At 42.6% G+C, this 144,179-nt stretch overlaps 1 protein-coding gene across 5 annotated transcripts; it reads left to right on the top strand.

Moving 5' to 3' along the window:
- The first annotated feature begins 215 nt into the window (after positions 1-215).
- On the top strand, positions 216-75,480 carry SMAD2 (SMAD family member 2). Of its 5 annotated transcripts, none has more exons than XM_044243029.1 (12): positions 263-316; positions 668-751; positions 22,879-23,167; positions 51,582-51,671; positions 52,712-52,905; positions 53,740-53,874; positions 56,688-56,762; positions 66,255-66,308; positions 67,838-68,050; positions 70,658-70,795; positions 70,976-71,120; positions 74,761-75,480. In XM_044243029.1, exons 3-12 carry the CDS (start codon positions 22,932-22,934, stop codon positions 74,882-74,884), a joined length of 1,404 nt encoding a protein of 467 aa, XP_044098964.1. In that variant the 5' UTR covers positions 263-316; positions 668-751; positions 22,879-22,931; the 3' UTR covers positions 74,885-75,480. The 5 variants fall into 5 exon arrangements, with proteins under 5 accessions (XP_044098967.1, XP_044098964.1, XP_044098965.1 ...); XM_044243030.1 differs by lacking the exon at positions 263-316 and adding an exon at positions 338-371; XM_044243032.1 differs by lacking the exon at positions 668-751 and having other exon boundaries at positions 216-316.
- Positions 75,481-144,179: the final 68,699 nt, after the last annotated feature.

Genomic DNA, 144,179 nt, shown 5'->3' on the forward strand with positions numbered 1-144,179 from the left:
GGGAGGTATTGGCCCGCGACTCTCCGAGCCCCGCTCGCGCCCCGGCCCTTCCCGGGCGCTCGGCCTCCTTCTTTCCCTCCTCCGCTCACCCCGTCTTCCGTGCGCGCCGAGCGCTGCGCTCGGCCGGCGTGCCTCGCGCCGTAACGGGCGGCCGGGGGCGCCAATCAGCGGGCGGCAGGGTGCCAGCCCCGGGGCTGCGCCGGCGAATCGGCGGGGCTCGCGGCCCGGGGTGGGAGGCGGGTCTACTGCGCGGCCGCGGCGGCGGCGGAGCAGCTCCCAGCCAGCAGCCAGCGAGCGCCGAGCGAGCCGCCCGGAGGTGGGTGCGCCGCGGCGCTGCGGCCGGCGGCGGAGGGCGCAGGGCGGAAGCGGAGGTGGGCCGGCGGGCGCGGCGGGGGAGGGCTCGGCCGTCCGGGCGGCCCGGGGGAGGGGGGTGGGATGCGGGCGGGCGCGCGCCTGAGGGGAGGAGGAGGGGCGGCGGCGGCGGCGGCGGCGGGACGCGCGTCCCCACCCCCTCCCTCCCGCGGGCGGTGGCCGAGCCTTCGCCCCCTCCCCGCGCGCCGGACCGCGGGCCGGGCAGTGGCTGGGGGGGCGGGGCAGGGCGGGCCGGGCGGCCGCGAGAGTGTTTTCAGTTCCGCCTCCAATCGCCCCTTCCCCTCTCCCCTCCCAGCCCCTCATCCCATTCGGAAGAGGAAGGAACAAAAGGTCCCGGACCCCCGGCTCTGACGGGGCGGGACCCGGAGCCTCGGTGCAGGTAAAGCGGCGGCGCCCGGCGGGCCCTCGGGGTTAGGGGTGTGTTTGCGTCGGGCTCGGGTCGGCGAGGCTCGCCGCGTCACATGGCCACGGGGGCCGGGGGCCGGGGTGTGGCGGGGTCGGGGCGCGGGGGCCGGGCAGGCGTGCGGGCGGGCGGGGAAGGGGTCGGCGCCCGAGCTGCCGGAGCTGCCCGGCCGGAGCGGGGGGCCTGGCCGTGGCCGGTCCTCTCCCGGGCGAACACGCTGAGTAGTTTGTGGTTCTGATTTTCAAAGCCGGAGGGACCGAGCTCTTGTTTCGGGAGTTGTTGGCAAGCCGTGTTAGGAGCGTGCGATACTTAGCTTCCACTTTTTTTTTTTTTTTTTTTGGTCCTTTAACCTTTGTTAACCATTCTGGTCCCGGGGTCTGAATTGCTCGTGTGTACTCTCACGCAGGCACGCACACGGCTGATAAACTCTGTCGAGAGCCTTCTGCACTCACTTGTGAAAGTTGCTCTGGGAGTGGAGCCTGTTAGTTTTTGTCACACGCCTTTAGAAAGCACGCTAATTGATTTCACGTATTCCAGACTTGGTTTACACGTTGGCAACTTTAATTGTTTAGTTCTCTCTTGGGGGGTGCCGTCCTTGTGGTTGGGTACTTTGGCCTTTTACTTACTTAACCTTTCTGTGGTTATGGTTTCCTTTTGATCCTAAACAAAAGAAAAACAATACCTAGGTTGGTTTTGTTGTTCCTTCTTCTTGACCCCCTAAAAGCTAAGTACTACCGGTTTGTTGTCAATGAAACCTTTATTTAAAAAAGCATCTCCAGGTAAGACGAGTTTGAACGCAGCATTTCCCATCAGAATCGTGTCTTGTTTGTTACAGTTTGGAGTGTCCTAAATTTTTGTTTTAGACTTCTAAGGAACACACGTAAAGTAGCTGTTAATGAATAAATAAATGGTCAGGCAAAGCGACTTGGAGTAATTCCATCTTTCAGAAGTGCTTCCAGAAATTTGAATTAATTTAAGAATTCTTAATAATTCTGTAATTTCAGTTTCTTTTCGTTTGTTCTCTGATTTTATATGAATTGAACCGTACTGTACTTGCGATGTAAGGATGTTTTTCCTTGAGCCGAATAAGATAATAAATTTGCTCTTACTCTGAAAGTGCATTTGCTATTATTATTCTAGTTTTGACCCCCTTTAAAAAGTTTTCCTGAGAAGTTTAAGTTAAATAGTTAAATGAAGTTTGAGGAGTTTTAATGTGAATAAGGAGATAAGTGAAGCAAATGTAACACAGATGGGTGAAATAATGTAAAATACAGTTCATAAATGTATTCTAGTTTGACAATTTTTTCATCTGCCTTAAAAAAAACCCACACAGGATATTGTGGAATTTTTCTCAATCAGAAGGTCATTTAGCAAACATTTATATTAAACTCAGAAAGTAACACTGATTTTTTATTTTTTTAATTTTTATTTTTAATTTATATTTTTATTTTATTTAGTAACACTGATTTTTAAATTTATTTTTAAAGTTCCTTGATTTTTGCCATAAAGTTAGTTGTGGTAGTAAATAAGGATATTTTGAGTCCAAGTGTACACTTAGTATTCTTAAATGTTAAAATTGAGTTTAAAGTAGTTTATTGGCAAATTTTTATTCATGTGATTTGAAACATCCATTTCTGGGCTTGTTGAGAAAGAAGTGGCTCTTAGAGCTTCGGTTTTGTACTTTGTGGTTATGCCTTCTAAAGCAATATCACATTGTAGGTGATGAGCAAAAGTTTGGTGTTTCATGGTTGGAATTTACCTATGCCTAGTCCTAAGTGATCAAATCTCTACACAGTCTGTAAGGTTCATGTAATAATAGTCTTGTAAGAAACCATGCCGGGTAATTTCCTGTTGTTTGTGGCTTGTCAGGCCTGGTATGTGTTTTAACGAAGTAGGAATTTGGGGATGGTTTTGTGTATTTCTGCAGTCACTCTTTTTAATAGGAACAAAGGTGGTTTCTACTTCAGGTTGGGAAAAGGTCCTCTTCTTATTTTCATATTGTAAATATTAGAATTCTGTTGCTGTGATCTTGTTACTTCACGTTTAGGGGAGATACGTGAGTAAAAAAACAGTTGAGCTGCATCATCTGATCAAAGACCCATTACATTTTTACATTTAGCAAGTATTTTCTGTTTTGGCTTTTATAAATGAAAGATCTCTTTATTCTTATTTGGTTTTTATTCTGTTAGCTTTGTTCTTTAGGACTCCAAAGGCCTTGTTTTGTAGCAGCTTTTTATACAGGTGTTTTTGTAATGCATATAAAAGCTGTATTTAGTGCAGTTTGGCAGATGGGGGCTTATTCATGTTCTTGGGACAAGAGTCATTTTTAGAGGATGGAGAGGGGCAGGTCTTAGATACTTTGTCTTCTGATGGGGTGAGAAGAATGGTTTTTAAGCTTTTAATTTTTGTAAGATGAAAGCTGTTTTCCATCAAGTATTGCAAGGGTATGTCAGAAATGAGAAATCCAAAGATTTCAAAAGCAATTCAGGAGAGGTTATACATTTATTCAACAAAATAACTTGTATTTATTGAACAAGTAGCATTTATTAATTTACTCAACAAATAAAATAGTCTTTGCTGTGTCAGTCCCTGGACCCAGCAATAAAGGATCTAACAAGAAACAAGTATGCCCCTGTTCCTTAATGGAAGAGAAGTGGAAACTCCTCCTATCTCCTGCCTATCCTCCAGTCTTTCGAGTAAGAAAAATCATGTTATTGTACAAATTGAGGGAGCTTGTGATGTATTACTGAGCCAGTTCCTAAAGTATGCTTACATTGCTTTCTGTCACATGTAGAGGACATCACCAGGGAAGATGTGTTAACTCATAGTGTCACTGGGAACAGTCTGTATTTGGGGGGCGGGGGGTGAGGGGAACTTGTCACCATCTTTGCACAATCTGTACAAACTGAAGATATGGCCAGTGTTACAGAAACATACTTGTTGCTGAACAGATGAACACATGTAGAGCTCTAAGCTTAACTTGCCTCAGTTTGATTATCCTTTGCCTTTTACTTCTAGAAACTGGCTGGAGAAAGAAAGCAAATCTGCATCAGACAGGTTCCATTGAAAGAATTGGAAATAAAGTGCAAAGACACTGAGCTACATCGAGGAAAAAGTTTGGGCTACAATCTCATATAGTGGAACCGTCTTGGGTTGTGGAGTCCGAACAACCTAGGCTGGTGGTTGGTTTCTCAGTTACAGTGTTGGGCAAATTGCTTAACTCATGAGCCTTGGTTTTCTGACAGAAAACAGAGATAATGACAACTGCCTCTTCCATTATTATAAGGATTAAATGATTGTGATTGAAATACATTGAACAGTTCCTCAGACCTAGGGTCCTCCCAGATGATCTCTTGCTCTCTTCTCTTTGTAGCTTTCATTCGTTTTCTTTCTAATCCAAATGATTTACCTACACTCTTATTCTTGACCTATTATAAAATGCATTTGAGAACCAGACACTAAGCTGTCAGTGGTCCTAAGTCCACACCTGAAGTTCTAATCACAGGAGACCCATTGAGACCCATCAGTAGAACCTGTTGGTATATATTTCACATGTTTCTAACAAAGTTATCTAGCTTCTAAGCCCACAGTAGATTAAAAAGAAGTAGATTGTGGGTAATGTGGGAGATTAAGGGGAGTGTAGTGGGGGGTGGGGTAGGAGGTTGGGGAACTGTTAGCCTACTGTTGTAAGAAAAAACAGATAACAGCCTGGTGAGGATAATAGAGATAATCTACAAGACACAAAACAAATATTCAGAGCCTAACTAGCATGTCTGGGACCATTCAGTGCAGGACCAGACCTGAAAGCAGAGTAATGAATGTTCATGAATTAGCTTAAACCATGTTTGGGAAAATCTTTTTAAGAGCGTAGTAATCTACATAATATACTTTAGATTGTCATTCAGGATGATTAGCAAATGTTCCTAAAGGGGTAGAACGTTATGCGCTGTCAAAGGACTTATTTCGTGAAAGATCCACAGTACCTACTATGACCAACATGGTTTTCATTTGTTCTGCCGTTTAGAGCAGCACCGTGATTCCAGACTGAGAAGGCCTTCCTTTTAGGCCAGTAGTAAAGAAAGGTGATCTAATGGTATAGCACTCTCTGCCCCCCGCCTTTTCTTCAGAGTAAGTCATTCTTTGTCAGTCTGCAGGGGTGTCATCTAAAATGTTTTACTCCAGCTTTAAGACAGAGTGTGCTAGGGACGCCTGGGTGGCTCAGTTGGTTAAGCAGCTGCCTTCGGCTCAGGTCATGATCCCAGCATCCTGGGATCGAGTCCCACATTGGGCTCCTTGCTCTGCAGGGAGCCTGCTTCTCCCTCTGACTCTGCCTGCCACTCTGTCTGCCTGTGCTTGCTCTTGCTCGCTCTCTCTCTGACAAATAAATAAATAAACTCTTTTTTTTTTTTTTTTTTTAAAGACAGTGCTAGATTTCAAGGACAGAACATGTGTGGATGGTTGGCTAGTCTGTCTGCTGAGGGCTTCTTGAAGCCTCTTGTGTGACTTTGATCCAGTATTAGCCTTAAAAATTTCTTTCTTTTTTTTTTTTTTTTTTGGATTATTCTCCCTCCTACCTCTGAGTTACTTTCTAAATCATCTACTCTATTAAATACTCATTGGTGACCTATACATAGCCTTTGCTATTTTTTAAAGTTGTTTTTTTTTCCCACAAGTAGTACAAAAGTAACTCAGTCTCACTCATTTAAAAATGCAGTTTCGGGCTTCTTGCTGGTTTCTGATCAATTTTGATCATTATTCCAGATTGTTAAAATTGTAATATATTCAATTAGGACATATTTCAGTGCTGATTCTAGATAGACATATATCAAGGATAGCTTTCAGCTGCAATTTCAGTAATTTCATGTGAGGAGAATATAATTTTGCCAAGCTAGTTGAATTTAGACACTGCCTCTGATTTGGCCACATAGCCAGAAACATTAGGGTAATTCTCTGATTTACATAGTTGTCTTACATTCTAGAGTGGACGGGTTCCTCTTAATGCATCTGAACCAGCAGTGGAACTGGTGCCTGGTAATTTAGATCTGCCTTTAGTTGGTGCTCACAAGAAAACAGAAATCCTAAAGTCAGTGATTTTAATCCCATTAAAATTTGTGAGTTTATTGTGAAAAGGTCACTAATTCTCCTGGGTAGTTCTGTACTGTTTCAAGATTTGAAATTATTTTGGCCTCAAGACGAAAGCAGTGGAAAGTGAGTGTAGACCTTCAGTTTTATCTGTTCAGTCCACAGGTCCAGTTTGCAGCTGAAGACCTGCAGTTCCTTTAATCTGGTGTCCCTACTCCTAACTTTTTAGGGAGAGGACATAGTTTCAGGCTTAATGTATTCGGTTAGTAAGGAAGAATAATCCTGGAGGGGAGCCACTGGAAGTCCATCAAGTTCATTATCTTGAGTCTTTTAATTCAAAGAACACTGGATCTGAGGAAGTAACATGGGAAATCTGTGATCTTGTAATTTGCCCATGTTTAAGGTAAAGTACATTTTCATATGCTGCTTCAGCTCTTCCAACAATTCTATAAAGAGATAATGGCTAAGGTGTTTTGTAAATATGAGGGAAATGTTCTATCTTAATCCCATCCTTCATAACAAAATGTGGGGCAGTGAATCTGATTTGCAAAGTTGACAGAATAAAACTCCTAATAAATGCTACAATGGGAGTTGGGCCCATGGGCTTTCTCTCTTGATTTGAATGAACTATGGAAACTTTTTTGTTGAGTAGAGCTGTTCTATCTGTGGCAGTGAATGCAAATTTTCCGTGTTTAGACCAACCTTTTACTTCCTAGACAGGTGGTTAGGGTGTAGTTCTTGTAAACTGGCCAATTAAACTTTTTATTTATAAAATGTTTTAAGTATCAGGAGGGTCCTACTTTGGCCTGAGGTTTGTACGCTGGTGATTTCTGCTAACCCCATAGTTATCAGACTGAAAGCACACAAACACCTATGCACACAACAACCAGAAGCCTTTTGCAAAAAAAATCTAAACAACAACAACAAATAAAACATTCTGCAGAATCTCAAAATGTAAGGGGAATGGGCAGTTGCTGAAGCCCTGCCTCCTTGCTTTTCTTCTTCCTGGGGAAGCCTTTGGAGCTCCACTGAAGAATAATAGATTGTGAAGAAAAACCTTGGCTGCAGACTCAAACTAACAGGGTAGACACTAGCTGCATGTCGCCATTTAGCACTTGAATTGAGACTACAGTAACTGAGGAAATAAATGTTAAGCTTAATTTAATAGAAAGTTCTTTGGAACAGCCCTGTTCCGGACTTGGCTTTGACTGCCTGAGAACTGTACCCACTTGATGTGGCTGTGAGTGGCTGCTTCAGCAGAAGGTCAAGACAGACTCTGGGAGTTTGAAGGGCAGTTTGAGTACTGAATATTCTTGCTGAGTTAAGTCTGGGCCTGGGCCTTGTGTGATCTCCTAATAATTGGGTGCCCCCTCCTTTTTTAAAAAAATCTGGGAATGATAAATCAGTATGTAATTTTATGTTTATAAACTGATTATAGACGTACAGATTCCATACAACTCGTTCAAGGTGAAAGGAATAGAACTCCCAAGAACAGGTAGTCTGTTCACACAGCAGTCCCTGTGTAATGTGGACTTTCACTGAACTGACGACCAACTTTCAGGGTTAAATTCAATCTGTCACGTTGGGTTTTGAAAGTCCATAAAACTGAATATGTGAATGTTTTCTCTTTGCTTTAGTTTAAAGGCACCCATCGTTCTCCATCCTTTGGGGCCACCTTAGGTTTCCAATGGCAATGTCCTTCCTTACTAGCTTGCAACTTTGGAAAAAAGCATAGTAACAGTGAGAATTGAGTAATCTGTTTTTCAGTGTCTTTATTTTTTTTTTAATGCTTTCCGTGATCCTCATTTCTTCGACTAAAACCATTGTAAAAATCCACATCATTAGTATTTGCTTTTTTCTCTACCCTTGTGATATTCGTTTGAACATAGATTGCCAAAAATCTTAAAGTGATTTTATACTACTACTGGAAGGATCTTTAGGTGATCTTTAGATAGTACCATCACATTTCAAGTGTTTTATGTTGAAATATCTGATTTGATTTTCATTTGAAATAAAAATTGATACAGGTATTTGGGGAATATTTTGTATTTTCAGTTTGAATACATTTGAAACCTACATTTGCTTTCTGTATTTAATCACTTCCTTTGTTCTACACTTGAACCTCGTGAAATGTTTTTTTGCCACTCTTCATATTCCATTTCCTACCTCCCTTTCAGAAGTCACCAGTGAATTCTGAATAGCCAAGTTTAGCAGTGTTTTTCAGTTATACTGTTTTCAGTGTTTACCATTATTAGCACCACGCTCTAACCAACTGAGCTATTGACTATACTCTTTACCTAGGTTTCTTAAAATCTCACAGACCTGCTGAAACAGACCCAGATTAGGCCCATTCCACCTGCTACAAATATTGGATAAAATGAAGGACTTTATTTCTCTTACGTATATAGTTGATCTAGAGAGGAGGAGGAGAGGAAAGGAAAAGAGGAGAGAGAGAGAAATCTACCAGAAACCTGGAAATCAGTCTGTGTTAAGGAAAAACTGGCTTTGGGGGAATTTACTAGATAAGAATCTAGTAGCTAGGGTTGGAGTTGTAATGCTAGGACGCAGGCAACTATATGTTAAGAGAGAGAGTGTGTGTGTGTGTGTGTGTAGGAACTATTCCAATATTGAAACATCTGTGGCCTCTGGGAAAAACAAGACTCAATCAAACCTCTCCATGAAGGAACTAGAAAAACACTAGTCTTTGTAGATAGACCTAAAGATCCCATGAAGGCCAAGCATGATCGGATAAAAAGCAGATAGCGGCTACATGTAGAATGATGGGCTTTTAAAATAGGTAATACACAATTGTCAAAATTCAAAAGCTACAAAAGGACATATGGTGAAAATTTTTGCCAGCCTGTCCCTTGGCCCACCCAGTTGCCTATCCAAAGGCTAGTAGCATTAGTAGGTTTTTGTGTAATGCTCCAGAAGCTCTGTGGATATATGAGCAACTTTGTGCATATAGTACCTTTTAGTACAAATGGTCGTATATTTTACGTAACAGTGAATCTTGTAGATTAGTCCACATCAGTACATAATAAGTACCTTTTTACTTTGGTTTATTCTCTCTGTGGGTGCCTGTAATATATTTGAATGGTTGTCCATTGATGGACAACCGTTAGGTTATTTCCAGTCTCGTGGTATTAAAAAGTGTTGCAACAAGTAAACTTTGTTTATTCATCATTCTATACATGCATGAGGTAGATTTCTATAAGTAGGTTAATAAACATTTTATTTATGTTTTGTTTGTACATTTATTAATAAATATATGTTTATTTTAGGGAATGTACTTTTTTTTAAGGAGGTAGTGCATGTGCATGGTGCAAAATTCAAAAGGAACAAAATAGTAAATAATGAAAAGTAAGTCTCCCTTAGATCTACCTCCTGCTTCCCCATTCCAGTTTCCAGAAATGGAACCACCATTAGTGAGCCTCTTTCCTGTGTATCTTTTTCTAGATCTGCTCTGTCTAATGTGGCCAGTAGCCACATGTGGCCATTGAATACTTGAAATGTAGCTAGTCAAAGCCTAGATGGCCTGTGAGTATAAAATACACAGGCTATTTACAACAGTACAAAAAATAGAATGTATTTTAATTTTTAGTGCTGATTGCACATTGAAAGAGTATTTTGGATATACTGGCATAAATTAAATTATTTAACTGATTAATACTTTTACTTTAGTTTTTTAGTTTTACTTTAGTTTTTTCTACTAGCCATAGCTACTACTGTGGCTAATAGAAGATTTACAATTGAGTATGTGGATGGCATCCTGTTTCTGTTGGGCAGCACGGGCCTAAAGAAATTCCATGTGGATACAAACATGTAGGAATATATGAGGATTTCTCTTCTCACGCAGGTGTTTTTTCTTTTGCATTATAGTCTGTGGGAGCAGAAGTCTCTCGCGAAGATGATAGTTAAAAGAGACATATCAGGCAGTTAGTTCTTCACGGTCTCATTTATTCTTACCCGTTCACCATGATCACTCATGGGTCTCATCAATGAAACACATGCTTCCATTGACTTTTATGATGTTTGTGCACTTTGGAGAGAAGCCAGACATTATTCTTGGCTCTATGTTTTTGAACCCACTCTAATTTGCAGTGATTGCCTCTACACCTAGGACACAGCTGTCATCCTGGGATTCTCCTTCATGGTCCTCCTATGGCATTCTTCACTTTCTTCTTTGTTGGATATCTTATTCTTTTGGCTCTCCCTCCTTTGACAGAACATATCCTTCAAGACCTTTTTTGGGAGGGAATATGGTGGGTAGATTTCTGGAGATTTAATATGCCTGAAAATACTTTTATTTTGCCCTGGTTGGTTAATAGAATTCTAGGTTGGAAGTATTTTTTTTTTTTCCTTCAGAATTATGAAGGCATTGGTCTGTTGACCTCGCTTACAGTATTACTCTTAAGAAAACCAAAGCTCTTCTGATTCTTCTCTAAGTAACCTGCTCTTTCTCCCAGAAGACTTGAGGCTTTTTCTTTGTCTTTGGCATTCTGAAGTTTTACCCTTACCAGCCTGGATGTGGGTATGTTTTCTTTTGTCCTGAGGTCTTGATCCTTGGTTGGCCCTTTAGATCTGGAAACTCCCATCTTTTAGTTCAGGGGTTATTTCTAGATTTCTTTGACCCCCCCCAACCCCCAACCTCTGATGTCTTTTTGAAGTCCTGTTTGGATATTGGACCTTCTGAATTGGTCCTCCAGTTTTCTTCACTTTATCTGCTATTTTCCCTCCTGTTTTTTTTTTTTTTTCCCCCTGCTATTTTTCCTTCCTACTAGAAGATTTCCTCTATCTTACTTTCCAACCCTTCTATTGATGCCCCCCACTTCTGCTATCAAAAATCAAAAACTATCAAGTTATTTAAGAACTCTTCTTTTATTCTGTGAATGTGTCTTTTGTAAAGCAAGCTCTTCTTGCTTCAGGATTGCTCCCTTGTTTTTCTATAGCTGTGTTGATGATTTTTACAGTGTTTTCTTTTTCTGTATGGTCTCAGATTTCTTGAGTTGCATTTTCTGTTTTTAGCTATTTTTCCCTTAGGTAATGAGAGTCATCTTTGATTACAAGGGTAGGGGTCCAAAAAGCTGCTTGGAAACTGAGCAGGTGGGTGAGTCTTGTCTCCTTTCAGTTTCGTGGTAGAGTGGTCTGTGTGGGCTGTTTGTTGGTAAACTCTCAGTATTAGTATCTGTATGTCTGTCTTCGTGGGTTTGGTCAGGTACCCTGAAAGAGTCTTGATCTGACTAAAGGGGTAAAGGTCTGGCTGCTAGTATTTTGGGAGCCAGAACCCAGTGGAGGAAGGGGTCAGGAGTCTGCATTTAGCATACAGTGTACTCCTGTTCCTTCTTTTCCTAGTGGTCCCCGGGTATTCTTCTAGTCCAGTGAGACTGTTTTACTCTCTGCTGAGAATAAACATCTAATCTTCCATAGAGGGAGAGGAACAAGTACCCAGTGACAGAGTCGGGGAGCAGGTCTGAGGATGTCATTGCTTCTCAGGTATCTCTCATCGAATCCTGCCCATTTCATTGTCTCCTCTCTCAGCCCTCAATGACTGGTGCTGTCTTTTACTTAACCCTTTGAGAGTTCTGCTGTGAAAATCAGGATGTTTCCCCACACCTCGCATAGAGTTAGTAATTCTCTGATCTGTTCAACAGTGATTACTCATCCATTCATTTTCCAGTTATCAAAATTTTGCTTGTTTTCTTTTTTTACTCTTCTCTCTATGATGAGATTGTCTTTTTTCTAATTCTTTTGTTATGATTTTTAATAGGCTGCTGTTTTCACCTGCAACTTACTGATTAAAGTTTTCCATTAAAAATATTATTAAGGATAATCTTCTGAAAGAATAAGAATTAGAACGTATAACTTCAAATCAGGATGAGGGAGTGGAAATAAATTTGATCATTCCAACAGAAGGTAGAAGGGGGGAAAGCAAAGAAGATGCTTGGGAATTAGAAAATGCAAAGTAAGATGATGGAAAATTAGCTGAAGTATTTTCATGAACCCAATACATAATTTCAGGAAAAGCTTACTGATTAGAAGAGAATGAAACATTAAAAAAACAAAAAAACTCAAGTAGATGCTTTTTATTAGTAGACATACCTAAAAGTATGATGACATAATTTCAAGGTAAAGGAATAAAAAAATAGACACTGGGTGTAATCTATGTCTTAATCCATCGTGGGCTGCTGTAACAGGATTCCACAGACTCAGGGCACTTAATGGAAAACAAGTTTTTATTTCTCATAGTTCTGGAGGCTAGGAAGTCCAAGTTCAGGGCACCAGCAGAGTTGGTATCTGGTGGAGGACCTGCTTCCTCCTTTGCTGTCACCATGTATGGTGGAAGGAGGCAAGGGAATTCCCTAGGGTCTCTTTTATAAGGACACTAATCCCACTCATGAGGAGATATTTGTTAGTAAAGAACTAAAAATTAATGAGCTAAGTATACAATGTAATGAATTAGAAAAAGGAGGGAAATAAAGTTGAGAAACGTTAATGATAAAAGTAATCAGATCAGTTAAATGGAAGGTGCTAAGCTGAAAAGACTACATTTGCTAAGTTTGATAGAGGAAGAAAAAAGGGCACAAATGTTTAGAAATCAAAAAGGATATGACTACAAAGTGAGATTTAAAAAAAACTGAGAACACTGTGAAGAGCTTTATGCCTTTAAATTTGAAAACAGGATCCACAGTTTCTTGTGAAGTAAATGACCAAAATTGGCTTAAGAATAAGAAACTTGACAGGATTATTTATTTTATTTACTTATTTATTTATTTTTAAAATATTTTATTTCTGAGAGAGAGAGCGCGCGCTCACAAGCAGGGGAAGCAGCAGGCAGAGGTGCTGAGCAAGGAGCCTGATGCGGAGCTTGATCTTAGGACCCTGGCATCATGACCTGAGCAGAAGGTACATGTGTAACCCACTAAGCCACCCAGGGATACTGACAAGATTTATAATTTAAAGAAAATTTAAAGTCTTAAGCTAGACATCTACCTGCAGCAAAATAAGATTAAATAAAAACCCAAAGCCAAAAACCCAAATCCCAAGTGAAAACCCCAGATGGACGAATTGTATAAAACATACGAAGAGGGGCACCTAGGTGGCTCAGTTGTTAAGCATCTACCTTTGGCTCAGGTTGTGAGATTCTGGGATTAAGCTCCACTTTGGCCTTCCTGCTCAGCTGGGAGTCTCTTTCTCCCTCTTCCTCTGCCCCTCTGCCTGCTTGTGTGTGCTCTCTCTCTCTCTTTCAAATAAATAAATTTTTTTAAAAAATGAAGACTCAGTAACCCAGTTTTATACAGAATGTTAAGAAAATAACACAAAATTATTTTGTTAGGCTACTGTAATCTTGATACTCTGGGTGGGACAAGTGTAGTATGCAAAGGAGATGGCTAGACCACGTCTCAATAATAAATGTGGCAATAGAAATTTTAGGTAAAATGTTAATATTTGCTTAAAAAAATACCATGACTAATAAACGAGTGTGTCTCAGGAACATAAAGATGATTAAACATTAGAAAACCCGTAAATGAAATCAGCACATCAAAGGAGAAAAGCCATATGATCTTCATGGTTGAAGGGGAAAACGGCATATGACTAAATTCTGTACTCATTCTTAGAAAACTTAGGAGTATAAGAGGACTTGCTTAATTTGAATGGTGTTGGTTAAAAAAAACAGACCCAGAAGTGTACAGAAGGCATGATTCCAATTATATGAGTTTCTAGAACAGGTAAAATTACTTTGATAGAAATCAGATCAGTAACTGCCTGGGGTGAGGAAGGTGGATTGAAAAGGGACACAAGGAAGCTTTCTGGGATGATGGTTATGTGGATGTATGCATTTCTTCGGAACTGATCTAACTATACGTTTAACATCTCAACATTTTATTGTATGTAAACTGTGCCTCAATAAAGTTGATTTTTAAGCAGTATGTAAAAACCGGGTATTTCTATATGCCAACAAGACAGAATTTTCAAAAGCCACTATTTAAAATGACAACACAAACTATCAAGTACCCAGGAAAAAATAAAACAGAAACACGTGTGAGACCTTAATGGAGAAAATTTTAACACCCCTGTAATTCAAATTATAAGCAGATATACTGTGTTTATAAATGGAAAATTGTATCATTAATGTGTCAGTTTTCCTCCACCTGTTTATATATTTGGTGTCATTCCAGTTAAAATTCCAGGACATGAAAGAGGAGCCACCTCATCAGATGCCAGGACACATTCTTTTGCTTTAGTAGATACAGTGTGATCATACCACCTCAGATATAGATTAATGGGAGGAAAAAAGGAGACCCTGGAAAAGCAAGTAGCTTTGTAATTGCTAGGGAAGATTCAGTATATGGTGCTGGTATACTTGGTTATCTTTGATGGGGAGAGGATCCCTACCTCACAACATACACAAAAAAGCAAAACTTTAGACTTTATGACTTTTCAAAGATGACAACAGATGGAAGGATTTTTAAAAAGATCCCAATGTATACATAATACAGTATTTAAAATATTGATGAAATATGAGCACATTAAAGTGAAATCTTCAGTATAAAAAACCATCAAAAGTCACTTGCTGGGTAAAGATATGTGTAATGTGTGATTAACAAAAGATTATCATCCAGAATATGTAAATAAACCTTGTGAATTAAGGGAAAGATGGTGAATATGAGCAGATGAGTCAAAGGAGAGGAATCCTGAAAAGTCAATAAACATGAAAATATTCTCAAACTCCTAAGTGAGGGAAGTGCAAAACATCAGCAACGCTCCATGTCACACCCATTCCTTTGACAATAGAGGTACCAAATAGTGTCAAATGTTGGGCAAAGTAGGAGCTCCTACTTCCGTGGTGGGAATGACTGTTGCTTTCACCAGGTTGCTTTTACTGTTGCTTTCACCAGGTTGCTTTTCACTGTTGCTTTTACCAGATTTGGTAAAGGATATGTGCATGTCCTCCTATGCAGCCTTTCTGCTCCTGGGCGTATGTCTTAAGGCAGTGGGTTTCATCTGTTCTTTATAGACCCAGGGAGAAAATAATATTTTACATGTGACAAAAACAATTAAAAATTTTAAAATAAGTGTACTCTGCTTTCTACTGTGTTCTGGCTAATTTTCTCTATGAGTTTTATAATTTTTGTATGTTTTTTCTTTTGCTTTGAAAGATACTTTTCAGAATTAACTAAATTGATATCATGTTCAGCAGTGGTTCACGACCCTGAATTTAGAGAAATAGCAAAGAATAACATACGGTAAAATGTCAGTTTTAACTGGGAGAGACCAAAAAATTAGGTTGCAGTGTACAATGTATTTCTTATGGTGGCTCTTCTTTTTGTTCAAGTTTGAAAGTTTCTTCCCTTGAACCCGTCTCACAACACCTGTTAGAAGATGTACATCAGGCCACTTATGGCAGCTTGTAGGAGTGGAGAATTGGAAACAGCCTGAATAGGAATCAGAAGGAGAAAGGACAGTGAGCTCTAATGGTCAGACAGTGCAGTGCTGCATGACCTGAAATGAATGAGCCAGAGTACAAGATTACCTGTATAATCAGCATGGATAATAATAGTGAAAAAAACAATGTGACGTGAACAGTATTAAAGTTTCATATAGAAATTTATAAAATGCAAAGATTTACGAATACAGTATGTAGCAAAACCATTAAGTGATGATGGGGGAAAATCAGGGTGGTGATCTGAGAATCGAGGAGGAGGGGAATGGAAATTGAAACGTATCCGTCTATCATGTCTTACTTCTTACAAGTACCACAGAATGTTAAGAATTGACAGAGCTAGGTGTGAGGCCCAAGGATGTTTCCTTTTTTTTTTTTTTTTTTTTTTTTTTTTGGTATGACTGAAATATTTAACTTTAAAAGATAAACACTGTAAGTAAAACCCAAGGTATTTGGAAGAATAAATAAGTTCAACAAGATGTGTGAGACCTTTCCAGAGAAAATTATACAACTTATTGCTGGATAGTAAATCCAAAATAAAGAGAAACATATCATTTTTATAAACGGGGATACTCAGTATTATTAATATGTTAGTTCTTCACAAATTAATGTAAGTTCATTGCACTTGTAATCAAAGTCCTGTGGAGTTTTGGTGGAGCTTAGACTAAATGTAATATCCCTAACATCGATTTGAAAAATAAGAGAGGGGCTCACCTTGCAGATAATCAGCTTACTAGAAAGCAGGGGTAAGTAAAATTCTGTGATACTGGTGTAGGTTTGAACAGTTACAATGAACAAAGTGCAAAGCCCACAATCAGATGTTGTTTTATAGGGATTCGGTATGTGACAGGAGTGGTGTGAATTATCAGAGAAGAGATAACTATGTAGTACATTGCCCTGACAAAGTGGGCTATCCTGCCAGTAGGTGTTGAGGTCACTCTCTCAGCCCTTACCAAAACCACATTCCTCGTATGTTAGAAAAATGTGAAAATGTGAAAAGCAAACTGTCCCCCAGAATATCTAGGGAAGAATTTCTAGGGAGGAGTGTCTTTGTACCATCTGGCTCCTTCACGCTTCAGATGCCTCATTTGTAAATCAGGGTATCTACCCCACTGGATGCTTGTGAGAGATGAGTTCATGCTTACCCGGTGGCTGAGCCCAACCTGTTGTGTCATAGCTTCGGCTCTCAAGCAGCGTTGCCTACTGTGTTTGCTGCAGAAAGGGATTTCGTTAGAAGCAAGTGGGCCATAAGACTGTAACATGAAATCTGTGTACGCTAAAGGTATAAGAAAATGAGAAGATGTTCTGAGGCTTTGGAGGTTTTTTTTAAAAAATACATATGCAGTGATAGGGTTTATATCACAAAGAACAAGAAGCAAAGAAGAGAGTTGAAGACTACAAATAACATGAGCTGTAGTTTAAGGAAGTATGTAGAGAATCCAATTTGTAAAACTGTGTTATACAATGATTAATAACTTGCAGGCTTTATTTGTGAGTTTAGGATAATCAGACCTTACTTAACTGAAACTTTCCAGTGAGTAATCTTTGAATCCCAATTTTACTGATCTATCACTTGATAAGCTTTCTTACGGAGCTGTACAGATAAAGTCTTCCTACTCTAATGAATCCTGCCTTGTATGTCTCATTTATTGCTGAAATTAGTACACAGTTAGTATCTGAGCTTGTTTTTCAGTTCTTACAGATGCTGGAAAAAATCTAACTTCACTAAAGTGCTTGCTGCCACACTGTGGAAGGAAATCTGTATATTCTGCAAATGACTCATTCATATTTCAATAACTTGATCATAAGTCTAGTTTTCTTATTTCATTTTGTCTTCAGCTTAGAGCATATTGACATGGATTCCTTGTAAAAACCTAAATTCAGTCTATTAACATTTCAAGACTGTTGGCTAAATATATCTTAGCTATTTAAAATGCTCAACTGGTTGAAATGTATTACCAGCATTACTGAAAAATATTTTACCGAATAACATAATTCTCCAGAGAGATTTAGCCAGGTGTCAGCCAGCCATGGTTACAGAGACATGACAAGTTGACGCTGGTAACCTTCAGTGATTACATCTTCCAGAGTGGTCAGAAGTGCTCTTCTAGGACGTGGGACACTGAGATCATGTGGTTGTACTAGACCATGAGGTCACTCAGATGACCCGGAGCAGACTTAAACTTTTCATGTGTTCATTTCCATGAAGCAAAAAAAAAAACCTAAAAAGATTTCATAGAAAACTTTTAGATCCCTAAGAATACATCTGAACTCCTAGGAAACATTTCTTCTCTAACAAAAGTGTGACAGAGAACCTGTTACTCAGATTCTTCCTACTGCTTAGAATCCTTTCAGTGTTGCAAATTTATACAGAAATTTAATTTTTATTCATAGGTTGAGTTCTCATACATGGACTAATGGAACCAAAGGTGCAGATAGATGCATTTGGACAAATTCTCATTATATTTTGCTTGTTCTGTCCGTTTTTCTCGAGGAGCTTGGATCCCGCGCGGAGCTCACGCAGAGCTTTGTTCTAAGGCTGAAGTCGGGGCGGGCCCAGAGCTGGACCTGGGGAGTCCTTAGAAGCCAAGCCCAAGACTGGCTGCCTCTGCTCTGTGGCAGGACTGGGTGTCCCTGCTGTGCTTGGGTGCACTCTCGCTTGTGGGCTGACTACCCTCTCCCGAGCCTCTGCGGTCTTCTGGGCCTGTGATGAGCACGGGGACTTACATACAGGCCTGTAAAGGCTGATGCTGGGGCAGCTTTCTGATGTGCTTTCGGGTAGTGGTTTGTCCACCACTCCACACCTTCACTTGTGTGCCTTCGTGGCAGTGGTCTCGGCGACTCCTTTTCCCTACGGTGTCCACATCCACTCGGCCGGTGACGCGTGAATCCTCTCAAAAGTAACTGAAGGAATGCTGCTGGCCTTAGCTCAGACATCTGGCTTTGGCTCTGTGCTCCTGGCACGCCTTCCCCTCCCTGGGGGCTACCGCGGTGCTTTCTTGGACCCACACTATAGCAGTGGAGTTTCTGGTAAATCCTAAAGTGTTGTCGGCTTCTAGAAAACCCGTGCCGAACGTCCTGCCTGATGTTCTGTCCTCTTTTCAGGCTTCTGCTCTGGTGTCCCTTTTGGGGTACCTCTCCTTTCTAAAGGTTGAGTTGTAAGCATGTTGTGTGTGCTCGGATAGGACTGTCACGTGGCACTGAGGTGTATGCGGCCAGCTCCGTTGGCACGTGTGGCGGCAGCGTAGGCGTTCCCCAGAAGTCCAAGGGCGCCCGCTCTGGCCTCTGCTGCCGGGTCGTCCGGATTGGCGGCTCCGGTGGATTACTACATGTGTTTGATAGAATTCGGTGTGTTTGCTTTATTTGTCAAGTTGTAGTTTTATGGAGTGGAGTACTTACTTGTGTGTGTTACGGCAGAGTCCACCACCATAGACAGCTGAACAGTGCTGCTTTCCCCCTCTCTGTTCTTTACCTACCCTGCAGATCTCTAGCTCTGCACGAACTTTTTGTATTGCTCTGGGCCTGAGTCACATAATCTTGCTTATTGGCTCCTTTTTTACATTTGTAGTATCTAAACCACATCTGGGCTCTCCAGAGTGCCAGGGCGGCATTGTGTTGTGGAACTCCAGGACATGTCCCTTAAAAAGTGTATCCGTGGCCAAATATACGAAATTTGGCTGGCTGTAGTGCCTCTTCTGGGAGATCCTTGGTACGGTCTCCTGAATTGAGGCTGGGAACCTTAATCTCATTACTCGTTCTTCTCTTTTGAGGGAATGGATAGGATTGTTTATTAGGTTGTGACCATTTTTTTCCTAGCAAAGTATACCAAAGCTTAAGTGTCTTTAGTGGGGAGACCATTTTGAGAATGGTCTTTTGAGAATCCAAAGTCTTTTTTCTTGAGCATTACACTTCTGTTTCTTTCTTTCTTTCTTTCTTCTTTTTTTTTTTTTAGAAAATTTATAGCTTTATTACAACAACTTTACTACTGCAGTTTTCCATGGAGACGGTTATATCACTAGAGAACATACCTCTTTCTTTCCAGTCTGTCTTTCTATCTTTATTCTCTTTCTCATCTTACTGTGCTGGCTAGAACATCCGGTGCGTTATTAAATAGAAGGGGCAACAATGGACATCCTTGGCTTATTTCCAGTTACAAGGATAGGGGATTTAATGTTTTACCCATTACATAGGTTCCTAGCTCTAGGTTTTTCATAGATGTTCTTTTTCAGAATAAAGAACTTATTCCTCTTTTCTGTTTTTCTATTTCCAGTTTGCTGAGACTTTTAAATCTTATATGGATATAAAATTAACATTGTTAAATGCTTTCTTTTTTTATGCATCAGTTAAGAAAATCATAAAGATTTTCTTCTTTATACTATACATGAGGTGCTTGGGTTTTTTGTTTTTGTTGTTGTTGTTGTTGTTATTTCTATGTCAAGACAGTTTTGCTCCCTGGGATAAACCCCCGCTGGGTGAGGATACTACCTTTTCTATATACATTACGAATGTGACTTGCTAATATTTGTTAAGGATTTTTCCATCTAGGAGTAGCAGACCTTTGCTTTGTGTTAGGGCAGGATCTTGGGTCCAAGCCAGTTTCTTGCTCCTGTGCCAGGGTCAGATAGCTTTTTCCTCTACTCGTTCCTCAGCATCAGTGTGTCTTTGTCTGGGACTGGTGGTGGCTGTGTCTCCTCCCCTCCGCTAGCAGAGTAGACTGTGGTTATTGTTACGTGGTGAAAGGCTTGTTGGTGTGGTAGGTGGGCAAGTAGGTTTGCCCCCTCTCCCTCCTCCTCCCCCAACAGTACCATAGCTTTTCCTCTGCTCTTTCCCTTGGGCTCTCAGTGTGGGAGGCTTTCCTATTCTCCCTCCTAGCTAAAGGCTTTTATTTTATAGGACCTGCCCATAAGGGCGAAGAGTTGTCTCCCATTTCTTGCCCCATGCCAGTCTTTCAGGCGATCTCAGCTGAAGCCCATGGAGAAGAGTTTGTGATGAGTGCAGGTTTCTTCTGTCCGGATCTTATACAAATTCTTAACTATCATCCTAGCGGACACTCAGCCTTTATCTTTACGTCTTCAACATTGAGCCCATTGACTATGACTGTGCTTCCTTTGTATCTGTGGGTTGATACCTGTTACCATTTTTGGTAAGTTCTTGGCTGGTATCTTTTCATGTATTTTTTTCTGCCAAGTCTCTCTTTCCTCTCCTTTTGGGACTCCAGTTAAACTGCAGTGAAACCCAGTAGATGTTTGCTCTTAGGTATTCAGGGGTCCAGAGTATCTGGGTGGAAGTTTTTCTCTTAGCTCTCCTGACCACCTCAGCCCTTGACAGCTGAATGAATGTCTGAGGTCTCTAAGGTTGACTTCTCTCACTCGTCCTGCCCATTCTTTCCCTTTCTTGTCAGAGGACAGATTACTTGCATTTGAGGGTCTGAGACCATAAGCTTCTTAGGGCATCTCTCAGCCTTAGGCCTATCTCCCGATCTTCGGCATACTTTGGCAAGCATGCAGTGGAGCCCTGTGCGAATGAGTGGTTGGTTAGGATAGGTTTGCTCTTTGAAATCCTCAGAATTTTAGTTATGTCTTATCAGCAGACATGTTGCTTTTAAAATTTACTAAAGAAGAAAAAAAAAAATTTACTAAAGAGTAGGGTGCTTTCTCCTTACCCTCCTCTAGGTTAGGATTCTTCTCCCTTAGCCACTCCACCAGGTAAGAAATCGTTCATGGGCCTCGATTTCCTGTCTCAGCACTGTCTGGAATTTAGTTCCGTTTGGGTTACTTTGCTTCCTGAACTCTGATGGGTTCAGAAAACACTTGATTTTGTAGCCTTATCTGTCTTGTTTTTGCAGCCTTACCTGTCTTTGTAGCCTTATCTGTCTTTATGTGACTGTGAGGGTGAAATGATGGTCTTTTGTCATTTCCACATCCCAGTTAGAAGTGGGAGCTCTTGTACACCTTTTACTTCATAGCCTAGAAATACCTGCTTCATTCTAGCTGATTTTTTTTTTTAGAGAGTTTATTTATTTATCAGAGAGAGAGAGGGAGAGAGAGCGAGCACAGGCAGACAGAATGGCAGGCAGAGGCAGAGGGAGAAGCAGGCTCCCTGCTGAGCAAGAAGCCCCATGTGGGACTCGATCCCAGGACGCTGGGATCATGACCTGAGCTGAAGGCAGCCGCTTAACCAACTGAGCCACCCAGGTGTCCCTCTAGCTGATTTTTTAATAGATTTTTTTTGTCTTTAAGAATCTATTTATTTATTTATTTGAAAGAAAGAGAAAGAACAGGAGCAGAGGGGGAGAGTTAAGTGAGAGGAAAAGCAGACTCCCCACTGAACAGGTAACCCATCGCAGGGCTTGATCCCAGGACCCTAGGATTATGACCTGAGCCAAAGGCAGACACTTAACTGACTGGGCCACCTAGGCGCCCCTGTAGCTATTTCTTAGAGCTGCATTTCTAAATCTTCATTCTTTTCAAGTCTCAGCTCTCCAGTTCCATCCTCAAGTGGTAAATGATCTTATCTCTTATTTTGAGACTAAAGTCATCCACATTAAAATTTAATTATGGGGCTTGTGAAGAGTGTGGGGAAAATTCATGGTAGGCACATAGAAAAGTAAGCACATGACAAACTGAGATCATTAACGGGGGAAAAGAAAGAGTTGTACAAAAAGGGAAACATGATTATATAGTAGTTTACTAACGATCTCATCAGACACAAAACTACCTTTGGGAGATAATTATTAAGGTTGGAGGAAAGTGAATAGTTGTGGTATAAGTCCTCACTTTCCAGAAACAGTAGATGATACCTAAATTTGATGTTTTAAGGGGTACCGTTATGAGCCTTTTCCTTGAAGTATAAATAGCCAGAAACAAAGTTAAAAGATTTTAAGGAATTGTACCTTGGTGTGAAAAGAGGAAATATATTTGACTTTAGTTATGACTCATACTGTTTGTTACTTAGATAAAAATGAAAAAGTTTTTGAAAAGAGGCCTAACTTCAAGTCAGTCATAAAAGTGAAGCACACCTTTTCTTCACACACCGTTTTACCTTTATTTTTTAAAATTTTTGTTGTTTCCTTCACACATGATGCCTTTTCCCTTCTTACAGCTTTAGATTTTACTTTATGATACTTCGTTATGAAAATGTAAAACTTCAGGGAGAGTAGACTTAATACATATAAAAAATATTTTCGTTAAGTGTCCTAAAATATTTGGTGAATTGAGAAAAACATTTGGTGAATTGGTTTTCACTAATCAGCAAAAATATCTTAATTATGGACACTGTTAAAAGTTAAAAATGAAGTAGTATTGGTAGTGATAAATTTCACCAGTGCTGGTACAGATCTTACCTGCACAATTGTTTTATTTGTCCACTTACAACATGGTTTTGTTTTTTAGAATTTCTTTCCACAGTTGCTTTAAAGTAGTAAAGACATTGTTATTGGAGAAGAAGATGACTTCTGAAAGTCTGCGGTGATGATCTGAATTTCTGTCTCATTTTCAGATTTGTTTAGAGACAGCGTTGAAGTTATGACTGGATTTTAAAGTTAGCCTCTGAACGATCCCTTCCGTATCTTTTCTAGGTCAGGGAGAGGAGTGTCTTCTCTCCGTGCGGATTGCGGCCCTTGGTGAGAGCATGTCGTCCATCTTGCCATTCACTCCACCAGTTGTGAAAAGGCTGCTGGGATGGAAGAAATCAGCTGGTGGATCTGGAGGAGCAGGCGGAGGAGAGCAGAATGGACAAGAAGAAAAGTGGTGTGAGAAAGCAGTTAAAAGTTTGGTGAAGAAACTAAAGAAAACAGGACGATTAGATGAGCTTGAGAAAGCCATCACCACTCAAAATTGTAATACTAAATGTGTCACCATACCAAGGTAAGTGTCGCTAGAGCAGAACTTCTGTGGTCATACTGTTGAAAATTGCTTAAAGGAAGGTCACTGAAATTTTGTTACTGTCAAGTCACCTGTAAATAGTGATTATTAAAACATATGACCACTCTTTTTAACTTGGCGTTTCAGTTTTATTTGACCAGTTAAGACTTGTTTACAAGTCATTTTCTTGACCAATGAAGTTTAATCGAGCAAAATAAAATACTTAGTTGTATTGTTTTATCTTCACTGCGTTCATTTACCTTCATTGCCTAAATGCTGCATTGTAGCTTATCCTCATTTCTGTGACTGAATGACATTTGAATAAAGAGTCAAGGCTTTTCCTCTCCTAGTGCAACCTGACAGTTTGTTCCTGCCTTGGTCAAAAGTCCAGTCAGTAAGAGAGTTAACAGAGACAGCTGATACTGTGGTGAATTTTATTTATATAATTTTTGTTTTGAGTTGTAGCATTACTTCTTAGAACGGTTTAGGGGGCAGCTTCTTAGATGTCCAGGGAGTCAGAACCTGGCACAGAGGCCTACCTACCTCTTGTCTTGGAAGGACCTGTTACTTAAGAGGTTGAAGTTTTATTAGTATAAATTTAATTATTTGTGGATAAGTACCACTATCAGAAATGCTGTTTCTTTAACACTTTCTTTAAGTAGCAAGTGGCATTTCAGTGTTTGACTACTGTTGGTCGTATAGAATTTTCTAAAATGGCTTCTGGTGGTGTTAGATGTGTGCTAACATATAGCACATGAAACCATGCTCCTTGATTAACAGGTTTCCAGTGAGTTTTGGGAAATCCAGTCTGGATGCTGGATTGTTGAACTAGATCCCAGTAACACCAGCCTATCTACTCGCAAATACTAACAGTAGAATGTTTCTGCCTTATTTGGTAGGTTAATTATCCATTTCTTTGATTTTACTTGTTTTCACATATATCTTAGAGTCACTTTTTTGGTTTATGCTTTTGTTTTTACAAATGCTTATGAGGGCCTGCTGAATGCAGGGCACTATTTCAGGCCCTTGGGGTATGGTCTGACCAAAACAAAGATCCTCCTCTTCTGAGGCCTAGATCTACACAGTAAGCAAGTGGACAGATTGATAATTTGAGATGACAATAAGTGCGGAGAAGACCATGACTGAGGGATAAAAAAGCTGCTTCGGATTGGATTGTGAAACTTAAACTGATCTTTGAGAAATAGCAGCTAGCTGAAGGGAGAGTCTTCTAGGAGAGGAAGAAGCCAGTGTAAAGACACCAGGTGAGAAATAGCTTATCATGTTGGAGGATTTTAAAAGAAGCCTAGTAGAGATGAAGGAATGCAATACAAGTATAAAACTTGGAAGGAGTCAGATAATACAGCATTGTAAGGCACAGTGGGAGTTTGAATTTTAGTCTAAATATAATAGAAAGCAAATAAGGCTTTTTAAACAGATTAAAAAAAATTTAAGTAGTGGTGTGTTTGTGGGTATGTGTGTGTAGCAGACTGGATAATAGGTCTAGAAGGAGGGCGATCGGGAGGCTAGTAAAGTCATCTAACTGGGACATGCTGGAGGGTGGACAGGCAATGGTGGCTGGGAAGACATGTGAGGTGGACAGAGTTGGATGAAGTAGGACTGAAAGGACTTGGTAATGAATTGGCCAAGAATAAGTCAAGCTACATTTGCTGATTTTTCATCGTGTAGTGCCTGGAATTTCAGTTCAGCAAACACTTATTAAACACCCACTACGTGTGGGTGATACGCTCTTCCTCACTGGAGTTAAAGTATGGTCTTTGCTCTTGAGTTGCTTTTTAGTAAGGGAGATAAACTTCACAAAATAAAGATCATCGCATAAGTAGTGTAGGTGTTAAGAAAGATGCGTGCTCCTGTAGCTGTGTCCGGAGGAGAAGAATTCTGTCTACCCTACAGCTTGTGGAGAGTTTCCTTCTCTCCACAAGGATTGGATTGGTGCCAGAGCTGAATCTTGATGGGTGTGAAGGAGGGATTTAGTCAGGAGAGGCCGGGTTCTCCCAGAGTGGCCTTGTTCTGTTGAGAGTGACTCCAGAGGGGCACTGGTGAAGGACACTGAGCCGGCTGGTGTCCTGGAAGGCTGTGTAGGTGATTACGGAACTGCAAGGTGAGCCTGAACCTGAGTGGTGATGAAAGTGGAGTCTCTGAAGAGTCTGCGCGCGGCTTCTGGCTGCAGGGAGGAGAATGATTGTGAGACTGGCGAGAGTGGACGCAGGGAGACTGGTTGGTGGGTTCTCTTCCTCCTCAGAAGAACTGTGTGTACCGGAGACGGGGCGCCGCGGCTCTGCGCCTCAAGTGCACGGCTGAGATGGCCTTGCGGGGCGGTTCTGGCCAAGCTGAGAGGGAAGCTGTGCGGGCCCTTCCTCTAGGGAGACCCAGGGACGGTAGGAAGCAGCCGATGAGGAAAATGTGTACAGGTCACAGTGGTCATCATGCTTTTCCTATTTTCCATTCTTCTACCTATAGCCGATTTTAAAGACTTTCTGTATTCTAGGGCTTTCTGATCGTTAAAACAAATTTTTTTTTGCTCTTTTACCTAACAGTGAAAGTGGAGTGGTGGTTGAGCATTACCATGTTTTACAGTCAGAAGTTCTTTAAAGCTTAGAAACTTGGTGTGTCTAATTTAGTGGGTGGTTTTTTGGGTAAGAAATGTAGATTTCTTAAGCCTGGTTGTTGTCGATCAAGAAGTTTAGGCTTCTTTTGGTATGGTTTGGTCCCATACGTTTATAGAGTTTGCTTTGTTTTTAGTACAGAGCAGTTACTGTTGTGTTAGATTATAGGTTATTTCTTAACTACTAAATGGTCTTAAACGTTCAGTCAACTGTTTAAATATGTCGACTGTAATGGTTGGGGAATGGGGGCAGGAAAGGTCCATTATGGATAAACCTGAACTATAGTTTAGGCAAAATTATTTAATATTTGGTTCAGAATGGATTTACTGTTTGAGTTTATGTACTTAAATTTGCAAGAAAGTTGTTTATAAAAAATCTTAAGGTTTTACAAACCTAAAAATACAAATAAGTTCATCGGAAATGTAAATTACCTACTATTTAAAAATGGCAAATATTTTCTGTTAAAATACCTGTTGTATCGACTGTTAACTATTTCTTCTCCCACAACCCCCTTTCTTTTCATCTTAAAGTGGGACTAAATTTAGGGCAGAAATAGTCCTGGCTCCATGCCCCTCACATAATTACTCAGGCTTCATAGTTTTGTCTCTGAAGGGATAGAAGCTATAGTTACACACGTATGTCACTGCTTCTTCCCTGTTGTTGAGTGGGGTGACACAAAGTGGTTCATTGGTAGAACTTCACCTGTCAAGCTGCAGTGAGCTGACTAGTATAAATAAAGCTTCATGAGGCTTTTATATCTCCAACATTTTTGAGACCAAGGAATGGAATACAACTAAGTCATAAAATGAGAATGACATTGATATTTGGGTAATGAATCAAAGAGAAGAAGAAAAAAGTTTTTAGTGTGTATTATCTACAATAAACCAAAATCCAAACTGCTATAGGGTTGAAGACTCTAAAGTTAAAAGCGAGGTCTAATATGGCAATTTTATAATATCCATTATATGTGAATGTGTAGGGATAATGAATTCATTTTCATAAACATAAACATGGGTAGTGCTTTGATCATGAAATCAGATTTTTGATATTTCATCCTAAGGAAATGGTCAGGAATATGTTCAAAGATTGCTAGTGTTCATTTCTGTTGTTTGTAGTAGTGAAGAATTAGAAAAATCCCAATCCTGACCCTTAATTTTCTTAACTCTAATAATAAAGGAAACTTACCAACTCATTTTTTTTTACCAGAATTGAGCATGTATAGTAAAGGAGAAGTTTATACCAGTGTTACTTATAAAAATAGATAAAAAAAATTATAAACAAATAACCAGAAACTAGAGTTAGTAAAAACGAAGTGACAGAACCATGACTAGGAAATTTTATTGCAGAAATGCAAGTGTAATTCAACTACAGACATCTATTAATACGAGATACTTCATAGTCCTATTTAAGAAGAACTCTGATCATCTTGATGGATCTAGAAAGAGGTTTTTAAAAAAAAAAAATTTAAGATTGTTTTTATTTGAGCAAGAGAGAGAGTGCTTGCACATGGGTGGGGTCGGGGAGGGACAGAGGGAGAGAGAATCTCCAGTGGACTTTGTGCTGAGCACAAAGCCCAATGCTGGGCAGGACCCTGAGATCTTGACCTGAGACGAAACCAGGAGTCCAAAGCTTAACTGACAGAGCCATCCACATGCCCTCTAGAAGGAGATTTTTATAAAATTCCATATTTATTCATGTTAACAAATTAGAAATAGGAATTCTCTTAACTTGATAAAGCATACTTCTAAAAATGTTAACACTTAACCATGAATCATGAATCTTTAGAGAGAATACACCAAATTGTTAATAGTGATTATTTATGGATTATCAGGAATGTCCTATAGGTTTTCTTAATATGTATGTGTGTGTATATATATATATATGTGTGTGTGTGTGTATATGTATATATATATCTATATATACACGTGTTTTTTACTTTTATAGCTACCACATTTAATTTAAACGTTTAAATAGGACTTTTGGGCAATACTTGAACTACTTTTCTTTCATACTTTAACTATTTTTATTTTTACTTTTTTTACCCTTTGAAGTCAATTTTTCTGTTAAAGGACAGTTACGTTTTCATTCTGTTAACATTCTTTTAGAAACAAACACATTTAGATCTGTATTTTCCCTCAAAAAGTATGTTCCTTAAAAACAAAAAGTAGTATGTATACATGTTCAGAATTCACCCACATGTGATACAGTGGCAAATATCTCCCCTACCATAGTGTGCCCAGTCTCCTTGCCCACTTTCTTTCATCAGAAGTCATTGTGTTATCTGCTTCTTATGTATCCTTTCAGGATAATATGTTTCTTTTTAATGCTGTTACTGATTTTTGGTTTTGTTTTCCATCTTCTAAAGTTTTAAACATAAGAGTACTTAAAGTAAATGTGGATTGTCAACTTTTATTTCTAAGTTCATATTCTTACCCTTTTACTTTTCTGTATAATGCAGGAAGAATTCCAAGAGAAGTCTTTTTAAACTTAAGCAGTGGTATCCTTCAATTCTTCTTAAACTAGTTCCTTTTAATTTTTCAGAAGGGAGTAAGAATAATCCTCTGTCCCTCATTCATAGATGGATATATACAATTTACCAGTATCTGTGTGTGTGTGTGTGTGTGTGAGAGAGAGAGAGAGAGTGAGCGAGAGAGAGAGAGCAAGAGAGCGAGCGTGCGCACATGAAAGAGAGAATGTGGGAGTACTCTGAATCTGCAGTTTGGTCACCTGTTTTTGAGTCTGCTTCAGTCTTGGGTGAATGTGGATCCTGAGACATGTGACTGCATTTTACTATTTCTTAATCTGTGAAAAGGGGTGGTAGGTACCGCCTCAGGATTTCCTCGGTACTACTTTTGGGTCCTTTGAAATAATGTAAATTTGGTGTGTGAATTGTGAAGCATTGTAATCAAGAATGTGATTTACTTGAAATATTCGCAGATACTCCGTGTGTTCGTTCCTCTTCTAGTTTCTTTAAGAGGACTTAAATTGTAGGCATTAAATTGTATTGTCTATGCTTGGGAAGAGTTTCTGCCAGGCGACATTGCATTAGGTAGAACGTGGTTTATTCAGATGTGCAGCATTTATTCATAAAATCCAAACTGGAAACTTTTTATAGCTGCAAATGAGAATGTTGAAGTCTTGGTCACAGCTCCCTTCTATCAGCCTCAGGCTCCAACTTGTCATTTTCTGTGCGTTCCCTGTGTCAGTTGTGAAAGCACTTCCGGTGCGCTGTAGGGCCCCGTGAAACCAGTTTGAAAGGTGCTTTGCCAGACCCTTAACCTTTATCTGGTACCTACATTTACTGTCAGGTGTTTTGAGGACACTTCTGCTGCAGGATGCTGGGATTGAGAGCCCTTCTGTGTAGAGGACATATTCTTACATAGGACATTTTTAATCATTTACCTTATCAGCAAAGACAGCCTGCTGTAGGACTTCTGTCTCTTCATAGAATTACTGAATTGAATCCAAATTCATTAATCTCTATAAATGTGATGTTTCACACCTGAGGCGCTAAGCATCCTCTCCACTTCTCTTGCCCCATTAATGTACTGTCTTGGCTTAAAGAATACCTCAACCTAGCTAAAATAATAGGCATTTAAGAAATTACAACCATCTTTTGTTTTGCCAGCATCTTTGGTCTGTTTCCAGTTTTATCTGGAGCCATTCCAGCTTGCCCAGACCGTTTCTGTGTTACTAACCACATTCTGGGAGGATTGTAATTATTGGGGACAACATTTAACCATACTGTTTACTCCTTCTCTTTCCTGTCTTGCGATAGAGTGTTTCTAGGCCTCTGTGGTCCCCACTAGTGATTCACAAGTAAATGTACCACCATCTAAGTGCCTGAAATAGAAAGCACCACACATGGACCTTGGAGATGGAAAGTAATAGTAAAACACCGGGTTAGGCTACCCTGCAGTCTGGTTTTAACTCCTCCCCGGTACTTAGGCTAAAATGACTGGATACCACATGTTTCTTATCTTCTGTTCTTTTCATTCTTTTATTTTTCCTTCCTTGTTCAGTTTGGATATTTTCTTTTGACTTAACTTTGCATTTACGGATCCTGTTTTATGCTGTGTTTAGTCTGCTAAACACATTCACATTCAGTGAGTTCTTAATTTAAAATCCTGTGTTTTTCTGTTTTAGCATGTTCCTTTGATATTGTAGGTTCCAGCTCTCATTTGAAATTCTTCCTCCATTTCTGTTTTCCTGAATTTTCTTTAGTATATTTATAATAGTTATTTTCAAGTCCATCTGCCAACTCTGGTATCTGTCGGCCTGCTTCTATCACGGTCTGTTCAGTCTTTTAATGATCACATTTCTCTGCCTTCCGTGTGCTGTGTAATTTTGATGGTATGGCATGTATTGTGTATGAGGGAATGACAAGTGCTACAGATGATGCTTTCCCCCAAAAAGTGTTTGACCTTTCCTATGTCTGGTGGATAGAGGGGCTGATCCTCTGAATCTCAGTGGGGATTGAGCAGGAATGGGGCTCATTTGCCATTTCTTGGGCTTCAGTGTACCACTGTCTCATACCTTCTCCTTGAATAGGGCTCCCCTGGGATTGTGAGAGGCCCCCTGGTAGGCCTTTATCACTTACTGCCACAAACACGGTGGGAGATTGACTTCTGTCCTTCTTTCCGTGGTTTAAATTTGGCTCTTGAACTTCCTATGGATTGCAGCTTTACAACCTGGCAAACATCTTTGAGGAAGGAGACTCCTGTGATTGTTCAAATTTCTGTTACTTTCTTCAGTAGAATTTCTGTTCCCAGACCAAGCCTGACCCACATCCTGTTCCTAGAATCTGCATATGAGCCCTGGAAAGGGAATGACAGGCAGTCCTCAGTTCACCGAGAATATATTCCTCATCCTCCTTCTGAGTGATTTTATTTATTTGAGGGAGAACATAACAGGGGAAGGGGCAGACATGGGTCTGCATCCTGGGACCCTGGGATCATGACCTGAGCCCAAGGCAGAGGCTTAACTGACTGAGTCACCCAGGTGCCCCACTCCTAGTTATAACTTTGATTCATCCTGATCTGGTTACTTCAGCAGCTATTCTGTCATTTTGCCTTTTTTTTTTTTTTTTTTTTGGTGGTGGGGTATCTTTTTTTCCTCTGCTTGTTGCAACAGTAACAGTAGCCTGCTAGGACCTTCTTGTATCTTACCTGGAAGTAGAATTCTAACAGAAGGTTCAAATGGGAACTTCCGGTGTTTATTCAGAGACCCCCAAACCTGAGATCAGTAGATTGCAAGTAACCTGCATTCAGAACTGAGGAGCAGTGGACCGTTCAGATGCAGAACTTGCAGACGGGATTCCACAAGACAGCTACGGCTGTGATTAACCCATCCCCTACTTCTAGCAGGGAGCCTGCTTCCCGACCTCTCTCTCTGCCTGCCAAATGTATAAATAAAATCTTAATAATTAAAAAAAAGAGCTATGTAAGACTTTGATTAACTCCCTCCTCCCACACTTTTTTCTTTTATGAACTTTGCTTTATTTGTAGGACTTGATATGCTTGTAGGAAGATATAATTTCTCCCTGACTTGGTTTACTTCCAAGTTTGCTAGGCCAATGCAGGAGAGCAGGTGAAGGAAGGCTATGTTTGTCCTAAGGACAATGTGAAAGTTCAGAGTTTGATACTGAACAAAAACTTATAATGAAAAGTAATTTAAGAAATTGAGGGAATTTTTTCCTCATTGTTTTTATGTAATGCTGTGTATAATTTGCATTACCAGTTATAAAAATACATTTGTCTATGTATATTACCTATACATTATAACTTCATGTAAAAACATTGTCAGCTTTAAAGTGTTACACAAATGTGAGTTGATTTTTATTTTATAGGATGCTAATTTTTAAAATTATCAGATTAAAAATTCTTTCTTTACAACCAAAAACAAGCATCACAAAAATGTATGACTTAGAAAGTTGAGTTTTTACAGAATTCTATTCTGTATTGCTCTTCTTATTTTATTTAATTTAAAAGATTGGAATGATAGATTTTTTTTTAATATTATTTATTTATTTGAAAGAGAGAGAGAGAATGAGAGTGAGCACAAGCAGGTAGAAGAGCAGAGGGAGAGGGAGAAGCAGACTCCCTGCTGAGCAGAGAGCCCAACGTGGGGCGCGATCCCAGGACCCTGGGATCATGACCTGAGCCGAAGGCAGAGGCTTAACCGACTGAGCCACCCAGGCGTCCCTAGTTAGATTTTTCCATTAGGATCTTTTTTTGTCATTTAGGATACACTTTTAATTGTTAAAAACGAAATATTAAAATAAATTTAGAAAACCCATTAGCTACATTATTGAAATATTCTGAGTCTCTTTTATTATTAGGCTTTTTTTTGGCAAGTGAAAAGTTTGTTTTTGGGTGGACTTGAAATATTTTGAGCAACTATTTTTAGAATTGATTTTATTTTTTCAAAATTTTTAAGGATTTATTTATATAGTTGAGAGTAGGAGTGAGTGAGTGTGAGGGGCTTGGGGGAGGGGCAGAAGGCGAGGGAGAATCTCAAGCAGACTCCCCGCTGATCACAGACCCAGATGCAGGGCTCGATCACACAACCCTGAGATCATGACCTGAGCCAAAAATCAAGAGTCCGACCCTTAACTGACAGAGCCACCCAGGCAACCCTAGAATTGATATTTAAAATCAATTGTAGGGGACATCAATGGTAGGAACTACTTTATTTGTGTGAGAGATGTTTTTTAAAGGCAGTTGGAACATCTAGCAAGGTCACAAGGTAGTGTTTTCAGTATAAAATAGAGGTAAAGGTGAAGTATTTTTTCAATTCTTACTTGGTCATTCTGCTTCTAAGAAAAGCTAAACCAAACCAAAGAAGAATTAAGATTATTGGTTTTATCCTTACAGGACTCTGACCATAGGGATTCTGTTGTCTCCTCCTATTTTTCTATGGGAGTGGCCGTGGTGGTTTACTTAAGAATTTTTTCCCCCCGGGATACTTGAGTGACTCTTGGTTAAGCAGCTGTCTTCAGATTGGGTCATGATCCCAGGGTCCTGGGGTCAGTCCCACATTGGGCTCTTTGCTCAGCGGAGAGCCTGCTTCTCCTTCTGCTTGCTGCTCCCCCTGCTTCTTCTCTCTCTCTCTCTCTCTCTAACAAATAAATGAATGAATGAATGAATCCTTTAAAAAAAATCTTTTTCCTGAGAAAATGAACTCATATCACAAAATCTCTAATTTTTATAATTAAGCACATGCTATGAAGGTTTTACTTATCTGGGATATTATACCAAAGTTATTGTTTTAGTTTTGACTTACTATGTTTTTATTGTTTCTTTTTAATAAATGGGTAAGAGGCAGAATAGCGTTGGTAATTAAGAATGCAGCCTCTCCAGGCCACTTGTCGGCTGCATTTGCCTCTCTGCTTCCACTACCTCATTCGTCTGGTGGGGAGGACAATGCCTTATTTGTGGTTTGTTGGAAGGTTAAGTGATGTAATATGTGTAAGGGCTTAGTGCTGGTACGTACATTGTAAAATGACATCTCTGAAGTGCTGACATCAAAACGTCATAAACATAAATGTGTACTTGCTTAATAAGAAAGCTTCAAAATAGGTGTAGTAAAACTTGGAAGAATTAATGGATCAAAATCACAAATCCACAGATTTGAAGAGTTCAGTTAGGCCCAAGAAGTCAGTTACAGCGTAGAAGATCTAGATTACACTGTTATCCACTGACTTGATATTTATAGATTACTAAATCTAATATCTGTATAATACAGTCTTTTCAAGTGCTCATGGTAAGAACACCAGGAAAGATTATTTGCAGGGCACAAGTCTCAATAAATTTTAAAAGATTGAAATCAACAGAGTACGTTCTCCCCCCAACAACAGAACAGAATTAGAAATCAATACCAATAAAACATCTATTAAAAAGTGAAGATTAAACAACACAATTCCTTCACCCTTGATTTACTTCAAAGAATGCCATGAGAGAAATTAGAATATAATTCAAACTAAGTGATAATGAAATTACAACTTATCAGATATGTGGGATGTAGCTGAAACAGTGCTTGAAGGGAAATTTATAGCTTTAACTCTATCAGAAAACTTACCTAAGACTTCATGTAGGAAAGTAGAAACAAAAGCCAAAGAAAATGGAAAGTAAGTGGAAGGGAAAAATAATTAAAAAGAAATGAATGACTAGAAGAGAGACAATAGAGATAATTATCAGTGCCAAAAGCTGGTTCTTTAGAAAGATCCGTAAGTTGGTAAACCTCTCTTAGACTAATGGTGAGAAAGAACATGATAGAGACCATAAGCATAAATTACCTCTGTTAGAAATGAAATGTCCGGAGCTCCTGTGTGGCTCAGATAGTTAGATGTCTGCTTTTGGCCAGGTCCTGGGATTGAGCCCCATGTCGGGCTCCCAGCTCAACGGGCAGTCTGCTTCTCCCTCTCCCTCTTCCCCCTGCTTGTGTGCGCTCTTTCCCTCTCTAATGAATAAATCTTTTTTTAAAAAAAAAAAAGAAAGAAAGAAAGAAATGTCCTAGGTCCTACAGACATTAAAAGCATCATATGCATATATTTTAAATAACTTCATGCAATATTTTAAATAACTTCATGCAATTAAATTTGAAATGCTTTCTTAAAAAATACCTTATCCTAGCTGATGCTAGAAGTGGAAAATTAGGATAGCTCTTTATCAGTTAAATAAACTGAACTTAGGGGTTCCTGGGTGGCTCAGCTGGTTGAGTGTCTGCCTTAGGCTCTGCTCGTGATCCCAGGATCCTAGGATCAAGCCCCATGTCCAGCTCTCTGCTCAGCAGAAAGTCCGCTTTTCCCTTAGCCCCCACTTCCCCCCTACTCATGCTCACTCCCTCTCAGAAGAATAAATAAAATCTTCAAAAAAAGGAAACTGAATTCATTATTAAAAGCTTTACCACAAAGAAAACTACTGGTCCAGGTAGCTTTTCTGGTAATTTCAAGCATTTGAGCAAGAAATCTCATCAGTCTTACAGAAACTCAGGAAAAACGTTCTTTTATGAGGCCAGCATAAACCCAATGCCCAAACCTGGCAAAAAAGGCAGACATAATTTAGAGATTAATATTTGTCATGAATATAGATGAAAAAATTTGCTAATAAAATAAACTCCAGCAGTCTATTAAATATATACAAGGATACATCACAGGTGAGATTTATCTCAAAAATGCAAGGTTAATTTACAAATTTCAAAAATTAGTGTAATTTACTGTACTTACAAAGGAGAAAAACCGTAAGATCACCTCATTTGGCCAAAAGTAATTGACAGAATTCATCCATTCATGATAAATACTCCAGCAAACTAGAAATGTAAAGAGATTTTCTCAGTCTAATAAAAGACATTTAAGAAAAACTAACAGCTGAGACAATCATAAAATAGTGTTTTTTCCTGAGATCAGTAGAGGACAAGGATGTCCACTCTTGTGTCTTCATTATTTTAGTGGAGGACCTAGCCAGTGGAATATGAAATGTAAAAGCATAAAGATCTGAAAGATTGGGTCAAAACTCTTGCTTTTTGTAGATAGCATTGTGTAAGAGACCTTTTAAAAGCAATCTACAAAACCATCTAAAGCAAATGATTAAATTTATTAGCAAGATTGCACTTTATAGGTCCAGTGTCTAAAAATCCTTTTTTTCCTAAATAGGGAAGTATCTAACTTGTAAGTAGTGATGGGATCGGGAGGAAGACAAACCACAAGAGACTCAATCTCACAAAACTAACTGAGGGTTGTTGGGGGGATTAGAGGGTGGGAAGAGGATGATTGGGTTATGGATGTTGGGGAGGGTATGTGTTATGGTGAGTGTTGTGAAATGTGTAAGCCTGATGATTCACAGACCTGTACCCCTGGGGCAAGTAATACATTATATGTTAATTAAAATAATTAAATAAAAAAAAAACTTAAAAATTTAAAATACTTTTTTTTTTTTTAAAGATTTTATTTATTTATTTGACAGAGAGAGATCACAAGTAGGCAGAGAGGCAAGCAGAGAGAGAGAGAGAGAGAGAGAGGAAAGCAGGCTCTCCGCTCAGCGGAGAGCCCGATGCGGGACTCGATCCCAGGACCCTGGGATCATGACCTGAGCCGAAGGCAACGGCTTAACCCACTGAGCCACCCAGGCGCCCCTACTTTTTTTTTTAAAGACAAGATTTCTACACTGAAATTTCAAAACCCTGATGAGGGAAATTAAAGATGAATGGAGAGAGAATTCTTCTATAGACAGATATGCTTTTACCAGAATGACACTCCCTTGATAATAGTTATAAACTGCACAAGATAAAAAGAAAAACAGGGGACTAGAGAATAAACAAAAGTAGACCTCTTTTGGAGGAGATTTGACTCTTAGAAGAAAAGGTGAATTTTATGTTTTTAATAAACTTCTTTATCCATGCAGAATATGCGAGGTAGCTAAAATTTCATTCCAAAACCCACTTTTTCTGTCCTAAAAAACCACAGATTTGAGTTTGGGACAACCATAGTGGCTGAAGAATGAGGGGAAAATCCTAGCAAGGAAAGAGCTACAGAACAGAGTGCAAGTTCCAGATTCTGCTTAAGAACTTCAGCAAAATCACTAGACTGACCCCTGAACCCACACATATGTTGGGTAGACTTAGTGCAGCCTAGCTAAAAGTAAAAAATGGATTAGAATTGTTCAAAGACAGAATTAGCAGTTTAAGTGCAAACAAATTAATTGCCTGCCAAAACAAAAACAGTTAACTCTTACTGGAGAAACAAAACAGAATCTAGCATCTCTATTACATCCCAGTCACAATGTCTAGCATACAGTTCCAAATTACTCTACATGAAGAATAAAGAAAATGTGACCCTGTCTGAAAAGAAGACCGACAGAGACCAGCCCAGAGATGACCTACGTATTGGAACTCATGTGCAATAAATTGACAGATATGTTTATGAGTTGGAACACCCAGTAATATTAAGTTAGTTTCTTATAATTTAGTCTGATCCAAATGAATCTCCTTAAAAACTTTATTTATTTTGTGAAAGTGTGCAGACTTAGCCTAAAATTTACGTGGAAATGCACAGGGCCTAGAATATCTAAAGCAGTCTTGAGAAGGAAAAACAAAGAGGACTTAAATTACCTGACTTGAAGTGAAGCCACAGTACCGTGTGGTTCTGGCATAAAAGCAAACCGATAGGGACTCCTGGGTGCCTCATGACCTGCCTTCGGCTCAGGTCATTATCCCAGAGTTTTGGAATCGAGTCCCACATTGGGCTCCTTGCTCAGTGGGGAGCCTGCTTCTCTCTCTGCCTCTGCCTGCCACTCTGCCTGCTTGGCTGTGCGCACGCGCTCGCTCGCTCGCTCTCTCTCTCTGACAAATAAATAAAATATTTTTTAAAAATTAAAAAAAAAGAATTGCAGTCATTCAGTAAATACAAAAAGCAGAAACTATTAAAAAAAAAAAAACAGATAAATGGGATAGAATAGATAACCCCAGAGATAAGGTTACTTAGTTTTTGACAGCGATGCCAATGTAATCCAATAAGGACAGGGAAGTCTTTTCAACATATAATGCTGAAAGAACTGGATATCCATACAGAAGAATGAACTTTGATGCCGCCTTCCACCACTCAGAAAAAATCAGTTCCAGATGGATCATAGTTCTCATCTAAAAGCCTGTATAGGAGAATATATTTGTGAGTTGGGGATAGGCAAAGGTATTGTGGTTTTTATATAGAAAGCAATAAGAAGAGTTTGGTAAGTTAGACTTCATTAATAGTAAAAGGATCTCCTCAAAACACATTATTAAGAAATGAATAAGCAAATCACAAAATAGAAGAAAATATTTGCAAAACATTTCTGACAGAAGGATTGTATCCAGAATTTATAAAGAATTTCTGGAGGCGCTGGGGTGGCTCAGTTGGTTGAGTGGCTGTCTTTGGCTGTGGTCATGATCCCCGGGGTCCTGGGGTTGAGTCCTGCATTGGACTCTCTGCTCAGTGGGGAGCCTGCTTCTCCCTCTGCCTGCCACTCCCCCTGCTTGTGCTCCCTCTCTCTCTGATGAATAAATAAATTCTTTTTTTTTCTTTTTTTTTTAAGAATTTCTGGAACTCAGTAGTAAAATCTAATTTTAAAAATGGGGAAAACATTTAGATACTTCACAAAAGAAGATACACCAAGGGCCAGTAAACAAATGGAAAGTGTGCAATACTGTTAGTCATCATGAAAATGCAAATTGAAACCACTATGAAATACCACTGCACAGCCACCGGAATGGCTATAATTAAGGAAACTGACCACACCAGATGTTGGGGAGGCTGTGGAACAACCAAAAGCTTTAATGTATTGAAGGAGGGAATATAAAATGGGGCTTTCCACTTGGGAGAAAGGGTCTGTCTAAAACTAAACATGCATCTACCCAATAACCTCTAAGAATTTCACTTCTAGGTATTTACCCAAGACAGAACATGTGTCCAAAAAAAGGCATGTACTTACTTGAATGCTCACAGCAGCTTTATTCATCATACCCCAGATCTGGCAACAGGTCAGGTGTCCACTGGTGAAAAAATGACTAAACAAATTGTGGTCTGTTTGTGTAATGGAAAATTTAGCACCAAAAAGAATGGCCCACTGTCACATGGGTGACTCTCAGGATCGTTATGCTGAGTCAAAAAAGCCAGATCCCAAGGAGAATATACTGTATGGTTCTATTTATATGAAGTTCTAAAAGAGATTAAACATGGTGAAAAAAAAAAAACAGATCCATGATTGCCTCTGAGGATGGGAGGAGGGCTGGCAGGAATTGACTGGTAAAAGGGCATCATGGGTTTTCTGGGTGGATTTCGTGACAGGGTTGGGGGTTGACAATCACATTAATGCAATGTTATCCTAAAACAAGATGGCCCTATTAAAGTTTGCTTCATGTTATGTAGATTTTACCTTAAAAAAAAAAAAACGAAAAGTGACCAATGAATTCTAGTTAATACATGCATGTTTAAGTGCCTATAGATCTGAAGAATCTGCAACTTAAATTTAATGTATCAAAAAATAAGATGGGTTGATAAATAGAGGGGCAAGACCAAGCACAGCCCAGAACCTTTGTTGGAATTCTCCAGGGAAGGAACGGGCCATGCCAGGTAGATAATGCTGAGAGATTGGATTGGGTAGTTTAATTTCAGCAGGCTCTGGACTAGGGGTCATTGCTAGTTGTTGAGTACCTAGCTCTAGGGTGATTTATGGCAGGAGGAATATTGGAATGATGTTTAGTTAAGGGTATGGGTTCTAGAGTGGTTGGTTTTTATGTGAGAAAGGTGCACTCCCCGGGGAGCCTCTTGCTATCTCTAGGAATTCGCCCTGGGAGGGACAACCTCCCCATCAGGGCCCCAAATGCCAGAGTATTAAGAATACAGAAGAGAAAATAGAGTCAGTATGTACTCATATAAAAGTCTGAAACCATTCATTTACACCATCATTCTGAAAAGTATGTATCTTTGGCTCTTAAGCCAGCCAGAAATGGGGTAAGTCCTGGCTCTTACTTCAGTAGCTCTGTGACCTTTTGAGTTATTTAACTGCTCACATTTATTTCTTTGTTTGAAAGTACTAGTAATGTTAAGTCACTTTATAGGGTTGGTAAGAGGTAATCAGGTAGTATATGGGAAGCACAATGAATAGGCCAGGTACATAGCAGATGCTTAAAATAAATGCCGATTTTTTTCTTCTTTTTTTTTTAAGGTTTATTTGAGAGAGAATGCGCGCACGCGCATGGTGGGGAAGAGCATAGGGAGAGAATCTTCAAGCAGACTCTGTCTGCGATGAGTGCAGACCCAGATGCAGGGCTCAATTTCTCGATCCCTGAGATCATGACCTGAGCTGACATTAAGAGTCGGATGCTTAATTAAGGCACCCCTAAGTGTTGCCAATTTTTAAAGTTTTCTGTAGCCAATGAAAATTTCTTAATTGTTCATTTGGACCCTTTGCTAATTTGTTAAGGACAAGGTTGTTCCTAAAGTTTCTGATAGAAGGAAGACAAAAAAAACAAAAAACAAAAACAAAAATGAAAAAACCTTATCTGGGGGTGGGCATTTTCTTTTTTTTCTACTTCCCACCCCTTAGCTATATAGTGGTGATGAAGTACACAGACGGACACAGTATGTGTAATGATAGAGACACGTGGTCCTTTTTTTTTGTTTTAATTGCAATGATCAGTTCTTGATTTCTGAGCTGTTTAGAATATAAATGTTAGTCCTTGCTAGTCGTATATGAAATGAAAGGGGTGTTGTGTTCTAAGGAGAGATAATTACAGATGGGTAGTTACAGGTCGTTCCGTGGAAGGCCATGTTTCTTGAGTACATCTGTAATCAAGAGCTGGAACCTCGAGTGAAGTTTCCTTTGTTGATACCATTCTGCTAATTTGTTAACCCCTTTAATTTTACTCCGTGTTCAGCATGCCTTATAACCTTTTTCACCGTGACAAGCTGGATTCTTACTCCTTTTGGCTAGTAGAAGAAATACACTCTTTGGACAAAAGGTATTGAAAAATAAATTGGTTAAACAGCGTAAGGTTTATTACTTGACAGTAGTAGTTGAACTGCAGTAAATCATGCAGATATGGCAAGAACAGTAAAACTCACTTAATAGTTTATAGGATTCTGTAGTATGAGCCATCAAAATCTTGAACTTAGTTTTCATCGCTTCTCTTTTGTGTTCTGATACCAAGTATAGGAATAAATATACGTGTCCTTAATGCAGACAGTGTATTAACAAACATAGTGTCATTTTGAAAAATGTACAAAATGTTAATGTAGGTGCATGTAGAAAATAACCTCTGCATGTATAGAGTTGGTAAATTGTATACTAGACTTAAAATTTTAACTTCAGTTTTCAAAGGTCAGCTTATTCTTAGGTGAAGAAAAGTTTGATGCGTTAATTTTATTGATATTAATTATAACAGTGATGACTAGGGAAATTCTATAAGAATTTCTACTAGGTTTACTAGCTAATCATCTGGCTAGTCCAGTGATCACCAATACATTGTATGCCACACAAACTTTTCAGCACTTTAATATCCTGATGATTTTAATAGCTGTTTTAACCTCTTTCCCCCCATTTTTTTTTTTAATTCAATCAGTATAAGCAAGAAGGTTACACAGTTGATGGGGGTAATCTGCCTGTAAGAAATTGTGTTCCCCTGCCTTCGGCTCAGGTCATGATCTCAGGGTCCTGGGATCAAGCCCCACATCAGGCTCTCTGCTTGCAGGAGCCTGCTTCCCCCTCTCTCTCTCCCTGCCTGCCTCTCTGCCCACTTCTGGTCTCTATCTGTCAAATAAATAAATAAAATCTTAAAAAAAAAAAAAAAAGAAAAAGAAATTGTGTTCCCTACAAAGACCTGCAGGATTTGGCACCAGATTCTCGCATGGACATGCTTCCTCATCTGTCTGCGTGTCGATGCAGGGACAGGATTGCAGATGATTTATGGTCTGTTACATTCTGTTTCAACATATGTTTGCAATATTCTGTGTTAATTGCATTAGTGAACAGTATCAAGCTTTGATCGGGCAGAATTTATCTGAGACAGGTTCATGTTTTCAACCATTAACATGGTATTTTTTAGTACTCAGGAGTTTTTAGAATGTCCTGAAATCAGATGGTCAAATAAATTGAACTGTGGAGCTTAGTGTTTGGAATAGTGCTGTCATAATATTAATAATAATAAAATTCAGTACTTTCTTTGGGAAATATTGTTGATTTCACCAAGTTTAGCCTTCTCAGACCTATCCTCTGTTATTACTACTTGTAAACAGTTGGATGTTGCACAGGTAGATGCTTTTCACATTTAAGTAATGAACAGACATTTCTTGTGGCTTCCCTTAATAGTGTTTAAATATGTAGAAACATAATTTAGTGAGGCATCTGGGTGGTTCAGTCAGTTAAACGTCTGCCTTTGGCTCAGGTCATGATCTCAGGGTCCTGGGATCAAGCTCCTTGTCTGGGTCAGGCTCCCTGCTCAGTGAGGAGCCTGCTTGTCCCTCTCCCTCTGCCATTCCCTCTGCTTGTATTCTCTTGTGTGTTCTCTCTTCTCTCTCTCTCTCAGATAAATAAAAAAACAAACCTAATTTAGTGTAAATTTTAAGCTTATCAAAAAAGGCTAATTTATACTGAGCGCTGTAACCAAGAAAATTCTAATGTCAATTTAACAAATGCTGATTTTCTTTATTAATAATGATTTTCTGTGTCCTGTCTTGCTAAATTCTCCTACTTCTTTTCTCTACAACTACTATGAAACATAATTTAAATAGCACACACCCTGGGGTGCCTGCGTGGCTCTGTTTGTTGAGCATCTGCCTTCAGCTCAAGTCATGATCAGAGTTCTGGGATCGAGTCTCACATGAGGCTCCTTGCCCAAAGGGGAACCCGCTTCTCCTTCTGCCTGCCACTCTCCCTGCTTGTGCACTCTCTCTCTCTCTGTCTGACAAAAAAATAAAATCTTAAAAAAATATATTAGGCCTGATATCATTTGGCCTTTCTGGTGTGATGTCATCATTTCCACGTTAAGTCAGTCTCTGCACTTACCCTTGGTGCTGAGGTGTTTGTAACAGACACAAGCCCAGACACCACTGTGATGAAGCAGTAAATACTGGCACTTACCCAGTGACCCAAGATATGTGGTTATGTAAGTTATGTTTTCTCACAATAAAAATATAACTTAAAAAGTTATTGTAGGAGCCAGACAGACCCTTGAAAGTACTATATTTGAGGTGCCCACAGATCCCTAGGCGTTAGTCATAGAAATGCAGGTGTAGTTGGTGTTGAAGTAAAAGCTCAGAAAGCTCTTGGCAGAGTAGAAAGCATTGTTTGATAAGAAGTGGATTCGGATCCTGGCCCTGCACTTGTTAGGTGTATGACCTTGCTTGGTAAGATTATTTTATTTCCCCTCTGAGACTGAGTTTTCCTAAATTTAAAATGAAATAATAATACATAGCTTGCAGGTTATTATAAAGGTTCATGATATAAAAAGTCTCACACAGTACCTGACGTGTAGTAGGTAACACATGAACGTAATTGTTACGACATATTTCACTGATTCTAAGAGCATATATTCACTTTGGGATGCATCTTGTAAATAAAATAAAAGTTTTTTCTTTTATATTGACACAAAATAATGTATTTTAAATAGGTGACATTCTAGATTTATTGGACTAGGGAATGTACACAAGATCTTTTATATAGTTGTTAAAATCAGTGCTATTTCTTTAACGTTTTTCCTGCATTTGTTTCTTTTAATATTTTTTAGAAACTCTCCGTACTTGAAATTGTAACTTGCCACTCCTTATTAGCAAACTTGAAAACCTGAGAGATCCATTTTCTGCACTGTTACTTGAAATAGATGTTTTAGTGTTATTAGGAGTATTGTGATCCAGTTTTTATGCTCTAAAAATACTTAGTCATCAGTACCTTGTTGCTAGTCGATAGGTATATAGACATCTTTGGGAGGTCTGGGTCTTATGGGCAAAATAAAATGTGGTTATAGAAAATCAGTGTTTTAGGAAGAAGGGGTGATTAAAACTTCCTGATTCAAGTCCCCTAGATTGTTAGGTCTTAAAAATTGACCTGGTTTGGTAGGCATACCTAAGAATTAGTAGTTAAGTCAAAAGGTGACTAGGAGGGGACTGTTGACATAAATGAGTGTGGAAGAAAATGGGTTCTGAAGCCCTGTGGTAGAGAGAGAAGACATTGTGTCAGAATGAACAGGAAGGACTCTGGCTGGCACTTTATTGTCTCCTACAGTAATGGCCAAAGTGAGTTGAAATGACGCAGAATGGGAAATAACAGTCTGTACTTATTATGCTTAGTTATCTAAGGTTAGAAGTCTATCTTTTTATAGAAATGTCAGGATGACTTGACTTGTATTGAAAAGTCTTCTGTCCCTCCTCCTCCTCACCTCAGATAATAACCTCTGTTCATGGTGTGTGTGTATGTGTGTGTTTCCTGATGCATACACATATATGTAGATATTGCTATTTTTTTAAGAGAGTAGTTTACTATAAAAACTGTGCTCACGTTTTTTACTTAATATGATTTTTAGAGATTTTTCCCTATCAGCACATAGAGAGCTTTAGCATATACTAAATTACTATATGAATATTTTTTTGTTGCTGATTTCCATTCTGAGTTTTAATTGTTTGAGTTCTTTTGTTTTTGTTATTTTTTCCCCCCTTGGGTTTTGTTGTTGTTGTTGTTGTTGTTAGTTTTTTTAGGTACAGTTTCCAAATGGCAAAGTACCTAAATTGTGAGTGCTCAAATATCATCTTATTCAATGATATTTGACAAATACATTTAGAGTGTGTCAAGATAGTAGAACATTTTCATCATCCAGAACATTCTTTCCTACTCTTTCTTAAAGGTTTTTGAGGAAACCACTGTTTGAATATTTTTTTGCTTTGAATTTGGTTTTTTCCCCCTTCTAGAACTTCATGTGAATGGAATCATTCAGTTCCTAGTCTTTTATGTTCAGCTGCTTTTAGCCAGCTAAGTATTTCTGATAAATACATCTCATCTGTGTTAATTCTTCTTTTTCAAGATTGTTTTGCTATTCAGGATCCTTTGTATTTCTAATCAGCTTGTTGGTTGTTACAAAAATACCTTGCTGAAATCATGATTGCAATGGATTTGGAAAAAAAAAATAGACCAAATATTATTAGGGAATTAGGGAAGATGGAAATCTTAAGTCGTTTAATCTTTAGATAAAGTGTATCTCTTTTTATACTTATGTATATTTAATATCTTTCAGCACAGTTTTTAGATGTTAGTGTATACAGGCCTTACATATCTTAATTTAAACCTTTTGTCTAAATATTTTGTTTTTTTTGACACTATCGTAAATGCAGTTTAAAATTTTTAATTTTCGAATTGTTTATTGCTAGTATATAGAAATGTAATGGATTCTTATAAGTTGTTCTTATAGCCTGAGCATTGCTAAATATACTGATGAATTCAAGAAGTTGCTTCAGTGATTTTCTCTATAAACAATTATATTATTGTCCAAAAAAGCAGGGCTTTTGTTCCAGCTTTCTTGAGATTATTGCCAATATAATATGTAAATTTAACATGTACAGTGTGATGATTTGATATGCATATATTGCAAAATGATTACCACAGTAAAGTTAGTTAACATCTCCATCCTGTCACATAACCTTTTCTGTGTGGGGAGAGAGAACTTTTTTAGATCTATTCTTTTAACAACTTTCCAGTACATACTATAGTGTTGTTAGTTATAGTCACCATGTTATACATTAGCTCCCCAGAATTTATTCATTGTATAGCTTAAAGTTTGTATCCTTTGACCAGCATATGCTGGTTTTTCCTACCTGCCAGGGTCTGGTAAACAACATTCTACTCTCTCTTTGAGTTTGGCTTTTTTCAAAAAAAGTTATTTCATTTCTTCCCTTACCAGTATTTTGGGTTTTTTTTTGTTTTTGTTTTCTTTTTCTTGCCATATTACACTGGCTAGGACCTCCAGTACAATGTTAATAAGAAATCATATCATTGTTAATTAAGTCATTAAAGTCTTTCTTCTGACATAGTTGTTAAGCAATAAATTTTCCTTTAAGCACTGGTTTAGATTTAGCACCCCTTCCCCAGCTTCTTATACTGTAGATTCATTATCATGTAAAGTGTTTCTGTATTTATTTTGTGATTTCCTCTTTGACCCATGAGTTACTTAGAAATGTGTTGTTAATTTCTAAATATTTGGGATTTTTTAAAGAATCTTTCAGTCATTGGTTTCTAATTTAATTGTCTTCTGGCCAAGGAACATAATCTGTAAGAATTCAGAGTTTTAAAATTTATTAACCCTTTTTTAATGGCCCCAATATATGTTCTCTTTTTCTTAATGTTCCCTGTATACTTGAAAAGGATTCTGTTTATGTCAGGTTGAGTGGTTAATAGTATTGTACAGCTCTTCTGTGGTATATGGTTTTGTTTTTGTTTTGTTTTGTTTTGTTTGCAGTCTAACTATTCAAAGAGTTACTAAAGTTTCTGATTATTGATGTATTCATTTTTTCCTTTAGCTCTGTTAGTTTTTGTTTAATGTCTTTTGAAGCTGTATTTTTAGATGTATACTGGATGGTTAATATTTTCTGATGAATTGACTTTCTTAGGAGATGTCTCTTTATCTCCGGTAATAGTCTTAAAGCCTTATTGTTTCTGGTATTAGGTTTTATTAAGGTTATTGCTTATATGAGCTGTGTATTTCCATTCTTATATTTTCAGCTAATAAATATATTATGCTTGAAGTACATCTTTTTTGGAGCTATTTTACATCTTGTATTCATTCTGACAAGTCTCTACCACTTACTGGAATATGTAGTGTATTTATGTATAATGTTATTATTGACGTGGTTGAACTTACCTTTGTACTTTACACTTTATTCTGTTTTCTTTTACCATCTGATTTTTCTTCCTCCTTTTCTTTCCTAGCTTTGGGGTTAATTATTTTTTAGTGTTTCATTTTAATTTTCTGTAAGCTTTTTTTTTTGCTGTGTCCCTCCTTTTTTTGGGCAGAGGTTGCTTTCCAGATGACTCTGTGAATCCTTAACTTTGCAACAGTGTAGCTGTTTTTAACACATCCTTTTGTTTCTATTGGCTGTTGTCATACAAATTGTATCTAAATACTTTTAGAGTTATCATTTTAGCTATAACTGGCCATCTCCTTCTTTTTGTAGAAATTAAGAAAAAGATACTGTCTTTTACATTTACCTGCATACTTAATACTTTGTAGTTCCCTTAATTTTTCTCAGTGACTTTAGAGTTTTCATCTGTTGCTGTTTCTTTTTACCCTGAAGAACTTCCTTCAGCATTTCTTTGGGCAGAGTTTGCTAAAATGAATTCTCAGTGTTTGTTTTCCTGAACATGGTTTTGTTTTGACTTATGTGAAGGATATTTCTTGTTGGATATAGATTTTAGGTTGAGTTTGCCCCCCCTCCCAGCTCTTTAAAGGTGTTCCATTGTCTTCTGGCTTGTACTATTTCTGTTGAGAAATTGTTGCTCATGTGTTCATTCCTCTACATATGTAGATTGTTCTATCTTGCTACTGTGAAAGGTAAAGCCAGACATTGATTAAAGTTGGTAAAAACAGGGAACCTGCTTCCTCCTCTCTCTCTCCCTGCCTCTCTGACTACTTGTAATCTCTGTCTATCAAATAAATAAATAAAATCTTAAAAAAAAATAAAGTTGGTTAAAAACAGACTTTATTCAGTAATCACGGTGGTAGAAGAGCTGAGCTTATTTTCAGTTTGCATAGAGGTAACTGGGAGAGGGTGAGGGTGGAGCTGGGGGAATGAGTAGAGGCTTGAGCAGAGTCAGGAAAGTGAAAAATTAGCCAAAAAAGAAAGAGGGTAAGAGGATTGGTCAGTATCAGTGTGACTGGGCCATATGTGTCTGCTAAATGGCATTTCTCCAAGTTAGGCCTCTACCCTCCCTCTGAGGGCAGTCTGGGAGACAGATCTGACCTTTCTATGACTGATTACATTTCGAAGGAATAGATTTCAGGTTCTTTTTTTTTTTTTTTTTTTTTTTTTAAGATTTTATTTATTTGACACAGAGAGAGAGGTCATAAGTAGGCAGAGCAGCAGGCAGAGATAGAGGGGGAAGCAGACTCCCTGCTGAGTCCGATGTGGGGCTCGATCCCAGGACCTTGAGATCATGACCTGAGCCGAAGGTAGAGGCTTAACCCACTGAGCCACCCAGGCGCCCCTAGATTTCAGGTTCTTGAGAAAGACTCTTGAGCTGTAGGAGACACAGAGTATATTTTAAAGAGACTGGAGAAGGATTTATAAGTACAAGTTTTTAAAATAAATGCTCTAAGAAAAGGAGGTCAGGGGTCTATATTGACAGGTGTTGGCAGGAACAAATGGTAAATTCTTTGGGCCATCTTGACCTCTCCCCCAGCCCCCACAGGAACTCAAAAGGGCCAGGATCCTACCAGGGACTTGACCTTAGGCTCCAAGAAGCCATGCTAAAGCTTATTCAAGTCTCGGGTTTAGATGGAGTCCTTTGTGCCAAGAGTTTTTGTAGTTCTCCCCACTTTGAAGATTTTCTTTTCACCTTTTGTCTTTACTATTTTGACAATGATATGCCCAAGTGTGATTTTCTTTGTATTTAAACTGCTTGGTATTAACTGAGTTTCTTTGAAATATGAGTTTAGTTTCAGCTAAGGTTGACAGTATTTCAGCCATTACTGTTTCAGACATTGGTTCTGGTTTGTTCTTGCTTCCTCTCCAACTGCACATTATTGTTACTGAGGTTGTTCATTTTGTTATTTACACTTTTTCACTTTGTTTCTTCTGATTAGGTGATTTCTCTTGAGTCATCTTCAGACTGACTTTTCTGTCTTCCCCAACCATTAGGTTAACTTTTTAATTTCTGATTTTATAATTTTCAGTTCTAGAATTTACATTTGATTCATTTTTAGTTTCCACTAAACAGCTGAGATTGCCATCGTTCATTAAGTCCATGTGCATATTCATAGTAGTTACTTTAAAATCCTTGTCTGTTGGTTCATTGGGGGGATTTGTTTCTACTGGCTATTCTTTCTGTTGACTAGGAGCTAACATTTTCCTGTTTCTTGATATGTTTAGTAATTCGTGCTTTTGTACTTGGATATTTGGGATGAAACATTATAGAAACTCTAAATTCTGTTATTTTCCTCTGAAGAGTTGATTTTTGTTCCAGCAGTTTGTTTCGGTTGGCCTCAAACTCCAGTTTGCCTCTGATGTAAGCAACAGCTGGGATTTCAGGACTTGGTTCTTTTAGATGCCTGAGTGCTAGTTTTCAGCAGGCGGTATGTCTCTCCCACATTTGTAGTTGAGAGGTCAGCCAGGGATTTGGGCAGAGTTCATACTCGTATTTTGCTATTTATCCCCCTGTGGTTCCTTCTTTACCAGATTTTCCCCCTTCTCTTGCCAGCCATTCTTGGAGCCCCATATCCATTCTCTGATTGTTTGTGCCCGTAGGTAAAATTGCAGTTCGTTCTCTGCTTAAGGTCCAGATGTCCTGCCTAGCTCACAGTGTGCGCTGTGCTTAGATACAAAGCCACCTAAATGCAGCTCATTCAGTAGAGTTGCCCCCTTTCAAAGGTTGACTTCCTTTTGACTTTTGTCCTTTTGGTCTCTCTCCACTGTTTTCACGTGGTTGATTTTATTATATCTTGTTCAGGGGCTGTCATTTTTACCTGAAGGAAGGTTTGCTTAATTGAGACTGCCCTACAGGTAGGACCTCTGTTTTGTTTGTGTCCTCTTGCTAACTACATACTGTTTCTACTGAGAATTTGTAATGTGTTTCAGAATTTGGTAGGGCCATTCTCTACTCTTCTTTGTTGAATTTTTCTGGTCATTCTTACTTAGTTTGGTATGTTATATTTGGAGTAATTTTGTCCGAGATTTTACTTTGGTGGAATTGACATCACTATGATATCTACCTGAATAGGAAGATAGATGCTTTTCTCTTTGGTTACTTTGCCTTTATGTCCTTTAGTAATAATTAAAATGTTTCTTTGTGTAGTTTTGACACATTTATACATACTTTTATTCCAGGTGCTTTGTGTGTTTTGTTATAAATTGCTTCTTACATAAATTATTATATAAATTGATTTCTTATATAAACAAGGAAAAATTTTACTAGCTAGAAGCAAATTTAATATTTTGAAGTAAACCTTCCAATTAGCGATGTTACAGTAAACAGTAGGACTAAGGCTTATCAGTAGCCTATGATGGAAGTTGGAATGTGGCTGGGTTGGGGAGGGCGGTGCAGTGATCTAGGTCGGCCTGCCTCCAAATTGACTGCATGTTCTGAAAAACGACTGTTCATTATTTTCTGATTTATTTCAGGGCTTGATTCAAGCCCAGGTTAAGCTCTTTGCGCTTTCTTTTAGATTCTGGTTCTGTGTCTGTGTCAGAAACACTTGGGTGAAATCTTCATTAAACTCTCATAAGAGCAGAATAGCTTCTAATCTAATCTTTTGTTATCATTTCAAGGATGAAGAGTAAGCTGTATACTTTCCCTTCTGAGGTTTAAATTCAGATTCATAACACTCTAGAATGTAGTTGATTTTATTGTGATTTAGACAACTTGGTGCTCTGTGTTTTCTTCAGTAGGTATTTGATAAATATCTTAAGTAAAAGAACCAAGTGGGGCGCCTGGGTGGCTCATTCGGTTAAGCATCTGCCTTTGGCTCGGGTCATGATTCCAGGACCCTGGGGTCAAGTACCACATCAGGCTCCCTGCTTCTCCCTCCCTGAAGCGGTGGGCCTGCTTCTCCCTCTCCCTCTCCCTCTGCCTGCTGCTCCCCCTGCTCATGTTCTGTCTCTCTCTCTGCCAGATGAATAAATTAAATCTTAAAAAAAAAAAAAGAAAACTGTCTGTCATGGATTTTTACAGTACATCTTCGGAGAAAAAAGAAAAAGTTTACATTATCCTCCAGTTTCTTGACTTTTTCCAACTTTGGTTGTTTGGGAATTGAAAGATTTCTACAGCGTAAAAACCAAGAGAATCTATAAAATACCTTAAAGGGGTGCTGGGTAGTGTCTGCAAATGCATTTGTAAAAACCATCCAGTGTGGCTGCTTTAGCCCCCAGGGCATTGCATGAAATGTGGTCCAGCGGCTCTGCTGGCTCTGCAAGAGGCCCGGCAGCCCCGCAGCCCCTGCCAGGCGTGTTACCAGGCCACGGAAGACAGCGCTTGCCCCCAGTGTCCTTTGAAATGTTGTCTCAGTTAGCTTATTAGCAATGTGTACATCACCTTGTTTAAGCAGTTAATAAATTATTTGATTTTATTTCTAAAAATTGTTTTAAAATGTTTCTTCTTCCTCTTTGAAATTTTGTGATTCTGTAATATATGAGACATGGAGTTTGAGTTTGTTTCAGAAATTACCTTTTGACTCTAACTATAAGAAGCACAACGTAGGACCAGAGACCTATTGATAGGCAGAAGTCCAGACGGCCTTTGAAGCCCTTCTTCCCTTTCCCCATGTGTCTCTCCCCATGAGAAGTGACTGTGAAATAAAGTCATGGCAGGGAAGCAGGTAGAATTTTCTCTGGGCTGCCCATGTTCTGAAATGAGATGTAGAAGAAAAACCTTGAGATCTTCCTGGTCTCTGTCCTGTTGGTGTACTGATTTTTGAAAACTAGACCTAGCTGATTTTTCATACACTCCTATCGTCTTTCAAGAATTTGGTGCTTTCACATATTTTTAGTCCTCACAGCAATTAAAGCTTTTAAGGTGTTAGGCTATGTTTGAGTGACTTCAGAAGGCACTTCCTTCTCCTGTGTAGTATTTGCAAAACTGAATAAAGAAGTATCTCAAAAAAATAATGTGAAAATCTTAACTGCGGGTATGTATCTAACTTAAGTGAAATTTTTCCTGTATTGAAAAGACCAGTTGACATCCATTTTTAGATAAGTTTTTGTAAAAAACTAGATTATAAAATGAATCACTCTTAGTAAGGCTAATGGCATAGGTATTAGTCCTTTGTCGTGAGTAGAAGAAATTGGAAAGGGCATTATAGGTATGATTTCATGAAGCTAGAGAGCATTGGTGTTCACATTTTAAAAACATAATCATAACTTACCTGGAGTCACATGTTCCATTTTATTGGCTTCCTTCATATGGAAAATATAGAAACCAGTGCGAAAAGCCCGTGAAAAAGTGAAGCGACATATATATTTTCTGGGTGAAGGAAGTATTCTGTACATTTTCCATGTTTTACATCATGGTATTTTGAATAACCATGCTTCCATGTTCACATCAATTTTTTGTTTTTCAATTTATGCACAGCACTTGCTCTGAAATTTGGGGACTGAGTACACCAAATACGATAGATCAGTGGGATACAACAGGCCTTTACAGCTTCTCTGAACAAACCAGGTGAATATTCTGCCCTCTATGGAATCCTAGCAATCTTGGGGCGGGGGGCTGTTTTGGAAAACCTGTTATGGGTTGCTCAGTATCATTTTGCCTAGGATGTTTCCTTAATGTAAATAAGGCATGGCATTTAAAATACCTGCTTGCCAGTATTAACGATATATTAAATGTGTCAGCTGATGTTTTGATCAATGAAATTTTAGTTTTGAACCTTCTTTAAATTATTGCATCCCCTAAAGAATAGGAACTTTGATACCTATATTCTCATTTGAGTTTGAGATTAGATTATAATCTGTTGTTGGCCTAATTTTCAAGTAGATCTATAACCAGTTTTCTTGCTATCATCTAAATCTCATCTTCTTTATACTAATAAATACATAGTTATTTACCAACCCCCTTATATCACAGTTAACGCTAGGCTAACTCATTTTATGTTCTCTCTATTTTTTTTTTTTAATCACCTTATTCTCTTTTGGAACATATTGGTATTTGTCCATTTCATCTCATTGTATTTCATCACCATCTGCATTACTGTGTGAGCTCTAGAACTACACCTCGGTACTCAGAACAGTCACAACTGGGTAATGAGCTACATTAGTTTGAGTAAGTTACTTTACATCATTGTTGGTACTTACCATTTTTCACACTAGTTCCTTTTTTTGATAATTCAGTCACCTACAGTATTAATGCCCTCCAAAGCATCCCTAATTAAGAGTTCGATTTACTCAAGATGTAAGTTGGCAAAAATTTTTCAAGTATACTAGATGGTCCTTTTTTAAAACTCAGTTTCTTCCCAAGTGGTTGGCCACTCGCTGACATCGAGTCATTTATGTAGCATATTTATAAGAAACACCTGCTAGTGCTGCTGTTTACTTTTATAGCAGACCCATTAAACAGTACATTTTTCTTCCTTGTACTCACTAAAACTAACTGAATGTCTGTCATTCCTTTCTTTATGCTCTTACTGTATGAATTTAGCCCAATCGACTATGCCTGTTTTGTTTTTAAAGTTCCCACCTTTCTCTCCCCTTGCTTCTCAACAGGTCTCTGGATGGCCGTCTACAAGTGTCCCATCGGAAAGGACTGCCACACGTGATATATTGCCGATTGTGGCGCTGGCCTGACCTTCACAGTCACCATGAGCTCAAAGCAATTGAAAACTGCGAATATGCTTTTAATCTTAAAAAGGATGAAGTATGTGTAAACCCTTACCACTACCAGAGAGTTGAGACACCAGGTAGAAAAATCGGGGCTCTTTCCTTGTTTTAAATTAAATACTTGAACTTAAGTATGTTAGGTACTCCTAGGTAATTGCCCCTGGGAAACTTTGGTGTAAAATTCTGATAAATTACCTCAGATCCAGCATTATTTGCTACTAATTAAAAGGACTTTTAAAATGTTTTAAATAGGGAAAAATAAACCCTTAGAGGGTCAGATATGTCAGTTTCTTGGGGAGAGCATGCTATTTGACCTCAGAGTTACAGATCTGAGAAATTCTAATCCCCACATTCATAGACTGCTTGGAACTAAACTGATAGACCTCTTTACCTGTCTACTGCCTGAGCTGTGTTCATTCATTTTGTTCTTTGAGCATGTTTTTGAAGTCCTTCAGTGGCATGGATTACATCTAAGCAGATTAGTGAAGTTCATAGCAAGACTTTTAGTTTACTTAGCTATATATTTGAAACTTTTAGAGTGTATACAGCTGTATTTTTAGAAATGGCCTAAATTTGACTTCACAGATCTTTCTGTACCTTTTCCAATGGGAATTTATGAACTGTCACAGTAATATAGTATTACCAGAATGCCCTTGTTCCTCAAAGTACAGGATAAATTGGAACTTGGAAATATAGATTCTGGACTACATGGCAAGTTAAAACCAATCGGATTTGTCAGTTTCTCAGCTAGTATAATGCCAAATTGGTGAACCCTAAATTTTAAAAATTAAGCAGGCTATTCTCTTCTTTTTGTATGTGTGTGAAGTTTTTCAAAGAAGGTCTGGTGTGTGCCCCTCCCCCAGTGCCAATCCTTGCTTCCTTGCTGTTAACCTGGATCCCTCTGCCTCTTCCAGTTCTGCCTCCCGTACTGGTGCCGCGGCACACTGAGATCCTAACAGAGCTGCCTCCTCTGGACGATTATACCCACTCCATTCCAGAAAACACTAATTTCCCAGCAGGAATTGAGCCACAGAGTAATTACATCCCAGGTATTTTTGCCTTCTGAATCTCCTAAAAAATGGGATAGATACAAATTTTGTTCCTAAACATTCAAGTGTTCATGAATTGTGGTTTGCCTTTTAAAAAAAGGCTTCTGAATCTTGAATAGACAAATCTGCTTTGCGGGTTGATGATTTTGTGACATGTGTAAGCCTCGTACTTCAAATGCTTTTGTCTGGAGAAAAGTTTTACGTTATATTTCATTTTCTTTTGCAGTGGCTTTAATCAAAGTACTGTGAGAAGCAGAAAAGAAAAAATCTTAGTAAGTTTGTCTTAGTTGTTGAAGCTAAGAGAGATACAGAATGTAAGCAAAATAAGTGGTAGAAGAAAAAAGTGTTCCTGAAACAAGTGACATAATAATTTTCATAAATAGTTTGATAATGTTGGAAAGAAATGTAACATTTCTGTAGGAGATACAATATTTGATTTCTAAGACATAGCAACACTGTAGTACTGAAAATCATAATTCCTCTAATTTAGTTTTTTCGTCTGGGCTTCAGTAACCTCTGCTGAAAGATAAATGAATTTAACCACATGGTTCTCGAATTACCGTATTATATATGGCTTTAATTACTATATTATGTAATCTGGTAGTATTCCCTGATGCAGTTTTAGTTTTCACTATTTTTTAAAAAAGAACAACTAATACTTTCTTACTTTCTTTATTTGTATTTCCCCTTTTTGTTTTTTGGGTTTTTCCCTAGCAGAAACTAAAGATACAATACTAGGGTGAGGATTAAGCTATACATTGGACATTTTAGTGTCTCAGTTTTTTTCCCCTTTTGTAATATTTCTCTACTCCACTCTGACTTGTTTTGTTTTTTTTTTTTTCATGCAACAGAAAATATGTAAGGAACTTAGTTTCAAGTACATTTAAACAAGATTTCTTTAATGCGTCTAATGGAAATAATGCTTGTTCATTGAAGACAATTTTAAAAACCCAAGAAAAGCAAGGATTTTTTTAAAATCGCTTATTTTAAAGGTAGAAAGTGTTTCCTGATTGGTTTAATATGCACTTTTTAAACTATTATTTTATTCCAAAAGAGTGTTTAAGGCTTCTTTTTAGGTTGTTCGGAAACAACCTTTTTGAGAAGTTAGGAGAGGATAGTGCAGAGCAGATGGAGTATGAGGACTAGTGGGGAGTATTAGTCCAGTGAGGACTGAAAGAGGCCCTTGCTTGGGAGAAGACTTAGCTGGAGGTGGTTATGTGTGTATGTTGTAGGGGGTACATTTTAGTCCTTGATGTGGGAATTTGTATTATTCAACAATACCAGGAAACCGAGGTGTAAGCATACAGTCTTCTAAGACACCTCCCCAATAATTATTTGGAAGGATGTTAATCAAAGTGACTAGTGGCTTTTACTTACGGAGATGTTTGGGTTTATTTTCCTTTCTTTATTTGTTTAGATTTGGTTTATTTTACAAAGTGGAAAATCAAAAGCTTGGTCACACCTATTTGCTTTTCTGGACAATGGGGCTTTACCCGGTGCCAGCCGACAGTGAAAGCTAAGGGCTCGCTTTTTGTTCCACTTCAAAAGAAATTTTAGTATTTTCTCCAAAATGCTTAATAGCTTTATTATTTATTATTTTAAGGTAATAATGGAAAAAAGTAAAACAGGAAATGAAGTTCAGCATTTCTTCCTCTTTAAGATATGGGTAGTTAAACTGACAAAATGTAGCCCTGTTCAATTTTGTTAGCTTTAACCTTTAAGATAGTATACTGATCTTGTTTTTGTGTTCTTTGTTGTTTGAGTGTAGAAAGTATTTTATTTTATTCTTAGAATTTCATCATAACAATCTTGGGGTACTGGCACTAAATGAAGAATTCTCTGCTTAAGTTCAGATGTGCACTTAGCTTATTGAAGAGGGAGTGTGAGGGTTCAGTGGATGAGCCCTTTCACCCACATTTCTCCCTCTCCCTTTTGGTAATTACAGTACCTCAAATTGCTTCAAACTGCGCAGCCATGAAAATATTAAACTATTGATAGTCACTTAAACTTAATTTTCTTCCTTGAAATTATAACTGGTAAAATTGTATACATGTATTTATTTTATATGAAGCTTACTCAGCTATTCACATGCCTCTTGAATATAAACATTTTGTTCATTAAACATGTTGGAAATGGCACAGAAGAATCTTCTTTTCAGGGAGTATTTTGCTTCAGGTTTGTGCAGTAGTCTGTGTTTGAATTTAAATTTCTGTCTCAAACACTCACAATTTACTGGTTAGAAATCATGGAGAAATGTACTTTTTAGGTGGAATTTAAGCCTGTCCTGTCTTGAAACGTATTACCGTATTTTGCCCGATAGAACCTAATGTAAGCCCATATTACCATGTAATCTGAAATCTCATGCGTGTTGTGTGTTCTTTAGTCATCTAGATGTACCTATCCATGATGGCCATTAGTTTAAAAAAAAAGAAAGAAAGAAAAGAAAAGTAGGTACTAATGTCTTTATGTCTTTGAAGCATACTGATTCAGAACTGAGGCATCTTGGAAGTTCTATTTTTGGCTCTTGCCCCAGAAAGTATACATATGGGAATGAGCCAGATATGTAAATAATAGCTAAGAAAATATGCCTAGAGAGCTTGGTTATATTACAAGTAGGCTTTAAGGATTCACCTGTAAGATTTGGGTCAGAACCTGAATCATACGTCCTCAATACCAAATACTATGTTTTATAATAACGTTACATAATTTTCATATTTATTATTCAGAGTGATTCTTTGGTTATCTTTGGTAGCTAGGAAAAAGGTGGTGAGATTTCATTTGCAGCTGTGCTTATTTGTTCTAAACTTTTGTAGAAACGCCACCTCCTGGATATATCAGTGAGGATGGAGAAACAAGCGATCAGCAGTTGAACCAAAGTATGGATACAGGTAAAACTTATTTTTCAAAATTCCTCAGTGATGAGATACACATTTTTTGCCCTGCTTAAAACCCACGAGAATTATTTGTGACTCTTCAGTGTGGAGAAGTTGGGACATACATCACAGAAAGAACTTCCCGTATTGATGTAATTGTATTCGAACCTTCCAAAGGAGGGCCCTGTTGTCAATGAAAAAGTTACACATGCTCCTCTGCAGAATAATTGTTAATAATTTTCTCTCATTAGAGTAAATGAAAATTTGAGAGCACTCTTGCAGTTTTCTGTTTAAGTCTTCTGTGCTTCTGGTCAAAGTTTTAGTTACCCAATGAATAAATGTCTTTGTGATGAAAAACCAAAATGAGCCCACTAACAGATTTTCTGAGAAATTTGGAGGATGAGGATCAGATTTTCAGTGCTCCTTTAACTAGATTGTGAGTTCTGAGTGATAGTAGATTGTTCACATAAAATACCTTGTACCTGACCTAATTCAATTAATTTCTCATTTTTAGCTATCCATTCCACAGACACAGTGGAGAAAAAGTTTTAGCATGTAATGAGTATTACACATGTCAAAGCTTTAAAACAGTTGTTCCGTGATAAAATGTATAATCCACCAGAACTAATTAGGTTAGCAGTGAAGTTGCCGCGGTGTCATTGTCATTGTCTGGTTTGTTCCGTTCCACCCTGTCTGCAATCTTAAGGACTGGACCCTTGAATGTCACAGCCTGTCAGATTACATTGTCAGCTTTTCTACACAGTTTATACTAAAGCATTCTGTAGTTATGATAATCTAAGTTATTTTTAAATGAATTAACATTGGTGGCAGGGGGTGGACTGGGAACTGGCTTTTGCAATAATTTTGTTGTTTAAATCTTTCTGTTATTAAACTCGCAGATAAAGAAGCTTCTGTTCTAGCTAATCATATGTGTAACTGTTCAGAGTAGTAGATAACCCAGAAATATAGATCATTAGATTGATCACTGGAAATACCACGTACCTCTTAATGTAGATGTCTTATTGCAAATGGTTTTGGCTTTCCAAATACACCTTCCTCATACACCCATATATGCCAAAGATCGGTATTCCTGGACCAACCATGTTCCTTTTTGATGGACCACCGCCACTGTGACATTTGAAAGTGAATGCCAAGAGAAAGATGCTCGACGTCATTAGCTCTCAGGGAAATGCAAATCAAAACCACAGTGCCCATCTCCAGGACTTCACCCCCACTACAGTGTCTGTGATCAGAAAAGGACAGTGGCACGCGTTGGTGAGAATATGGACAAGTTGGAGTCTTCATGTGTTGCCGTCAGGAATGCAGAAACAGTCGGGTTGCTTTGGAAAAGTTGGTTGTTCCTTCAGAAGTTAAACAGAGAGCACCAGTATGACCCAGCAGTTTCACTCCTGGGTTTCGACCCAAGAAAATTGAAAACACGTCCACACAAAACTTGAACACAAGTGTTCACTGAAGTATGATCTATCCTAGTCCAGAATTGGAAGTGACACAATTGTCCATCAGATGATGAATGGACAAATTAAATGAGGTGTTATTCGTATGTCAAAATATTATTCAACTGTATGAAAAAGCAATGTACTGATTCATGGTATGATATAGATGAACCTCAGAAGCACTGTATTAGATGAAAGAAGCCGGACGCAGAAGGCCACGAGGCCATTAGTGCTCAGAGCCCAGTTTGATCATAGAGCTGACACAGTGGAGGAGCAGTAACTCGGAGGGAATCAGTGGGTATGATGATAAAGGGTCAGATTTGAGAAGAGAGAATAAATGGACTCAACTAATAATGGATTTGGTGTTTGGGGGATTGCTTTGAACCTAACCTCAAATTTCTAATTCTGTTACTTTTTCGAAACAGTGCATGTAAAATATTTCTTGTAATGATACTGTGCGTATTTGATTCATGAGATGCTAAGAGTTGCTTTGACTACCAGTCTTCTCTCTGCTGTCCATTCCTTTCTCGGTGCTATGGCAAGAAAGTTCTGATAGATTTAGGACCCCAATTTAGAACAAAACTGAACTCTCTTTAAACTCTGGTTTTTTAAGAATTGTGGGAATTTTCTAGATACTTCATTGATTGCTAACTGAATTCTGTTATGGTCCAAAATATACTATGCATGGTGTCAGTCTTCGGAAATTTACTGAAAGTTATTTTATGCTACGACATGTTTTATTTGTGTTGAGAAGAATTCTCTGTATAATTGAAAAGAATGTTCTGCACTTGCAGAGTTCTCTGTGTCATTTAGGGCATGTTTGATGGTGGTGTTTAGATCTTCCTAATCCTCTCATTTTTTTTTCTACTTGTCCTCTCAGTAATGGAGAGTGGTGTTAGTGTCTCCAGCTCTGATTTTGGTCCTGTCCGTTTTTGCTTCATGGGTTTTGAGTCTTTGTCTTCACTGGTACACACTTAGAATGATGATGTCCTTCGGATGAATTGACCCTTGTTATAAAGCGTGTCTCCTGTTCATATCACCATAACTTATTTATTTCAGTGGCTGTGTGGTACAGCTTTCATCCATTTACTTGCAGTCTGCCTTTACATGTGAAATGTGTTCCTTGTGGACAGCACTGCGTGTCTTTGTCAGTCTCTTTTAATTGGAATATTTAGCCTATTTTTATATAGTGTCTTTGTTGATATCATTGGTTTTGGGTTACCATTTTACTGTTTTCTTTACTATTTATCCCATCTGATTTTTGTTCCTCTCTTCTTCATTTTCCTGAATTCTCTCAGATTAATCACATATATTTATGTTGGAATCCATTCTGTTTACTCTCTTGACTTTTTAACAGTACCAGTTAGCAGTGCTCTCAGTGAGTGTTATCACGATTACAACGTATATCCCAATTTTATCACCTTCTTAGCTTGTTAATTTGTAGTACTTTATAGCCTCATGTGCAGTGTAAGAATTTTGTAACACTAATTCCATCCACCTGCCTCCGTGCTGCCCTTCTCATTTGTCTTACATTATGTGTGTGTATAAACTCCAAAGTACCTCGTTTTTGCTTTAGACTTTGAGGGTTTTGTTTTGTTTTGTTTTAATTTTTAAAGGGTTAAAATTAACTTTTTGTGTTGACCTGCATATTTACCATTTCTGCTCTTTCTTCCGTTCTTCCATATGTGTGTCCACTTGTTTTGGCACTACTTGTTGAAGAAATGTTTCTTTCTCCATTGATTTACCTTGGCTCCTTTGTGTATAAGCAGGTGTAACTTTTGGTCTGCTGTTGAGCCAATTGAGGGAGTTCATTTCAGATTATCTGTTTTTTAGTTTTACAGTTTACATTTGGAAGTCTTTTTGATAATTCCACTACCTGCTTCGTACGTAGTCTGCGTCTGTTGACTTTTATCTCTTTAATTAAGGGTTCAGTTTTTCCTACTACTTGGCACGTCTCATGTTTGTTTTTTAATTGCATGCTGGGTATTTTGTCTAAAATAATACTAGACAGTAATATAGATAATATTCTCCCCTGGAAAGCCTTCCCCTTTTCTCTTTCTGGTTGCTAAGTTGAGGAGCTGATCTCTTCCACATGGTTAGGAGTTGAGCTGGATGGGTGATGATTTGATTTTTTTTTTTTTTAAGATTTTATTTATTTATTTGACAGAGATCACAAGCAGGCAGAGAGATAGGCAAGGGCACAGGGGGAGCAGGCTCTCTGCTGAGCAGAGAGCCTGATGCAGGGCTGGATCCCAGGCCCTGACATCATGACCTGAGCTGAAGGCAGGGGCTTTAACCCACTGAGCCACCCAGGTGCCCCAATTTGATGTTTTAATTAATGTCAGATCACTGTAGGCTTGAAGGTAGGGGTAGCCTCCTACCTCAGCAGGTTTTTAGATACGAGTATGACGAGACTGCAGATCTCTCACTGCTTTCCAGCCTTTCCCAAAATTTCCTGTGCTACCCCATACTCAGCTCAAGATGTGTGGGTTAGAATTGGCTGACCAAGAGGAGGACCACGTCCAGGCTTGGGCTTCTCAGATTCCATGTGCCTGCACTTGGCTGTTAAAATGTTAGTTTATTTTTCCTTTGACAAGCCCAGTCCTGTGTGTCTGTCCTGACTTGGCAGGCACTGTCAGTGATGAAGATGGTCCCCCCTCTCTGCTTCCTTAGAGAGACTTTACACCCCCACCCCAACCCCCGCAAGCTAGCTCACTTAGACTTAAATAGATCTATAGCTTTTTGGTTACCCTAAAGAATAATAAAGTTGTTTTAGTGTTTCCAGTATTTTCTTATGGTTATTTTGGGAGCCAGGGTTTTTCTTAGTCTTCTGCGTTCTAATTATAAGGGGAACCCTGTAGAAGTTATTAATAAGAACAAAAGAAAAGCACCTTTATTCTTATACATAGAATTCTTGCTCACTGAAAATTTGAAAATGCGTAGCACATAATAAAGACACATGAGGAAAATGTATGTTTTTTTAGCTGGAATTGACATACTACATATAACACGGCTTTCTTTTTTTCCATTTTCTTTTTGCTTTGTCTAATATTTCTACCATTCCATGTCAAAGAAAAGAGAGTATTTTACAGATGAAATTATACTGCAACATTTTGAATTCTATACCATGTAGATGTTCATTATAAAAAAGTTAGATAAAACAAGAAAATATAAGCATTCTGAGGCGCCTGGGTGGCTCAGTGGATTAAGCCGCTGCCTTCAGCTCAGGTCATGATCTCGGTGTTCTGGGATTGAGCCCCCCATCGGGCTCTCTGCTCAGCAGGGAGCCTGCTTTCCCCTCTGTCTCTGCCTGCCTCTCTGCCTACTTGTGATCTCTCTCTGTCAAATAAAATAAATAAAATCTTAAAAAAAAAAAAAAAGAAAAAAGAAAATATAAGCATTCTGTGTAATTCCCATCCTCTGGCAGTAATTGTACTCTTAATTTTAAAAGGTTCAGTGTTTACAAAAACTAAAACTAAAAATATAACACTGCAGTGGACATCATAGAAAAAGAGCTAAAAAGTGACCAAAGTCTGCACCTAGATGTGAAATTCTGGATGCCCTATTCATGACTACTGCAGTAGACATCCTCTGGCTGGTTTCTGGGTGTATGGAGAAATGCATGCTTTTGAGATGCATTGCTTGGTGATTAGGTACGGCAAAGGTTGGTGGAGTACCCCAGCATGACTCCCAGTTTTCTGAAGGGTCTGTGAAAGTGATTGGTCTGTACTCAGTAAATAAGATATTTTAAATCTTGCTTTTTAAGCCTTTTTGGTCTAAAAGTGAAATAGTGGATAATTTCAGTTTTTCAGGATTTTCTCTGTGATATGAAAACAAAGGAATGAATTTAAGACCCATAAGTCCTTTTGAAAGAATTACACTTTTTATTGCACTTGTGTGCTATTAATTTATGGTTGGGTAATTTACTCAAACTTATTAATACATTTTTAGCCATTAACTTTGCTCAAGAAATTCAAATTAATTTTAATACTCTTCAAAAAAATATTAAATACTAAACATGTAATCCATCTCAAACTAAATAAATTCCATTTGGAGCAAACACTTAAAAGTAAAATAATGAAACTATAATTTTCAGTACATGATGAGGAATTCTTAATCGAAGTGAGAAATATGTAAAGTATAAAACCATCAGAGAAAATATTGGCAGATTTGAATAAATAAAATATAAAATGTTAACTACCACACACCTATTAGAATGGCGAGAATCCAGACACTGGCAATGCCCAAATGCTTGTGAGGAAGTGGAGCAACAGGACCTCGCATTCCTTGCTGGTGGGGATGCAGAATGGTACAGCTCTTCTGGAAGACTCACTGGCAGCTTCTTACAAAACTAAATATACTATTACCATATGAGCCAGCAATCACACTCCATAGTGTTTCCCCAAAAGAGCTGAAAATGTATGGACACACAGAATCGTCCATATGGATATGTACAGTAGCTTTATTCATAATTGCCAAAACTTGGAAGCACTCAGTAGGTGAGTAGATAAGTAAACAGTGGTACTTTGAGAGAATGGAATATTATTCAGCACTGAAAAGGAATGAGCTACCGAGTCAGGAAGAGACATGGAGGAAACTTAAATGCATATTGCAAGTGAAAGAAGCCAGTTTCTAAAGGCTACATACTTTATGATTCCAACTATATGACGTTCTGGAAAAAGAAAGACTATAGACATGATAAAAAGATCTGTGATATCCAGGGGTCAGAGAGGAGGAAGAGATGGATAGAGAGAGCAAAGGGGATTTTTAGGGTAGTGAAACTATTTTGTAAGATACTACATGGTGAATATGTATTATTGTGTGTTTGTCAAAGCCCATAGAATGTACAATACCAAGAATGAACCGTCATATTAACTGTGGGCTTTGGGTGATAATGACGTGTCAATGTCAGATCCTTGACAGCAACAAATGAACCCTTGGTACTCATTGCAAGGGAGACTGTACATGTATGTGTACGTGGCTGTCTGGGAGCTCTTGGTACTTTTTGCTCATTTTGCTGTGAACCTAGAAACTGCTCTAAAAAGTAATGTCTGATTTAAAAAATTAATGTCACCTTGAAAGCTGTATCAAAAGAAACGAAAAACTTGGGGAAATGTTTGCAAATGAATGACCAGTCTAATAGAATTCAAAATTGAAGACCACTTACAAGTTAAGAAGAAAAAGAAAATAAGTCAAAGAAAAATGGACAAAAAGTATATGAGTGTACTATTTACAACAACAGCAACAAATTTAAAAAATGTAATCTTTTTCACCCTGTCAGTCAAATAGGCAAATGTCAAAAGGTAGTGACACAGGGTGAAGAAACTCTAGCTCATAAATTCGGGGTTGGGACTAAGCATTTTGGGGAGGTACTTTAGCACTTATAAAAATTTAATACATATATCTTTTGATCTAAAGTTTCCTTGTTGGAAAAACTTATCCTACAACTCTATGCAAACTTGTATACAAAGATATACAAGGATTCTTCTAAATGTTTTAGCTGCCAAGACTACTAGTAACCACTGCCTAAGTACTGAGAGTATTTATTACTTCTTATAACTGGAAGTTGCAGACTTTAGTAGCAGCATGAATATATGAGTAACTAATAGATTAATTTATCAATTAATTTGCCTCTTTACAAAATTTCTAATAAATTGTTCAACTTCTTAAAACTTTATGTATGATGATATGAACCATTCTTCTAAATCTGTAATTCTAACTGGTCACTTTGATAAGTGATAAGCATTTAGGAGAGGAATCAGTAGTTAAGAGATATGAATAATTGGGCAGTTTCCTCCATTTCTCATAGCTTTGTTTATTTTATATCTGCTTCAGGAAATGGTGAGTTTTAGTTCATTGTTCTAAATATATTTTGACCTTTCTTAGTAGGACCTGTTGGAATTGCCAACAGATTTTTCAAACTGAGGAACAAAAAGAGCTTAATTTTCTTATGGAAGTTTGTTCTGATTATCACCTGTTCTCTAGTTTTGATTCATCTGTTTATCTGGGAGTGTCACCTGCTATTTTATGTTGTGGTTGTCACAGTGTCGGAGGTCAGGGGTCCAACCTGTCTTAGCCTACAGCTTGCTATGATATTTGAGGTGTGGGAGCTGTAGGTCATGCTTTTTTATATAACTTTCTGAAAAATATATAGGAAAAATTATCAGAAAACAAAATGTATTCTGTAATTACATTAATTAACAACATTCACAACATATGTGTCTTAAAATTTAATTACATGGAATTGACTGAAGTAGTCTCTAAATAATTCCATTTTTTTTCTGTCTGCATTTGTGGTACTGCTTATTTTATGTACTTCTGCCTTCACCCCTTATTTTCTTGATTAAGTTTAACCTGTTTACCTAAAACTGGAAGAAATGGATAATTTTCTAAGAAAATATTATTTACCAAAACTGACTACAGAAGATAGAACTATCTTAACAGTGAACTTTCATAGAAGAAATAGAGAAATGTCCTAGGGTAAACCCTAGAAAATTATTAACTGCAAACAATTTCACACAGGAATTCCACCAAACTATTAAAAAATGCTTTATTACAGTGCCATTTAAGCTATCATAGAACATAAAAAAGACATAAAGCTTCTAGATTGTCTTCCTCAGGCAATGTAACTTTGCACTTATAGGGTGAATCTGTAGACCAGTATTGTTTGAGATTTTTTTCTTTTTGAAGATTTTGTTTATTTATTGGAGAGAGCATGAGCAGGGGGAGGGGGAGAGGGAGAAGCAGACTCTCTCCTGAGTAGGGAGCCCAATCCAGGTCTTGTTCCCAAGTCCGTGAGATCATCCCCTGAGTCAAAAGCAGACGCTTAACCCACTGAGCCACCCAGCTACCCCCCGGGTGAGATTATTGATGCAAAAATGCTAAATAAGAAATTTTATCTCTCATCTCTAAATCCGTGTCCTACTTAATGGTAAAATACTAGAAGTATCTCCTTAAAGTTAAGAGTAGATCAAGAATATCTAGCTGTCATGACTGTTTTATCCAAGTGTGAGACTCCAAAATGATTTATAAAACACAGGAAAGGTTTTTTTAATTCTGTTTAATCAAAATTATGAAGAGTCATAAGACAGATGACCAAATATTTACAACCCATAACATTAAAAAACTAATAGCCCAGTACATAAATAGCCTATTAGAAATCAGGGAGAGGAGTGATCCCCATCATTATAGAAATGTGAGCACAAGAAGAAACTGTTCACACAAAGGCAGTACAGTACAAAGATGTATAAAACTGCTTGCTCCATGTCATTTATAAGCGAAGTACAGATCAAAGCTATACTTGGGAAATCCTGTGATGAGTGCTAACACATGAGCTAACACCATTCATCCTTGTGACACCACTTGCTACTGGGACTGTAAACTGGTATAACTTATAGACGACAGTTGGGGCAAAATCTATCAAAATCATGGTTGTATAGCTCTTGGACCTGGCGGTTTCTCGGAGAGAACGATATGATTGGAAGTACGCAAAATGTGCAAGATTACTCATTGCAGTCTTGGTTCATAAAGCAGAAGATTGCAAATAGTCTGAGTATCTACCAATATAGGATCATTATACAGCATAATATAAGCTTATGTGGCTAGTAGAGAGAGGGAGAGAGTAATAAGGACACATCAGCATTCCTCAGTCAGTAAGTAGTATAAAAGCAAAGTTCAGAACTGTTACCATTTGTATATAAAAAGCAAGGTGGGGAGCACCGAACAATATATTTGCTTTTGAGGTTCACAGATTATTTCTGGAAGAGTACACAAAGAACTGGCAACACGGGGTGCCTTTGAGATGGAGAACTGGGTGGCTAGAAGCCAGGGCTGTTTATATTCTTCTGTACCTTTTATATACTGAAGCCTTCAAAATTAAATTCCCATATAACACTTGTGTATTTTGAATTCTAAGGGGATAAACTTATCTGTATTATCTATGATCATTAATTACAACCAGATGCATCCTAATTTTATTTATTTATTTATTATTTGGTCAAAAGTTCTCGAAATACTTGCATATCTATTATAAGATTGAATCCTTTTGTTTCAGGATCTCCAGCAGAACTATCTCCTACTACTCTTTCCCCCGTTAATCATAGTTTGGGTAAGTTGCAAATACTACCCCCCTACCCCTGACACTGTTTTACACGATGTCAGTAAATTGTATGTCTTCACTGATAATTATTTTTCATGTATATGAGAAATGGATCCCAACAAATAATGAAATGATTATTTCAATTCATGCTTTTCTAAAAATGATAATTTGCCTTACTACTACTAAAACTGTTTTCTACTGGCACATATGAGCATAAAAACCTAATAAGTCTATTCATGGAAACTATATTCTTTATGGAAAGTTTAATGACCTATTATGGCTAGATTTAAATAGGTATGTTTATTTTAGGATATATTTTGTGATAGCAGTTATTAATATGAGGTATATATCCATATATATGTATGTATGTATATATACATGCATGAACCTATGTCTGACGGTACGGGGGGTGTGTGTATGCGTTGTGTAGTTATATCTTGGCCTTCATTTACCTCGGTATTTTACAATGTCTCTTCAGTTTCTACACATTACGAATTCAGTCTACAAAATTTTTTGTGTGTGTGATATTCCTTGTGTCTTCTTTTAAAGATTTTATTTATTTGAGAGAGAGAGCATACACAAGCGGTGGAAGGGGCAGAGGGAGTAGCAGACTCCCCTCTGAGAAGGCAGATGCTTAACCACTGAGCCACCCAGGCGCCCCTCCTCACGTCTTCTTTTTTTTTTTTTTTTTAAGATTTTATTTATTTATTTGACAGAGAGAAATCACAAGTAGACAGAGAGGCAGGCAGAGAGAGGTGGGGGGAAGCAGGCTCCCTGCTGAGCAGAGAGCCCGATGCGGGACTCGATCCCAGGACTCTGAGATCATGACCTGAGTCGAAGGCAGCGGCTTAACCCACTGAGCCACCCAGGCGCCCCTCCTCACGTCTTCTAATTAAAATTATAGAAGTTAAATCCATGGGTTCCTAGTTTTCCTATAAAATATGTAAATTCTTTTGAGTCCATATTCTGGTTTTACTTGCATGCTTTTTGTGTTTTATTACTTTCTGTTCCTTGTGTGTGCGTGGGTTTTCTCTTTTTGTAACTAGGGTAACTCATGGAGGATCGCCTGTCAAAATAGACAATGTCAGAAATATTTTGTATTTTGTATCCTGTTATTATGATAGATTTTTTTCTTCTTGTGGCTTTTGACTCCATCCTTGCTCCAGCTTTATTCCACTTTATTCTACCCCAAAATTAGTGTTATTATACAAGTTGATTTACTTTGCCTGCGATGATTTTATATTCAAACATGGACTTGAATAAAACTACTGGTAGAACATGACCCATCATAAAGTCTGAGAAAGATGTTTGAAGATTAGATGACTTCAGGAGATGGGGGAAATTTGAGACACTGAAAATCTGGTATGATCTAATGGAAACTGGAATTTGTGGTGTAGATGTTAAGTCAGCTTCCTAAGTGGTAGCCAGTGGAAGCCGGCCTAGGGCATGTGCAGATAGCTGCTGATACTCGATCTCTTCTTGGCTTGAACTGTTCACACAACATTTCTTGCTTTTATGGGTTTGGTTTTCTTCCCCAGATTTGCAGCCAGTTACTTACTCAGAACCTGCATTTTGGTGTTCAATAGCCTATTATGAATTAAACCAGAGGGTTGGCGAGACCTTCCACGCATCACAGCCCTCACTCACTGTCGACGGTTTCACAGATCCATCCAATTCAGAGAGGTTCTGCCTAGGGTTGCTCTCCAACGTCAACCGAAACGCGACTGTAGAAATGACAAGAAGACATATAGGTACGTGTTTTTCCCTTGTGTGAGGATCCACTGCTATGTGCTCATAGTGGGGCCGCCGCGTGGCTTACCGTGTCTGGAGCTCGTGTGCAGCTGCTTGCCTTGTCTGGCCGCATCCGACCCGCATGCCCTTGACTTTGGCTTCTCCTCTGTTGGGCACCCTTGATACTGGGCAGTCCGTCAGTAAATCGGCATTAAAATTATGTTGCAGAGTCTCTGCCAGTCCTAAGATTGTCATGTTCAGATTTCAGAATTTTAATTTTAACAAATCATGACTTTTTTCAGTTTGTTGACGTCTCCGAGGATTCCCCCTTTCAGGAGTTCATATATTAAGTAATGAAATCTGCTCCCTTAACCTGAAGGAAGAGATTTTCAACAAAAACTGTTCTTTAATACCTAGTTCAAAACATAATTCAGAGGATCTCAAAATGTAGTAGTCCCAATATCCTTTTAGCACATTTATGAGGTCAAAATTCTTTTCATAATGCTACTAAGATCCTGTTTTCCTTTTTTTACTCTTGTTCACTTGTGAATGTACAGTGAAACATTCCAGAAACTACAAGGCATATGATTTTGCAGGCGACTACATATAGAATCTGATGAGAATCCAGCCTTCTTCCGTGAAGGCAGACAGTAGAGAGAGTTGCAAAAACGTGAAGCTTTGCTATTCTCACTAATTTTGGGGGGGTGGGGGAACTGTTATTTTTCATAACGATGTTATTTATGTGAATTCGTAATGGCTTTATTATTTAGATTTCTAAACGAACTGGTATACTTTTTTGAATCTCCGTTTTAATACCAAACACGGTAAGTTTCCATAGGTGGTAGTGCACATTAATAGTGACTCTTTGGGGTGTCCAGTATTTTTTTGGCAGTGAGGTAAGGAAAAAAAAAAATGTTGGAGTGCCACGAATATAAATGAACATAGTTCTCATTACCTTAAAGGAACTTCTTTTAGCAATGGTTTGCTTCTGTTTCTGATGAATTAACCATCACTTCTTGTGAGAAACGCTGGTCACTGAACAGGCGTGATTCTGCGCAGTGCTGTGACTTGGCTCTATGTGGAATTTCTCAGGTCTTGCTTGGTGTATAAATTTTGTATAATTGTAGATGTCTTGGGGATAATGAGGGCTTCCAAATACCTGACCCTTAACTGAAGCAGTTCTTTTTCTGCCTGTGTTTTAATTAGGGTTCTGCATACAGATAACAGAAGGTTTTCTCTACTATTCATACTTCTCTCCACAATCTTAGATTGCTCATAATTATTCTTGGATTGTCTTTTTACTTTGGATTTCTAACTTACTGGGTGGTTTTGATCAGAGACTGTAGCCTGGGAAATCTCTCCCTTTGGGATTTAATCTTTTCCTGATGGTCAGGTACACGTTTGGTGGTTTTACCACATTCTGTGGTTGTGAGAGCAGGGTGTCAGTTCTGTGTTTATGTGTTAAAGCTGGGCTGTAGGTGGTTGTGTCACGGAACATGTTACCACACACCTAACCAGCCTGAAACTACACACATTTGTGAGGTCACAGTTGCTGCAGGTCAGGAGTCCAGGCAAGGGTTAGGAGTATCCACCGAGTCTCAGAATGGGAGACCATGGTGTTGACTGGGCCGTGTTCTCGTCTGGAGCTTGAGGTCCCCTTCTGAGCTCACATGATTGTTGGAGAGTCCACTTCCCTGAAGTTGTATCCGCGAGGTCCTCTTTTCCTACAGTCGGTCACCTCGGAGCTGCTTTCAGCAGCTAGAGGCCACCAGCCTTCCTTCCCCATGGACCCACTGTCTTCACAATGAGACACAGAGAATCTCTGCTATGGAACCCTCTCTCTCACATTTTTAACCCACTATCACCAGGGACAGCCCAGTCCTTTCTTAAGGGATATCACCTGTTAAGTCAGGCCCACCAAAAGAGAATCTCCTTTCCTTGAGGTCAGCTGATTGGAGATCTTAATTATATTTGAAGAACTCCTTAACAGCAGCACCTCGATTCATGCCTGACTGAATAATCGAGATGTATACACACCAGGGGTGAGAATTTTTGGTGCTATCTAGATTGCTGCCTTTCACAGTTGGCTTATTAAAATCTCCCAGTATATTTTTTCCTTCCCTAATTCTGCTTACCTATCTAGGGATTTGGTTGTCAGCTTCATATGTAATTTTAAAAAGGGCAAATGACTCTAATGTCTTGATTTTTTTTTCTTTTTTCTTAAATTTAGTATGGTTGTTAAGGAAATACTATTTATTATAGTGAAGGCTTATTTATCCAAAGCATTAGTTCCTTTAAACTTACCTCAATTTCTTTTACTTATTTTAAAATAATATATAATTTGTATGAAATTCTTTATTTTACTAGCCATGTACTTTTCTACATTGCCTCAATACTTTTGATAAGCATGTCTTATTTTTTGAAGTCAGTAAGATAATGTTAAAAAAAATACTTGGAAAAATACAGAGTGGTATGTTTCGAAGTTAGGCTTCAGAAAAGCATCGCTGTGGAAGGGGTTATCAAAATAGCTTCCATCATTTTAGTACTCGTCCAAGAAGAGACTCTTCCAAAGTTATGCTAAAAACAGGAAATGTTCTAAAACTAATCCCATGTGTATTTTGTTTTAGGAAGAGGAGTGCGCTTATATTACATCGGTGGAGAAGTTTTTGCCGAGTGCCTAAGTGATAGTGCAATCTTTGTGCAGAGCCCCAACTGTAATCAGAGATACGGCTGGCACCCTGCAACCGTGTGTAAAATCCCGCCAGGTATGCTGCATCAGTGTCAGTCAGCCTATCCCATCGACTTGCTGAGCTGCCATAGTTACTGTTAATTCTGGGACTCGGGGGAGAATTTGCATGCTCGTTTTTTAAGATCTGTAGCCCTTTTGAAATTATTGTCTTACAATGATATTCGTTTTACACGGTTTTTACTTTTTTCAATCATAGGCTGTAATCTGAAGATCTTCAACAACCAGGAATTTGCTGCTCTTCTGGCTCAGTCCGTTAATCAGGGTTTTGAAGCCGTGTATCAGCTAACTAGAATGTGCACCATAAGAATGAGTTTTGTGAAAGGGTGGGGAGCAGAATACCGGTATGAAATACATATTCAGCTCTTAAATTTCCACACTGTAATTCTTCTTTCTTCTGTTCTTTGCATCTCCCAGAGTTCCCATGTATCGATTTTCCTTAAGGTTATGCAGTGCAGAGCACATGCCAAGTAACAAAAGGGCTTTGGAGGTCTGGGCCTTCATAAGTTCTCCAAATGCCTGTGCTGGCATTACGGAAGACAGATTGAAAACCTGGTTGGATGCTGGCAGAAGTGTGATCAGGGTGGCAGAGGCCATTAAAGGAGTATATTTGAAGGCATCTGTCCATTCAGTCAAGGAGAAACATTTTCACTGGGGCTCTGGGAAGGCTTCTGGTAGAGGGGTCACCTGCTTTAGATTCTGAAAGATGCATGGCATTTGAGGTAGGCAGGAGAGGTTGGGAAACTACTGTCTTGACCCTAGAATGTAGTTTGGTCTGACTGGAGTACAGAAGGTCAAGAGGAGTATGGCTGGACGGCTGAGTTGAGACCAGCTGAATGTAAGATTAAGAGGTAGCTAGAAGGGCGTACTTGTTCCATGTCAGGCCGGCCCTGGGCAGTGTTTTCCGTGTGGTATGTTAAATGGTTCAAACTGATACTTATTTGGAAGTAGGCTTAGAAAAGATTTGATAATTTGCCCAAGGACACTTTGTGAGTGGTAGAGTTGGGACTTGAAGAAAGCTCTCCTTGACTCTTAACACCCTCTCCAAGGATAGTAGTAACAATTACATAATTGAGTTCTACAGACGCTAATTTGTCATCAGGGGATAAGATAGACCAGCTTCTTGCCAAACTAAACAATGCATGGGATTCCACATCAGAAAGGGAAGACTTCCTTAGCATCTTTAAGGTTAGAACTATAAGTAAAATACTTAGTCCTTCTGCGGCTCCTACTGCTACTCTCTGAGTGCCTGACTCTGAAGATACTCATACAGCATAGCAGTAGGTATTTCTCTTTCTCTGGCAGTTTGGACCCTTCAAAATAAATTTCCTATCATTTGGACTTGATTCTTTATCTTCAACAAATTTTAGGAGGTGTATGCCTCTTGAGAGGGTGAAACTTGAGCTCTTCTGGTTGAATACTTCTATAAAAATATATATTGTTTTACATATTTATATCTAGAATGAAGACTTGTCATTATTTTGTCCCAGTTATATTAGTAGAATAATTCATTTAATCATTTCCCTTTTGAGATGTGATGCCTTTAAAGGCTTTTTGCCTTGGACTTGAGTTGATACTAAAAATTAGATTCAAATGGTACCATCTGATAACCAGGCATTTAGGTCACACTTTTTTTTTCTTCACGAGATGAGAATATTACAGGACCTGGTAGTAGAAATTTCGTGCAACTAAACATGAACTGCAGATGGTGGGGAGAATTCCATGTCTGTCTGTGGCTCTCCTACTAAGGACAGTTGTAATTGGTGGAGAGAGGTGATGCCCTTTGTGCCCTGTGGACTCTGCCATTCTTCAGCCCAGAGAGAACTTAAAACCTGTGATTATGAGAAGCAGTAACATACAGTATGTTTTTATTGGTATAGAGTTAGAGACACATCTACTTCAGTTAATAAACTAGTTGCCTTTGACACAGATCTGAACAACGCCAGGTACTTCTGTATCTGTGAACTCTAGTGGTTGCCAGGAACCTTTTGTCCTTAATGACACTGGAGCCGAGGAGGTAGAGCCAATGGCTAGATTTCTAAAACTATTTTTCATATTCTATAAGACCAGCACGTTTGCCAATATAAAGATCAGAAAGCATAGTAAATAGGAAATACGGATGTGCAAAGAATTTATATGTAAGTGAGAAAAATATCTGAGTTAAGTGAATTGGTATAGGAGTAAATAGGGAATAAATAATGTCTTGGGTGCATTTCTGTGGCCACATAAGAAGAGTGACAGCCTGCTGAAATCTACTCCCCCGTTCAGTGGCCGGGATCAAGAATTACCCCAGAAGGTTCAGCTAATTAGTAATAAATGATCTGATTGAAAACAAACTAAGAAGTATGCAGAATTCAGCAAATGGGAGAATCAGAATTAAAAGAGATCTTGGCAAAAGCCCGCAGAAGGCCTGATCTGAGGGAAAGCTAGAAGGCAGGAGGAACTTTCTCTGAGGAACAACAGGAAGAACAGAGGGGAAGATGGAGAAAGGGCAATCTTGCCTCTGCCTCCTGGATAATGTGAGTTAACTTGTGAAGTGTGCCGGTGCAGTTTTAAGCTGCATAAACCAAAGTATGCTATTAAATCAAAATAAGATAGTGGGTTTGTGTGGGTCAGATTTGAGACTGTGGTATTATGTTCTCTGTGTCGTGTTTTAGGAACGATCGCATAAAGCATGTCTCTGCGTATGTCTCAGACCCTGAGGCACAGATTCAAACGCAAGGAGTTTATTCAGGAAATGGAGGAAGCCCTGGTAAGGAAGGAGGAAGTAGGGAAGTGAGCTAGGAGAGGGAAGGCAGCCAAAACCATTATTAAGCCATATTCCAAATCGGGTGGGTCATTAGAGCTATTCCCATAGGAAAATGTGGGAAACAGTAACGAACATAGAGAATTCTCCCTCCCAGAAGGAAAGGAAACTGGCATTTAAATGGCAGTTCCCGTGTCATTGGTTGAGGGCTGCTCCCGGGGAGGTGAATTTCCTAACACTTGTAGTCTGCTGCACACGTGGCTGGAGCAGAGGAGCTCTCCGGCATAGAAAGTCAGATACACACTGTTGGAAATTGGCTAGAGAACACTGGAAACTTCGAAGAGTATAGTGGGGCACTGACACCATCTGCTATAGGAAACCACATCCTCTGAAATACAGTTTTAAATTTTATTGAGCATGTGTCACTTGGAGATGAAGAGTTGATAATGGCCTTTTGTCGTGTTTGAAGGGCTGTCACACTGAAGAACCAAGCAGACTCACCAACTTATTGTATATAATAAATAAGACAGAACTCAGATCAGTACGTGCAAGTGACAGGATGTCATTGAACAATTTGTAGTTCCCACAGTCCCATCATGTCAAAATACCAGAGGTGTTTCTTATCACAAGCCTGTCCGATGTTCCTAATGGGGAAGTTGCTCATTGGCTTAGTCAGGGAAAGCCAAACTCCGTTCGGAGTTCTCAACATTCTGTGAGAAGCTTTGGTCAGAATTCTGTTTTGTTTCGGTATGCTTGAAATTTGAACCCTGTTCCATTTATTTAGACTTGACTTGGTATTTGAGTATCGTGTGCTCTGTGGTTGATTAATAAATTAGGATGACTGTGTCTATGGTTTGCTTGGGACGGTCCCGGTTTGCGTCTCTTGTCCTGGCCTGGTTATTACTAGTGACTCTCTTCACTCTTAAAGGTGCCTCAGTTTGGATGGTAAGTAGTCAGGTCACCCCCCTAATTTTAATTTGAGGAGAAAAGAATGTTTTTGTTAATCTCTTTAGAAGCAAAAAAGTGTATATATATATCTCATTAGAAGTATTTTGTTAGACTTTGAGGATTAAATAGTTTTCAAAGTACTAGCTATCCTGACTTAATACTTGCTCAAAAGAATGTAGGTCTTCATATATACAACCTTTTAATTTATCTAAATTCTTAATGCATGTTGCTAAACACTGCCATGTTGTTCTTTTAATTTCATAATTCTTTTCTTGTATTCTTTTGAATAGAAGGCAGACGGTAACGAGCACTCCTTGCTGGATTGAGCTTCATCTGAATGGACCTCTACAGTGGTTGGACAAAGTATTAACTCAGATGGGATCCCCTTCAGTGCGTTGCTCGAGCATGTCATAAGGCTTCGTCACCACTCAAGTCCCATCAAAAGACTCAGTGTACCAACTCTTCTGTCATAGTATTTGTGTGTGGTCCCCATGGACTGTTAACTGTCCAAAAATTCAAGAGAGAAAACAGCACTTGAGGTCTCGCCCATTAAAGCACCTTGTGGAATCGGTTTCCTATATTCGAATATTAGATGGGAAAATTAGTGTCTAGAAATACCCTCCCATATAGGAGAAAGAGAAGATCTTAAAGACTTAACTGATGTCTCGTTGGGCATAAAACCGAGTGTCCCACAGGTTTGTTAATACCAGTAGTAGCTCTGTGTACAGGTAATGTGTCATGATCCAGCATCACAGTACTGTGCTGTTCATATACACGTTTAGTTTGCATAAATTAGGTGTGTGTGTGCTGCTTCTTGAATTAGGCAAACCTTTATAAAGTTACAGTACCTAATCTGTTATTCCCACTTCTCCGTTATTTTTGTGTGTCTTTTTTAATATATAATATATATCAAGATTTTCAAATTATCATTTAGAAGCAGATTTCCCTTGTAGAAAAACTAATTTTTCTGCCTTTTACCAAAAATAAACCCTTGGGGGAAGAAAAGTGGATTAACTTTTGAAATCCTTGACCTTAATGTGTTCAGTGGGTCTTAAACATTCATTTTGTGTTATTTACTGCTAAATCTCACTATACGGAAACTGCAGAAAATCTTTCCAGACCTCTCTTCCATTCCCACTTTTGCCCTGATACCAAAACCATGTAGCATGACATCCATCACTAGTAATGGTGGCTCCAATACTGCCAGCACCAGTTAGTTCTGGAGCACAGTACGAGTTCATACGGATAAGTCCCTTTGTCTTAAAACGGATTTCCGTGGATAGTAATAGACTCGTGTAACCAAGCAGTCTGCTGATTTATCCTGACACCTCATCAAAACAAATGGCAGTAGATTCATTTTCAGGGATATGCCACAATGACTTCAGTATATTTATCCTTTTTTTAAAGCCAGTCTATAGATATAGACACTCTTTTTTAAAAGCTCTTTTAAAATATTTCAATAGTAGACCTAGTGCTCTCTGAGTTTCTCCTGAGTTCATTACCAGGTTGTATTATGAAATGGACCTTTTGTAAATGTAATTGCTTCTGTAAAATACCTACAAAAGTGATGCTGAGATATGAACAGCAGATAAGGGCCATCTGTTTTTTAAAGTATGTTGTATTAAATTTATAAAAATCTGTTATTTTACATAATTATGAATTCAGAATTTTAAACATTGGGGGAGAAGCAGTTTAGCGAGTTTTTTAGCTTATAATTACTACAGTCTGGGGTCTTCTGAACTAATCCTAAATGTGTGGTTGATATTACAACCGAGGACATTTTAGGCTGTGTGGCCAGAGGAGATTCCAGAAGCTGTGCTACGTTGGTAGTCCGTTCTGGTAGTCCGTTCGGTGGCAGATAATCTTTAGATGGAATGTTGACTCTGCAGTTTAAACAGTTCTTGTTTGCATCTCTTTACAAGAGGGAAATTGCCACTCCTGACCCCCTACTAGTACATTTTCAGATTTTTGGAGATAGACACTTTTGGTACTTGTTCTTTGAAACCGTATTCAGCTGTCTCTACCGGTATCATTTTCAATACTCTCAGCATTTGATTGTTTTCTACTGGGTATTCCCCCATTTTCCTGTATTTGTGTGTACATGTATGTGTTCATACAGACTCAATTTTCTATTCTTTCAGCAAGTAGTTACTGTTCACCTGTTATGTGTGCCGGGAACTTTCTTTGCTTTGGGTAAAGGTGAACAAGTCAGATCCGGTCCCGGCCATGGCTGAGACGTCAGTTACTCTAACCCTTAATTAGCTCATTTGTCTATGAAGGAGGTAAACAGGGGACTGTGGTAGAGCATAGCAGGGAAGGTTTTTCTAAGGAAGTGGTGCTTGAACTGACATTCGACTTGAGAAGGGAGCAGGCCATGGGGAGAGCCCGGGAGACTGGCATTCTTGGCAAGGAGAAAGGCATCAAATGCCAAGGTTCATTGTGAAGGCAGCTCATCATTAGGTATTAATGCTTGCCCAGAAGTCTCTTCACAGATCCAAACTTGGGGACCAGAAGGGTTCTTTAATTTACAATAGTTTATATAGTGGCCTTACTTGATAGACAGCTTCCCTTGTCCCAGGTATGACCACTGTCAGGCTGGCTGGAGAGAGCCAGTGCAGCCTCTGCCCTTTGAAAGGTTTTAGCTTCCTTGAGAGCTTGTGGTGATGTCAGGGAACAGTTCTGGGGGCAGAGAACAGGTTTGAAAGAGGCTGAAGGGCCTGGTAATGAGTCTTGGATGGAGGTGTTTCGTGAAGCCGTTTCCAGTGACAGCATTCCAGCTGTGATTCTATCTCCAGCTGTGTTGGGGCTCTTCCTTAGAATATTCAACTGGGACTCGGCTCTTTGGCAATGCCTGTTACACTGAGCGCCTAACACCCATCGAGCCATTGACTCCACTGGTGTTCAGTAATCTTACATGCCTTTTTAGAAGATGCTATTTCTTGAATTCTGTTTTGTCTACTGTGGCTTAAATCTTGTTGATTTCCCCCCCCTTTATTGGGGTTGTTTTCATTCTTCTGAATGATAAGTTCTCAATGTTGATTTTTGTCTCTGTTTAAATGAGCAACATTATTTAGAACTGCCCCTCCACAGGGCTGGTAACTTTCTCGGTCTCACGTGAAAACTAAGTGAACGCGTTTCCCATTACATTCCTAAGATGGATGGTGATTTGCAGTCAAGTCCATCCAGAGCCACCGTAGGGAATTGGAGGCTGGTGACGTCCCCATTGACTTTGGTTTAACCAGTGGCAGCTTTGTTTTCATAATGTAATGGAGTTCTATATAGATTTCTTTTTAAAAAAGAGTTTTACAGCTTTTAAAAAAAAAAAAAAAACTTTGAAAAGTTTGTGTAAGCACTGTTTAGGATTAAAACACATGAGTGGACTTCGGCCCACCTTTGGAAACAAGTCTGCTTGTGTTCTTTTCTCCTACTTCAGGGAACCTTCCTGATGAGGTTCAAACTACACCAGTTAGTAATTATACATTATGTCAGCCATTCATTCAGAACATTTATTGATGTCTGCCCTTTACCCAGCCACGGTGCTAGGTGCTGAGTAATAAAAATATGGCTAGGATTTAGTCCTGGCCCTCAAGCTGTGGGTTTACGCCTCTCTCAGGACCTGCCACTTTGCCAGAAGGAAATCTCCCTAATTTTTCTTGACAGCTAAATATTCTTATTCAATACTCTTATTCTGTATTCTAATTACATAATTGCAAACTATTTAATATCTAGCATTTTTCTTAACCTTAAAACATATCAGTTTTGCTTGATTCATCTGCCTTTAAACTTAACGAATTTTCTCCTTTGTCAAAATTATTTTAATTTCAATTTATTTGTGCCTTTTAGGTCGGTTTCAATCAAGACTAAGACTTTGAAGGTGAAAAACAATCAGTCTGGTCTCTTGCTAATTGAAATCAAGTAAAAGATTATACGTGCTCAGTTGGTTTCTCTACCTCTTCCAAAAGCTGTCCAAATATACCTTTAAGATCTTTCTGTCTTTTTTTTTTTTTTTTTAATAATTAAACACTTGGAGCATTTATTCATAACTCAGTACTCAACTGTTCTGGTTGATGGTGAATGATAAGTAACACAGAAGATGTTCACCTTACTCAAAATCTGTCTTTATGATCAGTCATTTTAGTAGGTGCACATTAGAACTACACAGACTCTGTGCCCTTCCACACCATCTCCCCTGTATCTCTTGAGATTACTAAGTAGTCTGTGGCCGTCAGCGACACGTGATCTTTTCTCTTACTTTGATCTAACTCCTCGATGTTGCAACATGGCAAATTATTGCCCATCTCCTTTGCTTCATGAGCTTTGCTAAATTCTTGATACTCATCAACTGAATTGTATTCTCTCCCCACCCCCAACAGAATGCCCCTCTTGTGGTCTTGCTTGTCGCCCTCTTCCTTGCCAACCATGTTTTATCTGCAGACATCAGAATGTTTCCCTCCATTGATCTTTATGGAAGACCAAAAAGGATGGTGCTTTTCCTACCCAGGGTCCTACTTTCTTCACCGGGAAGGCTCATGGTCCGTCACTTCACATCTTACAAAATGGCTCAGAACTTCTCTCCAGTTAAATGTCTTTGTGACGGACAAATAGCATGAATTCTGTTTCAAGTTATGTTTAGGATTAGGAACTTTAACAGCAGTTGCAGCCAGTGATTTTCTTATAATACTAGCCCATTTCCACCGCGGAGCATTTTGGATTGTTGTATTTAGTACAATCAAGAGTAACAATGGTGGTTTATGGTCTCTAGAGGTAGTCAGAACCCTACTGTTGAGTTCCTTTAATATCTTCAAGTTCTCACAAACATTTTATCTGTTCAGACTACCTTTTATGAATGGGGACTGCGGGACAGATCATCTCTTGGAGTGGAATTCCTGTATTTGGAGCCTCAACCAGGAAATGTCAGCTATGCTAGATGTAGACAGCTTCATAATAGCCTTTATGATAAGAACTTGTCTAATGTGTTCATGTAATTTCTTGAGTAGGAACTGTTTTTTCTTGGATATTTTAGGTAACTTTATATATAGCATAACTGCCTTAAATCTTTTTAGTAGGAAATAAATTACATAACGTGTATGTATGGATTTATGTATATATACACACTCCTCGAGATACCTGAACAGTGGGGTTCATTTATCTGCTCACATTTTAACACCGTTGAATGAATCTGTTGTTTAAATCTCAGATCTCTGTAAAAGTTCCCTAATTGGCTTACAGACATTTTCCTTTCAGATCTTCAGGGTAATTTATTTATTCAGCCAAGTCGTGATTTGGTGGTTAAGTTAGAATGCCATTTTTAGACAGCTTGATAATTAAGAATCATAACTGGAACTCATGAGCATCAGAACTACAGTAGACACCCATTCATTAAATCATTATCTAGCCAGTGGTCTCTGGAAGGTACTAGTTTAGGATTTTTTTTTTTTTTTCAATGTTAGATTACCTCTCCTCATTCTTTTCCTCTTGGTTAAAGATTGCTAAGCTGCTTAAGATACCGTGGGAAGTAGCACCACCAAGTCAAGTTCTTGTGTAGTTATGGGCAGCCAAAGGTGGTTCAGACCTAACTTTCTTGGTTGTGCTCAATAGAAATGGATTTCCCAAAGTTCTCTGGGTCGTCTCTGATTCACAGAGGATTTGACCAGAGTGTGTTAGCCCAAGTTAACTTCAGTGTTGATTGGTTTCCTGCTGTGAGATCCATAATAGACCCCAAATTTCAGCCACTGGTTGAAATACAAGGGCCTTGGAAGAAGAATTGCCGCTGCTGATGGCCGTGAGAAGGATCCACGCACGCTAGACAAAGGACTTTTAGATTTCTCTTCGGAACAGTTCCTGGAAAGTGATGTTCTCCTACCCTCCAAAAGAAAGAGACAGAGAGAGAGAAAAAAAAAAAGCTCTTAGTTTCTCCGGAATTTTCAGTTCGCTCTTTTGGGTGAGGGGTTAGGCATTTACTTTCAATTTCTAATTAAGGATGATAATTTATTGAACCATGAAATCCATAATATATTGATAAAAGGATGAAAGTGAAGTTTTAGAATTCTAAAAATACTTCATTATGTATTTTCTATCTCACACTCCACTTTTCTTTCTCTCTGTGGCTTTAAAGCTTTTGGCTATTTTACACTGTTAGTCACTAGATAACTTGCCATATTTCTGGTTCTATATTAAGTTCTACCCTTTACAATGCCGTAGCAGAAAGTTGATTCTTAGCATCTGTCTGTAGGGATAAAAGTCTTACTAAAGTCTCTTCTCCCAAAGAGATTTTCCTTTTTTTCAGTAAGTCCCTTGAGAAGTATGTTTGTCAATCTCATTATTCACATTCTTGGATTGTTCAAACAAAAAAAATACATTGGTGAATAAGAATAGGGAGCTTTTCCGGTGAATATATGTACCGGCTTTAAGGATGTAGTCATTTGTTGGTTTGTGTGACTAATAAACATACAGATTAATGAAAATTGGGGGAAATAATCACATGTAGCAAGTAGGTAACCTGCATGGGTATGATTTTTTTTTTCCCCCCTCCAAATCCTATTCCTTGGCAAAACGCAGAACCCAAATTGGTCCCTTTTTAGACCAGCTTTACCTCAGGCTTCATTTTTGCTTTTCTGACCCTGACCGTTAAGGCATAAACATTTTTATCTTTTTATTAGTGATCGTGAAGCTGTGACACCAACCGTTTTTTGTTTTTATACAAGAGGGCAAAGCCAGCAGAGCTAGAGAGTAAGATGAAAGCAGTGCTGAACCAGAGCACAGCGTTGTAGGCAAAATAAAAATGTTCCTATCTGAGAATACTCCGCCATCGCTTTCCAAGGCCAGACCTTCTGGCAGAATGCTGTTACAAGTAACCATTCAGGGCCTTTGTAATCTGAGGGGAGTATCTCCGGTTGGCAATCTCTTCAATATATGAAGCAAGAATGTGGGAAATACTTGGCAGAGAGTGTTTTCACCCAAAAAAGAAGATGAAAAGACATATAAAACTGCATTATTGGGCACCTGGGTGGCCCAGTTGATTAAGCAACTGCCTTCGGCTCAGGTCATGATCCTGGAGTCCGAGGATGGAGCCCCACGTCGGGCTCCCTGCTTGGTGGGGAGTCTGCTGCTCCCTCTGAGCCGCCTCCCTCTCATGCTCACACACTCTCTCATTCTCTCTCAAATAAAATCTTTCTAAAAAAATTCATTTACCTCTGAAAATATCAAAAAAGATTCAGTGAAATGCTGTATAACTGGACAAAACCAGAAGGACCTTTAGAGGACTTGTCTGAAAACAAGTTTCAAGAATGATCGTTTATATACACTGATCACTAATTTGCTTAGGGTACTACCGACTATTAAAATCGACACCATTAAATAAGGTATGTGTGGACTTCCGAGGAGCTAGCCATTAGCAAGTGTCCTCAAAAATTTTTTTGAGCTGATGCCCTTATAGGTAGCTTTCTGCTCTTGAAAATTCTTATCTTTTCCCTCGTGATCCTAAGGGAAGAGTTAGTGGTGTGCTCAGGTTGACCCGACGGCCCCCAGAGGCCTTGGGACTGAGGCATTCCCTGGCTCCAGGACTTAACGTTTCAAACCAGGAGAAGTCCTGGGCACACCGGGAGGAGGGGGTCACCCTAGGTGTTCTTGTGACTGACCCTTCCTCCCTGAAACGTTGTAATCGTTGCCGTTACATTCACAGTCTTCGGGCTGCCAACATTTGGATACTTGGTTAGGTGTCCTCCAGTCCCTTATTGCTGTGGGTGGAATGTGAGATTCGTAACCAGCAAGCCCCAGCACGGTGGTGAGACGAACACTTAAGAATCCAGGGAAGATAACCGGGGTGGGGGGGGTGGGGGGTGGTTAACGAAACAGAGAAGACACAACTAGATAGCAAGTTCTTCAGAACCTGTGTGTATGGAAGTACAAATCCTGTCTTGATGGGATTCAAGCTGATCTGAAGTTTACCTTTTAAGCAGTAAGAGAAAACTGTGGTATTGTGGATTTCTTTTCGCTTGAGGGAAAATCCGGCCTTTGATGCTCTGTCCTCTGCTACATTCCCCAGACTGTCCTGCTCAGGAAGCCAGAATGTAGTGTTTATTCTCAGCGAATGTTCTGTTGAGGCTACCGAATGCATCAGCCAATGGCAGGTGGAGGCATTGGGTGTCCTGATCCAGACTGAGCTGTGCCCTCAGTGTGGCTGACCCCCGACCCCTCAGGTGCTTACCAGCTAGAACACCAACCCCAGGAGGTGAGATTTTTCTAATACAGCATTAATTTTGTAATGCAACATGCCGGATGCAGAGCCTGTTGTCGTTTGCCTGTGGTGGTCCTCAGAGGCTGCATCCTCTGTGCACTGTGACGTAGACGGTAGATGCATTCTTTGTCAGCTTTAATCCTATGGTTGTCAGAAGTACGACGTGTTTCCACATTTTTTTTTCCTTTTTTTAAAATGATGAGCTGAGGCTTTATTGCAGCTGGTTTTCAAGTTAAAATTGTGAAATACTGATTTCCTTCCCCCGCCCACACCAAATATTTTAGTCTATTTAAAGTACAAAAAAAAAAAAATAGTTCTACTTAAGAGAAAACATTGCTTAAATGTCCTGTGATTTCTGGTCAATTTTTATATATATTTGTGTGTGTCTGTATGTGCTTTCACTTTTTACCTTGTTTGCTCTCTACCTGTGTTAACAGTACTTTCACCATTGAAAGGTGAACATTTTTCCTAGCATTAAAAAGAAAAAGCTATTTGAGTTGTTTACCATGTTATTATGGGACTAAGTTTTCATTGTTTTTAATTGATTTTAATTTAAACAGATCTTTTTAAAGAGGGGGTTCTATTTTGCTGTCCGTGCCCTAAATGATAGGGAAACAAAGACATGTATGTATTTCACATCCTGGCAGTATGATGTTGTTAAGAGTTCGTCTTTTTTAAGTTTTGTTTTATATAAAAAGTTACTCCCCTCCCCTGGCAGACAGATAGCACTGCTTGATATTACCCTCCACAACACACACACACACACACACACACACACGCCTACCCCGCATGCTGGTAAGTTACATGTTTTAGTCTGTTCCAGAGCCTGCTTGTCCCAAATTAATGGTCTCTGGTACACATCATCTGTGCTGCAAACAAAAACACACTAGAAGGTGAAATTCACATTTACTCTCCAAATAGACTGTTAGCAAACAAAACTAACTTTTTTTAAGATTCCATTGAAAAACCTCAAGTAAGGCACAGCTTACTCATAATTAGTTGTATTGTCATGAAGTAATTGAAAACTCTAAAATAACTTTTTATATCAGCCTTTTCCTTTGTGCCTTGTAAGAGCTCAGCTCCTGGGATGAATCAGTACTTCTCTGGTTAGCAGAGTGCTTTCTTCAAAGCACTGAAAACAGACACACTTTAGGATGCAAAACAAGGGGCCTCAGAAGCTGAACTCCATGCCCCTGCTTGGCCTCGAATGGCCCGGGGACTGGCATGGCTTCAGCAACCATGGTGCGTTGGTAGAAACTTACGTAAACAAATGCAACTTAATTGCCACCCCACAGAACTCTATGAACAGTCTAGAAGGAACCTTCCAGCATTGACTGCAGCATCCCTACACTTGACAGATGGCTGGAAGAGGTCCTCTCCCACTGTCACCTCACCCTGGGAACATGCCTGCTCATTAACCTGTTAGTGACGCTGGTTTTCTGCCCTGGGAGATTCTCATCTAGAGCCAGTGTCCATAATTGTACATGGTCATCAAGGGGCTGAAGGCTAGGGGACAAGTATGTGGTATGTTTGGGTCTTTATCCCCATTCGGCAAACCCTTTCTTCCCCCTTGCTTCAAAACAGATTGAAAGCCCTTTGGTTTGGAAGCAGGTCTGTTACCATCATTCTGGCGTGGTCATATTAAGCACCCGATATGTCCAAGGTGAAGACCATGTTCATTTGCTCCTCAAGAGCCTATTTGCACCATGCAGCTGTCCAGCTTCCTTTCTAACAAACTCCTCCTTTCCATCAAAAAGTAAAGATGAGCCCAAAGTGGAAATTTAAAGTTCCCAACTGTAGGAATCCGAAAGAAATCAAAGGCATACCTAAAAGCTATTTTCTGCCATGATGAATAGATAGGGAAGTGTTTGTCGAAATGGCTTAACTAGTGGTTATTTTGTAAAAAAGCAAATGTCGTGCTGGTTTGCACAGAGGACAATTACATTTTTTAAATCAACCACATTGCTAGAAGGCAAGAACATTGAATCACGTATGGGTAACAAGTTCAGGGATAAGCCACAACAGACTAAGCCTGCCTTGCAGAAGCTCTAATCCACAGAACGTGGTCCTGTGCTTGGCAGCAAGCTATGTGACCTTACAATTGGTTATGGAGTAAATGGGGTGTGAGATAGGGACTGACCACCGTTTTACCTTGTCTTCAGTAGTTTTGTCGGCTGCCTCTGCACCTACCTTATTGCTAAGACGTAGTAAGATTGCTTGAAAGTGTTTCAAGTAGTTTAGGAAAGATGATGATCCCCGAGAAAGGAGAAGTTGGTTTTCTTTTTTTGAATAATGGGCAGTAAGAGGATGGACAAAATACCATTGAAGCAAGGCATTCAAGAATGCATTGAACGTGGATGGATGGAGAGGACTCAAGAAGCTGTCCAAAATTAGGTACTGGAGCCACACTTGCTCGGTCAACACCACCGAGCTACTGCCATGTACGGTGAGCAGACAATGGACCACCACAAGCTAGGTAGATGCTAGCCCACACCTACTGATAGAGCCTGGGTCTTCAGGAGGTAAAAACCAGAGGAAGCTGTGCAGGACCTTGAGTTTCATCATTGACAATGAGATTGTGCCACCTTGCAAGGAGTCTGGAGTAAAGGTTAGGAGAGTTCCAGCCATGGCCACAGCCAAGGAGGGGCTGCTCATTGGGTGTGGGGAGTTGAAACACATACATGTGTATGTGTGTGTATTGACTGAAACAATTTTCCGGTCACTTTGAGCTGGAGATTACTAATCTAGAGAACTCTTCGGGATTTTATGCAGGATTTTGTGTATATGTAGATTTTTCTGACGATAAGTAGCAAACATCAGAGGCCTTACCCACTGCCTGACTGATACTCCATTGAGACCATGTATCTTGAACTTCAGCTAGAACTGACTCAGATTTTAAATCTTGATCAAGTTTTATTCATGAGATACCTTACCTCTAAACCATTCTTGATCTCACTTTTATGCCATATAAAGATTTTAATGCCAATAATGACCCCCTTCGCAATGACAAGCTTTTATGTTTGGGCTGCAGCAGGAAAAAGTAAGATTTAAACGAACCTAGCTTAACATCTGGAATAAAAGCATTCTGGGTTGCCATTTTATATTGAAAATATTTCTATCTTGAAAAAAACCAGATTTGTTGTCTTTGTTTTACCCAAGAACCACAAGCTACATCATTCCAACTTTTAAATCAAGATCTTGAATAATAGTGTGTGGTAGCACCACATTTTAGAAACGTCTTTAGTCAATCACAAACACATTTTCTAAGGAATTGAATTTTATAGAGATAATTGAATGCTTTCATCTGTAACAGAATTAGTGGCCTGCAAACTGCTCTGGTTTCTTCCTGTGCTCCGAAGTTGTCAAAGGGGACTTTTCCACTGCAGCTAACTTGTATAAAGGAAGTATGAGGCAGAGGAAATTCAGTTTTGAAACTCTCAAATGACAACCACTGACAAACTGTTATATTCTAAAAGCTTAACTATTTTATTAACTAAAGCATTATTTTCTTGTCTTATTTCAGTATCCAGGTGCTTAAATTTTACATAAATATAAAAATCAAATGTGTTAATAAAATCAAGTGAGATTTGGCGAACTCAATTTGGAGTTTCTAGCAATGTCTGTATAACCTCCGATGGTGTGATCTTCATCTGCCAAATGTCAGCTTCATTCTCTCCTCTGTGTCCTGTTTCCCCCTTTTCTGCCCTACCCTTATGATCCCCTGCACATAAACCCTGAGAAAACGGCCTTATCTTAGACTATTTCATTGATTTGTTTCTGTATCTTTTAAGAACTGAAGTCATTATGGGAGAGATGTCTAAGAATCTGGTTGTTCAAATGACCTGTGAAAATCAGTCCACATTTTGTGCCCACTATTCCCTCATTTATATTTGCCTGGATGTGCTTTTTTCCTAGTCAGTACTATCCCCAAGGAACACCTGATCTTCAGATTTACAATTTACAGATGTAGTGATTGGCTGAAGAGGGGTGTTGAACATAAAATCCTTAAAGGTAACACTGGGAAGTAGAAGAGCTGTACAAGGCAGGCGGTCTCAGTGTTTCTCAGCTGGGAATCGCAGCATTCTTAGGGCCATTTAAACCACAGGAATGCTCAGGAAGGGTAGAGTGCTTGAAGGAGACCGTCCCGTCATGGTCAAATACTTCCGTTATCTCGGATGATGGAATAAAAACTCCGTTGTGTTCTTTAAACAAACTTTTTCTGTCTTTAATGACTAGACAGAATACCATTCTGCTGGTTTGAAGCCTTGGTTATCATTTCTGATGTCATGGAAAATGCAATTCCACTCGGAACCCGAGGTCTCGGATTCGGGCCCCGATTCTGCCCACAGATGGTGGCTAGATAAACCATGCCATCCGACTGCCTCCGGTTCCTCATTTCCTCAGATGCCCCGAAATGAGGAAGTGACTTTTGAGGTTCAGCTGTGAGGACTGAACGGGAGCCCTCAGCACAAGGCCGGTGCTCGGGAGCAGATGCTGGAATGTGCGGGGAACCGCGTGCGGCCTTCCCTGCCAGCTCCTCACCCTCGCAGAAAAGTGGCGACAAATGTCACCCTCCGAGGTGTCCAAGGAAAACCTACTGTAGCGAATTCTCTGTTGCCCGGAAAGTAACATGGGGCAAGCCCGAAGACCAGTGGTGTGCAGCTGTAGAAGTTCACGTCGTTCAGGAGTCTGGTCCGGGGTTTAGGCTGCGTGGCTCAGGGCAGACCTTCTAGTCTCGCCAGGCTCACCGCGGCGCTGGCCTGGCCTGGTGTGACTCAGTCCTCTCCCACGTCCCCTTCGTCCTCCCCCGGCTAGCCCATGGCCCCTGTCCCATCCGCCTGCTGCCTGCTGATGGGCGCTCCCTGGAGCCAAGCCACAGGCCCAGGCGCAGGCAGAGAGGCCCTGCCGAGCCGAGTGGCCAGGGACTGGCCACACAGAACAAGGAGGAATGGGGGCTCTCCGTGCCCTCCACCCACCACCCCCGGGCCTGGGGTCGTCCAGAGTGGGGAGTGTGGAGATGCTGAACGGATGCCAAGCCAGGGGCTCTGGTTCAAGTGCTTTTTTAATTCCGGGAGCCTTTAGTAGAAGCCTATTTCGACTTAAGCCCTGAAGGTGAGTTAGAACCGAAGAGCGTGTTTGCGGCCTGCTCGGGAAGTCCTTCACCAGAGTTGCCCCTGCCACTGTCCTTTGACTAGAACCAGCCTGGCTTGTACAAGCTAGAAGAGTTCTTCACTTCAGAGAAACCTTTAATGATAAGCACTTACATTCATTAGTACCACTTCCGAAACATTTCTGGGGCTTCTTAGGTGCAACGATGTTACCTATAGCCTGTTGATCCTGCTCTAGCCGGGATCACAGTATGTTGTAACTCCGACACAGATTTCTAGGAAGGAAACACCACAGTTATCTGTGGCCCGTTTCTAGCTTATATTTCTATATTAGAATCCAAACTTGTTCGGAGAGTCAGTCTCTGCTGTGGAGGAAGTTAGGAGGTGAGCATCTCTGGTGGTTTGGCTGGCGTGGTAGCCCTAGACAGCGGAGTTGACCTCAGCCTTCAGCATTCACGTCCAGCATTTGTTTGCCCCATTCTTCAGAGCACTGAGTATTTCTCCGTGAATATATGTTTAAAGGGGCTCCCCTTCTCACTCCTCTTTAATGGTCACACAAATCCTTTTTGATTATCATATTCATGTAAAGACACAAAGGTATTTTGTAGTCTGGCCGGGCAGCAAATGGGGCTTTTTAAACTTTTTTTTTTCCTAATAGACCCACTATTTTTGTGAAATACAAAAACACCACCAAAATAATAATAATAATAATCCAGATTATAACAATCAGAGAAAAACACTGATGTATGTTTTTTCCACTCTTCAGATGTACATACATACTTAATCGGAAACGTTTGAAGCTTCTCTAATAGCACATTCAGTTAGAGAAAGCTATTAGAAATCATAAGAAAAGATTTCTGAAACATTTTAATCCATTCAGCAAGTCATAATGGACACACAATATAATTTCTTTTAACTGGCTTTGAGGAACACAAAAGTTCCGTGTGGTACACTTAAAATTCAGAGTTTGTGGGGCACCTGGGTGGCTCAGTAGATTAAGCATCCGCCTCATGGTTTTGGCTCAGGTCATGATCTCACGGATTGTGAGGTGGAGCTCTGCATGGGGCTCTGAGCTCAGTGAGGAATCTGCTTGAAGATTCCCTCCTCCTGCCCCACAAGCACACACGCTCTCTCTCAAATGAGTAAACCTTTACAAATAATTGGAGCTTGTTTTTTTGTTGGCTTTTTGTTGTTTTAAAGATTTATTTATCCATTAGAAAAAGCGAGCATGTGGGGAGGAGTAGAGGGAGAGGGAGAGAAAGTCTTAAGCAGACTCCCCAACCCGACTCACCACTTGAGGCTGGGCTTGATCTCACAACCCTGAGATCCTGACCTGAGCCAAAATCAAGAGTCAGATGCCCACCTGACTGAGCCACCCAGGCGCCCTGAAAAAAAAGTTTGGAGTTTGAAATTAAGTATGAAAATTTAAGACATCCTTTTCATGCATGCTTTTTTTTTTTTTAAAATGCACTTCAGTGGAGTGTATACTTTAATCAGTGTATTTGGAAGCAAACATTACTTTGTCTTGCCTAAGTATTCTAAAATAAAAGTGTGCAATAGAACCAAAGAATTTATTGATCAGCTAGCATTAGATGTTCAGTTACAGTGAGTATAGAAAGTATATTGGACTTAAGGAGTATTCAAGATGCCAAGATGGTCAGTTAGTAATACTACATTAAAACATTTGTGATTACTTCCTTGTAATGTTTTGATAAATTACTAGCCACTTAGTAAGTCAAGATCTGTTATTTTTTTTTCCCTTTTTTCCAACTTATAAACTGTATTACCAAGAAGTATTATACATTTCACATATAATCCAAAAATGTGATGATATGCTTTGGGTATTTTTTTTAAGCCACATGGTTACATAAGAACATTTTTTCATAAAACCCAAAACTTCTGAATAATCCATAGGTACAGTTAAAGAAGAAATTACATTTCCTTTCATTCCAGCCCATCACTACTGCTCTCCCTGAAGAATGCCTTTTGGTATTTTTGTCTTGGTACTAAATGTGGAACGGAAGCTAACATTTTCCAAGGAAGTTGAACTTGTCTCCAGGTTCAGAGAAGCCCCCGTGACCTGGGTCTTTACCATCCCCTTGGTGGACTCCGTGCTTTTCCCAGAGTGACTCTCCAAACCCATTCTGCTCACCACCATTTCCTGCTCAACTCCCTACTCAGCCTGGTGGCAGAGAAAAAGTGTGTCTTAGGTGGGCACTAAGCCAGGTGCTCAGAGCCCTAGTTAGTTCTGCAAGGCTTCTCTAGAGCACTGCCAATCAGACATTCCCTCTCAGGTTTTCATTCTCCACGACACCTGCCTATCCCCACAGCCCACACAGCCTCCCCGACTCTGACTTCAAAAAAAAAAAAAAAAAAACCAGGAAAATGAAGACAAAGTTCCTTTGCAACCTGCATAACTACTTCCTGTCTCTTCGGTACCCAGTGCAGTGGGTTGAGACCAGTTTATTCCAACAGGCTCCCTTCCCCGCCCCCTCCCCCCCAACCACCCCACCCCTCCACCTCCACTCACCTCTGCTTGCTGTGGTTGCCCTTGGGCACTGCCCTCATTTTTCCCTCAGAGTCGGAGAAAGGGATGCTCTGTCCCAGACTGGTTCCTGCCCCCTGGCTTCACTGCGCTTTCCATATTGGAGTCACGAGGTCACAAGGAAAGCTGTTCAAATGCAGCCCCTCTGGCTGCCCCTCCAGCGTTCTGACTGTGCAGATCTGGAATTGAGACATTGGGATCTGCATTTTTAGAAAGCCCCAAGCGATTGTCAGCCAGCAAACCACCGCATGAGACCATGTTCCCTGTGCGTTTGCAGACCTTGCTCCTCTTCCCACCTCCCACACTTTAAGACTCAGACTGTGCAAACAAAGTTGCAGTTTCTTCATTTCATACCACTAACTTAGACTCCCTCATGAGCTCCATCAAGCTTTGGGAGGGGGTGGGAAGAGGTGGATGGCCTTAAACTTGCAAAGCAAAGATAACTCACTCTCTTAGTCTGTCTTAGGCTTCGGACTGCCTCTTTGGAAGAGACTCTCAGCTTCTCAGAGCCTCTTCCTCTTCTCCTCCCTGAGATGGCATCTGACAGATGGGAGGTAGGGCTTATGGGAAGTCAGTTCTCCAATGCTTGGCCTCAAGGAAGACCTTGGACCTTGGGGACAGAGGTGGGGAAGAAAGGTGGTAATTTGGAATGCCCTGAATATCTAGCTCAAGCTTGGGGAAGCCAACAGTATTTTCTCAGGCTTAATTAGACAATTCCCTCTACCAGTGGTGAGCCAGTGACTCCGTGCCATACTGGCTGTGCCTAGGAAAGCCGTCCATGACCCCCTCGTGCAGCTTCTGTCTTGTTCTCCATCTCTACCCATGCCCCCCACCCCCGACCCCATCCATACCCGAGGTTTGGCCTCAAGAAAGCAGGAGCAGTCACAGGTGCCCTAACTTCTTTACAACCTACTCTGCTTGAGCACCTCTCCCTGTCTTGGGAGTCATTCGACTCGCTCCCTCACAAAGGGGCTCTACTAAGTTCCCTCTGTCTACAGCTTAGAGACAAACTACACATTCAGCCATCCAAGCTTACTTCTAGTATGTGAATGGGGCTCTTAAAAAGGTAAAACTCCCTTTGCATTCTCAGTAAAACCTGACTTTCAAGACTCTTAATCGTCTTCCTAGCGAGGCCAAAGAAAAATAAAATAATAAAAGACTCTTGAGGGTCACAGCTTTATAGTGACTGTCGTTACCCTACTGTACCTCCTTTCCTTTTGTGCCATTATTAATCTCCACGGCCTAGCTGGAGGGCACAGACTGGGGTGGGGGATAGAGACATTGACGAGGAACACGGGGTCTTTAATATTATTAAAGTATTGGCCCCACGGAGATACTCTTGCCCTGGACTTGCTCTTTCCAGCCTCTGTCTTTGCCTGTTCTGCTCTTAGTACCTTGAATGTCCTTCCCTTGACAGCTTGCTGGGACACTGTCACCCCCCACCTCTGGCCTTTGGCCATTCTTCCCTCATTTCGAGGCCCCTTCTCAGCACTCCCTTCAGAATCTGTTTTTCCCAGTGAGAGCGCATCCTTCGCATTCGAATTAGGTCCGTCTGCACCTAACATTTAACGACATGGTGAGTTCCTTTCTGCCTTGGAAAGCTCTCAGCCTTCCAAATTTATCCATTCTTCAAGACCCAGTTTAAATTTGATCTCCTCTGTGAAGTCTTCCCTAACCACTGCCCCCAGAGACGTCACTGGTGGTGCACTTGGATGCTTACAAGACGCATGGGTGGAAACGCATGGGAGCACCGGGAGACCGGGGGTACTGGGAGACCAGGGGCACTGGGAGACTGGGGGCGTTAGGAGACCCTGACGAGGGCATCTGAGAAAGGAACCTGGACAGCGTGTGGGTAAGCACAGGGGCCTTCAGGAAGAGAGGTTTAGATTAGATTTGTTTGCTCCGCTTGCATTAAATCTCCCAAAGGGCAGAGGCTAAAACCAGTTTTTCCCAAACATTTCTTTTTTATATATGCTACATCTCTGTGTCCACTTCAGCATTTCCGGCGGGCCTCATGCTTAGCAGGCAGCCAGTGAATGTTTTTGATCGACTGACAGGTGCTCAGAAAACCTAGCCTGATTGATTATCTTGCGATGCCTTCCTTTCCTGAGAGCCCATTAATTTTTAAGTTGTTTTCCTTGAAATGTTCGATGTGCTCACCCCCCACACCACCTTCTTTTTACCTTCCACAGGCTCCTGTCTTGACAAGATGCTCTCATCCTCTCCTTTGGGATCTTTTGGCAAGCCTTAGTATGTGCATTTGAGGTGGGAGCTGTGGGGAGAGGCAGGATTGGGGACCAACCTAAGTTAGTGCCCAGAAGGGAAATGGCCTCTGCAGGGAGCAAAAGCATCCCTGTAGATTTCAGAGACAGCTCCTTTCAGAGCAATGTAGGCTTTCCGACATGGGAGACCATAAACTGTGGATCTCACCCTGTTCTTACTTTCTTTATCATACATCTGGGTCTGGGAACTAGAGGTTAGATTGGTCTCTGTTGAACTGTAGGCACTGCAGGGGGCTCCTAATGATCACCCCCTTGGCGCTCCGATCCTTGGGGGCTGGTAGAGCTCATCCTGACAGAAAAACCCCTCAGTCAAGAGTTACTGTCCTTAGAGAACAAGGCAGGCGCAGAAGTTGTTTTAGTGTAGGGAAACCCCGGTTTGCCTCCCCCAAGTTGTGTGCAAAGAAGAGGATACTGAGCACAGACGACTGTGAGCATCTCAAGGTCTAGCCCATGGCTGCTCCTGCTGTTGTGTGCGGTTACATTATTTCCATTTCTCCTTTTGTCTTGTAAAATTTTATTTATTTATTTATTTATTTTAGCGGGGGTGGAGACAACATGCTTGTGAGTGGGAGGAGGGTCAGAGGAAGAGGGAGAGGCAGAGAATCTCAAGCAGACTCAAACAGTACATGCTGAGCACGTACCCAATGTGGGGCTCGATCTCACGACCCTGCGATCATGACCTAAGCGAAACCAAGAGTCGGACGCTCAACTGACTGAGCCAGCCGGGTGCCCCTATGATTTGCACTTTTGAATCAAATATATTGGAGGATCAACCACTCTTTTTAAACACTGCTTTCGTGTCTAGCTCTCTGGGTGCTGTGAGAGAAAGGCACTACCTACTTAGAAAGACCTTAGATATGCTCTCATGGGTATGACCACTTGGGTTATAAAGCTGTGTGGAATCAGAAGATCGAAAGCAGAGTCTGTGACACAAAGTGCCAGGGGTCCCAACAAGAGCAATGAAATCGGTTGACTCTGCCAGTTGACTCTGAAAACATAGTGGTTTGTTTGAAAACATAGAGGCATGGTGGGCATGTGAGCATGGAGGAAGGTGGGTGCAGGGGTGAGTGGTAGAGAAGAGGGAAGAGGGGAAAAGGAGAAAGTCCAAGAGCTTCTGGAATGAACAGGGACGGGTCTTGAATGGTGACCACTTGGTTTCTTTTCATGTGTATGCAGTTTGGAATATGCTTGGTTCCCAGTGTTCCCAGGTCAGGTAACTTCTTCTAGGATGAGAGGCCATCCCACAGGCCCTGTTTACCTGGCCTGGGTATTTTCCAGGGGCTCCTCTGTGACTCTGCTCAGAAGAACTTGTCTAGGGAGGCCAGGATGGCAGGAGCCCTCTGGCTTCAAGTCTGCAAGGGTACGTGTTTCTACTATATAATTAGCATCATTTAACAGACTGTATCAGCCCTTTTGGGATGGCTTTTGGCAAGTGGGATAGAAATCTATTATGCATTTAAATTATACTCAGTCTTCTCTTTAAAAGGTTTTCTGTAGCAAGGCCTCTCCACTCCATGTCCAAGTATGTCTCAGACCATGAGTCAAAGGAAGTAGGTAGCTTGTTCTCTTGGGCTAAAGAATTAAGAAGACATCTCCACCCAAATAACAGGTAGGTGGTGGGAAAAAAAACTAACATCTCCTTCCATGCTTAATCATCAGGCAAGGAGAGGGCCAGGGAAGTGCTCAGTAATGGGGAAACCTCAGAAGATTTAAAGAGAATTACAGCCAGACAAGGCTGAACATTGGACACCTTCCAACAAAGCTCTTAAAAGATTGGAGTCACTGCCCTGTTCTTGAGCTCTGACCTGGAGGCAAGAGGAGTCTGGGAGACCTGGCACAGAGGCAAGAGTGCTTAATTGTCTTTCTGGTTCTGGATCCTCTTTAGCAACCTGGGAAGGGGGGCCAGGGGTGGGCTGTTCTTCATGAGCACACAAAGCTAGACGGGCTAGGCTCACTTACAGTCCCCTGTGGCTTTACTCACCTTCTGCCTGGCTGAGTTTCCAGGCCGGAGGGATAACGCAGGGCCCCCCAACCCCCACTGACCCTGGTGACCTCTGGCCTGGAACACTGCAACATCCCTTTACCACCAAACTGACATCTATCATACGCTTCAGGGGAGGGTTGGGGTCGGGGGGGGGGGTCAGACAACTATCGAAACTAGATCGTGAGCCTACAGTGTAGACACTGCCTACTTCCATAACTGTGCAGAGCCTCTCCACCCTGCTGGCCACCATCTGCCACAGAGGGGCCAGAGCATGGTACCTGCTCCCGTTGAGGACGTTACTGAGAACTTTCCCTTGAGCCTTGTCGTTGATACATTTAGTTGTTGTTTACATGGCCTGGGCCAGCGGCCGACTGCTGGAAGAAGCCACAAATGACTGGGTTGATGACTGTATAAGGTACTGTTTGGTGATAGCAGAAAAGGTGGAAGGAACTGAGGCAATGAAATTGTTTTTCCCGTGGTTTGTAAATTGATTCTCGTATCCATTCTGTAAAGAAAAGTCCTGAGAGCAAGGCTCACTGAGATACGTAGATAGTCTTAACATGTACCGAGGGTACCAAGCACTGTACTAAGGGCTTGGCATACATCGTTTCCCTTAATCCTTACACACTCCTAGTAATGGCCCCATTTCACAGAAGGAGAAACTGAGTCACACACCAATCAAGCATCTTTCCCAGAGACACTGAGCTGCTGAATGGTGGAGGGGAGATTTGAATCCAGGACTTTTTGATGTCAGAGCTTGATCTCTTGATCCTGACACTGCCTCACCTGTCTCTATGTTGAAGGGCATCTCTCATCAGAAAATAATGGATCTATTGATTTAAGAACTTTTACTCAAGTCACAATTCCTGTGCTCCACAAGGGCAGAGGCTGTCCTCTAATTTGTATCTCTACAGGGCTATGTGGAAACAGATGCTCAGCCAGGCCAAGTAGCTCCCCCAAAGTCACCTGGTTTTAAGTGGAAGACCTAGGATTTGAACTAGAAACTTCCTGGCTCTGCACAGCCCCTTCACTACCATCTCGGGGATCTGGCTCCTATTTCCATGGGAAGGAAGGAGGATCAAAAGGTGTGTTTTCCCAGCTGTCTGCCTGTAGCAACCCCTTCCCCATCTCCTTAGTCCATCCCACTGCTCTACTAGGCTTCCCTGCTCTACAGTTTCATCTCCGTCAGGGAGGTGGGGCTACCTGGTGATCAGAACAGCCTCAAGTTCAGGGTGGAGCATAGACAAGGCCTTGTAGAGAGGAGGAAGAGGCAACATCTGCATGGTTTCTACTCTTTTTGGACAGAACAGCTCTTTGGGCTGTTGTATTCAGGGCACTCTCTATATGAGACTTGGGTTCTCTTCTCGGGCTATAGCTGGTGGAAGAAGAACACCAAGAATGACAAATAATGATTGCATAAGTGCTTTAGAGACCACAAAGGGGCCATCAAGTTTGAACATGTAGATAATGTCATTTATTTATTTGTTCCTTCCTTCCTTCATTCATTTTCCTAAATTGAGCCCTCTTGAGACTACCTCTTTTGGGGTATGCTATAACCACAGATCCAGAAAAATCAGAGATACAATTTATTGGAGGCAATACATCATGAACACATTGAGACGGATAGATGGAAGTGTTGCTTTAGAGCAATGTCTTGGTCGTGATTTTGCACAGCACATTGAACTTTGCATGGCTAGTGAAGGACAGCACATTAGACATGTCATGGAATGTCATTGAACACATCATGTGTTTAAGGATCAATAAGGCCTTTAGTTAGGTATAGTTACCTGTGTTACTCTGTGGCCACCCCATATAACAGACTGAACAAAGGGAGGTGGCTTTAGAGCTCAGAGCCCAATCCCCTGTGGGCCCTGTGAGCTGTGGAGCGAGTAATTTCCACCTTGAGGTCTGTGGCTTCTTATTTGCCTGCACTGAGGTCTGTTCATTCTACTTTTCTTCCTGGTATCATGAGGTCAAAGTACCTGGTGTCATGGGAACAAAAGGTGGTCCATGCATGAGCAAGATGGAGTCTATACAAGATGGTTCCCAGAATACAAAATCTTACCTAAGCTCCCCGACCCCTCTAGCCACCAACATTCCAGGAGAAGAGCAGAGAGGGATGTATTTGATATCCTTGGAATTAGGTGAAAGCCTGTCCCAGAAAAAACACTCCTGTCTGCCTGCCAAGTGACCGTCATTCCCATAATTAGTCATTCTTATTAGTGGCTCCCAAAGTCTCTGGTTCACATGCAGAAATTTAAGGGTCAGAATAGGATTCAGCCACTGACTTCTTAGTTTAATATTAGAGAAAGAATGAGTAGAATAAGGAGAATCAAACTAGCCTAGGGTCTGGAGACCTGGGTCCCATTCGGGGAGTCTTAGAGGGCAGTGGTGATGGATTAGGGAGTGTCCTAGCACCTGTGCTCAGAGGGTCTGCAAGAAAAAAATTGAAAATCCTGCCCCTAATGCTTCTCACCCAGGACAGCGATGAAACAAACACCCTATTCCCAAGGCAATCTGGAGTTGTTATTAATTAGATCCCTTAGGAAAGAGGAATCACAGTAATGGGGATATAGGATGAGCCACTTTTGAGTCTGATGGGTGGAAAAAAGATGTAGGTGAGTGTATAAGAGAGCCTAGGAGTCTAGTAGGTCACCCTGGGAGGTCCTATGGGTGGAGACACTGTGGTGGTGGTCCTTGAGAGAGCTTAGTGATGTGTGTGTGTGTGTGTGTGTGTGTGTGCATATGTGTAGGGGGACCTCAGAGAAGGGGGGGTGAGATAATTGAGTTTCATAGCAGTGGTGGGAAGCAGACAAGAAGGAAGTCTAAAGAAAGAAAAGACCCTAGAGGTCATGGAACCTGTGTTGCCACCACCTGTGGGTGAACAGGTGGGGCCTGTGGGAAGGTGAAGTCCTGGAGACTGGGATAAGAGACAGGTGTGATTAGTTTTAAGACCCTAATAACAAGAAATGAATCGGTGCTGGGCTGGAACCCTGGATATCTAAGGTCTTATACCCACTTGTCACCAATAGCTATTTGGTCTTGACAAGACCCTTGTCTTCTCTGGGCCTGACAAAGGTATTTTTACTGGGATGGTTTCATGGTTTCTTTTTCAGACACATTTTTGAGACAAAGTAGCACACAGAGGTTCTGGAGCACAAGGGGTTCAAGTGGCCATGGAGTACACATGACTTTTCACATTGCCACCCAGGCTCAGCTACTGCCATGGAGCAATTTTGTGAGGGAAATGATCAGGGGATTGCTTATGTTCATGTATAGTTTGAAATTCCTATTTGACATTATAGAAGCTGTTGAATATACGGGTCTGGATATCAAGGAGACATTGGGGTATAGATATAAATTTGAGAGTTGTCAGATAATAGCTGGTATCTAAATCCAAAAGGTTGAACCTCTAGTCTCTGGTTATCACAGAGCAGCCTGTAGCAGACTAACTCTTGTACTGATAATAATGATAACTCTGGAGGCGTGGGAGAATGACCTAACTCAACCACCTACTGGAGGAGATTCAATCCTTGAGAGAAGGGAAACACACTGAATGGGACCCACATTTATACAAGTGTTTTGCTGAGGGTACTCACCGGCCCACACAATGCACAGTGGAAGAACTCAAGCAGAGTTCTTACTGAGCTAAGGCTTTTAGAGAAGCTGGAAGTTGAGGAGAAAAGTCAGAGTCATAGGGCAGAGAGTCTCTTTTTATAATCTGTATATAAACTCTTTTCAAATCCTTGCCCGACTCCTTAACTGTCCTTGTGGGCTCAAAACTCCAGGGTGCCTCAATGAAGTCAACAACTGGAAGACTAAAAGAGCTGAGCAGAAATTTCAGCTTCCTATCACACTCAAGTTGGTGGGGCTTTGGTTTCAGACTTTCCATAGAAACTCCAGGAAGCCCACATTTCAGAAGTAAAGATATATCCCCAGACTAAGGGATTCACTCCATAGCTAAGGAAAAAATGGAATAAATCTACCAAAACAGATCCTAAAATTAAGCCATCTCAGGATTAAGATGATCTGCTGGTGATTTAACAGCTTGTTAGAATAGCACACAACACTCTTCAAAGGAAGATAACCAAATCTAGAGCCTTACAACAAATCATTCATAATGTCCAACATACAATCCAGGATTACAAGGAATTTCTAAAAACAGAAAGATGTAACACATAGTCAAAGAAAAATCAATCAACACAAGCAGACACAGATATAACATAGATGTTGGAATCAAGGACAAGGACTCTAAAATAAATGTTAAAAGTTTTTTTAAGAACCAATAGGAATAATGGACTAATTGGTAATGAGATGGGAAATATTCAGGAGGAATATGAAAACTCTAAAAAAGAACCAAATAGAAATCCTAGAACTGGAAAATACAATCTATGCAAGAAAAAATTTAGAAGATTAGATTCAACCATGTCCTTGAAGACCAGTCAATAGCCAAATTAAGCACCCAGAGAAAAAGATATTGAGGGAAAGAAAAAATAGAGCTTCAAAAACCTGTATCAAAAAGTGTGCCTTTCAAGTAGTTGGAATTCCAGAAGGAGAAGAGACAATAGGACAGAAAAATACTTGAAGAAATAGTAGCCAACATTTTCCAAGTTTCCTCAAAATCAGCAACCCACAAATCCATGAAGAGCAATGAATCCTATGCAAGAATTTTGGAACACTGAAAATAAAATTGATTTAAATTTCAAAAAAAGATTGAAAAGTACTAGATACACATGTTAAACTGCTAACCCAGTGTACCAAAGATGGCAGTGGCGGGTGGGCGGGGGAGGGGAGAATCCTAAAAATAGCAGGAGAAAAAAAGATGCACCACAATAGGAATGATGGCTGACTCCTCATCAGAAAAATAATTACTAGACAATGAATGAATCTTGACTGTCTTGAAAGGAAAAACCCTGTCAACCTAAAATTCTATATCCTGCAAAAATATATCTCAAAAATGAATATGAAATAAAGGCATTTTCCAATAAGCAAAGGCTGACAGAGTTTCTTGCCAGCAAGACCCACACAAGGAAAGACAGTCAAGGAAGTCCTTCAGGCTGAGAGGAAATGATACCAGAATGGAAATGATATCATGTAGAAAGGGAGGAAGAGCACTGGGGTGGGTAAGTACGTGGGTGCCAGTAACCAAGACAGCCGTTAAGTCAACAACAGGGGTGGGAACAGAGGATTTAGGGTTAAAAGTCAAGAGTTGGGTTTTGGCCTTGTTTCACTGTGTCTAAATAGAGCTGTTGATCAGGCAGCTGCATAGATGAATCTGAAGGTCAGGGGCAAGTTGATGGGGCCAGGGTGTCCGTAGAGACATGATCAGGATGCAGGTGGTGCTCCATGCCTTGTCTGTGAGCCCACTGAGGATGGAAAGGAGGTGTGAGAATTAAGCCCTGGATTCTCTGAAGTTTAAGGTCAGAAATATGAGTGGCAACTAGTAAGTGTTGGGTTGAATGGAAGTGACCAGGGGACTAGGACAACCAAGGGATAGCATTGCCCCTGAGACCAGGGTTCCTGGAGGACAGAGCACTGTCTGTGTCAAATGCTGCTGGTGACTGAGAAAAGGGAGGATAGACTGACGGACCATGGGATGAACAATGTGGAGTGAGCTGGGGGCCCAGGGACACCCGTTTCTGTGGGCGGTGGAGTGGGCCTTGAGAGAAGGGCCACTGAGGAAGTGGAGGCAGAGCAGAGCAGCGTTTTGTGGGAATTTTGCCATACAAAGGAGCAGCTGCGAGCTGGGAGCTGGAGTGGGGGGTGGGGTCAAGAGAGTGTTTTTAGATGGGGCTGAAGCAGCAGGTTGAAGTCTGAGAAGAAGGTTGCGGCCAAGAAGGGAACAGGGGCATGTCAGGGAGACAGAGGGGTGTTCAGGAGGAGGTGGAGGGATAAGGAGGGGATGAAGGCTGAGGCCCAGAAGGAAGAGTTTCTGGAGAGAGGCACAGAGAGCTCAAGACTACAGAAGGGAGAGAGATCAGGGAGCACGCGACTGGGCCTTGAAGTTGGTCGCTTTGGTGCTGACAGCAGTTAAGGGTTTCTTCTGGTTGCCTCTGTCTCTTCTGTGATAGAAGGACAGCATCAGCTAGAGTGGAACTGGGGGGTGGGTTGGCCCGGGCATTGGAGAAGGGTGCGAAAGGCGTCAAATAAAGATTTCAGGTTGTGGGGGAAGAATGGACAGGACAGATGGAGGCCTGTTGGAGGCCCCACTAGTGCAAGTGAGACTGTACTCCCACATTGGCTAGCCTGTATTATTTTGTAAAAAGAGTCACAAGCGCTTCCTGGGGGAGAACTCTTCTTTCTGCCCTAATGACATCAGACTTGGCCAGGACACTTGCACTCATCAGGGAACTGGGAGGGGAAGCAGGAGCTTTGTGCCATCAGGTGTCTCCACCATGTTCTCTTTTCTCTCTGCCTCCAGCCTGGCCCCATTCCAGACAGAGGCCGCCCGGACAATCTGGATGCCGGAGCGGGGGCAATGGGGGAGAGCGGCCCGGGGTGCACCTGTTCTCTCCTAGTGAAGAATGAGCCTTTGTGGCCTGAGTCCCCTGAGGTCTGGGGGTTGTTTGTTACCAGAGTGTGGCCAATGCTGACTGATACAGCTGGTCGTGGGCTTCTCTCCAGCTCCGTTCCCTGTCTGAGGGCGGGAGCAGAGAGAATGGACACTGGATTTATCCAGCACTGGGACTTTGCTAGAGAGGCATGAGAGAAGGGGCAGGGGACAAGGACAACACACAGCGGCTGTGTTTTGTGAGGCTGGGGCTGGGTGAGAAAGGAAGGGAGATGCCAGATTCAACCCAAGGTTCCTTACTCTACTTATAGTTGCAGGAGGGCTGGCAGAGACAATCGGGAGGAAATCTTGTCTTCTCGTGTCCCTGAGGAGAATTGTCCCTGTGCCCAGTTGGAACTTCTGGCAACACGGAGAGTCATCAAGCCTTCTCTTCGCAAGGGCTCATTTTAATTTTCCTTCCAGGAGAGCCTCTGCTGCAGCCATTTCTGCTTGAAGATTGGAGATGGATAGAAAGAGAGAGAGGGAGAGAGAGAGAGCACATGCTCCCTCTCCATTTCCCCAAGTGTTTGCTACCTGCTCCTAAGCCGTAGGGCTTTCTGCTTGGGTGAGGAGGGTCCTGGGTGGTCTGCTCATCCCCTCCACCACCTGAGCCTGGCTCTTCAGGCACACCTGAAGGTGGGCAGCTGGGAACCCAGTCTGGCCGACCCCAAGCCCATTTCCCCTCTCTGGACCTAGTAGAAGCAAGGGGCTAGACGGATCCCCAGACTCATGACCCCTTCCCCTTGTTAGAGAAGTCAGGGGAGCCTGCAGCCCTGGCTGTACCCGCAGACACATCTGGAAGTCCAGGCACCAGCCCGCAGGCCCTCTGCCCTGCCCGCCCCGGGGAGCAGAGTTCGTCTGGCCTGGCTGATTCTCCCAACCCCCACCCTTCTGGCCAAGGACACGGGACAAGAGCCCACACGTTCCATCCTCCTCCTCGGCCTCCACTTGGGCACCAGCACTTAAAAGAGGCCACAGGACGAAAGATAGGAATGTCCAGACAGGCCCCATTTCCCAGGATCGCAGGGCGCGTGCCCCGGCAAGGCCAAGCAGCCCCCTTGGCCAGGCATTTCTTCCACAGGAATCTGGTCTCCCTCCAGGCAGACTCTGTGGACCTGCCTGGCGCCTTCATCCGCCCTCTGCCAAGCTCCCACTGAAGGCAGGGGCCTGGAGGGGACGACCCCGCAGCAGGGCGGGAGGGAAGGGCAGGCATGAAGAGCAAGATTGTGTGTTGTCCTTGTTTCCAGCAAGGGAAAGCTGGCTCTCAGGGAGGGAACCCAAGGTTGGGGACAAACCAGCCCATGGCCTCATGACGACAGGTCCGGTGCCCCCTTTGCTGTCTCTCAGTCCTGGGGCGAGGGTCACTGCACCCAGTGTGGTGCCGGCTAGCGGCCTTGGCCAGGACCCCTGGATCCGCAAGCCCTTCCCTGTGACGCTGGCTTCAGCGGGCTGGTGTGTGCACCCCAGACTCTAGGCTCCTGGAAAGGAGGGAGCCTCCTTTTATTTTATAAAAGGCAAGTGGGTTATTTGCTTAAGGGCCCCAAACTTCATCTCAGGTCCCTTTGAACAAACTGTGTGTTCCTGGGTGAATTGCTTCTCTTTGCCTTAGCGTCCTCGTGGCTTCTGCATTCGGGGGTCAGCCACAGTGATGCTGAGCGGACAGGCCCCCCGTCTTCCCAGGGGCCCCCTGCTGCCGCAGGAGGAGTGCCAGGGGCCGCCTGGCTGGGTGGAGAGTGTCAGTGGTTGGAGCTGACAGCAGAGCCTACCAGAGGCACTGACTCACTGCCCTGGGGCTCCGGGCCAGTCGGGCAAGCCAGCCTCAGTTTTCCCAGGTATAAAATGGGTATCAGGCCATTTTCTTCCGTGGGAGGGCCTGCAAGGCTGTAATTACAGTGGGGTGTGGAAAGCCCTGGGAGGCCAGGACGGGCGTCCTAAGGAGGCTGGCAGGAGGGCCACAGGCTTTAACTGGCTGGGGGAATTGAGAAATTCCTTTAGAAGCAAGGCCTATGGGTGTGTGTGGGGGGAGGGGGAATGACAACCCACGGAGACCTGTCTGGGGCCCTTGGGAAGCCATCTTAGCGCACACCAAAGCCCTCTCTCCGAATGCAATCAAGTTGTTGCTTCTGTTCATACCAAAAGGGCCTTTTTAAAATACAATTAGGCTCTGTTTTATTATGTGTGACAGACGAGGCCATTAACCATTCCGACTATTAAATCAGACTTCATTAAAAAAAATGGAAGTAACTGTAAATTGCCTTGGGTCACGATCGTTTAGAGCCGAGACATTGCAAAGAAAAACATTAGGGAGCTCTCTACCATCAAGAAGTTAATCAATCTGACACCCGTCCGTGGGGCATGTGCGCCCGAGGAAGAGCTGTTTGCTCGTCTCTCCCTGGAGCCAGGCCCCTGGGGCTGGGAGTGGGGGGCCCCTGACCCTTTGGCTTGCCAGAGGAGAGCCTGGAAGGCACCAAAAATAACCTGGAAATTTTGGGGAAAAGGGAATTTCTTTTTCCCAGAGAGGTTTTGTTGGTTTTCTTTTCTGAAAAATTATCTAAATATATCAAATGTGATATCAAGTCATACATAATACATTTTTTTTATGTTTTTGCACCAAAAAGTGACTTTAGAGCTATAAGGAGCGGTGCTAAATATAAGATAATGTGTCTCCCCTTCTTCCCAAAGCTGGGTGGGGTGACGGCTGTGGACTTGCTAATTGTCAGTGTTTGTGTCGTTCTGCGAGGCTTCCAGAGCCTGATGTCGGCTGTGGGTGGGTCTTGAGGGCGAGGTGTCTGTGTTGGGGAGCATCTTGCCCCCTCCTCCTGTGTGGGGGTGAGAAGGAGGGGATGGAGAAGCAGCACAGCCAAGGGGGCTAAGGAGACAAGAGGAGACCCCGCCCCTGGCCTCCTCTCCCCCAGCCTCTGCCCCGGCCGGGGACACCCAGAGAGCAGCCCCCTCCAAATAGCTGGGGAGCAGGGTCTGGCCTGGGACAGAGCCAAGGAGGCCCCAGGAGCAGGGTGGGTGGCTGAGTTGTGTCTGGAGCAAGTCTCCAGCCTTGAGATGGCACCAGGCAAGGGCTGGGCAGAGGCTACTCAAGGCCAGCCCGGGCGGAGGGAGGGGGAGGCTTGCTGGGGATGTGGGCCTGTCTACACAGGGGTTTTCTGGCAAGAGTTAGCCCTCGTGGCAGGGCGGAGTGAGAGTGCCCATCTGGGAGGCTGCTGAGAGCTTCCCTGGTGCCTTCCTTCCAGCCCTTTCGTCCTTCCTCTCCCCCTGCTGACCGGGTGGCCCTGAGACCCACCCGAGCCAGAGCTCACCTTTCTTCTGGTGTGGGCTGGGGTCTCCAGAAGCCTGCACAGAGCATGTCTCCTCTGGGAAGCCTCCCCAGCTCTGCCTGGGCTCTACCTCTGTGCTTGGGACCCTCCGGCGCCCTGAATTTCCTCCCGCTCTGCTGGCATGTCTGACAGCTGTTAAATCAAGAAGTTCTTTGCCAACAAGCCCTGCTCCTGGGCTCCATCTCTCTGTTCCAGCACACCCCGCCCTTCCTTGTCTTCTGCTTAACTGCCTTAGACAATTCCTTACAGCCCAAGGCCACGGCCCTGCCACTCAGGCCTTTAGGAGCTGTCCCCTCTAGTCTGGGGCTTCCTCTCCTGCTGCTCTGCTCCAAGCTTTTAGCGCTTGGCCTATGGCTCCTTCCAGTCTCCCTAACTGCAGGCGCCTCTCACTTTGCCTAACGGCCCATCCTCTCTTCTCCGCCCAGGGAAATCCTATTCCTGCTCTAGGACCCAGCCCTAAGCCACCTCCTCCTGGAAGCCCTTCTCAGATCTGCCAGGGTTGAAGAATCCCGGCACCTGCCCACCTTCCCTGCTCCCCATCCTCCCTCCCTCCCTTCCTTCCTTCTTTCTAACAAATAGGCCGTGAGCAGCTTCTGTGCTAAGCCTGGCCACAGGCGCTGCAAGCTCCCGGGTGAGCAGGACTTGTCTCTTCCCTCATGGAACTGGCATTTTGGGCCAGATGATCCATCAGCGGGAGCCCAGGAGGGGGTAATACATGCCTTGAAGGAACATAAAGCGGGCTCAGGGAACAAGACAGGGCTGACGGGGTGTGCCCAGGGAGGGCACCCAGCATGGACGAGTCGGAGCAGCCCCTTGAAGGAAGTGGGGGAGCCGATACCCCAGCAGCATGGGAGATGAGGGCTGCTTCCGGCGCACGGCCCAGGGACTGCGACAGCTCTGAGGCCTGTAATGCATCGTATTGCACCAGAGGGCAACCAGCACCTGTCTGCAGGTGGCCGCGGGAACGGTTGTGTGAACACAGGAAGAGGCGAGTGCCTTTCGGGACACGTGCCGGGCACTGTAGAGTCCGTCTCCCCACGCCCACTCACATTCTCATGCCCCAGGAAAGGTGACAGAGTGCTCCCCCGCCAGGAGTGCTCCGTCCTGGAACTTTCCTTTCTCGGATGAGAAGCTGACCACCCAGAGCGTCTCGGGAGCCCCATGCAGCCGGCTGGCACTCTTCTGTCCTGTCCGGCCGACACCGAGAGCCAACACCGCTGTGTCTCCGAGGGTCTGGGACGGAGACTGGGGCTCTGGCAATAAGGGAGCACAGCTTTGAATGTCTGCACTGTTTCCTTGTTAGTATTTTTACTTTCTGCGTTATTTTCCGCAGAGATGGGGTTTGAGACAGAGGAGAATCGGGAGTCAGACTTTTCTTTTAGTAAGAAGTTCAAAATGAAAATCCTTAGAAATGTTAGCCTTGGGGCAAGAGAAATCTCAATGATTCTGTCCACAGGGGGTGACACAGATGTGATCAGTGAATCACCCCTGACTGGGTGGTCGGTCCCATGATCTTGTGCCTGGAGAAGCAGGCAGGCCCCTTGGGGTCTGTCCTTATCCCCACCACCAAGCTAGGGGAGGCGTCCTGGTGCGGCCAGGAAAGCTGGCTCCCAGGGCAACTGAACCCCTCACTGTCCTTCCGCCGGCCGCTCACCAGGCTTTAGCACCCCATGAGGATAGCACTGTTGCCAACTATGGTGACTTCAGTCCTTCTGTTTTTCCTTCCTGGAGACCAGGACCTTCCTGAGGACCGTCCATATGGAGCTCCTCCCATGCACTCCCGGGGCCATTTCCTCCACAGGCTGCTCCTTGGGGAGGAGTGAGTCACTAGGTCCAACACTGTCCCTCTGTAGAGGGGTAGGCAGCGGTGAGGGGCTGGGGGCAGGGGCCTTGCTTCCGGAGACTGGGGGGGGGGGGTGTCCCACTGGTGTTTCCTTTGGCCCTTTGCTCATGGCTCAAGAAAATCAGAATTCTGTTCTAACTTGGAGCACGTCTAAGTGATGGCCCAAGCCTGGCAGGCCGCTAGTTTTCTCTGGCAGGGAAGGAGCTTTTCACAGCTTTCCGCCCTGGGAGGGCCGCTGTCTTTGAGGACAAGACTTCCTGCTCAAACCCGCTGTGGCGGGTTAACCATGCGACACCAGGAGAGGGCGCCCGAGGACCGGCCAGAGCTCTAATCCTGGCTCCCTCCAGTCACCCCGCCCTTGGCCCCCCAGCCTCTCCGTCCCTCGGAACCCAACCCTTGACTCCTGGAGCCCTGACTAGGGAGCCCGATGATGGGCTTTAGTGGACACTGCCTTTAACAAGCCAGGGAGTCTTCGCAAATCTCGTCCCCTCCTGGACCCGCATATTCTTCAACTGGCAAGTGGAGATTTAAGAGAAAAATGGAAAGAACCACCATCCTGTCTTGCCAACCTCAGCCCCAGACAGCTGGGGCTGAGGGCACAGCTTAGAAAGTTCCAGGCACTATGCACGGTATAGGTTTGTGGCTTCTTTTATTGTTTAATAAATGCACCGCCAGCGGCGGGGAGACAGCCAGCTGGGGGACCCGTCAGCCTTTGAAAGGGGGTGGCACTGAAAAATATTTAAGTCAAGATCAATTTTCTACACTGGGGAGGGTTTGTGCTATGGTGAGTGCTGTGAAGTGTGTAAACCTGGCAATTCACAGACCTGTATCCCTGGGGCTAATAATACATTATATGCTAATAAAATTGAAAAAAGAAAAAAAGGAAAAAGATTTCCAAAAGCAAAAAAAAAAAAAAAAAATCAATTTTCTGAAGCAATAAAGAAAAAGCAAGAAATAAGTGCTAGTCGTTAACCAGGAACTGTACCCATCTCTTTTCCTTCTGCCAGATTATATAAATACACAGTTTATGGAAAAAAGAGAAAAGGTAAAATGTTTATTTGTGAAATAAACAGAAGAAGGCAAGTTGTGAAAAGAGGGAATCAAGCCAATCATGGTGGCTACTTTGCTCTTCGAGATGTCCCATTTGGAGTTATGGTGTTTTCACACATCATTGCCAAGTGTGGGGCCGTCTGTCCCTCCTGGAGCCCTGTCTTGAGTCAGTTCTGACCCTATCTTTTGTTCAGAGGTGGCCTCGAGCTCTCAGGGCATGGGTTCCCTCTCTTCAGTGTCGCCATGACTTCCCACCCGAGTGCGATGATGCTCCCGTGTCCTGGTCCTCTGGCAGCATCGGTGAGCAGGCATGCCTCCGAGTTTGAAACAAGAATTAAAAGCTGCATTCCCAAAGCGGTGACTGGGCGGGGGGACGGTCTGGCAGGATTCTTTTAACAGGACCACCCCCAATCCTGCATGACCGTTTCAAGCACACCTCACTCTCCCCAGCTGTCCTATGCGCCCTCCCATCCCAGGCATCCAAGGACCACGTGTCCTGCTCCTGGAAGAGGGAAGAGCAGCCGCCAGCTGGACACCAGCCCGCGAACCTTCCAGCCAGGCTTGTCCACACCGGCTTCTCCCCGGCCTTCTCGCAGCAAGAGACGAGGGGTCCCTTGGAGGCTCACTCCATGGGTTCGCTGACCCTGCCCTGTGTCTTGATTTCCCCTTTTCTCTTGGATCAAAACGCTCTGTCTCTCCCGTTGCAGAAGTAACCTTACTCCCAGCTGCCTGCCTTCTGCTCTCATTCCCAATCAGAATTCCCAGTCAGAGCTTTCCACACATCTTTCTGCCCTGTCTCATGCCTCCTGACCCTCAGTTCACTGTGGGTGGAGTCCTGGCCCTGAACCTGCTTTCTTGGCACGGGGCTCACCAGTGGCTTTCACGTTGTTGAACCCAGCAGGCACAACCAAACATCTGCCCGACTTGTCCTCAGTCCCTCCTAGGCCAGTTGCCATCTTGTTCCTTCTTCGGTGCCTCCCTCTTACTAACTTCAGGGACCCCGTTCTACTGGTTGGCTTTCCTGTCTTTCCTTTGCAGCCTTTCCCACGTTCCCTCAATGGGCTGCCAAATGCTGGAGGATGTCAGGACTCTGTGTTGTACCCTTGTTTTTCCTCCAATCTTTTCTGTGTAGAAAACTTTGAACATAGATAAAAACAGAAAGAATAGCATAGCAAGGGTTGAGCCTCTGTCTTCAGCTCAGGTCATGATCTCAGGGTCTTGGGATTGAGCCCCACATTGTGCTCTCTGCTCGGCGGGGAGCCTGCTTCCTCCTCTCTCTCTGCCTGCCTCTCTGCCTACTTGTGATCTCTGTCTGTCAAATAAATAAATAAAATAAAATAAAATGAAAAGAAAACTTTGAACATAGATAAAAACAGAAAGAATAGCATAGCGAACCCTCATGGACTCATCACCCATCTCCAACAATTACCAACCGAAGGCCTACATATTCATAATAGTCCTTCTCCCCCTGGTTTACTTTGAGGTAAATCCCATAATACCTACTATTTTACATGCAAACGTTTGGTATGTTTCTAAAAGATAAGGACTCTTAAAAACATAGCCTTCATATCATTAACACACTTCAAGGCTATTTAACAGTAACTGGTTAGGTCCTTGGCTTCTTTCCTTAGGAATCTCATAGCCATCCATGGTTTTACGCAGCCTTCATGAGCCAGTGACTCCCAGGCTTAAATCTTCAATCCAGATCTTTCTTTCGGTTCCCAAACCCTATTTCGCATTCTCTATCTGACATTTCCCCAGGCTGGGCTTGGAGGCACCTCAGATGTAATGTGTCTCAGACAGCGCCCATGATTTTCACCTTCACTCGGCTCCTCCTTTGGGCCCCAACCCTGTCTTGGCAAATGTACTAGAGCCCTGGGTGCCGTCCTTCACACCTTCCTTCACCTTCACCCCTGCCTCCAGTCCATCAGCAGGTCCTGTGAATTCTTCCACCAACATATATCCTGACGAGCTGTTCATTTCTCTCTCCCTCTCCACAGTCACGCCAAGCCACTGCCCTCCCTTACCTGCACTGCGGAGGCTCTAAATGGCTTCGTTTCTCTCACTTGTACCCTCCGTGGAGCTTCTGCTACACACACACAGCGAGTCCGTGCTGGATACTAACACATCAGAAGAATGAACTGTCCGGCCAGTTAGTAAATTATCGCTGCCCCGAGCCACCTCGCAGCTCAGGACTCCATCCCCACCCTAACAACCAGCCTCCCTCCCTCCCTCCTGTAGGCCCCAGCAAGGGACCCCAGACACCTGGCTGTCCTTGGAGGCTATTCACTCAAATACTTTAAAATTCATATGTTTTATGATGACCTTAGACTTTCAGTATCTTCCCTAGTGCAATTCAAGGGAAGATCCAGAAAACTTGTGTTCTCTTACCCTACAGTGGCCAGAATTTTCTATCTATCTATCTATCTATCTATCTATTTATATCTCCCTACCTTGGAGGGAGAGGGAGTTGTGATGGGAGGGGAGACCAGAGGAACTTTTGGGGTGCTGGTGACATTCTCTTCTAGATCACAGTGGTGATTACACAAATACATTCACTTCATGCAAATCAATAGGGCCGAGTACCTACAATTGTGTACTTTTCTATCATCTGTTATATTTCCTTAGAGTTTATTTAGAACATAAATAGACTTTCAGGAAAACAGAATTTCCCTGTGGTTTCTGCTCAAGGAAGGGGGGCAGTCTCTTGATCTGACTGCTTCTCTTGTTTACATTCTCTCCAGAAGTTTCCTGTGCTGTCATGGTGTTCCTGGGCCATCACTGAGAAGCCTTGCTGTGGTTTGCCCTCCCTCCCAACACCCGTGGGACAACACCACAGGTGCCGTACTGGAGCCCCAGCCTCCGTGAAGGGATGGGCTGGAACAGGCCTCTCCTCTCTCACTCCCCCAGTTCAGCCTCTGCAAGATCAGAGACTCCAGACTATCCAGGCAATGGGGAATATCTTACCTGGGGGCTGGGAGAGTTTCTGGAGTTACTTAGAGCCCAGACAAAGATTTAAGTTCAGGCTCTTCTGCACTTCCCCTTGAACCTCACAGAGGGAGATACCTAAAGATTCAGGCCCTTAAAGTAAAACCATGAAAAGCTACCCAATCTCACTGCTAATAAGGGGAAATGCAAATTGAAATCCCAGTGAGTGGCTGTTTCATGCCCATGAGCTTGGTGAAAACGTTTGAGTCTGATAATACTAAGTGCAGACAAGGATGTGGTGAGTTCAAACGTTTGCAAGTGGGAGGCTAAATTGAAGAAACATTTTTCCGAGCACTTGGCAATAGTCAGAAGAACTGAAGGTGCCCCTGCCTCGTTGCCCCAGGCGTCCCCGCTTCTCAGTCTCCGCCACAGGGGAGCAGGGGAGCTGTGTCAGGAGGACAATCTTCTTCTAAGATCATGTGTAACAGAAAAAAAAAAAAAAGAAAAAAAAAAAAAAAGGAAAACAACCAGAAAATAAAATTTGGGCATTGTGGCCTATTTGTATGACAGTGACAATGAATGAACCCCAGCCCTACGTATCAACACGGTTACAAACAGAGACATAAGGCAGAGAGGAAAAACAAGTCACGCATGGAATGTCCGGTATGGCCATGGGGACGAGGCTTGAGGACCCACAGGTCAGAACTATGCAATGCATATGGATGCATAAGCGTGCACAAACATTCCTGGCAATGGTGAACCCAGCATGATGGTGGCTTCTTCCAGGAGGGGAAGGATGGCCAGAGGCGTCCATAGGGCCCCTGCGCTCTGCTCTTGCGCCATTTCTTAGAAGCAAGAATATGATGTAAATACAGTTTGGTGCTAAATTTGATAAAGCCAGGTGGTGTGAGGGATTTTATTGTCTGTCCTTGTCCGTATGCTTGATGATTCCAAAAAAATCAATCAATTAATGAACTCCACTCCACTCCAAACGGCTCACCTGTTCCAAGGTCAGTCCTTGCTCCGTGGGACTTGCCCCGACTTCTTCGAGGAGCTTCGTTGGAAAAATCCAAAGCACAGAGTAAGAACCTCCACACTTCTCCCAAGCTAAGCCCCTCCGTGGGGACCTTTTAATCGTCCACCAAGCCCTTTGGTCTGCAGAGGGTCGCCCTGTCAGCCTGATGGAGGTAGGCTGTTTAGGCACCACACTGGCTGGGTCCGAATGCGGGCTCCGCCTCTTGTCTGTGGGGCCTGGGACAAGTTCCTTCGACTCTCTGTGTCCTAGGAGGGAGTGGAGCACAGGCCGAGAGGGTGGCCCAGGCGGCAGCACAGGGGAGCAGGGGCAGCTCAGGGGGCAGGTGACCCTCATCCCCCCCGAACTGGGCTTCGAGGTACAGGAGGACCAGATTGTATTTCTCTATGGTGACAGGAAAGGGCATCCCTCTCTCCACATGGCGGGTGAGTTATTTAAGCGGCGGTCCGTTCCGTTTCAGTCCTAGTGTGTGCGCACACTCCCCGGGGACACCAAGAACGTCTAGGTAAAGTGAATTTGCTGGAGCTTGCAGCAGACCCTGGGCTGGGGAAGGAGAGAAAGCAAAGTCTCCCCAGTCATTTGGAGACCACCGGACAGGCCTTGCCTCTGAAAACACTTTCACGGGTTTCCCTTTTTACATCAAGAGTTTCAGGTAAGCAAGGATATGCTGCCCTCCACCTCCCCTTCCCCGGGCCATCTGTGGAGGGTTCCAGAATGACCACGAATCTCTGGCTCCTCCAGGCTCCTGTCTTTTGGGGGTGCCAAGGCCACATCCCAGTGGCACCCATGGTTTGAAGAGACCCCATGGATTCTTCCGTCCTGCCTGCTTTATCTACCCCTACATGCTGTCACATGCATGGCCTTCTGTGATGCTCGTGGGCCTTGCTGAGATGGGAAAGAGGACAGTTATGGGTTGGAGTGGGTATCCCCATTCATATGTTAAAGTCCTAACCCCCAGAACCTCTGAATATGACCCAATTTGGGAATGGAGTCCTTGTGGAAGGAACGGGTTAAGACGGGTGGGACCTTCTCCGAGGTGACCGGAGTCCTTATGAAAAGCGAAGACGTGGAGACAGGTGCACACGCAGAGAGCGCCATGTGAAGATGAAGTCAGAGGTGGGAGCGATGGGTTGGCAAGCCAAGGAAGACCCAGGACTGTGCTGGAAGCTACTGCAGGGTTGTGGAACAGATGCCCCCACCACCCCTGGGGAGGAACCTGCCCTCGGACCCCTGGATCTTGGTCTTCCGCACTGGGAGGCAGCACATGTCTGCTGCTGATGCTGTCCCGGCTCTGGGTCTTCTTTCTGGCAGCCGCAGCAAACTAATCCGGGGGCTAGTACTCCCCCTTTATGACGGAGGACCTGGGGACCCTTGAGAACCGTGGCCTGCTCAAGGTCACACAGGGGCTCAGAAAACCCAACTAACGCTTGATTTTCCTGACACTGTCATAGGATGTTTGACGTTTTACATGAGGAAGTCAGGGAGTTCTTCAGGGGCTGGGAGGAGCAACATACTGCAATTTATTCTTCCATTAACCATGACCGGTGACAACTGCCTTCTGGGTGGTCTGGTCTGAGCTTGATCTAGATGGTATTTGGGGAAAACAATACTTTCCCTTATCACCTGTACAAGATCATATAACAAGCCAGATTAATGTCATGGGACTCGTCATAAAGACGGCAGCATTCAGACACGCTGTCAGCGTGCTGGGTAATTAGAACGAGTCTGGCACGTTTGGCGGCTTCATTTATGGCACCTTTCGCATTTTGGTGCAGCCTTGGCCTTCTGATCCAGGCGTCCTCTCTGCTTTATATCCTTGGGTGTGGATGAGTCTCAGCCTCTTGCCTTGGGAGCAAGCCCCCTCCTCCGGCGACTCTGCCGAGCCGGTTCCCACGTTGTGCTGCTGAGATCTGGAGCGTGTCAAGGTGGGAAGGACAGAGCCGCCGGCAGATCTGCAACACATGTTCCAAGGCCAGCTGTCCATCCAGAGCTGTGTGGCCTTGGCCAAGCCATTTCCCCTTCCGGGTCCTCATTTTCCCACCAGTAACTTGAGGGGCTTGGATGGGAAGATTAGCTCTTTGCAAACTGGGAGGAGGTGGGAGACCCACAAGGAAGGTAAAAGAGGCCAAGAGTGGGGCTGGCTGAGAAGCTAGTTTCAGTGTTTAAAACTTCCTTATAAAATGGTGAGTTTTTCTCCAACCTGAGCCCCAGTAGGACACCCGCCTGTCAGGCATCCCTCAGCCTGGCTTGGTCTTGCAATTTGGCCCATGACCACTGGACCGTCTTTGGTGAAAAAGCCAGGAAACGTGAATTAATTCTGATTTATACTATTTAATTGGCAAGCATCTCTTCAAATAGAAGTCTTTTGGGGTGGCCTACTAAAAGGCACATTTGATTCTAAAAAGGTGGAGAATGACTGAGTTGAGCCCCTCCAACCTCTCCCTGCCCCACCATGGCTGCCTGATCTACAAGCCCATGATCCCAGCCCTACCCTGGATTCGTGCCCAGCATCGGTGACCCATCTTTGTCAACTGCTGTGTCCCATAACCTCCCTCCCTACCCTGGTCCTCCCTCTTCTGGTTGTAATTGAAGGTCATCTGCTACAAGTGGGTTTCCATCTCCTGTTTGTTGCCAAGTGCTAAGATCATCCTTGGCAACTTCTGTTTATATCTTCATGTTGAGAATGACTATTGAATAGGTCTTTGTGTCACACGTGGCACACCTTCTGCGTAAGAAGGGCGACTCCTTGAGCCTGGGGGCAGAATTATTGACAGTCTGCTCCTGGACCTGGGGCCATGGATTCTTATGGCCCATGGCCAGGACCTCTGCCTTTGGCACTGCAGCGTCACCGGCAGTGAGGGCGAGTCTGTGAGAGTCAGTGACGCCCGGCACAGCTAGTGAGGGGCACGGTCGGAAAGCAGACCCGTGTCTGACTGATGTTGTAAGCAGTGCTCCCTTCTCTGGGAGGGCACTAGGCCACACCTGGAGGAGGTGGACTCAGAGTTCAGGGCTGGATTGAAGGGGCCTAGTAAGAAAATACAAACTTTGTGGGGAGAGAGAAGTGCTTTCCCAAGCTTGGGAGGGGCTTGGGCTAGGCTGACCGGTACAGCATGGAAAACCATCATGTACAGATGTCGCTATTGTCCATCCATTTTCTTCTTTTTCTCTAATGATAGAATTCCCTCCCCTCCTTTTTTTTCTAGTTAGCCCTTAACTGCCCCTCACAAAACCTACTTTTCCCTGACTCCCTGCCTGTATGACTGAGTCCTAGCCAAGGGGATACACGCAGCCGTGAGGAGGTTTTCTTAAAGAGAAGTATTCCTTTTTCTTCCTCTTTACTTCTTGCTGCTCTCTGGAAGGCAGACGCGATGGCTGGTGTTGGAGCAACAACCTTGGCCTTGAAGTGACCTTGTAAGCCACACCTGATGGGACCACAAAATAGAAGCGTCTCTTTACAGCACTGTGGGGGGGTCACACCAGTCCCAGTCCTACTACCTCTGGACTTCGCTGTGAGACAGAAATAAGTTTCCATTTTGCTTACGCCACTGTTCCTTTGGGGTTTCTTTCTCTCTCTCTTTTTTAAACGATTTTATTTATTTATTTGACAGAGAGATCACAAGTAGGCAGAGAGGCAGGCAGAGAGAGAGGGAAGCAAGCTCCCTGCTGAGTGGAGAGCCCGATGTGGGGCTCGATCCCAGGACCCTGAGATCAGGACCTGAGCTGAAGGTAGAGGCTTAAATCCCTGAGCTACCCAGGCTCTCCTCCTTTGGGGTTTCTGTCACCTTATCCCAAATTACAGAGGAAACTATGCTTTTTTTTTTTCTCCAGTTTTTTGGTAATTCTTCTGATTACTTGTGATGCTGGTCTGCCCTGACCACCTCTCTAACACTTAAATCTCCCCTGTTTCAGCCAAGAGAACATCGCTCATTGAGGCGCAGAGCCTTTGGCAGGCGCTAGCATCTAACTGTAATTTATCGACATTGTTTTGTTTCTATGGTCTTTATTTTTAGGTTACCATTTACTTAAGGTAAATGATACTCTTTTCCATTTACAATAGTGACATGAGGTCACTTTCCTTTTAAAATAATTTACTTAAGCAAAACAATTGAATTGATTTAAAAGATATTAAGTGACTAAGAGCACAGGTTATGGCAATGAGGGCGGAATCAAGGAGGTGGCGGGAGACTGATTACAGCCGGGAAATTAGGATATAGATTGTGCCACTTTGGAAAGAATTATCTAACTATTTCTTCCTTCAGTATTTTGTGGTTCTTGTTTTTGATGATTCAAAGTATTCTTGTGGCAGAGCTAAGCTACCTAATTCCCGAAGGCAATAATTTGATAAACTCTCCCCCAGACCAGGCATGGTAGTTAAGAAGCCTGAGAACTGAAGCCGAACTTTCTGTGTTCAATTCTTGGCTCCTGCAATGACTAGCTGTGTGACTTTGGGAAATTACTGTTTGTCTTTGTGCTCCACATCTTGCTATGGTGGAGTTGATGATGTTGTGGAGAGGATTAAATGGCCAATCGTTTGTAAGACACTGAGCAGAGTATCTGACATACATCAAAAATACGCAATAAATGGCTGATGTTATTACTATGGTGATGTCTGGCTTGAACGCATCCAGAAGCTAGGGTTGAAAGCTTTATACTAAGCCCTTGCATGTAAAATAACTCTGCTCGATGCTCAAGAAGTTTTACATCTTAAAGGCAGATTTTTCTCAGTTTTTCTACCAAATTTCCTTTTCCGTTCCAGTTCTAATTCAGGATACCACATTGCATTAATCTTCACATTTACCTTAGTTACCTTTAATCTGTGACAGTTTCCCAAGTCTGTCCTTCTCTTTAAAGACTTTGCCGCTTTTAGGACTATTGGTCTGGTATTTTGTAGAATTTCCTGAAGTTGGTTTAGTAAAATGTCTTCACATAAGTAGGCTGCTACTATAGATTTTGGGGAAGAATAATCACAGATGACATATCTTTCTCACGGCATCATATCATAAGGTCTTATTACTGTGACATCATATCAAAAGTAGGTCTTATTACTGGTGACATTAATCTTTTTTTTTTTAAAAGGTTTTATTTATTTATTTGACAGACGGATCACAAGTGGGCAGAGAGGCAGGCAGAGACAGAGAGAGGGGGAGGCAAGCTCCCTGCTGAGCAGAGAGCCCGATGCGGGGCTTGATCCCAGGACCCTGGGATTATGACCTGAGTTGAAGGTAGAGGCTTTAACCTACTGAGCCACCCAGGTGCCCCCTGGTGACATTAATCTTGAGTCCTTGGTTAAGGTGGTGTCTGCCAGGTTTCTCTACTACAGAATTAGTATTTATTCTATTTGTTAAAGGAGAACCTAAACTCATGGGGAGAGAAATTAAGGTCCACCTCCTGAAGGGAGGAGTATCAAAGAATTTGTGAATATTGTCCACCACTGTAATTAAGAAATATTTTGGTGGGGGTGGGAGGTTGGGGTACCAGGTGGTGGGTATTATAGAGGGCACAGATTGCATGGAGCACTAGGTGTGGTGAAAAAATAATGAATACTGTTTTTTCTGAAAATAAATAAATTGGGAAAAAAAGAAATATTTTGGAGAAGATATTTTGAAGCTATTTCCTGTTTTTTCCTTAAATTTTCACCCACTAATTTGAGCATTCATTGGTGGCTCTTGCCTGTAGCCATTGTTACTTGGATGTTCTAATGGTATTTTCTATTTCTCCATTTCATTCTCCATTTATTAGTTGGAGTTTTTAAGAAGGAGAAGGTGTCTCATTCATGCCCCCATTCATTTATTTGTTCAATTATTTGTTTATATAAGTATGGACCAAGAGATATTTATTTTATTTGGGGGAGCTATAATTAAATACTAATATACTGGGAGCCTTTTCAGAATAGCCTGTGTCCTTTGACATGTTCCCATAATTTTTTGAGGACTTTCTTACATTCAGGTACTGTAGGATGCTCAGAGTTCATCTTGACTGTCCCTGCCCCAGCCCTAAAACCAAACATTTCTCCAAGAAATACTGGTTCTTTTCCTTGGAGAAAGGTATTTAGAAAGCAAGATCTGAGCACTAGGTGTTCTCATTGCTATTGGGGCATTATTGTTTCTAAATCCTTTCAATGAGTAGATTTAGGAATGTATGTATATATACTAACTAATGAGAACCCATCTCTCTCTCATCATCATCATCACAAATGAGTTTCTACTGATATCTCCAACACTAATCTAACACAACTGAGTTTATTCTAGCCTTCCCTTCTCTCTCTCGCTTATTTGTAACTTCTTTCTCCAGTAGTGAAAAACCTTACTCTCAGGACTAATAGCAGAAAAGAGATGACAGAAAAAAGAATCAGTGACTGTAAAGGTACATCAATAGAAATCATCCAATCTGAAGAAGAAAGAGAAATATGGGAAAAAATGAACAAAACCTCCAGGATTGTAGGACACTATCACAGGTCTCATATCCAAAAAACTGAAGTCTCAGAAGGAGAGGATAAAAAGAATGGGGCAGAAAAGATATTTGAAGAAATAATGACTGAAAATTGCCCAAATCTGGTGAAAGATATAAATTTATAGATTCAAGAATTCCAGGAAAACCCAAGAAGGATAAATGTAAAGAAAACCATATTTGGATGCATTATAGTCAGAATACTGAAAACTAGAGAGAAAGAACATTTGAAAACAGCTAGGGAAAAATAACACATAAGATAGTGGGCAACAGTAATTTTGATATCCACTGACTTCTTATGAAATCACATGAAAGTCAGAAAATAGTGGAACAACATCTTTAAAGTGCCAAAGGGAAAAATTGTCAACCTAGAATTCCATACTCAGCAAGTATATCCCTTGAAAAAGAAAGTGAAGCAGACATTCTTTTACAATGCCAGCAGATCCTCACTGGAAGAAAGGCAAAGCAAGCCCTTCAAGATGAAGGGAAATTATACCAGAGGGAGGCTTGGGACCTCCAGGAAGGGACAAAGAATATCAGTAAAGGTAAATATCTGGGTAAATGTATAAAATTATTTTTTCCTTTCTACTTATTTAAGATACGTAGGATTATTTAAAAAAGAAATTAGAATAGTGTATACATAGATGTAATACACATGACAAGTACAGCATAAATAATGCTGGGGGTGGGCTAGTTTAAGGGATAAATGATGGAACTATGCAGTTGTAAAGTTTCTACATCTTATGCGAAATAGTGTAATAGTCACTGAAAAACCAAGGGTGTATGCTGTAATCCCTAGTGTGGCCTTTAAAAAATGTAAATATTTATATTTAAAAGGCCACTAGATATATTAAAATGGAATTCTAAAATATATTTCTATGACCTAACGTGGGAAGGAAAGGGGGAATAAACAAACAAAAACAGAGGAGACAAAGAGATAGCAAATAATAAAATGGCAGACCTAATTTCAATAATGTCAATAACTAAATATTAATGGACTAAGCACTCCAATTAATACATAATTAATTCACATTAGGATTAACATTTATCACTGTGGATTGCAGAAGAGTGAGGTCATCCTTTTGATCTGGTTAATCTTTTGGAATATCATACAATCTTGAGCATCGAGGTTTGGATTTGGGTTATCTGCTGCTTCTGGAAAAACCTTCCTCTCTTCACACCAGGCAGGGTGCTCCTGAACGGACCATCTCTCTGCTCCGTAAGGCCCTGCTGAGTTCCCAGGCCTGAGGAAGGAACTGGTCCTGACCTCACGCAGGGCATCCCAGAAGCAGCATCCATGAGGATACAACAATCATGGAATCCAACCTGGCAAATGTCTCAGTTTCCCTTTATAGAAATCTCTCATCTGAGATTAGTTTTTGAACAGATTTTTTTAAAGGTAATCAACATGCACATTATAGGTTTAAAAGCAGTGCAAAAAGTTTTGCAGTTAAAAGTCAGCCTCCCTTTTATTCTGAAACTATAAATCACCAAACACAGAGTTTGTTATGGGTTCAGCCTGAACCCCCTCCTGGGGGACTACTGGCAGGGGTGGGGAGGGGCTGGTCACACCAGCAACAGGAGCAACTGAGTTTTACATTCTTCTCTACTCAAGCAGATGTCTGCCTCATGTTCTTTTTTTAGCTTTTGAAACCAGCTTCCTGGAATCTATGTCCTCACCATGGGTAACCAGTAGTAGTATTCCAGAAAGCTTGTTTTTATGGAGGAAAATCCAGCTAAGCATAGTGGACTGGTTCTGCCAGCTTTATAAAATATAGAATTTGCATTAAGAGGAAAGTCCTTCATAACTGAGGTTGAACAAGTATGGATGGGAGTGAAGTTCAAAATAATCTCAGCTGGTTACATTCAGGGATTAAAAAAATCATTGGTAAAATGCTATTTGATATTCAGATGGCTTGGAATTATTTCTCTTCAGAAGATAGGAAAGAGAAAAAGTGAAAAGGTCATGGGCTATGGCATCCAGTAGAACTGTTTTTTTTTTCTTCCCCATTCTGCCATGAATAACAGTGGGAAGTTACTAAACTCTAAGCCTCAGTTTTCCCATCTGTAAAATGATCCCGGCACCTAGTAACTATCCAACTTATACAGTTTTCCTGTTCAGGTCATCCATCTCCCTGTGTTTTGGTGTTTTCTAGTTACTTAATGACAAACTGTCCCCAACCCTAGTTGATTAAATGGACGAGACATTGCTTTGCAAAGTGCTAAAGAAGCTTCTGATTATGGCTCTTGGTATTCTCACTCTTGTCTGATCCTCTGCCCTTATGTGTGGCTGGACATAGCAACTTTCTCCCAATGAGTGGATATGGCAAAATGATGGGGATGTCACTTCCATGAGGGCTTCCATCTTGCAACCGTTTTTGCTCTAATTGTGTGGCTTGCAGGAAGTAATCTGCCGTGTGATTTGAGGCCCACGTGACAGAACCGAAGATGATCCTGCCAGAAACCACAGGAGTGAGCGGAGCCTTTCCCAGTGGCTCCTGGAGATGATTAAAGCCCCAGCCAACACCCTGATTGCAGCCCTTGAAAGACCCTGATGCAGAAGACCCAGCAAAGCCATGTCCAGTTGCTGGGTCTACAAAAGCTGTGGGAACATAAATGTTATTTCAAGCCACAGAGTTATGGGGTGATTTGTTATGTAGTAATAGGTAACTAATATCGTAGGAATCTGCAATATGGAGAGGACTCAGCAGGGACAGCGTGTCTCTTTTACTTGTCAGCTGGGTGCATGGGGAAGCTGGAAACCGAGATCATGTGAAAGCTCCCTCCTTCCTTCCTTCTTTCCTGCCCTCTTTTCTGCCCTCCTTCCCTCCTGCACTTGTCTGGAGGTTAATTCTGGCTGTGGGCTGAGACCTTAGGTCATTGTTGGCTGGAATGCATGAGTGTGGTTTCTCCATGGGTCTTGGGTTTCCTCATAACAAGGAGGCTGGATCTCTAAGGAGAGAGGGAGGGAGAGAGATCACAAGATCATATATAAGAAAGGAAGAGAGGGAGAGAGAGAGGAAGAGAGAGGGATAGAGAGAGGGAGGGAGAGAAGGAAAGATAGATAGAGAAAGAGAGAGAGTGGGAGAGATAGCAAGAGCACCAAATGGAAGCCATATCACCTTTTCTAATCTAGCATCAGGAGGTACAACATCCCTTCTGCTTTATTCTCTTCATTAGAAGAAAGACCCCAAGGTTGAGCTGTCCTCAAAGGGAGGGAAATTAGATTCTACTTTTTAAAGAAGATTGTCCAAGAATTTGGAAGAGCATGTGGGATCAGAAATATTAGTGTCCCCCCTTTGGGAAATACTATCTGCCACATTTGGGTCACTCAGTCTTCCAGCTTTCATCCAGTGTCCTCTCAGTCATCATTGCCTTACTTGAGTTGGCCCCCTTTAGAGGATAGGGTACCCAAGTAAGAGAAGATTTCAGAAAAGTCTTTTTCCTAAGTGGCTCCATCTGCCAAGGAATCAACTTGGCCATATACTCTATCAGTCTAAGGAGTATCCCCACTTTGTTCTTCTTTGAAGACACAATCGATGTGATGTGCCAGATATACTTGGGTAACCTGTAACTGTGACAAGAGGAAACTCTGAAGGTCACTGACTCACTGAAAATCGACTTGCTTGATGACTTACCAGCTCTCTATGTGAACAAATTTGCAAAGGCAGCACTTCTTGGTGTGAGAAAGAAATGAAGTAAGGGAGGGCTAAGAGATCAAAGAGAGAAAGGAAAAGAGAAAGAGAGTCAGAGACAGAGACAGAGATCACCAGATCAGACATAAAAAACAAATCCAGGTAGATGAGTGGGATTACAAATATGGAAAGAGGAAAAGCATGGAACGCGTGACATGTAAGAAAGCAATGACCCAATCCTACGCAGAATCAGGAAGTGGGTATGACACTGTTTTTTTAGAAACAGCTTTATTGAAATATAACTCACATACTGCACAATTCACTCACTTAAATTGTGCAATTCAGTGGCTTTAAGACATTCACAGAGTTGTGCAAGAATCATCACAATCAATTTCAGAACATTTTATCACCCCAAAGAAATCGCGTACCACTGGCAGTCCCTCCCTAACTCCCTCCATCCTCCCAGCCCCAGGCAACCACTAATTTACTTCCTGTAGATTTGCCTGTTGTCGACATTTCATATAAATAAAATGACACAATACGTGGTCTTCTGTGACTGGCTTCTTCCAATTAGAAGAATGATACCAAGACTCATTCACGTTGTAGCGTGTATCAATACTTCATTCCTTTCTATCACTGAATAGTGTTGCATTGTGTTCAGACGCCACATTTTATTTACCCATTCATCAGCTGATGGGCATTGGGGCTGTTCCCCTTGTCTGGCCATTCTGACCAATGGTGATGCGAATATTTCACGCACAGGGGGTGGGCACGTGTCTTCATCTCTCCTGGTTATACACCTGGGAGCAGAACTGTTACAACACACGATAACTCGATGTTTGACATTTTGAGGAGCTGATTATTTGTTTTCCAAAGTGACACCAGCCCACAGTATGAAAGTTCCACCATCTCCACATCTTTGCCACATCCTCTGTCTTTTGGGAGACAGCCCTTCTAGGGGGTGTGAAGGGGCATTTCTTTGTGGTTTTGATTTGCATTTCCCTGTTGGCTGATGATGTTCTGTTTCACAGAAGCTTGTAACTGTGATGAAGTCCATTTGTTTTATTTTTTCCTTTGGTTACTTCTGCTTCTTGTTTCCTATCTAAGAAAATTCTGCTTAACCCAGGGGCATGAAGGACATGTTTTCCTTTACGATTTTTATTATTCTAGCTCTTGCATTTAGGAATCTGATCCATTTTGAATCAATTTTTGTGCTTGGGTGAGGAAGGGGTCCAACTTCATTCTTTTGCGTGCAGCTCTCCGTAACACTTAGACACCCACCTTATTAATACTGCTTTTCTGGATGAAGCAAGAGAAAGTGAGATCCACTTTTCCCAAAGTTCAACCATATTATATATATTTTAAAGATTTTATTTATTTATTCATAAGAGACAGAGAGAAAGAGAGAGGCGGAGGGAGAAGCAGGCTCCCCACTGAGCTGGGAGCCTGATGTGGTACTTGATCCCATGACCCTGGAATCATGACCTGAGCCGAAGGCAAGCATTTAACTGACTGAGCCACTCAGGTACCCTCAACTGTATTTTAAACACTGAGATTTCTATGACTTTCTCTTTCTTCACTTTCATAATTCTTGTATAATGTGAATATGGGTACATTTCCAAGATAACTTAGAAATGTTATTTTATTAATTTATTAATTTATTTATTATTATTTATATTATTCATTCATTAACTAAATTGTTATTTAATTAATTGGGCCTCAGTCATTCCAGCTACTAAAAAAAAAAAATGATAGTGATTCTCTTCCCTGGGTGCTCAATGGGATCATCTAGGAGTTTTACAAAGTACCCACGACAGAGTCTTGTGCCCAGCTACTCTGATTTAGTTGGCCTCGAATAGGTAGGGTCTGATCATAAATATTTTTCCAAGTGTCTCGGGTGATTTCCTCGTGCATCAGGATCATAAGGCTGCTGCAGATGGCCTCTTTGGGGGTTTCCAGGTCTATGAATCTATGGTTTCACCAGCAGGACCCAATAGAGTTTAGTCACAAATACCCACAAAAGACATCAGCCCCCAAGTAGCTGGTGTTTCTCTGTGGTTCGACAGGGGAGATCTGCCCATCTTTTCTGAGAGCAGATGGCAGTGTTTCCGCCTGGTCCCTGACCCCAGCAGCAGCTTCGAGGGTCCCTCTGGAAACTTGCAGACCCCTGACAGTGTTCCTGGGGCTGCTGCTCCAGCCACACTGGTTTCCACCAGCTACACTACTTCACCCTTGCTGTTCCCTCTGCCTGAATGCTGTCCCTCCTTTTCTCCACCTGACTCCCTCCTATCCAACTCCCATCTCAGCTTGCACATCACTTCCTCAAAGAAGCTTTTCTTCCTTCCTCTCCTTTGGATCCCCTCGCCTTTTATATTCCCATAGCATGGTATTTTTTGATCCCTGTGTCCCAACTGTGATTAATTATGAGAGCAATTATTTCCTAGAGTGTCTTTCTCACTAGGTTGTAAGACAGGGACCCTGCCCATCTTGATAGTCACTATTGTATCCCCAGTGCCTAGAACAGTGCCTGACATATACATGGCCGTGACCCAGTAATACGGAGAAAAGTCTTATCTCTGTCAGTGCCCTCCCTTTAGAAGACAGAGTGGCCCCCAGGGTACCAACAAGGGGGAAGACTTTCCTATGTCCTAAGCTGAGTATATGGGGTGGGACATTTTTCGAGGGAGAGGATCAGTAGTTTTCATCTGATTCTTCAAGAGATCTGTGGCCTCCAAAAAGGTAAGGAAGCTGGCCTGGATTTTCTCTGTGGAGGTCCCTCTGCTTCAGGCTTCTGTTCTTTTAAAATCATGTGTTGTCTCAGGAGCCCCTGGAGTGGAGATCCAAGCAGTGGCTGGTTCCTTGGGGCCACCTGGTGGTGCTGGGGTGCATAGCATTCTTTGGGCAATAGGAGAACTCCCCCACCAACTTCCTGTCTGAACAAGTTGTAGGAAAAGGTCTGATTTCCTCCTCTCCATCACTCTGCACTTGGCTTTGTCTAAGCCCCCCCTGGGAACCCACATGGGAGTCCAGAGGAGGGAACCCAGTGAGCCTGGGCCTGATCTGGGTGGAGGTTGTGCCAGGAGTGTCCTTGGGTGGAGAGGGAGGTGTCTCTGACCTATGGAGTCTCACGTCTCTGGCCAGACTTGAGAACGAAGACTGAGCTTTGTGTCTCTCAGTGGGCTTCCCTGGGTCAGCTCCTTCCCCTGTTTCCATCCCGAGAGACTGGAGTAGTTTATGTCCAATTCACAGAGGAGGAAACCGAGGCCAGAGATGTGATGTGACTTGCCCAAGCCACATGGCTAGACAGTTGTGGAACCGGTCTCCCCACTACAGATGAACACCTCCAGCTTTCCCAGCCTCCTTGCCTCCTCTCGGGGTGCCCCCAAGTTGAGCTTCCCCAGGCTCAAGAGTTTGGACTGGTCTTGCATGCTCCTGGTGGAGGGACTTCAGGTGGGGGCAGGCAGGAGTCTCGTGTTCCAGTTTCTCCAGTTCTGCTCGTCATGCAGCGGGCCAACTGGCCAAACCCCCTGCCAAGGGCCTGGGGTAGGACAGAGTGGGCACCTGCAGCCACCATCTCAGCAGGGCACTCCCCACGCTGCAGGACAACCCAAAGGAGGGCCCCAGTGTGAGAAGCACAGCGTCAAACAGTGGGGCTCATCCCCCAGTGGGTCGTTAGAGGACTATACAGTAGGAGCCAGGAAAGGTTTGACACCTGGGACATAGATCCATGAACTGTTGTTCCCAGATCTAAGTCAGGTTGATGCTGGGAGGATGGCACTGTAGGACCTCTGCCTTCTCAGATGGGATGCCACTCTGTCCAGCTAGGTTCCCTATCTCCCTCTGAGTTTGGAAACCTTCCCTGTCTTCTCCCCTTGTGCACGCAGCTCAGGTCCTTACTGCATTGAAAATTCCCTATTGCATTGGCCCATTTGCTTGTCTGCAGCACTTCCGGGCTCTGAGCATCTGGGGGTAAGAAAGCATTTGCCATATTTCATTTTGGTTCCCCTGGCAGTCAGCCCATGGTCTGGCCTGTGGCAGCTATTACCAAAAATGGTATGAAATGAGAAAGGGACCCAAACACATAGTATCATGTAGCATGGTGGGGAAGTTTCTCACCCGGACAGGAATTCTGAGATGCCAAGAATGGAGTGGACATCGATCAGGTTCACTCGAAAAACAAAAAGGAAAAAGGATCCCCTGGTCCAGCCTCAAATCCCTGGCATGAGAAGGTCTTCTGGCTGCAAGGGCCATGAGCAGTTCTGAGTCTTTATTGGGCTATGTGGGTGGAGACTTGACCTTGGAGCATGCTCCAAGTAGGTGTTTGTGACGTCTGCCACAAGCCCGGGGGAACGCGTCTCTCCTTGAGGTGCCATTGCTGTACTTTTCATCTGGATCAAGAATACAATAACCTACCAGGATTTCAAAAAAATCTTAAATAGTTTTCGAATTTTTCAAAAGGATTTTATTTGTTTATTTGAGATAGAGCAAGAGCGAGTGAGCGAGAGAGAGCGCGAGCAGGGGTTGCAGAGGGAGAGGAAGGAGGCTCCCCACTGAGCAGAGAGCCCTATGTGGGGCTCCATCCCAGGACCCTGGGATCATGACCTGAGCCGAACGCAGACACTTAACCAACTGAGCCACCGAGGTGTCGTTAGTTATTGAATTACAAACACATCAGAAAGGATATCATACACATGAGCTTATGAAAGATATTAAAATACAAATAAGAAGAATATGCATCTATTGTGCATTAAGCTTATATTGTTTTCATGTACAGTTGTATTATTATTCAGTTCAAAATATTACCAAGTTTCCATTGCAACCACTTCTCAACCTCTTGTAACCTTTCCAAATGTCTTCCCCATGTCTGGAGAAAATTTTGTGTATTTCTTTTTTCTTTATAATTTATCACATAAGCGTATATTACAAACAATATATTCTTTACTTTTGAATGCTTTTGAAATTTGTTTGAGTGGAATCATATGGCATGCGTTTTTTTATGACTTGCTTTTTTATTTAATTAATTAATCAATTTGTAGTTATTTATTTATTTGCTTTTAAAAAATAATCAACATTCTTGTAGTTTTTGTCCACATGGGTCAGTATTGCTGTGAGTTACTCGTTTTCATTGCTGGACGATATTCCACTTGACCAAATCACAGTGTGTTTATCCAGTCTCCTTTCTTTTGGACACTATATTTACTTTTTCCGTCCTCTTACTTTCTGCATCTTTGTGTTTTCAGAATGTCTCTTGCAGATAGCTTGTAGCTAGAGGATGTAAAAATTGAGTAATACAAACTTTAGCTTTTCACTGGTGAGTTAATTAATCCACTTACACTTGTGACTACTGATAAAATGCATATTTATTTCTATTCATTTGCATTTTCTACTTGCTCAGTTTTCTTCATTTCTTTTTCCTCCCCTCCCCTCTTTGTTTTCTTTTGCACTGAGGACTCTCATCCACTCCCCTCTCCATTAGTTTGGAGTTATATATCTTGGCTCTGTCCTCTAAGTAGTTAGCTTTAATAAGCATGTTTAATCTAATCAAATCAAAAGCTAATTGGTATCTTGACTCTCCTGTTCAAAGCTCATTGATTTAAGTGCAGTCACTGATCTGGCTTATGGTGGCAGACGCACACACGGATCCATACTCCCGCACAGTCCTCTCCCGTGGAGTGTGGGTGGAACCCGTGACTGGCTTCTCATCCAGAATTCCAATATGGCCGAGGTGATGGGAAGTCACTGCCATGATGATGTTTCTTTATAGAGGACTCTGTGCTACCAGAAGAGAAAGACTTCTCTGCTAGTCTGGAAGATGCAAAAGCATATGTGTGAGCATTCCCTGGAGAGGGCCACGTGGCAGGGAGGTGGGAGAAATGTCTAAATAGCAGGGTGTCTGGGTGCTGCAGGAGGGTGAGAGGCTGACTCTTGGTTTTGGCTCAGATCATGATCTCAGGGTTGTGGGATCAAGCCCTGTGTCAGGCTCCACACTCAGTGAGGAGTCCATTTCAGGATCTCTCTCTTCCTCTGTCCCTCTCCCTGCTTCCCTACTTGCTCTCTCTCTCTCAAAGAAATATACATATATATATATATATATATATATATATTTTTTTTTTTTTTTAAAGAAATTTCTGAATGCTGAGAGACCGCAGAAACACTGGGCCCTCAGCCATAAGTTGAGAGAAGATGAATTCTGTGGCTGACCCAAGGAAGCCCAGAAGGGGATGTTTCCCCAGTTAAGTATCTGATGAGACCACAGCCCCACTGACCCCTGATGGCCCTTTCCAGAGGGGGCGACATCCTGAGATTCTACCTGCTGTGGATACAGACTTTTGTCTTCAGCATTTGGTGTAGGGATTGGTGTGGGGAAGGACCACCATTTCTTCTCTCTGTGATGTAAATTGTGATTTTGAGGTCTGTGACCATATCTCCTTCTCTCTGAAGCCTCAAAGCCTGGCACATGGTAGGTGTGTTACCCCTTAATCACTGAAAGGTGTTACTTTAAGGATGATCTGCTCGAGTTCTCTACCTTCAAGTATTTTGTCTTGTCATCATTTAAAGACAAGGCCTAAAGAGGTTTACTGACCTGCTTCCAGGCCCTACATTTTCTGCAGGGCCCTACTCAGTTCTGTTAAGCTCTTTGTCATGATTCTGTTAAGCTCTCTGTCATGATTCCAATTCATAACTGGGTGGACCTTTCTTGGAATTCTTACAACATTTAGCCTGAATTAAGCATTTTATCATCTCAGTAAGTATAATACCCATTTAAAAACTCCTTTACTGCCTGCTGAGCCCTGTGCTAAGGGTTTTAATCCTTCAACTCAGTTCACCTTTACCACATCTTTTTTGAGAGAGATACTTTTATTATTACCACATTACAAAAGAGGAAATCGGGGCACAGAGAGGTCAAGTAGCATGCCCAGGATAACACAGCTCGTAAGCACTGTAGGCAGGATTTAAACCCTTGACGGTCTGACTTATGCACATGCTCAAAAGTAGCTGACCTCTGATGCCGGGACTATGTCTTAGGCTTTTTGTTTGTTGCTTGCCTTGGTTTTTCTTCTTGATCTCCTGCCTATCCCTCACAGGCTGGCATAATGCCTGGTAGTTGGCTGATGTTTGAAAAATCTGTTGACTCCCTCACCAGTCGCACTGTTAGGCTGCAGGCTGCCACTAGGTGGTGCTACTTTCCAGAGAGTGGAAGGCAGTAGGCGCCGGAGGCAGGCTTCAGGCAGCCCCGATCCTGGGAAAGGAGCCTGGTGTATCCAGAAGTAGGAAGGTGGAGGACGGCACACCTCCTGAAAAGAGAAGGGAAGAGTGAGAATCCAGCCCTCCAGTTGATGCCTGGCTGGCGCTGCCTCCCAGAAAGCAGGCCAGCTGAAAACTGGGTGGACCAGCGAGTGAGGTCTGCAGGGTGCCGTGGCCGCGATGGACACACATCAGGGCCACGGGCTATCAGAAAGGCAGCGTTAGGGTCTTACTAGAGAGACGCTGGCCGACCCCCTCTGCTCAGGACCATAGGATGCAAATGGTCAAATCCATCTTGTAATTCCAGTCCTTTCTAGATGGGTGACTTCTTCATCTCTGGTCGGGCCTTTAGCCACGGTTGAGTTTCAGGTCCCAGGAGAGAAATGTGTAGTGATTGATCCCAGGCTGCAGTCACAGGGTGGAGGATGGGGTGGGGGTGGGGCTGCCCGCAGAACACGGGTTCCAGTGAGCAGGGGGCCTCCAGCTTTGTGGACTTAAGTGCTGGGGCCTTGGCTCTTGGCAGTGGGTCAGCAGAGCCGAAAGAGCACAGGCCATCAGGGGGCTGGAGCATGACCACCCGTCTCTTCTTCTGCAGGGGAACATAGGGTTAACTGTCCACATTGCAAGGATGCTCTTGTGAGTGGAAGGGAGGGTTGCTAATAATTACCCTGGGACATAGGTGGAACCTGGGGCAGCTATCTCGGCAAGCCGGGACCTATGGCCACCCAGGTTCTCTGTAAAATGAGTTACCTTCTAAGGACCATCTAACTCTGACATCCTCTGATTTTTGACTCTAAGGGAAGCACGAGGCAAGGACAACAGAAACGAGGCCAGAATGTCCTGGTTCTGTCACATTCTGGGATGCAGAGATGCTTTGTGTGGAGCTCACTCATTGGTTCCCTGGACCCAATCAATCAATCCTTCTCCTGGTCCCTCGATTACCTGGATCCAGTAAATAGATATGAAGGATCCCAGGCTCTGGAGAGTCACACAGACACAGCCCTGTCCTCAGTGGAGAAGCCAGGTCCCTCTGCCTGGCCCGGGGCTCGTTCCTGCGGTCATTGGGCCCATCCCTCCCTTCCTGATCCCGTCCTAGCTCTGCCTCGAGGAGTCCTCAGCCTGTCCACGCTTCTCTTTCTGGGCTCCTGGTGCCTCCCCTGGGAGGATTTCTAGGAAGTGCTGGCAGAGTCCCCTGTTCTCTCTGGCCCTGTCTTGCCCACCCTTCCTCATACCACTCTAGCTTCCCCCATCCTAACAACCCCATGACAAATTATCCCACAGCTAAGTTAAATTGGCTGCTACATCAAATACCGTGGATTATAGGGCAAGGAAAGCACATAGCTCATTAACTCAAACCAGCCCCTCCCCCAGGCCTCATCTTTCCCAGTCCTCACATGGCCTGTGATCGACCAGCAGAGGGCGCTGTGGCACTGTGGCCCCTTCCCTTCCAGACTCAGGCTCAGGCCTGCCCCTGGACTCCTGAGGGATGGGGAAGCACCTGGGGGAGGGCGTTTCCTCCTAAAACCTGTCCATGTGGAAGGAGGGGCAAATCTCTCCCTGGAGACCCTTTTTGGAGCAGCGAAGGGGACAACTCCCCCAAGAACCAGGGTCTCACGCACTGATCCCTGAAGTCTTGCTCAGTTGCAAGTACTGTGGTGTGGAAGGAATGGGAGTTTCTCTGGATGCTGGGGCAACCCTGCCTTGACCGACCTAGCCTTGACCAGGCGGTGGGGATTCCGGTTTCAGCTGAACTGCATGGTTGGCACCTCCAAGGGGAGGAGGCTGTAGGAAGGAGGTTGAGGGAGCCCTGTTCAAAGACTCAAGAAAGGAAACAGGTTGGTTAAGAAGATAAAGTCCTTCTCCTCTATTCAAGGGCCCACCTGTGACCAATGATAGAAGGGCCTGGCGGAGCTACCCTTTCAGAGAGTAATGAAGAATTCATCAGGCTTTTGTATCTGCCTGCCCATGACCTCCTGAGCAGGGACAATGGCAGGGCTGGTGGCCTTTGTCTCCCTCCCTACAGAGGCAGTGTCAAATGTTGGCCACATGTGGGGGGGAGCCCGCCTCCCTTGGAAAAGGGGTAGTCCTGTAACTTGATAAGGTGCACCAAATTCAGGGCTAATTAGTTGGAAATTAAATTTTCCATTTGGCTGGGCAGGAAACAATTGGGGGTGGGGACCTAGAGTCAGGAGAGACCACTGGGAGAGAGATGGTGTCTACTCTGTGTGCTTCGGTAAACCTCACCTCGTGGAGAAGACCAGAAGTGCCCTACCGGCACTCAGCCCCAGAAAACCAGCCAAACAGACAACCAAACCGACCACCCAACGCTAACAAAATGGCGATTGTACTTTGACAGCTTTTCAAATGAAGGAGCACACCAACCACTTGCCTTACAATGGGAGATGAAGAATGTGTACAGAGACATCAAGGAGTCACTTGATTCTATAGATCTTTCCTGGGACCTGCTCTGCCCCATTCAGTAGCAGTGCGTAGGATCCCACATTAGAAATTCATTTCTTTGTGACTTCACAACTATGCGATTAACTTAACATTTATCAAACATTTACTGAACTCACACTGTGCGGCAAATATTATTTCAGGTATGGGGATCTGTGAGTGAACAAAAGGCAAAATGCCTGCTTTTATAGGCTTTCAGTCTAGTGGGGTAGAAAAAGATAATGATATATATATATATATATATATATATATATATGCAGAGATGCTTTGTGTATATATATATGTGTATATATGTATACACACACACACACACACATATTTTATGTCAAATGAAGAAGTTCTGTGAAACCAAGATAGGTGGGGGATAAGGCATGATTGGATGTTCTTTCAAATATGGTGGCCAGGACAGGCTTCTCTGAGGAGGGGGATCTGAACAGCAATCAGAAGGGTGGGAAGGAGTTAGTCCTGTGGCCGCCTGGGGAAAGGCATTGCAGGCAGATGGAAGGGCCTGGGTAGGGCTGTGCTTGGTGTCTGAGAATATCAAATGGGACAATGTGGCTGGAACAAAGAGGGGTTGTGCAGGGGTGAGGATGAGCTTGGGGTCTGAGCGTGCAGGACCCTGGGAGCTGGAAGGACTTGGCTTTAACTCTGAGTGAGCTGACTTCTTGCACGGGGAGTGACTTGATTTTAACAGGTCACTGGCTGCTCTGCGGAGGATGGGCTGGAGGGGGGTGCACCCGCTGAAGCAGGGAGACTGACTGGAAGCTTCTGCAATGGTCCCAATGTGAGATGATCTCCACAGACCCTATTGGAAATGATACTGCCTCTGTGTGCGTGCGTGGGCGTGCGTGCCTGGGTGTGTGTGTGCGCGTGCGTGTGCACGCGTGCGTGAGCGTGCATGGGTCCCTTATCTTGGCCCCTGTCTGCATTCCCAGAGGGGAGAAGTCTGCTGCCGGGCTGTGCCCAAGCTTGCCCTGGGAATTGAGCTGGTGAGCCACCCCCCCCCCCAAGAGAAGCCGCAGAGCCAGCTCGAGAGGCAGGGCCCTGGTTTCTCCCCCGACTATGACTGACTGGGTGTTTCCAGCAATTTGCTCTGTGCCTCTGTGCCTCAGTTTCCTCATCTGTAACATTAATGTAGCATTTATGGAACAATCTAGTCTAGGCCAGGTGTGCAGGAGGTAAGGGACCCCCTGAGCTCTCCAGGTTCCCGGGGCTCCTGTAGGAGAGATGAGGAAACAGAGGAGGGGGACAAACAATGATGGGGAGAGGGAGCGCCAGGAGCCTGGGGGAGGAGGGGCAGACCACCTCTGCCTGGCAGGGAGAGGAAGCTGCCCAGGGAAGGGCCCCAACAAGGAGACACTAGGCAGGTAGGAGGCGTGGGGTGGGGGGGGCGGTGGTGGGCAGAGAACAGCAGGAGCAAAGGCTCAGAGGTGGGGAAGGGTGTAAAAGAAAAGAAATCATTTTAAAATCATAGAATTTTAAAGCTGGATGAGACCCTGGAGATTGTTAAATTCAGAGGTTTTCAGACATGGCTTTATTTCATCATGGTGTGTCCTGTTCTGTTACACAGATCAGACAATATGAATGGCTCTTCTGCACTGAGTGTGTGCTGTACTCCTCTTTACCCGGGCTGATTCAGTTAGTTTTCCCAATAATTCCATGAGCTAGGTTCCTATGATTAGTATCCTCATTGTACAGAGGAGTAAGACGAGGCACAGAGAAGTTAAGAAACTTGTCCATGGTCACACAGCGAGTCAATGGAGGAGAAAAGCAAGATTCAACCCAGGCAGTCTGGTTCCCTAACTATGCAAACTCCCTACTGCCTTGGCTTGGGGGTGAAGAGGAGGGTGGCTGGCACTGGTGTCAGGAAGCGGGTATGGTCATGGGAGGGTGGGGGACAGGGGAGCAGTATTTGGATTTTCTTTGGTGCACATCCCTCCCTGTTCCCTTTGCCGAGGGGTAAGCTGTACCAGAATCCATCCAGGCTCCCCGGGTCCTTATTCTAAACAACTAGCATTAGCTTCCCGGGGCTAGCTGAGACCATGCCTCCTCCAGAGTGCTTCCCTGACTACCCAGCCAGTAGGGTCTGTGTCCGTGCACATCAGAGGACACTCCTCTGCTTCTTGCCAGCACCTTTGGTTTCAGCTCTCCTTTCCCACCCAGAGGGTGCACCCTTGCCCTCCATGTTGGCACCCAGCATGTGCTGGGGGATGACTCCAGGCTCGCAGCACTTTGTACCCCTGCACTTAAGCAGCTACCAGTGGGTGCAAAGCAGGATCAAAGCAAAGCAGAAAGACAGTTGTCCAGGACAGTGCCTGGGGCTTCGCCTGGTGAGGCATGCAGGCTGAGGGGCCCAGCTCACTCTGACCCTAGGAGGCAGGGGTGAGCATGGTGTGCTGAGACATAGTGAGTGCTCTCTACCTGCTAGGGTGACACCGCCCCTTGCCCCCTCGTGCACTCCAGGTCAGATCAAAAGCAGTCCCACCCCCACAGGGGATTCCAGCGCTCATGCCGGCAGGGCTCTGAGAAGGTCTTCCCAGGACCTTCCATCTGTCTTGTAATACTGAGCTCCCACGTTTGAGGAAGGCTCTGATTCTTTGAGATTGTCTGTTTCAACCCCATTCCTAAAGCAGTCCCCCCAATCCACACCATTCTGAATGCCGAGGACTCTTTAGAGGTTCATTCATTCCATTATGATTTTGACCTCGTTCTCTCTTCCTTGATTCCAGCCAGTGTGACATTGGTTGCTTGTCAGCAGTCCCCTGGGGGAAAGGCTGAGGGCAGGGAAGAAAGTCCAAGTATCCGTCCTCTCCTGCTCCGGAGTGCCAGCCTGTCGGCAGGTCGGTGCGCCGGTGTGGCCACCAAGGGGCGCCCGAGCGCCGGGGTTCGCGCCGCAGCTTTGGTGGCCAGGCGGGCGCGGCGCGCGGGGGCCGCCAGGGGGCACCAGAGCGCGGGGCCGCTGGCGCGGGGCGCGGGGCTGGGCGGCGGCAGCTGCGTTCCCGGCTACGAGCGCAGTTCTCTGTTAGGAGGGTAATTTAGAGCAATTACACCGATTATTATTGCTTTTCTAATTAGTGCTTTTCCTACAGAATTAGCCGAGTGTTTATTAGGAGCTGCTTGTTGCCAGAAGCTTAACTGCTTCGCTGCCGGGCGCGGGGCGCCGCGAGCGGGGAGGTGCCGCGCGGTCCTCCCCGCCGCGTGGGGCCGGTTGGTTATGTGGTTTCGCATAAAAGCACGGATTAAATATTCATTCTGCTTTGTTACATATAGCATTAAATTTTTATCAGCTGTATGTTTTCCTTGAAGTTTTCCCTGCGTGTTAACATTCAGGCGGGTTGCAGAAAAACTCTCAGGGCCTTGGCGGGTGGGGAGGACAGATGGGGCCCCCCCCGGGGGGCCGGCATTGGGGCCAGAGGGCCTGGGGAGGGGGGGATGGTCACCTCGCTGACGTCTATAATTCCTCTAGGCTTTTCCCAAGCTCCACGTCCCCACGTCCTTTGAAGAATCCTGGGTGGTAGATAAGAAAGGAATTCTTGACCCCATCTGATGGATGAGAAAACTGAGACCCTCCTCCCTCTCCTCCAGGGTGAGGGGTCGTGGGCAGCTTCTCCAGCCCACTGTCATTCTTGGGAGCTTCCAAACTCTCCGTCCCTCTGGCGCTCTGGGACGTTCCTTAGGGGCCCCACCCAGGCCTCCCCTCATTTTTTCCAGGCTGGGTGTGCCAGGAGGCGAGCTGATTCCGGCACCGTGCTCCTGAGTTCACCGCCTCTGGTGGAACCCTTGACCTGGAGTAGCAGTGAAAGGGCGGTGGGAGGAAAGAGATCTGGGGTTTACCCCATGCGCTGCCTTTGTGTTGGGAAGTTGCTAGTTACTTCTTGGAGAGGGGGAGGTTATTCTCACCTCATCAGTGGTGGGGACCCCAAGTGAGAAAAACTAAAGGTGCACACACACACCCCCACACCAGAACCAGAGGGGGCCGTTTGTGCTGCCCAATGTTGATTCAGTGTTCCAGGGCTTCTGGAAAACCACCCCCCTCTGCACCCAAGTGTTTGTTTACGGCTCATTAACTGCTTGATGGAAAGGCTGGAGTGGGGGGGAGGCAGGGAAATATTGACAGAAAATCAATCAGAAATGAAGATTAACGATCTCCAAAATGTTCCGGTGGGTCAATAGGGAAATGGGATTTGAGTTTGAAAAACAGGGACTGAGAACCGAGATTTCGTTCCTCCATTTGTCGCGGCACAGAGTGACTGGCTGTGGGGAGCTGTGGCGGGCTCCCAAGGGTTCCGGGATGGGGACTGTGTTAGCCCTGGCTGGTCTCCTCCTCCTGGCCTTGGTTCCTCGCCTGCAAGTGGAGAAGGAGGAGCAAGTGGGAGGCTTGGTTTGCCTCACTCCTGCTCTGTGCCTGATGTGTTCCAAGGTGTTCCAAGGATGTGTTCCAAGGTGGGGGGCCTCCCTGTTATTCACCCCTCTGTGTTTCTGTCATTTGGGTGGGGTTGGCAGGGGACGCAGGCAGGTTGTTTTAGAGAAATCCGTGCGTGCTAGAGGGTCCAGCATGGCTGGGAGCTGCCTCAGCTCCGGTCCGGGCTGGCCCCATGTGCTGGGCGGCTCCGGAATCGTGCTGGCCAACATGGGCTCTGACAATGGGGTGCCGGGGAGCCAGGCTCAGACACCGCCTCCCCACTCTGTTTGCAGGCTCCCTCCTTTGCCTGCTCTTTCCCAAGCAAGGCACTGCCTTACATGAGAGTTTAGACTAGTAGAATACCCTTGATCTCTGCCTCTTACCTGAACCCAGCCCAGCACCCCCTCCCTGCTCCGCCACGCTCCCCTTCCTTTGAAGTGTGCTTTGCTTTGGCGAGGCTGGGTTCCCAGGCTGGGGACAGCCTCTGCAGCTGCACCACACAGCCGGCTGCCCCCAACATCTGGCTGCCGCCGTGGCCACCTGTCTGTCCCTGGGTCTTTTCCGGCTCTCCACCCTGCAGGACTCCTTGGGGCTGAGAAGGGGAAAAGGGCATGGCTGCCTCTCTGAGGTGGAGAGGAAGAAGGAATAAAGAGGGAACTTCCACACCCAAAGGCTACATGCCCTGTCTCAAAGGGCTTTCCACAGTGACTGTTACCTTGGTCCAAAGAGGCTTGTGTGGAGTCTGGGGCTAGAGGGGCCGATGACTTCTGTGACGCTGCCACTCCCTGGCCTGGGACGGTCCCTCACTCTTCCAGTCTGTTCTCTCATAACGGTGGCCAGCCTGGCCTCACTCAGGCCTTTCTGGGGTGCTCTCCTGCACTTGGCCCTGACATTCTGGACTAGTCACTGTAGGCTCGCAGGGCTGGAAGAGGTCCTAGATGCTCTACAGCACAGTGTCCCCACCTCGGCACTACTGACATTGAAGCCGTGTCCATCCTTGTTGTGGGGCCATCCTGCACACTGTCAGGAGGTTAACAGCTGTCCTGGCTAGGAGGACCTTCCTCTCTCCCCCATTGTGTAGAGACAGTAATGTCTCCAGACATTGTTGACTGTCTGCTAGGGAACAAAGTCAGTCCTGGTCGAGAACCGTTGCTCTACGCTATTCTTTAACAATTAAAAAATGCACCGGCCGCTATCTAGAGATGGGCGGCATCATAAGCAAACATCCTTCAGGGCGAAATAATGGAGTGGCCACATGCTCAGGTTCTAGAATCAGCCATACTAACGATTGTGTTTCGTCTCTACTGCTGACTAGCTCTACTGTGGTCAGTGGTGAGGAAACTCTACTCTGCCTTAGCTTGCCCATCTATTAATGGGAATATGAATATTACCATCCTTAAATAAAAAGCATTAAATAAGGTGGTGCACACTAAGTGCTCGGCAAATTGGTGCCTCACAAGGGTGCGGTTAACAACACTGAATGTCAGGATCAGAGATGAGTACTAATCGAAAATCAGTAGGTCTGAAGAAGGTACTAGATGATGGCGTTCTGAGGACATACTGCAACTTCTTCCAATCACAAGGCGTCTCCTAAAAGATAGGGAGGCTTTTAGATTCCTATAATCCCAATCAACTAGAGATGATGGAAATTAAAATTTTGTTAGTTGACATTAAAACAAAATCTCAGAATTGATGCACTGAGTTAGAAAATGAGTGTGGATGAAGGAAATGACCCTTGATTCCTGAAAAATCAAGGCAAGACTTTCTCCAGAAATACAATGCCAAAGAGAAGGAAATAGAAAATAGGAGAGAAAGATGAATCAACACCAAACATATGTGAATGAAGAGTACCAAAAGAAGAAAATAAAAATGATGGAGGAGAGGCAATACTTAACAAATTCAGAGAAGGGAATTTTCCAGAACTGAAGAAAGATAAAAATCCTCCGACTTAAAGGGTCCCAGGATGGCCAGCAAAATTTTAAAAATCCACCAACATCAATGTGTCGCAGTGAGATTCTAGAACATCAAAGATACAAGGAGACCCCTAAAAACCTTCAAAGAGGAAAATAATTCTATGCATGTCTGTCAGTTTCCTATAACAAAGGATCACACACTGAGTGGCTTCAAACAACAGAAATGTAATTAACACTGTTTGGACAAAATGTTGTCAGCACTGGTCCCTTTTGGAGGCTCAGAGGGAGTGTCGCTTGGGTTCCTGTCCCCTGGCTCTGGTGGCTCCCGCCAGTCCCGTCCCCTCATTGGCTTACCATCTCTGTCTCCGCCTTCCCATGCCCTTCTCTAGGTCTCCCTGTGTCCTCTCTTGGTATAAGGACACCAGCTGTCAGAGTTAGGGACCACCCTACAGGGTCTCGTCTGGAGATCCTTCACTTAATTATATCTGCACCTATCATCTTTCCAAAGAAGGTCACACCTGAAACCATTGCTGGAGTTCGGACTTGGAGACATCTTTTGGTGGGGAGGGGCACGATTCAGCCCTCTGTGCATGGGAACCAGGACTGGATTGACGTCATGCTCCTCATCAGCAAAACTAGATACAAAAAAAATAATGAAGCATATTTTCAAAGCTCCGAGGGGAAATGGCTTTGAACATAAATTATCAGTCAAGTGTGAGGGCAAAATGAAGCCCTATCAGACGAGTACGGACTCAGAACATTTACCAGCCTTCCCATTCGCCTCTGGAAGAATTAATGTATTTGGCTAGTGTGAAAGATGCTTTCTTTCCCCATCACCTCCCCTGCCACCCCCAGATTGCCCGGCATTCATCTCTTTCCTTAAGTATATGTGATTTCTGTTGTTCAGCAACTTGTGCCATTTATACCTAGTAAAAAGTATTGCCAGGGCTCAAATGGGAAAGAGCAGTGGGCTGCCCTCTCTCTGCATCGTAAATCCAGACTCCCCAGAGCAAGCACTGTCCATTCTTTGAGCTAGTTCTCCTGCCGTTTACTTCTGCGTTTCTCCATTTCTGGTAGAGGTAGCCATTTCTTGATTTCTCCGTCTTAAGAACTATCAGTTGACTTGCAACTGTGGAAAATCAGATTTTCCTTTCCGTATGTGCTCACATGTCCATTTCCTCCCCACCAAATACACTTATCTGTCCTGCCTGCACCCGTTGAGCCCCAGCCAGACTTTTGGGGGAAATCACCTGTTCGTGTGAACGTAGAGATCCTATCCAGGTTTGGCTGTGCAGTGTGTTAGAATTATGTCTTTTTCCCCCCCTTCCCTCTGGATTAAGACTTGATTTCATTTTTATTTGCTTAGTTTATATTACTTGTTAGCACATGATTGTGAGTCTGTTCCCCAAGTCTCTCACAGACCTGAAGATCTCTTCTTGTTGTGTTCAAATGTGTTGACTATTCTGTTGGCTCTTTTCCTGGTTTTTTCCCTTACCTCTTCTCTTGGTTGGGCTCCTGTTTTCTGGATCCGGTGTTTTCCTTTTTCTTGGCTCACTTCCTCATTTTGATGAAGTGCATTCAGGGCCTCCCTGTGAAAGATGAAAACTCTCCCACTGGAGGGTTTGGTTGGAGATAGAGTTTCAATTTGGAGATGCTTTTCCCACAGACTTTTGAAGGTATTGGTCTCTCGCTTTTTAGCTTCCATTGTTGCTATGGATGTTCTTATTCTAAAACATGGGAACGGGACCCCCCCCTTTTTAAAAGATTTTATTTATTTATTTGAGAGAGAGAACATGAATGAGGGGAATCACAGGGGGAAAGGGAGAAGCAGACTTCCCACTGACCAGGGATCCTGATGCGGGGCTTGATCCCAGAACCCTAAGATCATGACCTGAGCCAAAGTCAGACCCTCAACTGAGCCACCCAGACACCCTGTGAACTTTTATTTTTAATGTGACTTTTTTTTTCTATTCTTCAGAAGCTTTTAGGATCTTCTATTGATTCCTGCTATTCTTAAATTTCACTGTAATGTGCCCTAATATAGGCACACCTCTGTCCAATTAAAAAAAAAACTCATTTCTTAGCCTCTGTTATAGCTAGGTATAGCATATAAATATAAGTAGAATTATTGTGTTCTGGGAAGTCTCCTTAAAAGGATAGGGTGCCCTTCTTTTTCTACCTTCTTCCTTCCTGCTATTTTTGATGTAATGGCTGGAGGCCCAGCAGCCATATTGAACCATGAGGTGGCTTTGGGCCATGTTCTATGGAACAACAAGAGTGAAACCCAAGTGCTTGACATCATGCAGTGACTACACTAGACCTGCACTGATTCCCTCTGGACTTTCTTTTACTTGAGAGAAAAATGCACTTCAGGGTTTTTAAGCTGTTATTCTGTGGACTTCCTAAAATTAATATGAACAAAATACTATATTCCCTTCACAAAAAACCATTAAAACACTTTCAAATAACTTCCAAAGCTTATAGGATAAAGCCATGTAATTCTTACCCCCCCAAATATATCTGAATGAAGTTGAGATGGGTTTTATACAACTGAGTGTCTCACATGTAACAATATACCAAATAATGAATCTATAAGGAAGACACAATGAAGTGAAGAGAAATTAGTAAAACCTGTTATTTGTTGTAAAAATATTTTAAAAGCAAAAGCTAGATAAACATTTTAGGTATGATTAGCATGAGGGATAACAGGTGGAAGTGGTGAGGGAAAAAGTGATAAGCAGGCAGTTTGTTTTCATTTTGAGCTGGGGTGACTCTCAATACTGACTAGTGTAGATATTGTTATAGAAATGCAAGGGATTACTCACAAAATTTTAAGGGTAAACACTAAAAAAGTAGGAATCTATGGTATAGTCTCTATATAGCAGAAAAATGGAATCAAATGAAAACAGCTCAAGCAAATTAGTGAAAGGCAAAAAAAATGGGTAAAAACCAAACCAGTAATTATGGCAAATAGGATACACAGAGATACATATGCATGGCATTGTTAGAGTAATTAAGCATATCAGCAATTACAATTCTTGTGAATGAGTTAAGTTCTTCTCAAACTGTATTTTTTAAAAATCCTAAGTTTCTAGCAAGATACATATATACAGGTAATAGAGAAGCTGAAAACCCAAGGAAAAGTGAAAAGATAATATATCAGGGAAAACTAATAAAACAAAACACAGGAATAGCAATATTCATAGCAAATAAAATAAAGAGGAATAGTTTATGTTGATGAAAGGAACTTCCTGTTAAAATGATATATAACAATCATAAACCATTATGCATATGCTAAAAAAACTTGAAAATACATAAAGCAAAAATTGATAGCATTCTTGGGAGAAACAGATAAAGACAGCATCAGATCAGAGGCTTTAACTTGGATCTCAACAGAGCAACAAGACAACTGGGTAAGGCTATAAAGGAAACAACATGATTCTCAAGGGTAATGACATCGGAATGTGCGATACATGTTAAGCAAATAGAGAACCCAAATCCCTGTCAAATGTATCTGGAGCATTCCTGTACTTACCTATGTGTTAGGTCACAGATAAACTATCAGTACCTTTCTAAGGACCACTATCATACCTAAATGTCACATTTGGTAACCATAATGCAGCAAAATGAGAAATCATCAACAGAATGATGGCAAGAATAAAATCTGTGCACCTGTCATTTAAATAACTTAGTCCTCTAAATAATTATTGGAGTAAAGAGTCAATCACAAAGGAAATTACATTATTAGAATAAATCCAAGAAAGCAGCATATTAAAACATATGGAGTATGGGTATTCAGAAGATAATTTAAAGCCTTAGGTCCATTAATGCCAAGACACCAGGTCTGAAAATAAATGCCCTAAGATTTCAACTCAAGAAATTAGATAAAGAGCAACAATACAAAACCAAAGACAATAAGCAGAATTAATAAAGCTAAAAGCTCAAATGAATTAAACAGAAAACAAAAAACAGAATAAATTCATAAAGCCAAAGCTTTTTCTTTTCCTTTTTAAAGGCCACTATAGTAGAAAATCCTTTGCCAACGTTGATGAAAACCAGCAAAGGTGGATATAAATAAACAAAGGCAGGAACTAAAAATGGACCCCAGCTACGACAAGAGGGAAATGGAAGAACAAGTGTTGACTTTGGAAAAAATACTCATCTCAAAATTTTCACTTATACTTCAATTTTACGTGTCAACAAGCATGCTGTAAACACACGAATAAAGTAATTACTTCATTAGTAACATTGAATTGTCCACTTTAATGTTCCTACCTTGTGCATCTTTAGGTTTCTAAAGGACACCATTGTATTTTGTACTTATTTCAAAGTTTTCATTCTTTTTCTCAAAAAAGCTTCCATCCTTCCTGGAAATGTCCCATGTCACCTTGGACCTGTCAGGTTGGGCCTCTCCTGCTCTGGGCCACCGCTCGAGGGCCTCATACCGTGGCCATTGGTATGACCATTTGGTAGTGGATTCAGGCTGATCTCTTGGTCTTGACCAAGGACCGAGAGCGGACTCTGGAGCAGAAGACCTTTGTCCAGCCTCTTGGACACGACTGGGAATGGTATTTGCATGGAGACAGAAGCAATTCCCTGTCTCCCAGCATTTGCTTCTCTCTGCAGGCCCTCTCTAGTCTTCTCCCTCTGCCGGCGGCCTTCCTCATCCTAGGTGACCCCTATCATGCCGGCTAGTGTGACGCTAACGAGCTCTACTTTTCTTCCACAGGCCGTCTCTCACTAGCCTCTGGTTGACGGTCACGAGCGAGGGATCTGCTCATCTCTTTACACCAGGACTTTACAGGTCCCTGTCCCTCCCATGGTGTGGCTTCCCTTGGACTGAGTGCCCACATCTGGTCCAGACACACAGAGTGGGCAGCTGGTGTAGGCCGTTTCCCCTCAGAAGGGGCGTGGGCGTGTCTGGACAGGACTTGACCTCTCAGGACACGGTGAGGCACTTGCCTCCGAGTGTGACCAAGGGGCCATTCAGAGCTTCTGCAACTCATGCTCCCAGCCATGACTGTCCCCTACTGACCCCTGTAAGTGTGAGGGTGAGCTCTGACCCTCTCAGAATGGGAGTACCATGTCAGGAGGCAGTGGGAGTGCCCCAAATCCTGCCATGTCCCCTGAGACCGCACATCCTTGGGTTGGCCTGAAGCCGATGACCCCTCAGCATCTCACTGGCCTTTGGGGAGAATTGCCAGGAGCTCTGGATATAGCTGCTGGTTCTTCCATCCTTGGAAATGTGAAAAATGTGCAGGCTTCCACACGGCTGCCGGGGACACCTCCCTGTGGTGAGGACCCCGGACAGGCAGCTGTCACCGAGGACCTCGCTTCTCTGGAATCAGTCCAGCCCCGAGACACACTGAGCCGAGTGCCGTGTCCCTGATCGATCACTGAGGCCTACAGCGGCCGGCTAGCATGGTGTTTGGAGTTGTCTGTACTGCGGTTCCATGTTTGCTGCGCCTCCCGACCACGCCATCCGGTAGGAGGAGGGCATTTCCGGGCGCTCTGACAGCACTGGACCATGCAGCGTGCTTTGGACAATGAAATGTGGGTGGAAGTGACATACGCCTCTTCGGGGCAGACGGTCCCAGAACCTTCATGTTTCTCTATTATTTCTCTACCCACTCCCCCCACCCTCCGCCGGCACAGGACTTGCATGCTTGCAACGATGGCTGCCCCTCCCACCTTGGTGACAATGAAGAGGGTGTGGAGCAGAGGGCCCCGGGAGGGGAGAGGGCAGGAGGAGGGCTGGCTGTGATACTCGTGGACATGGGTAAGAAGTAAATTGATGTTGGAAGCCACTGCAGTCTGGGCTCATGTACTCTGCAGCATCGTTAGCCTGAGGTGACCGTGGCCCGCGACCTCCACATTGCAGCCTCGGTTAGGCTCTGCCTCCTGCACCAGATGTCGGGGCAGGGATGGGCCTTTCTTTCGTCCAACAGCCAGTCATTCAGTGCTCTCTGTGTGACAGGCTCCGTGCTAGACCCTGGGGATGCAGAGACAGAAAGATTAGACCCTGAGCTGGCATTGTCCATTTTGTTATGGACTGAATGCTGCGACCCCCTCCACCCCATCTCCACATTTGCATGTTGAAATCAAGTTTCACCCCGAGAGTGATGGTGTCAGGGGGTAGGGACGTGGGTAGGTGATCGGGTCATGAGGGAGGAGCCCTCAGGAATGGGATTGCCGATCTTCTGAGGAAAGACCTGGGAGCTTGCTCTCCATCTCTCTGCTCTCGCCCTGGGAAGACACAGTGTGAAGACAGCCGTCCACGAACCAGGAAGCTGGCCTTCACCAGACTCCAGGTCTGCTGGCTCATTGATCTTGGACTTCCCAGCTTCTATACCTAGGAGGATTAAGGGTCTGTTGTCTAAGCTGCCTACCCCGTCCAGGCTATTCTGTTGTAACCACCCAGATTGGCTAGGACACCCACATCGATGACCGTGCTGAGGGCTCTAAGGGAGAGGAGGCCACAGGAAGGACACGCCATCACTGGGGTGGGGAGGGCCAGGGCAGGCAACACATAAGCCTTGTCTACAAAGGTGAATAGGTTTGTCTATGTTTGTTGATTTTGTTGACTTGTGGCCCCCTCCTGTCCCCATTCTCAAAAGGTCTGGAAGGTGAGGAAGCCCTTGTTTTGGCGCCTGTGGTCCCGCTGCCAAGCAGAGAGCCTGGCGCACTGAGTCCCTCAACAGATATGGTCAAACGGCGTCCAG

This window comes from Neovison vison, chromosome 3 (genome assembly GCF_020171115.1).
Source record: "Neovison vison isolate M4711 chromosome 3, ASM_NN_V1, whole genome shotgun sequence".
NCBI lineage: Eukaryota > Metazoa > Chordata > Mammalia > Carnivora > Mustelidae > Neogale > Neogale vison.

Bases quoted from the DNA above. Each gene is read 5' to 3' on its own strand.
- SMAD2 (XM_044243032.1), top strand. From the start codon at position 22,932: ATGTCGTCCATCTTGCCATTCACTCCACCAGTTGTGAAAAGGCTGCTG. The intron at 51,672-52,711 runs GTGAATATTCTG...GCTTCTCAACAG, and splicing joins AGCTTCTCTGAACAAACCAG to GTCTCTGGATGGCCGTCTAC. The intron at 70,796-70,975 runs GTATGCTGCATC...TTTCAATCATAG, and splicing joins CGTGTGTAAAATCCCGCCAG to GCTGTAATCTGAAGATCTTC.